The 144,179-nt window shown below is 36.9% G+C and overlaps 4 protein-coding genes across 12 annotated transcripts; 2 read left to right on the top strand and 2 right to left on the bottom strand.

Moving 5' to 3' along the window:
• Positions 1–4,824: 4,824 nt before the first annotated feature.
• Positions 4,825–23,511, top strand: ADSL (adenylosuccinate lyase). Of its 2 annotated transcripts, XM_026696712.2 has the most exons (13): positions 4,825–5,038; positions 11,086–11,289; positions 14,177–14,221; positions 15,577–15,656; positions 16,353–16,524; positions 17,163–17,209; positions 17,806–17,896; positions 18,459–18,528; positions 19,090–19,237; positions 20,210–20,300; positions 21,465–21,554; positions 22,002–22,178; positions 23,366–23,511. In XM_026696712.2, the coding sequence occupies exons 1-13, from the start codon at positions 4,877–4,879 to the stop codon at positions 23,450–23,452; spliced, it is 1,464 nt and encodes a 487-aa protein (XP_026552497.1). In that variant the 5' UTR covers positions 4,825–4,876; the 3' UTR covers positions 23,453–23,511. The 2 variants fall into 2 exon arrangements, with proteins under 2 accessions (XP_026552497.1, XP_087790903.1); XM_087934777.1 differs by lacking the exon at positions 11,086–11,289.
• Positions 23,512–25,165: 1,654 nt separating this feature from the next.
• Positions 25,166–51,620, top strand: SGSM3 (small G protein signaling modulator 3). Of its 3 annotated transcripts, none has more exons than XM_026696735.2 (22): positions 25,166–25,255; positions 28,904–28,964; positions 31,253–31,338; positions 32,732–32,798; positions 33,477–33,682; positions 33,762–33,869; positions 34,707–34,850; positions 35,779–35,974; positions 36,930–37,075; positions 38,603–38,827; positions 39,133–39,187; positions 40,010–40,137; positions 40,366–40,521; positions 41,407–41,461; positions 41,554–41,603; positions 42,442–42,594; positions 43,063–43,133; positions 43,990–44,038; positions 44,285–44,370; positions 45,655–45,777; positions 49,658–49,718; positions 49,941–51,620. In XM_026696735.2, exons 2-22 carry the CDS (start codon positions 28,958–28,960, stop codon positions 50,022–50,024), a joined length of 2,256 nt encoding a protein of 751 aa, XP_026552520.1. In that variant the 5' UTR covers positions 25,166–25,255; positions 28,904–28,957; the 3' UTR covers positions 50,025–51,620. The 3 variants fall into 3 exon arrangements, with proteins under 3 accessions (XP_026552520.1, XP_087790887.1, XP_026552526.1); XM_087934761.1 differs by having other exon boundaries at positions 32,732–32,802; positions 33,481–33,682; XM_026696741.2 differs by having other exon boundaries at positions 25,166–25,514.
• MRTFA (myocardin related transcription factor A) lies at positions 39,182–116,781 on the bottom strand. 6 transcript variants are annotated; one of them, XM_087934756.1, is made up of 16 exons: positions 89,912–90,132; positions 80,577–80,642; positions 73,246–73,301; positions 72,373–72,448; positions 66,353–66,514; positions 65,945–66,120; positions 65,194–65,352; positions 63,298–63,551; positions 61,669–61,837; positions 59,682–60,797; positions 59,142–59,237; positions 58,856–59,020; positions 55,653–55,835; positions 55,301–55,361; positions 53,999–54,530; positions 39,182–40,551 (listed from the first exon to the last, which is right to left on the bottom strand). In XM_087934756.1, exons 1-15 carry the CDS (start codon positions 90,033–90,035, stop codon positions 54,031–54,033), a joined length of 3,363 nt encoding a protein of 1,120 aa, XP_087790882.1. In that variant the 5' UTR covers positions 90,036–90,132; the 3' UTR covers positions 39,182–40,551; positions 53,999–54,030. The 6 variants fall into 6 exon arrangements, with proteins under 6 accessions (XP_087790882.1, XP_026552510.1, XP_087790884.1 ...); XM_026696725.2 differs by lacking the exons at positions 39,182–40,551; positions 89,912–90,132 and adding exons at positions 104,007–104,268; positions 116,613–116,781 and having other exon boundaries at positions 51,579–54,530; XM_087934758.1 differs by lacking the exons at positions 39,182–40,551; positions 89,912–90,132 and adding exons at positions 104,007–104,268; positions 116,163–116,494 and having other exon boundaries at positions 51,579–54,530.
• A 4,192-nt stretch (positions 116,782–120,973) lies between these two features.
• SLC25A17 (solute carrier family 25 member 17) lies at positions 120,974–138,211 on the bottom strand. Its single transcript, XM_026696762.2, has 9 exons — positions 137,985–138,211; positions 134,129–134,189; positions 133,174–133,240; positions 132,237–132,388; positions 130,505–130,621; positions 126,244–126,389; positions 125,982–126,077; positions 123,864–123,946; positions 120,974–122,393 (listed from the first exon to the last, which is right to left on the bottom strand). The coding sequence occupies exons 1-9, from the start codon at positions 138,036–138,038 to the stop codon at positions 122,246–122,248; spliced, it is 924 nt and encodes a 307-aa protein (XP_026552547.1). The 5' UTR covers positions 138,039–138,211; the 3' UTR covers positions 120,974–122,245.
• Positions 138,212–144,179: the final 5,968 nt, after the last annotated feature.

The raw sequence follows: 144,179 nt of genomic DNA, 5'->3' as shown, positions 1-144,179 counted from the left end.
AGTTGCTTACATTATAACTACAAAATATTTTTGGGTTCCTGGAAAAAAGAAAGACTAATAAATGTGTTTGGCTGCTAAGCATTTAAACTGGTGATTCCCTGTCTTGTCTTTATTACATTATTAATTAGAGCTACTTAATAGTGTCTTACAGAATATATCTCTTCTGGGGTTTTTTTACCAGTCCCACAAGACATCACACCTTTAATTTTTTATTTATTAATTGCAACCTCCTGTTAATTACTGGCTTTACCTTCTATCTCAATCATGCAGATAAGATAAACTTGCAGTGCAACATTATGCAGGTAATGCTCTACAGAGGATCATTTGAAGAAGAAGAAAACATATTCTTGTAAAATAGTGGTATTTTAAAGTTTGAATTTTCAATATTTCTGTATAAATATAACTTTATGATTCAAAGGGTTTCACAAATTTTTATGCCTTTCTACTCAAGCAAGTGCACAACTCTTCAACAATAATTAAAAATACAAAATGATAAAAAAAATCAATTAAAATCACAGCTAACATTAATCAACAAACAAAATTATCCTGGTGAAGGATAATGCATCTTTGCAGATTTTGTAAATTGGGGGTGGGAACAAATACAACTCCTAAAGAAGTGCCTGGATAGCGATATTACCCACACATCAGGTAAATTAGTCTCTGACAATATTTTCAGAATCTCTAATACTTGAACTCTGAGCCAATAAAGTTTTATATATTAGCACAACTATTGTCTGTGTAAAATGATACCTGAGGATCAATAAGTACTCCCTGACAAAGGAATGTCCTTTCAGAGGAAGTACAGTCAAATCCAAGAATTCTGCAACTAGTGGTTGCTTCAAAAACTGTTAGTGAGTTTTGAGCAATGATTATTTTATGAATTACATTTTGGTGTCAAAACTCTTCTAAATGCTATGGTAGAAACTGACATGGGGGAAGAGTTTTTGGTACTCAAGAACACCAAATCTACTTCACAACATCTTTGCCATCACTCAATTGATGAAAATGCATTATTTGGCGTAAAGTTAGTTGTCCCAATACAAGAGAAAATGAAATTTTATTCCAGTGTTAGAGCAAGTGGACTTAAATTTCCAGCCAAACTAACACATAATTTCTTTGCTTTGTATAATTTATTCAGTGCCCTTAGAAATATCCGCATTCATGTAGTAGTGTCAGTCCTTCAAGGTAGATCAGATTAGAAAATGAATACCATTTTGTTCTTCCCCTAGTTCACTCTCTTTTCCCTCAATATGAAGTGACCATATTTTATTTTTTGTGTCATATACACTGAACTACATGTGGATTTGATATAAGTAATAGTATACTGAAATATTGTTATCTAATCATGCTCTACAAGAACATGAATAAGACTATTCAATTTCCAGAATCCATCATTGACTATATGATTTGAAATAATTAACCATACAACATCTGAGGAGCCATAATTTCCCCATTATATACTTCAATTAAAAGAGGAAAGATAATCTAGAATGGTATAAGTGTTGTGGCCCTAAATTAGAACAGTCACTAAATGGATGGTTGTAAGTTGAGGACTACCTCTATAATAAACAATCTGAGAATGGGTCAGTGACTGGAACAATACAACAGGACTAATACATAAAAGACATTTCAGAAGAGGAAAAAAATGAAATATATTAGTAGAGTTCTGTTAGGCAAAATAGTTTCCTATGACAAAGTAGACCACAACCTACTTCTTAGTAAGCTAGAAAAAAGTGGAATAGATAGCACCACCACTAGATGGACTCGCAACTGGCTGACAAACCGTACTCAACGAGTAGTCCTTAATGGGTCTAAGTCTACATGGAGGGAAGTAAGCAGTGGGGTGCCACGAGGTTCCGTCTTAGGCCCAGTACTCTTCAATAACTTCATTAATGACTTAGATGAGGGAATAGAAGGGGAACTTACCAAATTTGCAGATGATACTAAACTGGCAGGAATAGCTAAGATAACCAAGAATATAGGCTTAAGATCCAGATGGATCTTGACAGACTAGAACACTGGGCCGTATCCAACAAAATGAAATTCAATGTAGAGAAAAGTAAAGTCCTACATTTAGGCAAGAAAAACCAAAAGTACATATATAGATTGGGTGAAACCAGGCTCAATAACAGTAACTGTGAGAGGGATCTTGGAGTCTTAGTGGACAACCAGCTAAATATGAGCCAGCAGTGTGCAGCAGCTGCCAAAAAAGCTAATTAACAGAGGGAGACAATCGAGATCAAGGGAGGTACTAATACCACTCTACAAAGCCTTAGTAAGACCACACCTAGAGTACTGCATCCAGTTTTGTTCACCACATTATTAAAAAGATGTTGAAACTCTAGAAAAAGTACAGAAAAGAGCAACCAAGATGATTAAGGGACTGGAGACTAAAACATATAAAGAACAGTTACAGGAACTGGGCTTGGCTAGTCTAGTAAAGAGAAGGACCAGAGGAGACATGATAGCAGTCTTCCAATATTTGAGGGGCTGCCACAGAGAGGAAGGGGTCAAGGTATTTTCTAAAGCGCCTGTAGGCCAGACAAGGAATAATGGATAGAAACTGAACAATGGAACAGCTTGCCCTCAGAAGTGCGAGTGTCATCACTTAAGACTTTCAAGAAGAGATTGGACTGCCATTTGTCAGAAATGGTGTAGGGTCTCCTGGTTGGGCGGGGGGTTGGACTAGATGACATACAAGGTCCCTTTCAACTGTGATTATCTGTTATCTGTTACGTAGGGCAGTGGTTGCAACTCTCCAAGTGACATTTGTGCTCTTGTCTACCCATAAAAAGCAAATGAAATTGTTTTCAAAACTAGTGAGACTACAGAATTATAAGAGTAGGACATAAGAGGCTCTAGAAACTGTCTCTAAGAGATATATAGGCTAGGAAATGTGGTTTCTTCAAGTCACATAGACATGTTTGCATTGCAAAAGGGTTATTAGTCCTCATCTCCAAAACTGCAAAGGGAAAGACATTAAAGCTGGCTGAGAAAAAGGTTTTGCAATGGATTGGGAAAATAATGATGAATAGTTAAAATGCTGGCATGAAAGGTTTCAGATTTATATATTGCCAATGTTTGTCCTAATTTATCCTGCTTTACCTGGAAAGGTACATCAAGCATCCACTCTAGCACTTGATAACCTTATACTGGAGGGCTGAATTTAAGAAGACATACACTGGCATAAATTATTTTGGTTTTTGCTTTCTAGGAGGAGGAAAATATATCCAGAATGATCATTGCAATCAGGGAGTCCCTAGCAAAGTGGAACTTGAGACAAAAATAAAACTGGCATATGCAAGTTTTTGATTTTAGCAGAATTATCTCTGTTTCTATTTGAAGTGGTATATTTGAGACTCATGAAGGTACTTAGAATAACACTCTTAGAAATCTGGATTCAATGATATCTAAAGGCTTTTAAGTTATTGTGCACATGTATCTGACATAAGTTTAGTACTAAAGAATTGTATAGCACAGGTAAGTTCTTAGCTCTTTAGATGTACAGGGGAATAAATTCTGGTTTATGACATTACCTCCCATCACCAGAAGATTTAGGCTTTGTACATTAGATGGATAGTGGATAATGACTTTAATAGAGAGTACAAGATCTATTACATTCAACTGTGGTTTATCCTAACGCAACCTCTTTAATCTGGTAGTGTCAGCCCTTTGAGAAAGATTAGGCTGTTTGGTTTATATATATTTTTTAGACCTTCAGATTTCATTCAGAACCTCGCTAATTTTCCTCCACTAAATTTCATGCGCTTATTCTAGGTCTCGAGTACAATATTTTTGACTTCTATCAGTAGTAGTATGAGTACTATAAGTGATATTGAGAAGTGGTCTAGGACATATATAAACTTAACATTTTGGATCCCCCTATGCTGCACTCATATCAAGTGACTTCTAAACAGCTTAAGAAATCCCTAGACTTGCAAATCGTTAAATCTCAACTGTAGGATATATATCCTCTATTTCCCTGCTGCTATGATCTCCCACATTTGTATTCTCGGAAAGCAGTGGCCAATCGCTTTCTTTCCTATGCACAGTTCCTTTGGGACTTAGCTTTTCTTCAACACACACATACACAACATTGGTAAGTGCATGTTTACAAAATTAAAACATCAAAATGTAGAAACAAATGACCACAGAGATGCTGCAGTGGCTGTAAGTGTGAAAAATGGTCATAAGTCATTTTTTTCAGTGCTGTTGTAATTTCAAACAATCACTAAATGAACTGTTGTAAGTGGAGGCCTACTAATGGGTTAAAGTTGAGAGGAAGGAACCTTCATGGAGACTAACAGTTACCTGGATACTGTCATAGTATTCAAAGACAAGTGAGGAGAAAGAAACCTATCACCACACTCAAATGAAAACATATTCCCCAAAGACACAATTCTATCATCTGTCTGGAGTGATAAGTTGATATTTGAGGAAAACCAGAAACATCTCTCTTCAGCAAATGGGGATTGAAATTCAGCAGATTCTCAATTTCTCTTTATTTCAGGGAAAATTTGGCAAATTTAAAATGTGTGGACTTCAAATCCCAGAATGCTGGCTGGGGAATTCTGAGACCAACTCCACACATCTTAGAGTTGCCAAGTTTATATGACAGCCACCGCTTTTCCTCGCACCCCAAAGCGTCCAGGAGCAGCAGTAATACCGATCGAAGCGGCGCCCAAGCACCAGAGGTCGCTGCGGCCGTCGCTCGTTACGGGCCAATCTCTCGCCATGAGGGAAGGGGTGGGAAAGGTAAGAGGCTGGGCCAACGGAGGCCGGATTTTGCTGCTGTTCTTATTCCGCTCTTCGGCCGACTTCAGCCTTTCCGCTGAGCTTGCGATCGACGAGTCTTCTCAGCTTGCAGCCCGTCCTGATGGCTTCTCTGAATTCCGCCGGCGAGGAAGACGCCTTCGGCCGCTACCGCTCCCCTCTCGTCTCCCGCTATGCCAGCCCCGACATGGCCTATAACTTCAGCGAGAGGAAGAAGTTCAGCACCTGGCGGAGGCTCTGGCTTTATCTAGCCCAGGCTGAGAAGGTGCGGGGTCCGCATGGTTGGTAGATTAGGATAATCTAGACTGGTGCTTAGAGGTTTCAGGGTCGCGGTCATGCGGATCACAGCAGCTCGGGAGGAATAGCCCTAATGCTGTATGTCAGTGTTTAAATGGAGAGGCAGGCAATCGCTTGAGTGGCGGGAAGCGTTGCTTCTTCCAACCCTTTTTGCTCCATTCATGCGTATTTGCAGCTTGAAACCCTCGGAAACCAATACCGTAGTCACATTTCTTACAATCCGGTAATTCCTAGGCCTGATGGGCCAAATCCCCTGCCAGCGGGCTAGAGGCTACAGAACTTGAGGTCAGCATATTTCGGTGGGGATTGTAGAAGTTGGTCCGGAAAGCAACAGGGTATGGGAGAAAGCAGCCTCATCTCAGGCACAAGGCACTCCATAATTTTTGTACACATTTTCATTAATTTCGTTCTGTTCCCCCCAGCATATAAATATAACTTTGATTAATCTCTTGACCACATCAAAACAATGGGCATCAGCCACAATAAGGCACAATTAAATGAGCTAAGGTAAGATACAATAAAATAAAATAAGATAAAATTAAGGGTGTGAGATGAAATAATGTACAATTGAATAGAATACAAAGACATACAGGGAGTACTAAAATATAAAACAGTACATGTTTAGATGAATTCATCAGCTTTACATGCAACTCCAATGTAGTCTATAAAACATATTCTCAGTTGGACAACCCTAAGTATAAAGTTAACAGTTCTAATAACTATGTATGATTGTGTCATAAAGGAAATAAGACAATCTTTTGTAACTGTCCCAATAAATAGTCAAGTGGAGTCTTTCAGTCCTGAGCTCTTGCTGGGGCATCCCGCTTAGTAATGCAGTAACACTCTGCTTAATTTAGGTCCTTTTGTTCTTGAACAGTATCACTCTCATTGCTCCTCTTCCTATCTGCCTGTCTTAAAATGTATATTATGTTCCTAAAGGTGAATAGTTTCATTTTTAAAATATAAAATTGATACTAAATTCCATCTGCACTGAATTTCATTTACACTCATGACTGTCCCTTTAGTGTATATGCAATATTTTAAAAAATGACAATTGGGACCAGAATTGTTGTTATCAAGCAACAGGATAAGGGGTGACATGTTATTGTGCCACTTAGCCATGGTAATTCTGATAATTCAAAATGCCATGATTAAATTACTACATGGGTCCTTAAGCAAGGACCTCACATGATTCCAACTTCAGACATCCTGGTGGCTTCCCCATTGATTTGCATATGGGAAGCTGGCAAGAAAGCTCACTAACCGCAATCATGTGACCATGGGATGCTTCATTATAATTATGAGCTGGGTGCTGACTTCCCAGATCACAATCATATGACTCTGGGGACAGCCAGAATTCTGAGGATCAATCATAGCTACCACTCATTCAGCCTTGCCATAAGCGTGAACAGTTGCTGAACAAATAGTTATTAAGAAGAACCACCCATATAAAACAACCTTTATTGGAAGAAGAGAATATATCTTTAACAAGAGCATATTGTTTAAGCAATATGTATACAAAAATCCCTGAGCAGAGAAGTCTTGTAGGAATTCAAAGGCATATAGTTAGGAAATATTAACTGGTTTTATTTCTTGGTTCTCATTCTTCATTTTTATTCCAGTAATTTTTAAAACTTCATTCACCTAAACTTCATTAGTACTTAGTAAGTACTATATATTGTCCTTAAGGAATTTTTTCTACCCTCTTTCTCAAACTTCCAAACAAGTTTTTAAATCTCGATTATGTTCTTTACCATCATTACTGTAGCTGGAGAACAGTTCTGATGTAGCTACACTTTCTAAATATATAAAAAACTGATTTAAGCAAACAGATTTCACATGTAGCTGTGAGATAACTTGACAATGGTAAGTCAACCCTGAAAGTTGCAGTTTGTGAATTGCATCACCTGCAACAGTTTCTGTTTTCTCAGCCTGCATTCAATTAATCATTACAATGTCATATTGTACATGTGGTATGAAGCAAATGTATTTCAAAATAGTTCACTTTTTGCCAAGAGAAAAGTAGCAGAAATCTGAACATAATTTCTCAACTGTTTAACATATTAGGTTGTTTGTTTTTTGTGTGTCACATATTACATGCTCTATTTTTATTCAACTTAGAAAGAATTATAACTTTTATTAAGCCATAATAATGTTTTAATATATACTTCATTTCAGAAACAATTTTTGTAAGATAGGAATTAACCAAGTTGACTTTATCTTCCAAATGTTAAATTTGCCGAGCCACTATTAAGTTCCTTTGCCTGAATTCTTCATGAGTGTTATATCATTCTTAATTTGTTGGAGATGGGCAAGCTTGGGGGAGTCTTGGCATCCTTTGCAGCATAAATTCCCTCTCCCTCCTTTAGGGTGATCTACAGATGCATTAAACTTTCAGATTGATCTATTATTTACTTTCTGTCTGAGTCTCACCCCTGAAATGTCCTAAAGTTACAGTAAGAATGTAATGTTGGAAATGTAAAGGATTCTGCAAAACAAAGATCTTTGCCAGCAGTTTTAGGGAAAGGACTATACAGTTTAACAAAGCAAATGAGAGTTCATTCTCCCTAGACAAATGCTTCTCATGCTATTCTAGCCTTCCATAATATAGGGTGTGTTTTTTTTGCTTGTTGTATTACGGTGCTTAAACTTCCTAGTCAACAAGTGAATTGTAGATTGAGACATTCTGTGGGCACCAGGTTGAGGGAGATTATTACAGACACCTATAGTTCCTATTTAGCAAAGACTGAATGCAGTAGAATTTAGGAATTCTTTATTTCTTCCACACCCTAAGCCGGAAGGCCTTAGACAGCCTGTTTCATTTCAGTTTTATGTTGCTTATTTTATTCGTCCTAAAGAGGCATTGTTAAGTGTAACAAAGCAAATGGTATTCAATGAAATGTATGTGGATGGTAAATTTCTGCAGTATGTTAGTATGTTGCTGAACATTGTGATAGACAAGCCAGGCAAGTCAAATTAAGGGGGCTAAATAAACATTTATTGAAAATCCACAGCTATGTTTGTTCTTCATACCGAGAGTATCTTTTAATTTATATTATTTGGAGATTTAAAAAAAATAGTTATGGAACAAAAAAACAGATGCATTTAGGCAGGGGTATCCAATACATCTTAGATCTTATACGGTATTAATTACAGAGTTGGCTGTCTTATCAGATTAAAGCTTGGTATCAAACCAAGATTTAAGAAAACAAATTTGAAAAGGGAATCTGTTATTTTTAACTATCTGCATTCCCAAGAAGTCACAACTCTGATCTTGATCTTCAGATTCAAACTGAGAGAAAATACCATGTGCACCTGTTTGTTTCATCAAGGCTCTACCAAATTGTTAGTAAAAGATGCCCCCTTCAGTTATCATGGGAGAATGCGATTTCAGTTATTAGCGAGCAGGGAGGGTGTTGGGTTCCTTCTTATTCAGTTTACTGCCAGGAAAATGTGCCCTACAGTTGGAATATAAAATAAATGCCAGAAAGAAAGAAAATTAAATTAAACTAAACTAAACTAAGCTAAAATTCTTATCCAGGATCAGAAATTGACTGCTGACCCTAAATGCAGCATAACAGAATTTGACCATTGCTAAGGATGTAGAATTCTACTGATCAGTCACCAGCACTTGAATATCAAAGCCATCTGTGCATCCTAGAATGTCAAATAAAAAGTGTCAATAATTTCTACTCTTTCTAAAAGAGGCAATATAATAAAATATGACTAGGATTAAACTGTATTGTGGATACATTGTCATCTTCTGGGACCAAGAAAGACTGCCTTCTCTGTCATTGCTCTGCTCCCCAAAACATCATTCCCCCAACCCTTAAGAAATAAATATGGCACCCTCTTAAGATCTGATTCTACTCCCAAGCATGGGGTTGGTGTGTCTATGGTACCCTGTCATTTTTTAAATTGCTTTTTAGTCCAAGTGGTCACATTTATATTTGATTATTATAGACTACCCAGGCTCTTCTAGACTATGAGGCCATAATATATTTAATAAATAAATATGACCTGGAAGAACATAGTCACTTGTTACAAGGTAGTCTTTCCTTCCAGGACAGCAAGAGGCAAGGTGTCAACAGCAAGCCACAATGAGTTATGGTAAATTAAATATATAAGAAAAATGTTATCTTATTATCAAGACATCAAGGAATATCTTGTTTAGTTTTACATATGAGAAACATTCTAACTTATGTAGACATTTTGGGTGCATCAAATCTGAATGATAGCATCAACTATTTTAAGAGAAAATACTAATTTACTAAAATTGTTTATACTTGCAGTGGCAAAAGGAAATAATTTATACATTTCCTTTTCTTTATTATTTTCTTCTTTTCTCTTTTTCTTTTCTGCACCTTCTATTTTTATTACTTTACTTTTTACTTTGTACCTTTACTGTTGTAATTGCAATCTTCAATAAAATTAATACCATACATTAAAAAAAATCCTGGGATATTTACGTGGTATCAGGTCATGTTGATTTTAGATAGATAGAGCCTTTTCTGCCATGTCTCCTGCCCTTGGGAACATCATGCCCTCCCCTGGTGAGATCCACGGCTATTCTTTTGGCCTTCCAAAAGGGCCTGAAGACTTGGTTCTGCCTACTGGCCAGTGAGAACATATCATTTGCAGCTGGACTAAGACAGGACCCCAGACCTCCCTGTGTGCATCTTGCCCTCTTTCTTCCCATCTTTGTACATTTTTGTATTAATTTTAGTGTTACTATCTTTTGTTTCATAGATTGTAACCTGCCTAGACAATGGGCAACATATACGTTTAATAAATAAATGTTCTGTGTCTAATTATTAGGTACGGGTAAATTCTTGACTTACAACCACAATTGGGACCAGAATTTTAGTGACTAAGCAATGCAGTCATTAAGTGAATCATCATATGACCAGATTTGATTACTATTTTTCCACAATTGTTAAGCAAATCACCACACTAGTTAATATAGTTATTAAGTGAACCATGCATCTAGCTTCTTAAATTGACTTTGCTTGTTGGAAGCTGGCTGGGGAAGGAATAAAATGCAATCATGTGTCCTTAAGGCACTGCAACTATTTTAAATATGAGACCATTGCCAAACATCTGGATTGTGATCATGTGACCAAGGGAGTGATTCGATGGTCATAACTTCAAATATGGATTAAACTTCACTTTTTCTGAAGCCATCGTAACTTTGAACCATTGTTAAATGAATGGTCATTAGAAGAGGGTTATCCAGGGGTGGGATTCTACCAGTTCGCACCTATTCTCTAGAACCGGTTGTTATCATTCTAAGCAGTTCGGAGAACTGGTTGTTAGAAGAAATTACTGGCCTAATCCTCTAAGGAAGGCTGGAAGGAAACATTCTGGTGTTGCTTACAGAAACTGCCTTTCCATTAACTCTTATTACATTCTTGGCAGGACTAGACTTCCTGTCTCTGGAACTTCTCTGGAGTTTTTGTCTCCTCTTTGCTGGTACTTTGCTTGTGTGGAGTGATCATTGAAAAAAGTGACTTATGACCATTTTTCACACTTACGACTGTTGCAGCATCCCCACAGTCACGAGAGGCTGGGCAAAGAGATGCGCGCCTCGCTTTGAGTGGTGTTGAGTTGACCATGCCCAGCCAGTAACATGACCACCAAGCCATGTCCACCCTGTCACATGACCACCAAGCCATGTCCACCCTGTCACATGACCACCAAGCCATGCCCACCACTTAAGCCACACCCACAGAACCAGTTGTTAAAAATTTGAATCCCACCCCTGGGGTTATCTGTATTAAATTGAATTGTACAAATAGAAATAATTCTCAAACTGTAAAGTAGGATGGGTGTTTTCTTCTAGTTGGAAAATTGAAGTTTAACTATCATTTCTTAGTTAATTGTGAAAGTTACAAGAGTTATTTCTGCCAAAAATTCCAAAATAACTACTTTTGCTGCCTTAAACTGAGGGTCCTTTGGCTGCCTTAAATTCAGGATCATGTACCTTCTAATTAAATAAACTTTTTTCCCCCTTAGTCATTGGGGCTGCCCATCACAGATGAACAAATAAAGGAAATGGAAGCAAATCTGGACAACATAGACTTCAGGATGGCAGCAGAGGAAGAGAAACGACTGCGTCATGATGTAATGGCTCACGTACATACATTTGCCCATTATTGTCCAAAAGCTGCAGGAATCATTCACCTTGGAGCAACTTCTTGTTATGTGGGAGATAATACGGTAAAACAACACTGCAAAATAAATTTATTGAGTCACTGTGTTTGTTGAGGTTCCAGAAGTTCCTTAAAACTTGGTTATGACACCAGGCCTTTGGGTCCCAAGGAACCCGAGACAGCTTCACTTTTGAGGTGGATATATTTATCACTCCTTCTGCTTGAGATTGTATTTATTTTAGTTTCAATTCTCAATTTTTAATGTTGATTTTTACTTTTAAATGCATATATATATATATTTTCTTATTCAGCTTTGTTCGGGTATTTTCCCACGTCATTGTAGTTGTGCTTTTAAAGTTGTAGCAACGTTTCAGCAGAATCTCATCTGCCATCATCAGGCTTCTGTATTGTGTTCGTCTGTGAGTCAGACTTTTACAGTGGTTTCAGTTTTAAATTTGGGGCCAGCCTATTGCTGTGCCAGAATGGTTTTTTCTTCATCCTGATTGGTTGGGAGTCTTGGTCTGTGTTTATTGGTCTTGGAGTTTGCTGTGTTCTGCTTGATTGGTGTTTCTAATATGTTCTGTCTGTTTTGTGGCTCTTTTTGTGTCTTGATTGGCTGGCAACATTGTGTTCCTTTATTGGAGGCCTTTAGTGCAGCTTGGCTCCAAGTAAATGGATGGCTATCATTTGTTAGGAAGCTAGGTTTCATCTGGGTGCCTGGTTGGGGTGTGTTTGAGCTGGAGGTATCAGGGGGGATCTGTTTGTGCCCAGGTGTTTGCCTGGCTTGTGGTGTGGAGATTTTTTTGTTTGTGAGTGCAGGCTTCCAAATGAGTGACAGTCTGGTGGAATCATCTCTTCTATTCATACTTTCAGGTCTTTTTTCAATCTCCATGGCTTCCCTGATAATCCTGTGGCTGTGGTTTTCTATAGTGGCTAGGGTTTGGGTGCCATTGAAGTTGATGCTATGACCTGTGGCTTTCATGTGTTGGACTAGTGAGGAAGTGTGTTCCAGCTTTTTTACTGCATTTTTGTGTTCATCCAGGCGGGTACCAATAGAAGAATAAGTACCTGCCTGGATGGCTTCCAGATAATTGACAGTCTGGTGGATTATCCAATTATCTGGTGGATCATCCAATTATCTGGAAGCCTGCACATATATATATTGTTTTCTATGCAGTATTTTATGCCACCAGAGTTACTTCTACTGGGATGGATAGTTATATAAATTTAATGTATTTTGTTAATCCAATATGCTATATGGCATGGGTGCATCTAATGCTAAAATATTAAGACATATTTTATTAATAATTATATTTATTCCATACTTTAAAAAAATTACTTATTACATGCCTCTTGAACTATCTGTGTTGGGAGGAGTTCCAGTATGTTGAGATAATTGAACAGTACTGAGGGCAGAAGGAACTGCTTTGAGGGATGGGAAGAAGAGCCACCAACAAGGAAATGGTCAGATAAAAGGGGCCTGATTCTGGGGCAGAACTGTAACTTGAGTAAACCCCTCAGATAACCTCTCCCTAATTTCCACAAAGATAAAGAGAGGGAGTGGGGAAGCACATTCAGACTTATAAAACTGTTGTGCATTATTCCAATGAGAAAACCAGCCTTTTAGTCCTATTCTCTATGTTCTGTTTTTAAACCAATTACTAGTACAGCCTCAGTCCTTTTCCTCCTGGTTGCTGAGTTTGCTTAAGGACTTTGATAAGGGATTTTGGCAAAAGCTTTTTGAACGTCCAATATGTTTTGGATTGGCTCTGGCTGCTTCCTTGTTTACACCCTCAGAAAAGTTTGGAATGTTAATGAGACTTGTTTAAGAAATTATGTTGGCTCCTTTTCAGAAGACTTATTTTTTTTAAGAAGCTTGATTACTTTCTCTGTACTCTGTTATTTATCACTACTTGAGTTACACTAAATTTTCCAACTATTAGGTGCAAATTTGAACTAAACATAAATAACCTAGAGATATTTCTTGAGTTACAACCACAGTTGGGACCTGAACTTCCATCGCCAACTAAGGTGGTGTTAAGTGAATCCCATCCAATTTTATGATTTCCTTCACTGCAGTCATGAAACAAATCACAATAATTGTTCTGAATCATATGGTTGTTAAGCAAATCTGGCTTCCCCCATTGACTTTGCTTGTTGAAAGCCAGCTAGGAAAATTCATATGGGAATCACATGACCTCAGGATGCTACAATCATCATAAATGCATCATCATAAACTGACTGGATTTTGATCATGTGACTGTGGGGATGCTGGAAGTGCAAGGAGTAATTGTAAGTCACTTTTTTCTACAACCTTGTAACTTTGAACAGTCTCTAAATCAAGGACTACCTGTGCTTTTATTAGATGATTTCACATATCTTCAGGCAGATATTACTTAGCCTGGAGTATTCATTTTTTGCTAGTTTGTCAGTTACTTTGCCTTTATTTGTCTCGGTTCATCTGCTACTGCTCCTGAAGAATCCAGCTCAGATAGAAGCATCAGTCTACATCCTCAGAAATGAAATGATTAAGTTCTTTGGAGTTCCCATTTTTTTCTTTTAGCACAATTTTATCACCTGTTTAGAAAATCCCATTAATCCTATTTTAGCTTTAGTCACTTGGCAGTGCTTATACTGCAATCTTATCCACACTGGACTAATCAATATTTATCTGAACATTTAGGTTCATTGAAATTTTAGATTTTGTAAATATATTTATTGTTACAGTAATTTATACAATTGCAACCCATACTGAAAAATAAATTTCAACAAACACATTAAACAGAATTGTATCTGTTATGTATAAGTGTTATGTATGTGTATGGATAGATATATAACTTCTTTTGAGAGCAGGCAACAGAATTTCATTTTTAATGTATGTCAGTGTGCTCAACAGTAAAAAATGATAATAAAGGTTATCTTATCTGACTTTGTAAAATTCTTCTGTCTATTAGGACTTGATAGTTCTTCGAGATGGATTCAACCTGCTTCTTCCCAAGGTAACATTCATTTTTTCATAAGGCAGGAGCTTTCTTGATTGACAAATGGATGTTTGCTGAAGTTAACTATAGAAATAGAACTGGAAACAGATTGTGAGGCAATGGCAGAACATTCAGGAGAAAAGTGCAGATTCAGGGCATTGCTTGATTTTCTGTGCAGTAACATATGAGGAATAGAACCCTACTTTCTGACTTGGAACTTTACTAATTAGTACTAATAATTCTAACAGTAGACTTGATTAAATATATTATGCTCTTCTGTATTTGTTACACCTTTTTCCTCCTGAGTTTAATGCATTTTATACCTACCTGTACAGTAGCCATCCCCAATTAGGGCCCCTGCAGATTTATGTTCTGCCTCATGGAGTTGTAAGAAAAAATATAAATAGATGAAGTTGTGAGACAATAAATTTATCTGAAAGGCACACTAACTCTAAAGAGTTGTTTAAGCTAATCTGTGCATCCCAAACCACAATATTATACTAGATGCAAGACGGATCAGATTATTTATTATTTTATTTATTTATTATTATTTTTTGTTAAATTTATTTGCCGCCTCTCACTTTAGGCAGCTTACAACAATAAAAAGGAAGCAATGAAAAGAGTGTGAACAAAACAGAAGATAATAGAATAATAAAATAAACAATGAAAAAGAACACAAGGAATTCAACTATATGATTACCAAAAAAGAATGATGGACAGAGAATAAGGGGGAGGGGGAGTCTGCCATCAATCCAGCTACTACCTCCAGCTTGGCCATTTGCACCCCAGGATAACTGGCAGAGCTGCGTCTTTACACTTTTGTGAAAGGATAGGAGGGTGGGAGCGAGATGTTTCCTTAGAACAGGACTGTCAAATTCCTGGCCTGCAGGCCGGATGCGTCACGTGCTGGCCATGCCCGGTTTAGCGAAAGGGGGAAAAGTCCCGATACATCACGTGACGCCACCGTGACAATGTAGAGTTTGACACCCCTGCCCTAGAGGGTAAGATCTATAAGAGGGTTTGATCCATGCTGGCATTGAGATTTCCAAGAAAACAAATTCCAAAATGGGATAAAAGCCCAATGAAATTCAATGTCTCCAGCAATCTTTTAAACTTCTGACAAAGGTTCTAGTAGCCATGCCTGTTCTTTTCATTTGCAGCCAGCGAACAAGGCTTAAAGTTGGGGGAAACGGTTGTGCAACCATTGCAGATTTAAATGGTTTTTCCTCATTCTCCATATGCATAATGAGGATGAACCATGTAGATGAACCATGATAATCAGATAATGAAGATGAACCATGTAAATGAGATTATGATGATGATGCTTCTCTTATTTTAATGTATGTTGTTATTCTTCTTCCCTTTCATTATAGCTTGCCACAATAATCAGTCGTCTGGCAGATTTTGCTAAAAAGTATGCCAACTTGCCCACTTTGGGCTTCACTCACTACCAGTAAGTAATTTCTTATTGTTTATTATTTAGTAACATGGCTGCTACCTTTTCTGTTTCATCTATGGTATGAATCAATAGCATTCAGCTTCTATGGGGCATGATTAAGGACAATAAAGTTTATGAGTACACACTCCAATTTATTGATTTCCAAGCACCAAGATTCAATTTCATCTTGGCAAAAACATGCTGAGAAAGGAAGGGTTTCCAATATACAGATTTTATCTGTTCACAAAAATGTTATAAATCATACTTAGTCCTGTTAAAGTATTTGTAACAAGAACACCGCTCACGTGAACATTATAAAATCAGCCATGTTTTATTTTCTTCACTAAATGCCAGTTCAGTAATCTGTCATGAATTGCCATGTTTCCTATAACATAGTCTTTTGCTGCCCATATTCTATAATTCTGTCCTGTGATTTTTCCCCCAACATGTTTAAACCAATGGCATATAAAATATGCTACTGTCTGATTAGCAATCATGTAAAATATTCAATATCCCTTCCCCAAGCCTTCAAATCTAGAGGTTCTTATTTAATTTAAGAGATAGCTATTATTAAGCTTAAGAGTAATAGTTTGTTTTTATCGGATTCTCTAACTAAGATGGAACTGCTTTTGGAGAAGCAAGTACAGTCATTTTGTAATGACGTTAACTTTCATGCACTCGTCCTAAATAATTGTCTTTGTGATGTTTTAGGCCTGCCCAGCTAACCACTGTAGGTAAACGTTGTTGCTTATGGATTCAAGATCTCTGCACAGACCTTCACAATCTTGAAAGAGCACGAGATGAATTAAGATTTCGTGGGGTGAAAGGCACAACTGGCACCCAGGCCAGCTTCTTGCAGCTTTTTGAAGGGGATCACAGTAAAGTAAGGATGCCCTGGCCTTTCACTTAAATGTGTTCTAGTTAGGTATTTATTTGTGAAGAATCATGTACTGCCTTATAAACATTGAGAAAGGCAATATATAAACCCACTTACAAGCTAGGAAAAAACATTGAAAAGCAATGTCAGAAGTAGCCAAATGAATATCAAGATTATATATATATTAAAAAAAGATCAGAATGTATTCACAGAAGAGCACTCAGCCATGGGGCTGGTTAGTGCCCTGAAGGCCTTCTCCCCACATTTTAAGTTTTAATGTTGACTTGTAACTATTTTGCCTCTTACATAATTTTTACATAGTTTTTATGTTTTTCATATTTTGTATACCCTCCAGAGTCTCTCTGCGAGGGAGATGAACTGTTTCTACATTTGGTAAATAAAAACTGCAGATTCATTCTGGCCACATCCCAAAACTTTATGCTAGGATAACTTTTCCTGGGCCTGGAAATGCTATGTTAACCAGAAGTGCAGGCGGTAAAGGAGTTGCCTACAAGATAGGACTCTCATCCATTAAATATGCTGAGTTTAGAATGGTGTTAAAAGGGAGACCATCTGGGTAGCACAGTCATGATCTTCTTTTCAATCACTGCATTCTGAGGTTCCTGTCTGTTTTTTTCCCTAAGGTGGAGGAGCTGGACAGACTTGTGACTGCAATGGCAGGATTTAAGCGGTACATTAAAAAAAAACCCTCCCTTTAATATTAAGAATGTGCTTAAGCATAACCTTCTAAGGAATATAGGAGGTTTTCTTAACTAGAAACAGAGCAGTGTATTGCCTACACTGATTGCTGGAGGCTTCTTGAAATTTTAGAAAGGATCTTTTCCTTTTTAGAGATGCTAAAATCTGAATCTGGAATTTTTCATATATATTCTATTACTTAGCGAGGGATTTTTGCTGTTCTAAAAATTAGCTGCCCTACAATATTATGTTCTAAAGTTAATAATTCCTACTAATTTTAGGCCTTATTTTGAAGTATACTTATAAATAGTTGTTTACAGCTTAAATCCTATTATTCCTTTTTTCAGTTTTGCTCTTCTCATCTTGTTGAAAGCATTCCAAATGTTGTGTTTAGCTGCTGCTTTACTGCATGCAAATTTGAGTTGTACAAGTATACAATTTTTCTGTGTCTTTCACGCTTATTCAAGGCTAATATAATTTAAGAATCAAATAACCAATAGATCTGGCATGATATTCATGCATTTTTGCATGTTTGTTCCGCAATCATAGGTCTCTTTGAACTTCATATTATTTTATATTTTATTTTAGGGCTTATATCATCACAGGACAGACATATAGTCGCAAAGTAGATATTGAAGTTCTCTCTGTTCTAGCAAGTCTTGGGGCAACTATACATAAGGTAAGAACTAGTTTACATATACAAGTATTGTTGTAGAGAGAAGCTCTAATGTATGGGTAGCAAATGAGTAGCTTTGTGATTTTGCTAAATTACAACTCACAGCCAAGGTGACCAGCAATTAAAGACATTGAAACAAATTATGGATTAAGTAGCTCCATTTGACAACATCGATAAACTTTGGTAGCATGATTTTGTTTGCTTGTTTACAAGCCTCCAGAAAAGTTCATTTAGTTTTGGAGGTGCTTGCACCAATTTTAGTGGACCTCTCCAATGCTCCCCAAAATTGGACTAATTGCTGTAGTATTATCCACATTGCAGATATCACTGGGTCACATCTGCATTTGCCATGGTCCCTGAAGATGATGATAAAGAACAAACTGAGCTTTAAATAGTTTAAATTTTATAAATCCAATAAATAAATAAGATAGACCATTTGCTTGACTCTTGCCTCTAAAAATGCAAACATCCATCAGTGGAAATGGCACTCCTTTCAAGATTACTATTGTGCTAATTCTTAGAGATATTATTTACATGTGAATTTATATTAATTATTATTCTCTAGATATGTACTGATATCCGCCTTCTGGCCAACCTCAAAGAAATAGAGGAACCTTTTGAGAAAGAACAGATTGGTAAGCACTGAATAAAAATAGGATTTCATTCTACTTATTTAACTTGTTCAGCACTTTTTAAATTGGTCTGTCTATGACATCTTTATTTAACATAATAAAAAATAAAAAATAATTATAGCACTTAGCAAGTGTTAGAAATGATTTCCTGATAATTTAATTTTATAATTTTTATGTAAAAATATTGCAGAGAAGAATACAAATACCGGTATGATTTCTACTGAAATTTAATGAAACTTACATTGCCATTTAAAGCAAATCTAAAGTTACTGTTTTATTGGCAAGTTGTCAAAGGAAAAATTATATCTCTCCTGAAAATCTGAAGCTTCTTGATTTATAGTTTTGAAGCCATAAGTATGCATCTTTAAAGAATCTTGTATGCTCTTCCCATTCTTTGAACACAGTGATTCCTTATGTCCTTTCCTGAGTTAAAGCAAACTTTGTCCCATATTTGCACTGCAAGCCAAGTTAGAGTTCAGTCATTTGAGGCTTTTGGTTTTTACAGCATTTTACATTTTCACTATTCTGTCTCATGATGAGCAATTATTTAAAACTGTTTCAAAGGTTCAAGTGCCATGGCTTATAAACGGAATCCCATGCGTTCAGAACGTTGTTGCAGTCTAGCTCGCCATCTTATGATTCTTGTCCTGGATCCCCTTCAGACAGCCTCTGTGCAATGGTTTGAGCGTACATTGGATGACAGTGCAAACAGGTATATACTTACATGATGTGGAGATGCTCTTGATGTGTATTTGGAAGTTATAGGAGGAAATTAATTATAAGAAAAATATGGTTGATTGTAACATGCTTTGTGCCATCCAGACCTCAAGGTAATCTTCTAGTTTCAGTGAAGCATCCTTCCAAATAGACTACTTTTTCTATAGCACTGACTACCTATTAATATATTATAGTAATCAATATAGCAATAGCATTTACCATCCCATTGTACTTTATAGTACTCTCTGAGTGGTATATAAGTAGAAGCATTATTTGCATATTGTTCCCAACAATCTGGGTCCTCATTTTTCTGATCTCAGAAGGATGGAAGGCTATGTCAACCTTGAGCCCTGCCAGGATCAAATGCAATACCACCATTTAACCACTCCACCACCAGGGCTCCTACAATATGCAGGGAGTTAGGCAAAATAATACAGACCATTGGCGTACAACCATGACTGATACAGAATTTTGGTTGTAAGTCAAGGCATCCACATGATCGGAAGCAATTTTATAACTGTATTTGTAGTGGTCGTTAAGCAAATAAATCATGCAGTTATAAGTCCAAATCAGATAATTATTAAGCAAATCATAAACTCATGAATGCAAACTCATTCTCCTGAATGGCTGTTTTTTTTTTGCCAGAAATCAAATCACAGTCATTTTATCGCAAGATGCTACAGTTGTAAATGTGAGCCAATTGCTAAGTGCCCAAAATATGACTGCAGGGGAAGGAGCCAGTACAACATTTTATGACAATCAGAAGTACTTACAGAAGGGCCATAAAGCACCTTTTATATTTTATTTATTAGCTCACTATTGCAGCATTGGTTCTGAAAAACTAACACGTGTAAAATATTCTTTATATCTCTGTACCCTGAGGAATATACGAATAACAATCAGATTAACAAACACTGAGCCATTAAAACAGTTACTTTTTTTATCCTGGTACTGTTTTTTTCTATAGGCGTGTATGTTTAGCCGAAGCTTTCCTTACTGCTGATATTATACTCAGTACTCTGCAAAATATCTCTGAAGGTCTTGTAGTATACCCTAAGGTAAGAAGTAAAAGCAGAGGACAGTGAACACTCACTTTTCCACAATGAAATATAGGTATGTGTTCAATTTAATCCTCCATGCCAGATGCACTTTGTGGTGTTAGTTATAATCCAGCTACATACAGGCCTATCCAGCTACAAGCCATTTTTCTTTTGGAGGACTGACTTCCAGAAGACCCTAGAACACCCCTGAAACAGCAAGATCAGTATGCTCCAGAGGAAGAACTGATATGGAAATAAAGTTGTGCCCCATTGTCCCATTTACAGCATTGGACTATAAGAGATCTTTAAAAACAATCCTACTGAATTCTTTTATTGTTTTATTTGACAACCTTAGAGTTGCAGCAATTATATTGTGTGGTACAAAGTAAGACTATGATTAATATTAGGCCCATTCCAGATAGGATTCCCCACCAAATCTTCTAAACAATCACATTTACTAAATTGATTTTTTATTTAAATATGTAAAGTAATAAATACATAATACATAATACATAAATATGCTTTCAAATATTTTACAAGGTCATACAGTTCACTTCTAAGAATGAAAGTGTAGCACCCTAGGACAAGAATAACAACTGAAGCAGTGTCTGATTTATTAATTACTGTATTTATCATGTACATTTCAAATAGAGTGAAAGCTTGCTTGTTGCATAAAAACATGTTATGATTTTTTGCTTTGAAGAAACTACTTGCACCTGTTCTGTGATTAATTTTCTATGCTTGTATTGAGGAACATGTCATCTAGAAATATAATCATTATCTAAGATTCTACAGTGAGTAGCATGGTAGTCTAGAGATGAAGACATTCTCCTCCCACTCAGTAAATTGAGAGTTCAATCCTAGGCGGTGGCAGATTTTTCCTCTATCAGGGTGCAAAGAGAAAATACCTCCTGCAATCTCCACATAGGTGTCAGGAAGGGCATCTGGCCAGTAAATACTCAGATCCACTCAGTTGCCTGACTCAACCCTAAAACCAAGGGATTAAAGGAGCATAAAAAGAAAAAAAATCTAAGATTCTGCAGTTTCTTTCTACCTGCTGAGATCCTCTGCATAAAAAAAGGATGTAGTTTATCATAGGGCTGTGTTCCATCTGCTGAATAAATAAGAGTAAGAGACCATATTAACAATCCAATCTATAAAGATTTATATCATAATTTTTAGGTAATTGCAAGGCATATAGAACAAGAGTTGCCTTTCATGTCAACAGAAAATATCATCATGGCTATGGTGAAAGCTGGGGGAAATCGCCAGGTAAGTAGTTAATTACATATGCTTAGTTATCAGCTCCTAAGAAACAGATATGCAAGAAACAGAGGAGTTATAAAGATTTTGTGGAAATATATTCTGTTTTTTTTAAATATTTGTCTACTGATAAGGTCTGGAAAAAAACCTTGCACAATGTAAGCTGTTTGACTGGTTTTTAATTTAAATTCTTCTATAAAACAATGAAGAGTTTTAGAAGTATCTTTATTGTCTCATTGCAGATTGTAAATTAAAAAGAAAAATATATTAAATCTGATAATCATTTAGGACACCACTGGAGAGAGAATATTGCAATAGTTTTCTCATACACCCAAATCCTGTTTGTCAGATGGGCTATCTAGGAGGAGTTTCCTAAACTCTGTATTCATAATTAATGGTGGGATGTAAGATTTTCCTGTTTTAGGAGTAACACTTGGTCCATTTTTTACCTTTTAGGAATGTCATGAGAAGATAAGGGTTCTGTCCCAGCAGGCAGCTGCTGTTGTGAAGCAAGAAGGAGGTGATAATGACCTCATTGCACGAATTCGTGCTGATCCTTATTTTAACCCTATCCATGGGCAATTGGAAACTCTCTTGGAGCCTATATCTTTCACTGGCCGTGCTTCCCAACAGGTAGGGAAAAGCAGAAAAAGCTAGTGTCCTTATTAGGTTGCTCTTAATTTTAACTTTCCTGAAAAAAGTGATTTTTTTAAATTGATGACTGTTATGTCCCAATTCAGATTTACTCTTATTAAAATTGATATGCTAATCTGTTGGTTTTTTTAGCCAAATCTCTTCCTCCATTCTCTTAAATTCTTGGGTAATCCACTGATATTTCATTTTATCCTAATGTATCCTGGACTTTTTATTCTAACTTAGTTGTTATACTGATTTAATACAGATTTATAGACCAAAAACTGTCCATACTTTCTATATAAAGCATTATATAATAACAATGAGGAAAATTGTTGGCACTTTTTGTTTATACAATTTTATATATTGAAATCATTTCTCAATTTTCAATAAAAATAGATAAGGGACTAAGAATGAACAATAATTAAAAGTTGAAAAAGTGTTACTTTCAAAAACAATTAAACTATAATTAGAACTCATTAAACTATAATTAGAACTCATCAGCTAAGTGAAAGCAGACACTGCTCCAACCAGTTAAAATCCAAATCAGCAGCCAAAGCAATTTATCATAGGAAACCTAACTGAATAAAATTGTCTTTGTCTAATGATAGAAAAATAATACAAGTTAATTTTCCAAGTTTTGAAGCAGCTCCAAAATAGTTGCAATTTGTATTTTTTCCATATGTCTCCAATGATACTCAAATCTTAAGATATCTGTGTATCTTTCAAATAGCTTACTTCTAAGTACTGTTGAAGCTTAGTACTGTAGAGATTTATTTTATAACCAGGAGTTTGAACTGTATCTGTATAAATAAGCCAGCAGCCAGTGAAGTTGCTCCATCAGAGTTGCTTAGCTGTTGTGGGATTGCAAAATTCTGTACCACTTGAACTTCCAGGACACTTTAAAACATGGGTGTCAAACTTGCTGCGTCATGTTGCCATCACATGATGTTTTTCAAGGTTTTCCCATTCGCAGAGCTTGGGTGGGCATGACCTGCACGTGACCCATCCACGGGCCGCCAGTGACACCCCTGCTTTAAAACATGCTCATATAGAATATATAAGACAAAGTCATAAGTCAGGGTGGTGACAGCTAAATAGTTTTCATATGGTGATAAAAACGTGGCAAATTATAAAGGATTATAATTCATTGGGTCTTAAACTAGATTGTTGTTTCTTCACAACAGGTGACAAGGTTCCTGAATGAAGAAGTCAAACCAGCATTGATCCCTTATCAGAGCAAAATGGGTGTGAAAATAGAACTGTCACTTTGAATCAGTGTTTTATGGGGACCTTGTGTTGAAAGAGTAATAAAATACTTTTAAGAATTAAATCAGTTTAACATGAATTCTTTGATGGTTCTGCTATAGGACTGTAAAGTATGATGTTGCAGACTTCTGGAGACACATGAAGATGAATTAGCGCTCACGTTGTAATTATAAACTTTCAGATGTTTACAAACTAGTCAGGCCAAAATAACACAAATATTTTTGCATTAGCAATTATCAGGCAAAGAAGCCTGTCAAGTGTTTCTTGATACATAATCTATTCAGCCCCTCAGCCACAAAATGGGAATGGCTGAGGTATATAATAAGACTGTTCCAGCAAGGAAATAGAAAAATAAAATTACAATTCTTAGTCTTTGAAAAAGCATAGATTCAGTTTCTCCTACTTGCTGGTGGAGAAGCTTCCGACTGCTTTGGAAGATTGATAGTTCATCAGCACACTACAGGTAGACTTTGCATCTCCAAATTTTTCAAGATATCCTCAGAACTATGGAAAAACTATGATAGCCTGGAACTTTGCTTTTCTGCTTCAGCTGTCATATAGTTATTGGTGTGCAAATACACATTTCTATTTGTTAAAATGAGTCTGAATGTGTACTTCACCCTTTATTAAATTTTAGGTTATAAAAACTCTGTCAGAGATTTGATCTCACATATTCTGAAAAACATTGAATGTGAAGGATGGTAAATAAGTACACTGGAAGTTGGTGACAGGGAGAATGAATGAAGATCAAATTACAAAGCAAATATATAAAGGAAAAGCAAATACAGGAAGAGGAAGAGCAAAAAAAAAGTCATGGCTAAAGATTTTAAAAATAATTCTAAACAATAAAAGTGAACTGTTAAAGTGGTAAATGGATGGAACCAAAATGGTTTGCAAGGAAACAAGCAAAGGAAAATAGTACTGAATGGTGTTGGTATCACCTAGTTTTAGCTATTTTATCCATCACTGACCCATTTATCTAATTTATCATCTATTTCCTATTTTCTGTGCCCTGTAATGTTTCTCACCCAGAAAGACAATAGTGTGATGGGTATGTCTACGTATCAAATGATTAAACAAGGCAGAAAAGCTTGCTCCAAGCACCATAAAGGTACAAATAAGAACATACAAGAGATGAGAAAATGTGTTAGTCTTAGACTTTGTCTTCATAAAATGTTTAGAAGTGGAGAGATAATAAAGTTGAAAATGAAATAGGATTAATTCTATTTAAATCTTTTTAGGGAATCAAAAAAGCACTGTGTGTACACACTGAAACCTGTTGTCATTTATTTCCTATTATACAACGCAGGAATATCGGGTTTTTTTTAAGGCTATGGTAACACTGGGCTATTTGTCCAGGTTGTCTTAAGCGCTGCCAGATATAGAGCGTCTTGTCGGGGCTTGGTAGCCCTAATAAATCATAATTATCCGTAGCCCCTTTCCTCCCTAAATCGCAGGATAGTACTCTTGAGATCTACTAGAATTATCTTCCATAATTCCCACAAACACTACTACTTTGGCAATGGAAATAAGGCACCGGGTTGGGCAAGATTCTGATGAGCATCGACCACTTCAATGTCCGACAGAAAAGAGAAAATGACGTCAAGGGAAATCTTGAAACGCTCTCTTTATTGTTAAGGTGAAGATATTAGCGATAACGCCCCCCTACCTACGCTTCCCATCATGCTCTCTGCTGGCCGCTCCTGCCTCCATCCTCCGATTCCGCGCATGCGTTGTGATTTGGCTAGTGCTGACGAGACGGACGGGGGGGAGTGGGTGGGCTGCCAAGTCCTCCCGGGCGCCCTGAGGTAAGAGTCCGCTGGGAGAGGGGAGGCTGCGTGGGGATGTTCTTTAGCGGCACCGTTCCGCAGCAGCAGCAGCAGCAGCAGCGAGGGAGGCTGGGAGGTAGCGAGGGCAGGGAAATGGAGCCCGTGGAGACAGAGCCACGGGGCAGGTTGGTGGGCAGCCTAACCGAGGGCCACGTCTCCCTCCTTGTGACAAGCGGAGGAGGAGAAGCGGGACAGTAAACCGAAGAATCGGCCAACCGGATCGCTGGAAAAACTATGGGTAAATCCTACGGCGTTTCAGGACAGGTTTCGCGAAGCTAATACGGGGCTGGGAAGTCGGTCGGGCTGGTCCCAAGGTTTCATGAATGACCTGATCCATCCATCCATTCCCCTCCCTCTCTCTCTGTCCATCAGCGTTAAGATCTGCTGGCAGGGAAACGGGAAGGAAGCAGCGTATTTCAAGGGGAGGGATGCTCTTCCCTGAAGCAAAACTAATACAGGAAGCACCTGCTCTTGCTTACAGACTGTCCTGGGTGGGGGGGACGGGACTTTTCACCCATCTTATAGAGAATAAAATGACAGTTGGAAGGGAACTTGCAGGTCTTCTGGACCAGCAATTTCACCATTTCAGACACATGGTTGTCAGATCTCTTAAAAACCTCATGTGATACAGCACCCACAACTTTTGAAGGCAAGCCGTTCCTGGTGATTTTTTTTTCTATCAAGAAGTTTCTCCTTTATTTCTAGGTTGGTTCTTTCCTTGGTTAGTTCCCATCCATCGTTTCTTATTCTACCTTCAGGTGCTTTGGGGAATAGGTTGAACCCCCTTTCTTTGTGGCAGCCCCTGAGATATTGGAACACTGCTATCATGTCACCCCTATGAAGGCAAATAATTGAGGTTTTGAGGACAGGGATAACGGAGTAGTAGTTGCAAAATACCCTCTCACCCATAATGTAGAACCAATATTATTGTGCAGACAGTCATACCGTAGTTCATGTAATGGTACTATTCTCAAATGCAATATTCTCTGCAGGGTTATTCCCCTCTCCTTATTGCTTGAGGCTTGGGGTTCAGAATTTGTCAGAATTACACCTACTTAGTAGGAATCCCAATTTTATTTTATTTTTTTTAAATCAAAGCTATTATTTCACCCAAGATGCATTATCCTAAAATAATCTGTTTATTGCAGAGAAAAACTGAGAAAAGGCAAAGTAGCACCAGGTTACAATATGTTAGGACTAGCACTTTTTATTTTATGAAAAATATTGGTTTCTCTTTAATCAAGTAGGAATTTATGTTTACAGAAAATTTTTACTTTTTGTTCCATTTAGTGACTCATAGATCTCACTGCAATTTTCTGACTCACTTGTTTAAAACATTCAGTGCTGGTTGCATACATGTAGTCCTCGACTTACAACCATTCATTTAGTTACAACATTGAAAAAAGTGACTTATGACTGTTTTTCACACTTATGACCATGACAGCATCACCATGATCACGTGTCCAAAATTCAGGTGCTTGGCAACTGGCTCATATTGATGGCAGTTGCAGTGTCCTGGACTGCCATGATCCTATTTTGCAACTTTCTGACAAGCAAAAATCAATGGGGAAGCCAGATTCACTTAACAACCATGTTACTAACTTAACAACTACAATGATTCACTTAACAACTGTGGCAAGAAAAATAATAAAACGGGGCACAATTCATTTAACAACTGTATCACTTAGCAACACAGTTAGTTGAGGACTACCTATACTGTTTTGGTAATTGTCTACATCCCTCCCACGCTTCTTCGCTTTCTTTCTATTTCACATTATCTACTCTCACTTCCAAAAAGGCCATCTGTTCATTGTGAAGTAGTTGGTGACTTTTCACTTTTATTTCTAAAGTTATATTTTTGGTGTGTTACTAATATGGAAAAATATAGATTAGTGAAAGAAAGCATTCAGAGAAAATCTTTTTTAATAACATGAAAAATATTTGTGTGGCCTAATACTGCTACAGAAATTTTTTAAATGATGTAAAGAAGATTTTCAATGTGTACTACCTTTGTTTCACTAATAACAACACCTCCCCCTTTTTTTTTGAACTTTGGATGATAACTGCTTTCCAATCATATTTTTAATAATTTCCCCTTTTGCGCATTGAAATGTACAATTTGGAAATGAGTTTCAGAGGTTACCTAGAATTATATCCTTAACTTTGGAGGTTGCATATTGCATATTCCAAAATATATAGAATCGTTGTTGCTGTAATTAATATATACTTTTTAAGCTGCAGATAGAATTTACCAGTCAAGTGTTTATTGGATTGGGATATTGTATATGATTTTTCCATAAACGCCATTAATTTCTCAAGTTAATATTTGCTCAAAAGTGGTTCTCTTTACTTTTGCAGATGATTTAAATATAGATACCAGGCATGATCTTAACACTTCCTTCATTAACAAAATTCAACTAGGTACAATCCTACCTTTTCCAATTCCATATATACATTCACATATCAAATTACATTGTTCTTGCTGGCCTCAATTTTTTTCTTGTACCGGTATCAGCTGTTTTAATTCTCTAATGTAAAGTTTTCCCTGTCCAGTTGTTTCCAACTCGTGTGTGTGTGTGTGTGTTGTGTGTGTGTTCATCTCCATTTCTTAGTGCAGGAAGCCAGCATTGTCCAAAGACATTTCTGTGGTCATATGGCCAGCTTGACTATATGCCAAGGTGCAAAGAACACTATTTTCCCACTGAAGTGGTACCCAATTGTCTATTTTCATTTGCATTCTTTCAAACTTCTTGTTGGCAGACATTTCTAATGTACATATGTTTAATTAGATGCATTTTTTAAAAATAGATTAGAATTACTCTGATGACATTGGTAAGATTGAAGTTGTGTAGTGTTGGGGCAAAAACAAGTTTTAAGTAACTTCTTTGCTTGCTTAGGGTTTTTTTACTGTCAGCTTCCTGGAACCTATTGAATGAGGCAGGACATAAGTGATTTAAAGAACTTCAAAATGTGTATATGCTTATACTTTTATGAATAATCTTTTATTAATGATCAAACAAGGTTTACAATTCTAATTTTTACTATATATTATGCTTATTTAACTGGTTAATATTGTGTTGCATAAATAAGGATATTTTAAAGAAATATATTACTATGTTAATCTCCTTATAATTTTTTAAAACTTCTGTTCAATCATGTCCGATTTTTGGAGACTGCCTGGACAAATCCCTGCAGTTTTTATGAAAAGGTTTTTCAGAGCGATGTGATATTGTCTTCTTTCCAGGGCTGAGAGAAAGTGACTAGCAGTAGTCACCACACTAGCTTTGTGCTTTAGGTGGAACTAGAACACAGTTTCCTAGTTTCTAGCTTGATGCCTTAAATTACTACACCCAACTAGCTGCAATTATTTTTTTAAATGTATCGATTTGAATATAACTAGAACTGCTTGGGCTATATTGGCAGGATTCGCACAAGAATCAGGATATGAATTCAACACTTGCCAGATAAAAATAATATTTGGTCTTGTAGCATATGGACAAAGTATGTGTTGGAGTTAGAAATTTAATGTAATTTTAGTAGTGCCTCTAGAAGTTAACTGAAGTTATGAATTGCTTGGCTCTAGGAATTAATTTGCCCTTTCCATATTATCTCTCTATTTTGCAACAGTAATGATTTTCTGCAGAGTCTAAGAATCCTCATTGACTATATTCCTCCATAATAATGTCAGGTAAGCTCTTTATGAACATTGAGCATTTGTGATTATTTAAATCCAAGCATTGAGAATATTATAAAATGTTTTGACTATTATAAAAAGTTTTACATTTTAGCACTGCCTTTTAATATACTCCTTCCTGATAATTGTTCTATGAGAGAGTAATTTTTGCTATCTTTGCTATTATATTTTGCTTATAACATTGGATACATATGATTGTAATGAACCCCAGAACTATTTTTCACTTGTCTTCACTTTACCTTGAACCATAACATCCAAAAAAACTAATAAATAAATAATCATTTATTTATTTAGAAAATAAATTATCTTTTCAAAGCGTGATAAGTAGTGGCATTATTTTTATTGGAGTAATTTTCTATATCTCTTTCCTAAACCACTTTCTGGAATAATAATTATGTTTCAGGTTAAACCAATTTCACATGTTATTTCAGCCATTTTTTATAAATCAGTTGAGATTCCTGTAATATTTTGTGTTTCCATTCTCAAACCACAATTGCTGAAACTGTTCATTGGCTCTGAATAGTAAATTATAACTTGAAAAATTAAAATCTCAACACTGGAGAATGCCGTGTCAGCCTTTTAGTTTTGGATTTATTTTTATAATTTGTAATTCATGTTAATTTGACAGGAGTTGTGGTGCTTGATTTAATGTGTTCTCACTGATGCTTTTACTTTGTTTGGGTTCAGAACCTAAACAGCCTCAGGCCTGGTTAGTACTTGAATGGGAGAGTTCCAAGGAATACCAAGGTTGCAGGCTTGCCTAGAAGTTCATAAAAACATCCTGGGAGAGGATAGAAATACACCATTTTCATACTATTTCTAAGAAAACTGTGTGGACGTGTCCATAAAATCACCAGATGTAAAGCTTGGGTTGAATAGTCTTTACCATTATCTATACATCACATTAGTATGTTAACTACAATTTGATTCGAATACATATAGAATATTTGTTATATTTAAGAGCAGCTGAGCGAGAATTTGTCTTTTTCAAATGCTTCTTTCATGTTTCCTCACCTGATCTATCTTTCCAATTTTTTTTTCTGAAATGTAGTTCAGGTATGGATATAGAATTTTTTTATGTCTTCTTCCAGAATATTTTTTGATATCTCAGTTTAGCCTTCAGTGCTGGTTCATTCATGTTTTCCATTCAAGTAGTAACTAGATCCAAATCTATTTAATTTCCAAGCCCAGACAAGATCCTGAAACCACAAGTTTAACTCAAAGACTACTTTTTTATTTAGTAAAGTTCATCTAGAGATTAATTGTATAGTTGGTTGAAGTTCTCAAACTTCTTTTATTATATTTTTCCAATGTAAATATTTAATACAGATGATTTTGACATACATAATATGCAGAAACAGCACTGGATAGAAAATTGTCCCCCACAATGTCAAAACTTGCTTTGCATATCAAGAAAACCACCTGGATTTGACCAATATGGACAACAGTGAACTGAATTTGCATTGGCCATGGTAGATGTGCTGATGCTCCCTATAAGTGAGGCAAAATACCAATTGTGACTGTGGGGCCCAAAAACAAATTATCCAACATATAATGACAGAGTGCCAAAATAGAGCCTATCATGGAGACTTCCTGACTGTGACAAATAAAGCAAAACATTATATCTGTAATCTAGATATACATTTAATATATTTTAGATCTTATATTTCCTATTTTATATTTTTATCTCTTGTGCTTTTTAATCAAAATGTGATGTGAATGTGCCATATAATAAGTAATAATGTGATAATTACATATATAAACTGATTTTCAAAGTCGATATATAAAATACTGGCATGTAGAAAATAAAGCACTCGTTGAGCTTTTCTTTGGCATAATTATGTTAGATATGATTTCTATATCTCTGCTTTCTACAAAGTGTTTTTATACTGATTTTTAGTACAAAAACAACAAAATCAGAGAAATTAAGAATATTAGTTGCATAATTGGATGTGGTTTAGAATTATAATACACAGCAGGCAGTAACATCTAGCTTATCTTGCCTAGATTGGAGATTTTCTGAATTAGGTCTGGTTAGTAGTTGGATAGAAAGGCAAGAAGAATTCTATAGTTGTAGGTTGGACAAACCATTAGTTGAACATTTTTTAAAAATCCCAGAAAAGGCAGTGAGCCACTATTTCCATATAGCTTTGAAGAAATGGGTAGGTCCATGTACTCATCAGGAACTGAACCTGCATTGAAATATCTTTATTTTAATATTGGCTATCCTCACATAATGTTTATGGTCATTTCTGTAATATGCTTATTCTTTTTGCATATAGGAAGCTATACTCCCTCCACTGGTGGACCCTTCTCTGCTCTCACACCCAGCATATGGCCTCAAGAGATTTTGGCAAAATATGCTCAGGTACATGGATCGCAAAGTGAAAATCTGTTTTGTCCTTATTTTTCTTTTGCAAGAATAATTTATATCAAGTAATGATTATGACGGAGTAAAAGACTGGTATAAGAGTGCTTAGTAATCTTGCAAATCAATTCACACTGTTACTAACCTTTTTGCAGTAAATGAAGAACTCTTTTGCTCGTGCAACACCATTCTGCCTTTCTATGCTGAATGCCAAAGCTCACCCTGACTCTCCTCATTATCATCTGTTTTTTTACCCTTGGCAGAGAGGAAGCACCATTCTGTTCACTATCCTATATAGGGTTCAGTGCAGCTGCCCTGCATACACAAATTCCTTGTTTATAGCTATCAGGAAAGTGCTTAAATACTAGGCTCATTTAAAGCACATGCACATTTAATTACTGGCATTGTCATATTACTATGAACTCATATCTGTACAAAAATATTTCTAAACAGACAACGAGTAAATTATAATGGAGGAAAAATGGCATACATCTTACTTAAAGCTAAGAAAGAAAAGTAAATGTTCAGTAACTGCTTAATTGTCTTACATATGAGTACATAGAAAGTGTAAAATACAGACTTCCCTTATATTTAAAATGTACATACATTCTTGTAAAAATACTTTGTGGGGTGAGTGGCAATGATAACCTATTCCAATTATCTTATACATAGCTATGCATATGAATGTCTAAAGCAGGGCTGTCAAATCCTGGCCTGTCGGCTGGATACATCATGCACTGGCCACACCCAGTTAAGCGAAGGGGGAAAAGTCCCAATACATCACATGACACCGCTGTGACCACATGATTTTGACACCCCTGGTCTAAAGGATGTCATGAGTCCATTTGTATTAAGTCAGGAAGTTAATCTATTTTAAATTAAATATGATTCGACAGTAGATTTTTTCCCCCTCTTAATAAAATTGGGATGATTGTAATACAAAACAGTAGTAATAGCTCACACTACAGCCTCAGTACTTTGATGAATTAAATAGTATATAAATCAAATAAATGATGATTGCTAGGATGGGAGAATGGTTATGATAAACAACCGTAAAGATGTATACACACCACACATGGAAAAAAACCAGCAACATAGAATTGATATCTATAGAACTTGGGCAAGGGAAAGATGGTAGGTGGAAGAACAATTGTGATAGAAATTTCCTTCAAATTCTTGATTTATCCATCTTAAGAGAAAACAATGGAACGTGGAGGAATACCCTTTGTACTCTTACGGTATGTTGGCTGATGATTAAGAAAGAGGAAACCAGGTTGGAGAAGACATTTGACAACAGTCATTGTTCATTTTGGATATCAACAATGTGTAAAAAATATTGCATTTGACCATTGCATTAAGTGATAAATAGCATTTCTGTTCTTTTATTTTCCAGAAAGAAGAATCTCTTGAACAGCCAGAGATTCGATATGATGAATTTGGTTTCCGAGTTGGCAAAGAAGGCAAGTTCTTCATTTCAGAAAGGCTTGATTTGTGATGAGATCCCTCTCAGTTTCTCATTTAGAAATTTTTAATTCCCATTAACAGTATTTCATTTTTTAATTTTGTTCTTTTTATTTAATATTTTGAAAGAATATCAATGAAAAGGATATGTCAGACAAATAGATATAAAATAAATAAGTTTTATGTCATTTCTTGTTTAGGACTATAAAATGACTTTGAGTGTAAGAAGAAAAATGCCATTTTTAACTATGAAAATTATGAATTTGGGATCTTGTTAGTTGTGAGAGCATACATATGTATGCATGAATTTTGTTTGAAATGCATGCAAGTAACAGCTAAAAAAAGTATCGGAGATACAACTTCTTCAAGCACATTTGGGATTTCTCCTACAAATGATTTTTTTGTGTGGGGGGGGAGATCAAATTAATCTGATTCAGTATCTACATTTTCTTTTCCTTCTTTCATTTGAATTCATGGATGTGTGTAGGCTTTATTAGAGACAGCTCACAGTTTTTTGCTTTTGAATGTCTACATCCTTGATTCCTACAATTGTGAATTAGGAATTATCTCCACACTAAAGCTCCAATTATCTTTTTGAATACCCAAATATTTAGAGACTTGTTTATTTTTCTGGTGTTATTTCTCCCCTCCCCCCCACTGGTTTGGATATACTATAGATAGTACAGAGCCACCCAGCAAACTTTTGGGGAACTCCCTGATTGAAGAGCCACAGCAGAGACTGAAATGGCAAGCCCATCTGGAGTTCACACACAATCATGATGTGGGAGACCTCACGTGGGATAAGATTGAAGTCACACTTCCACATTCAGACAAGCTACGTTCCTTGGTTTTGGCCGGCATTCCTCACAGTATGAGGCCCCAGGTAAGACTATTCAAGAAAGAAAGCTTGCCTGTAAGAATCTCTGACTACATTTAACTCTTTTTCCACAATTTCTCCCCAGCTGTGGATGAGACTATCGGGTGCTCTACTGAAAAAGAGAAATTCAGAAATGTCTTACCGAGAAATTGTAAAAAACAGCTCCAATGATGAAACGATTGCTGCTAAACAGGTCAGTATTTTCAGTGTTAATGCTTTGGGAAATTAAATCAGTAACAACTCTGTTCTTACACAGAGCAAGGGCTTAAACCATGTCAATCCCCGAGCTTCCTTTGCGTAGTTCTTTGAGCTTTTCTGACCATGATTGCTGAAAATTGCCAGTATAGTTTAAATAGGCATACAATTAAAAATACAATTAAAAACAAATCAAAGAAACTTCTTCAACTACTCCCCCTCCCAGTACCTTGCCATATTTATCTTTATCTAATTCTTAGTCCTCAGCATTAAAAATACTTAAAATGTTACCTATTTCAGGCTTTAAAAGGTAGGCTCAATCATCTTTCCAGGAATGAATAGAAAGCATTTGCCAGCAGATTTACCTGTCAACTCATAAAACATTTCTATGCCCGTTTTTAGTTGCCAACAGAAGGAGGGGGGGAAGAAGTTTGAAAGAGCAGTGCAGCAGTTTGGAATGGAAAGTGCATTCCATTAATATCCTGTAAAGATTATAACTAAGCCACTGGAGTTTCTGCCATGCAAATCTCTAATTGGAGAACATGATTGATGACTCTTGGCTATGGACATGTTTCCTTGGAGAATATGAATTATAATACACCCAGAGGGGTGGGGGAAAACCAGGTTCAAGGGTGACAGTAAATTACATGTATCAGAATTGGCTTCACACAGGTCATACTGACATGTTAGCCCCTAATAAATCCTCTGGAGTTTTTGAAGCTTGGCTCTAAGGTCATGATTTAATTAGGGCCACTGCCGGAATCCTGACTTTACCTTTATAGAGAAAAGCTCAACTGTCACTAAGTGCTCATCTTTGATTTTTGATATTTCTCAGATTGAAAAGGATTTACTCCGCACTATGCCCAGCAACGCCTGTTTCTCCAACATGAATAGTATTGGAGTACCAAGGTTACGCAGAATTTTACGTGGTTTGGCGTGGTTATATCCTGAAATTGGATACTGTCAAGGCACTGGCATGGTAAAATATTCTTTTTCGTTATGAAATGTATTTGCTTTATGGCCATTTTCTTGTAAGGATCTGTTAACAGAAAAGTGAGGAACAAATTCACTCTCAATACAGCTCTTGAACTAATTGTAGAAAATAGAGAATAGGATAGGATAGAATGGAATAGAATTCTTTATTAGCCAAGTGTGATTGGACACACAAGGAATTTGTCTCCAGTGCATAAGCTTACAGTGACATATAAACAGCAAATAATAGGTCATAGATCATAAATCTAGCTATAACCATTAATTATAAGTTACAAGCAACAATTGATAAATCATAAGAACCGATAGGTGAAGATAATAGGAAAGATAAGAAAAGATGAGAAATGAGACAGTGCTGTGGGAATTAAGTGTTTAACAGAGTGATGACATGGGGAAAACTGTCTTTGTGTCTAGTTTTTTGGCATGCAGTGCTCTACAGTGGTGTCCTGAGGGGAAAAGTTGAAATAGATTATGTACAGGATATAAAAATTACAGAGAATCAATTTTTGAACCAATTTTTCTTAAATGCATTCTATATTTAATTAGATTTTGAACCTGCTATTTAGATAATATGTGGGCTTCCATTTAGCGACACCTGCCAACTTAATCACGTTGAGATTGTGGCACAGAGTTGTGGAACCATACTTATGAGAAAAAAATCTCTCCTTCTTCCTCTCCCTCCATATCCCAGGTTTGGAAATCCCAACCTAATATCACAACTAATCTGTTCAAGCCTCCAAGATACAGGAGGCAAAATTATTAGAATTCTAATTTTCAAATGCATCCTTTCTATTCTGTCATTGAACATATAAGACTGTCTTGCACTTAAATGGTATTCTTTTAAGCAGAAAGAATTCCTTTTTGTGATAACAAGTGCCTTAATGCTTACTATTAGATCTTCTCTTCCTTTATGCTAGGTAGTGGCTTCCTTGCTTCTCTTCTTAGAAGAGGAAGATGCCTTTTGGATGATGTGTGCTATCATTGAAGATATGGTACCAGCCTCCTACTTCAGTACCACCTTGATGGGAGTCCAGACTGATCAACGTGTCCTGCGTCATCTCATTGTGCAGTACCTGCCACAGCTGGACAAACTTCTTCAGGAACATGACATTGGTAAGGACCTTTTGTCTGGTAATTTTTTTAGTTTGATGAGATGGATACATGCTGGTAAACAAGATTTTGAGAGTTTAAAGTGGGGCAGTTTTAATAAACTCAGTGGCAGTTTAATGGAGGAATAATCATTTGTTAATGGGAGATCATCCAATTCAACCTTTAGCATGACACATTGTCAATTTTTAAAAACATATCTGGAAAGATTCTGCCCAAGATCTTGGAGACCCATAAGTCAAAGCAGAAATACATGGTTTGTTTTAAATCAATTCCTAATACTGTTTCTCATGTATATAGAGTTCATTTGCTATTTTACATTCTTCCTATAAACAGGTAATTCCATTTTTAAAGAAGCCTTCAGTTCAATTTAAGAGTTTAATGTTCAGTTCTGGGAATAACAACCTACTGAACATTGATAACAGTGCTAATACTATAGACTAGAAATTATTTCCATACAACTCGCTTCTGTAAATATGTGTCTGTGAATTCAAGAATGTTTCTGATTTTGAACATTCATCTATGAAAAAATAATGTGTTTAGTTGCTGCCAATAGTATAGATAGATACAGGTTAACAGAGTTGGGAGGGGCCAACTCTGGAACGTAATCACCGAACTAGTAGTAACACCAGTTGAATCCCACCCCTGCTTCCAGTGATGAAGCTCCCACAACTTCTGAAGGCTATTCCATTGGTTGATTGCTCTCACTTTCAGAACATTTCTCCTTATTTCCAGGTTGAATCTCTCCTTGTTCAATTTCCATCCAATATTCCTTCTCTGGCCTTCAGTTTGACCCCCTCTTCTCTGTGGCAGCTGCATTAGGTCTCCCCTGGACTAATACAGTGTATTTTCTTCTACGTTGCTTAAAGCAGTAATGTTAATGCTCTTGTTTATGTTGGAAATGAAAAGAGCAAGCATGCAGTTGACAGATAAACAGATATATGTTTATTTCTATTCACAGAGCTTTCCCTCATTACCCTACATTGGTTTCTTACATCATTTGCTAGTGTGGTGCATATCAAGCTGTTGCTGCGTATCTGGGACTATTTCTTCTACCAAGGCTCCATTGTTCTCTTTCAGGTTACACTGGGTATGCTCAGTTTGAAGGTAACTAACGTTTTATAAAATTTCTTAACTTCCACTTTTTCTTTTGCTCATGGATGGAATGGGCATACTATGTGGGGTGGCTAGAATTCAAGATTTCTTACCATACCGAGGATCTTTTATTCTTCAGGAAAGAATAAAAAGAATGAAAAGTTATCATGTTTTGCTCACTTAACACTCAGGTAATTTTTGTATTCTCAACATCTCCATCGCCTTAATATTTATCTTTTCAGCCTTCTGTAATAATGCTACTAGCCTATTTTATAAATGACATTAAATACTATTTACATTTAAAATATGTGTATTTCTAGATAGAGCTAGAAAAACCAGTAAATGCACATTTCTAACACCAGAATTACAGAAGTATGTTGTTATCTTGGTTTATCTTGAATGTATTGATGGTGCAGACAAGTAGACAGATGCCTATTCAACATTAATGGATTAGTGAAACCGATCATTTTTATGTGTTATTTTGTAACCTTGAGTTATTCTAGTAAAGATATTACCCAAAATTAGGTTTTGAATTTTTCTTCTCTTGATCAGTACAACTACTTTTGCTTTTGGGGGCATTTATGATAATCTGTTGACTGCAACAAGGCTTATTCCAAGTTAGATGCAGCCAGTCTGCAGACAGAAAGAGCCTATATTTTGTTCTGTATAAACTTCATTTTTGAGGTAGTTCTTGAATTACAACCATTTGTTGTACAACCATGTGGCCATTCAAAGTTACATCAGCACTGAAAAAGTGACTTGCAACCAGTTATCAGGCTTAGGATGTTGGAGCTATCCCCATGGTTATGTGGTTAAATTCAGGTGCTTGGTAACTAACATTTATTTATGACAGTTGACTATCTTGGGGTCATGTGATCACCATTTGTAACTTTCCCAGCTGGCTTCTGACAATCAAAGTCAGTGAGGGAAGCTGGGTTCATTTAATGACTCTGTGATTCACTTAACAACTCTGGCAAAAAGGTGGCAAAGTGGGGCAAAACTCACTTAACAACTGCCTTGCTTAGCAATGGAAATTTTGGACTCAATTGCGATAATAAATCAATGACTACCTGTAACTTGTCCAGAGTGGCTGTTGTATATCACTTGTACAGAAAATCTGGGTGTTAGTGAGAAATTACTTTCCATCAACTGTCATCTAAAATCAGTTCCCGGAAATAAGAGCTCTTAAAATCTACTTAAAACAATCGTCTATTTGTTCATGAAGATAAGCTTAGCCTGAGTTTGTGAGAAGTAGTTCCCAAATTCCTGCAAGTAACAGCATTAATAAGGCAATACAACTGCTTCCAAGATTTGAATGTTTGGCACCCAGACTAGTATATCTTTATCAAGCATCTGCTCTAGGCATCATTGGTTAGCCAATATGAAATGAGCAAGGGAAGCCGTGACTGATTTTATCTTGCTTTGAACTACCTAGCCATTCCCCACTGGATTAGGATTAAGTACAGCAAATGGAAGCAAAAATATTCTACAGGATGATTTACCTGTATCCTACAGAATAACTTGTCCATGTTAACACAGGAAGATGAACTCACCCAGTCTGAGAACTCTGCATCTATCTTCAACACCCTCTCGGATATCCCATCTCAGATTGAAGATCCAGATGTGCTCCTACAGGAAGCCGTACGTGTGGCTGGCTCACTGACAGATATAGTAGTAGAAACTCAGCGTTGCAAGCACCTCGCTTACCTCATTGCAGACCAAGGGCAGCTGCTCAGCCCTGGAGCTGCTGTAAACTTATCAAAGGTATGTTTTTAAACCTTACATGCTACATAAGTTCAAAATATCCTTGACCTTCACTTCCATTGTCTTTGATAGTAATGAAGGTGGGCTTTATATGCTCTGTGAAGAAATGCTGCCAGGCTCCTCAAATGTGCTACCCCTATTTCAACTCTGTATCTCTTTTGTCATTTGCATTTCCTCTTCCATATCCATTTCTTGAACATAATTTTCAAAATATACCTTACAATTCTAAACAAAGTGCAATTGCTCAGTAAAGATTTTTAATTACTTTTCTCCCTTTTTATGCATTGCTTTTCCATTTCACTCAGATTGTGCGACGCAGAACACAGCGTAGGAAGTCTGGAATCACATCACTCCTTTTTGGTAATAAAAATTACATAATAAAATATTTAATTCCCTGGAAAGAATACCACAGTTGGAAGTTGCTAGTGTCTTTGTACATTTTTTGCCAAACCATGTATTTGCTTTTAGCTAGGTTAAGCAGAATACTGCTTCTCAGTGAGTCCATCCTTAAAGGCAGCTCAGAAGTTGCAGCTAATGCAGAACATGAGAATAATACATTTGAGCTCCTAAATGGTTAGGACCTTGATACTTGAAGAAACACCTCCCCCAATGGGTACCTTCTCAAATACAAAGCTCTGCAGGTAGATCTCTTTTCAGGACCCCAGCCAAAAAGGTTTCAGCATCCCAGAATTGAAGATATCATCTACAAGGAATGAACTCTTTTCTGTTGTGGTATCTCAACTTTGGAATTACAGATAGTTATCAGAATTGTTTCCTTTTCAGTGCAAGATAAAAATGAAGTTTTTATACCTGTATTTGACATCTAACAACTGCAGCAGTCAGGTCATGCCATAATTTCCCTTATAAAAATATGTGCCTCTGTTATTGTATTGTGGCTATGACTTGTTCAGTTAATCTAAAAGTTTGCTTATTTTTGTCTCACTTTATTGTTTTATCATACATATTGTATGGATGGTAATTCACCTTGAGATTGTAGAATTTTGGGCAAGCTATATATATATTTAACTCATATAAAAACATGAGTCGGTCTAATACTACTGACTGTACAACCTAGCAGTTGTTTCTGATTTACAGTAAATGAAATGATGTACATTTGAAATTTTGTTAGTACCTGTAGTAAACCAAGTTTGCAGCTTCAGATAAATTGTTTCTTACTTCTAGGAGAAGATGATGTGGAAGCACTGAAAGCCAAAAATATTAAGCAAACAGAGCTAGTTGAAGACTTGCGTGAGGCCATCCTACAAGTGGCTCAGCATTTCCAGTGTGTGGATCCCAAGAGTTGCAGCATAGTGAGTGTGGAGTTATCCTCATAGACACACCTATATATTCTGTTGATAGCATAGATACATTTAAGTTTCCAATTTAAGGGGAGGCATGGGTTTGTATGATAGTCATGGAGAAAATTGATCCTATGTGATCACTAAGAGATGACGACAACTTGATAGCACATCAATACAAATAGATTTGTATAGTATTAGAGAAGAATATAGCTTACTGCTGTCCACCCTGCTTTCCAGGACTTGACTCCAGATTATACCATGGAAAGCCACCAGCGAGACCATGAAAGCTATGTTGCGTGTTCCCGTAACCAGCGGCGACGTGCCAAGGCACTGTTGGATTTTGAACGTCATGATGATGATGAACTAGGCTTCCGCAAGAATGATATCATCACGGTATGATGGGCAGGACCAACATAATAAGACCTTAGACAGAGGGAAATTGAGAGGAAATATTACTATAATATTGTATGATTAGGGAACAACAGATATACTGAATTTGTTTTTATTTGTTCTAGACAAAACAATAACTGAAAAAAAAACCAAAATCATAATTACATATTTACATAAATGGGGAGGTCCTTGGTAACTCTCTGAGCTTGGTTATTTTCTTGCAGAAATTTCATTACCCAAACTAGGTATCGGGTTTGCTCTCAATTTATATTCTAGTAGTTTGCCCTGGCAGTGTTGGTGGGGGTGGTCTCACAGGTTCTTTGGTTTACTATTCGCTTGTTTGGCAGTTCCTTGATTGGCTATTGTTTACTTCTTGATTGTTGGTCTGATATTAATCTTGGAGTTAATCTATACTCATCTGGGTGTTGATTGCTGGTGGGGAAGTATTTTGATCTTTTGTTGGCTTGTCTCTTTTCCACAATATGTGATTATGTTTATGTGTCTATTGATGACTAATTTGTCAGAGTGACAGCTTCTAGAAATTCTCTAGCATTTTTGGACTTGCCTTGGTCTAGAATGATCCAGCTTCCCAGTTTAAACAAATTAGGAATCCATAGACACACAGACATGAATCTCAGAATCTGCCATTTTCATTTTTCCTGAAACTCTTTGTTCTAGAGTACCATGGAGAATTTAAAGAGAAATGGGTGACTGAATATAAATCAGTTATTCTCTTCTTTATGGTCTTTTACAATTAAACAGCAAAGTTGTGCCCAAATCATGACAGATACACTTGAATTCCCTTCACCTTTCATTTCCTGTTCTTATTTGCCACTTTTTCTCTCTTTTTCTCTGTGTAATTATTATTTTTCCTTTCCATTTCTGTAGATTATATCCCAGAAAGATGAACACTGTTGGGTGGGTGAGCTGAATGGCTTGAGAGGTGAGTGAAAATGGGACTTCCCAAGTTTTTTTTTTTAATTTACAGGTTAACTGGCTGAAGTTTTATATTTTTACCTCTTTTTAAAAAAATAGGTTGGTTTCCTGCAAAATTTGTAGAGATCCTGGATGAACGAAGCAAAGAGGTAATCTACATATCTTATGGCTGAATCTTGGTCAATCTCTAGGGTCAACACATTCTATTATATTTTGGTCCAAATGCAAATCAAAGGTATTCAAAATGTAAGAAAACCAGGGAATTAATTAAAAATACTATAAGAGCTAATTCAAAAGTTGTAAGAAATATTTTAAGAAAAGCAAGTGAAAAGGCAAATAGTAGGAAATTATTTAGAAATACTGTAGTAGCTTCACCCATCCTCTTAACCGAATAACATAGTTGGAAGGGGCCTTGAAGGTCTTCTAGTCCAACCCAATGCTCAAAGAGGACACCCTGTGCCAGTGGTATAGTGTAGCATTCCAGGCAAGCGGCTGTCCAGTCTCCTCTTAAAAGCCTCCATTAATGGAGCACCCTGAACATCTGAAGGCAAGCTTAGCCAGGTGATAGAACTTGCTGACAGTACATTTGATTTCACTGCATCGTCATGCCTAAACTTCATGCATGGGAATCCATCCACAAATCATCAGAACAGAAAAGGCAGATTGATTGATTATTTGCCGTGAAGTTGTTTTCGACTCCCAAGTGACCATATAGATTTTCTTTGTGGCAATCTAGTCCTAACCTGGAATCTCAGATTTTCCAATGAAGCAGTCATCACTGCTTGTCTTTTTCTCTTTCCTTCCAACTTTCCAAGCATTGGAGGCTTTTTCAGAGAGCGAGGTCATCATATAATGTATCCCAAGAACGTTAATTTGAGCTTCATTATTTTCCTCAAATGAGAACTAAACAAATCTTTATCATGAATATCACTTTCTTGGCTGAGCTCCCTCCAGATGATTCAGCGACTAAAATCTCATTTCTTTCAGTACTCTGTTGCTGGAGACGATTCAGTTACAGAAGCTATCACGGACTTGGTTCGAGGGACCCTCTGCCCGGCCCTCAAGGCTATATTTGAACAGGGACTGAAGAGACCGTCTCTGCTGGGTGGTGCTTGTCACCCCTGGCTCTTCATTGAAGAGGTAAGGAGAGCAATTACTATTGGCAGGATCTTTGAAAATACTGCTAGTCCTTGCTTAGTGACCTCCTCATACAATGACCGTTTGCAAGTGCAATGTTGAGGGAAAATAACATTGCAACCATTTATGACCGCAGGTTTGTAAAGAAAAGGAAAGTTGAAGTAAGGTCATAAGCACAGTTGTGGTTTTATTTAGCAGCTGTTTTGCTTAACAAACCAAGTTGTCTTTCCCAATTGTGGTAATTAATCAATGTCTTCCTGTAAGCTGGCAAGTACAAAAGAGAGTGTTGTGTACTCAAGTACATCAACTTTGCATAACTGGACTGCAAGGAGGCATTTGAATAAACTTGGGGACCACTTGTAGCTAATTTGGTGGGGTGGAATATAGATTAAATTATTAGCCACCTGTGAGAGAAATAAAACCAACAAGATTTAAAATAAACTTAACGTGTGGGGGGGTTCTCATCTCTAGGCTGCTGGGCGTGAGGTAGAGCGAGATTTTGACTCTGTGTATTCTCGTCTTGTTCTCTGCAAAACCTACAGGTAAAGTTTCTCCTCACTGAAATGTTCTATATTTATCCAGGTTTTTCTTGTAATATTTTCATAAGACTCTGGCCTAATAAATTGTGGAACAGAACATTGCAGCATAAATTCCTTAAACAGACAATTCTCTTGATTATCTATTTTTGGGCAATACAACCAAGTTTCAGGAAAAAGAAAATGGTATCTCCACTGCCATCACTGTCTTTGAAAACATAAAGACTGTATAACCCTGTTCTGTCATCTGCTGTAAGCTAAACTCAGAAGCAGAATTAAAAGAACAGTAGTTCTTATATTAGCAAAGCCAGAAAGTAATTTTAGATGTATCACTAAATAAAAATTTAATTCAGTAAAACCACTACCATCTTGTCTTTTAAACCCAAACATACCTAAGATTTTTTTTTAAATTGCATTACAAAATTCTGGCTTTTTAAACTTCTTGCATTTTGTTAATGCTATTTTAAGGTGTTGGACTTTGCCTATAAATTGCCAGTGAATGTGACTGTCTTTATAAAATCCCTTTTTAGATTGTAGAAAATCATCTTTATCTGGGAGCAGACTTCAGCATTGGACATCTAAATATGTTATTTTTGAAAATGTAAAAGATCATCATGGTCCTAGTTATGGGTTTCAGGTTTTTTTGTGGAACAAAATGGTTCCTTTTTAATCCTCTATTTTATCTCCTGCCCACATCAAAGTAGACAACTTCTATAAGTGTCTGAAGCAGAGTCATGTATGATGGAAATTGCAAGGACTATTGAAACTTTATTTAAGAAAAAAATACTATTGGTTAGAAATGGCACTAGGCCTATTGCTTTGGCATAACAAATACATAAAGCAAATTACTTTACTGTTTTAGGTTAGATGAAGATGGAAAAGTGCTTACTCCAGAAGAACTTCTTTACCGAGTGAGTGTACAGTTTGAGCCCTAAAATAGACACAGAGAAAATCCTAAATAGGCTTATATGAGTGTCAAAAATCTATTTTCCTATTAGACTGAAAAACCACTGGTATTGTCAATGTCAGTGGATATCATTTTAAAATTTAATCATCCCCGTTGCCTCCAGAGGCCCAAAATTGAGAATGTGAAGTTTTGATATTTTTTGTTATCAAAGGGAGGAATTCCACATGTCTTCTTTTTCTTTTTCTGGAAGGCAGTACAGTCTGTGAATATGTCACATGATGCTGCACATGCTCAGATGGATGTAAAGCTTCGGTCTCTCATCTGTATTGGATTGAAGTGAGTCATACAATTCCGTTTCAAGGTTTATTGAAAAAGCCATGGAATAGCAGTTCAGTGTATAATTGTCAGCCCTTCAAGACAGATCAGACTAGTAAACCAATGTCATCATGTAGATTAGTGCCACTTTTATTATAAAGCTATATTAAGATAGTCTTGCAGGTCTGAATGTGCTTCTAAGGGAGTGTGTGAACCAAGGAGGGACTTGCCTGAACCAAGGAGGGACTTGCCTTGCCATTTTCGTCATGTCACATTCTTGTCCCAGATATAGGCTACTCTAATCTGACCATTACCTTGGTAGCAACTCCTCCTTCTGCTATCTTTCAAAGTAATTATTTCTGCCCTCTATAGTAATTTATGTAGTTTACAGTAGTTTATGTCTTTAAGAACGCCAAATGAACTCAGGCTGCTTCTGTAGAATGCTCTTCTGTTTGGCCTGCTCCTCCATTAATAGAGGGGATGATAAAGCAGACTCATAATCTATCATCAAGACGTGGCTAGGTGAGGTTGGGGAGTTGGGTTACTTACCTCTGAAAACTGTCTTGCTGGATTTGTATGGCATACAGTCATAACTTCAAGACAGAGAAGGAGGGTGCTATTGGTATGCTCTTTTAATAGCTAGATGCCCTGTTCCACATGGCCAGGTTTGAAGTTCTTTACAAAACAATGGGTACCAGTGACAGGCTGAGAGTTTCTGTGATCTCCTCCCAACTCCCAACTTAGCTCCTTCCTAGACTCTTGAATCTCATAGCTGGCCTTGTGATGGATATTCCCAAGATCTCTGTATACTGGAAGATTTCAAGATTTCCATTTCAAGTAGAGCCAGGGGAATCTAAGACTTCATGGATACCATGTGCCAAAGCACCTTCTCATGGGGAAGAGGACTGCAGGATATCTGGGTTTTGCGTCAAAAGTAATTAATATGTAACTTGACAGTGGAAGAGATTCACGTCAGTCTGTTTTCATGGTCAAGGATGTTATTCAGAATAAATTCTTCAGTTTAGAATTCCCGAATTCTAGCGGTAGGCTGTAGTGGGTGGAGTGAGTTAAAACAGATTCCATCTATTCCATAACACTGAAGTTCTATGCGTGGTTGATCTAAAAATCTGGCACTTGGTTTTAGTCATTTCAGGTCTGTTATTTTAAGTTGCATAGAGTAGCAAAAATAAATAAACTAATTAGAGGAACAAGATTTCTTTTCTCACTTGTTATTTATCCTGGATTGCCTAATATGAGAGAATGCATCGTGGGCTTGTAACTTGATTTATAACTTGATTTTTTCAGTGAGCAGGTGCTGCACCTGTGGCTTGAGGTACTTTGTTCAAGTCTGCAGACAGTGGAGAAATGGTTCCATCCCTGGTCATTTCTGCGCAGTCCTGGCTGGGTACAAATCAAGTGTGAGCTCAGGTAAGAGGCTTCCCCCCACACACACACCTCCCATATTACTGTACTGCCAGATTGTGTTTTCTGGAAACTATACTCTTATTTAAATAAATTCATGCCAATTTGATGCCATGGAGGTAAGTATGTTGTTTAAATATCTCACACTCCAGCATCCTTGAGATTCTCTTATGCTACCCCACTCGGTAGGGAAGCCAGACCCATTTGGACAATACAGTCCCAGTGACTGATGACCTGACTGGGAACCAGAGGATATCCGGAAGGCCTTGCTGCACAGTCCTGCTGAAACTCTGGTTGCATTCTGCAACCAAAGGGCACCTGAGGCTTTGGGCTGGATTATGCCTGTGCTGCCTCTCTTGACCCTTCACTCCTAACACTCCCCATGTTTCAAAAAGGGCTAAGAGACACCTAGAGTGTTTCTGGGGGAAAATGTGAGAAGAATCCGATTGGATATGACTTATTGTTGCTATTAAAGCCTACCTTGCGGCAGTAAGAGTGGCAAAACACCTTTATTTCTCTGTTCTTATTGCGTCTGTAGAGTGTCACCCAACAACCCCATTCAGGATCACCCAGCCCTTCCTGGGACAGGAGGGCTTGTGTGGTCATCTTCAGGGCCATGCAGAGGAATTTGTAGAACACTTGAAGGCCTATTAGAGATGTCTGGGTAAAGGTCTTGCCCTGTTATCTGGAAACAGTTCCATCTTGCTGGACCTGATGAAGTGGGCAGGGTCCTCAATGCTGCTAGTGCAAACACCTGTCAATTAGCTCCTTATTCCTGATGGCTGGTGAAAGCGTCCGGGATGGTGACAGGCAGGTGGTTTCAAGCGGAGATAGATTCCTCACTGCCGAAGGGGATGCTTCCGGGACCTTTCAAGGAGGCCCTGGTTTGCCTTCTCCTCAAAAAAAAAAGATCTCTTGATCCTATCTAGACAATTTCTCTTTTTAAGGGAGATGGTAGAGAATGTGGTTGCATGATAGCTTCAAAGGGTCGTGGGTGAAACGGATAGTCCGAACCCCTTCAAGTCAGGATTCAGGCCAAGTTGTGGGAGAGAAGAAACATTAGTTGCAATTGTCAGTGATTTCTGACAAGAGAGAGAGAGATGGGTGAGGTGCATCCATCAACTCAATTCAAGGTGTTGGTTATTACCCATAACTCCCTCCGTAGCTGGGGTCCAGGTTATCTGAGGGACTGGCTCATCCCAACGGGATAAGCCGGCCCCATCCATACCAGCAGGGGAAGCCTGCTGTAGTGCCTGTCGGTCAAGGAATTTTGGCTGATAGGATTCAGAAGAGTTTTTTCTGCTATGGCGCCCACCCTCTGAAACATCTCCCCACCCCCCACCCCCCAAGTAAGATCTAACCTTCTGAAAGGGCTCTGCCAGGTGGCCTGGGGTCCCAGTGGGGGAAATGGCATTTTGGAAGTGGTAAATGGATTGGTCAGACCTCACTCCTCCCCATGTGCATTTTGCTGCCTTCCTTTCCATTGTCATTAACTGAACTTTATCTAAATTTTTAACCTGTGTTTTTTGTTTTAACGTTTTCATGTTTTATGGTATTTTATATGCTTTGTGTTCCAGTTTGTTCTTTTCACAACTAAAGCCATTCATATGAATATTTCCAGAGCAGCAGCTTATTGTGAACTGGGCTTTTTTGTTCAGTCTTGATCCATGGTGGTGCAGTGGTTAGAATGCAGTACTGCAGGCTAACTCTCCCCACTGCCAGGAGTTTGATCCTGACCAGCTCAAGGTTGACTCAACCTTCCATCCTTCTGAGACCCAGGTTTTTGGTGGCAATATGCTGACTCTCAAAACCACTTAGAGGGCTGTAAAGCACTATGGAGTGGTATATAAGTCTAAGTGCTATTGCTGTTGTTATCTTTGATTGTCCTGATTTAATAAAACACATATTTTCTGACACAAATATATTTTCTTTTGCATAAATCAGGTATTTCTTCCCTGCATAATAGTTGGTTATATTTGTGCATAAGATATGGACAGTTTTTAACCTAGACCTGGATTTTCTGTAGATATTTGTTGTTTGCAACAGACCAACCAATTGTTTAACAACCATAAATTAATCATACTGGCTTGGTTTGCACAACATAGCAGTATGGAAAATTGTGTTAGCTGATTTGCAGGCCAGTAGGTCACATTAACACAAATGGAATTTAAGTTTCTCATTATATAACAATTCCTGTATTGTATTGCTATGCAGTCTGAAATTTGTAGCAGAACTACACTGCTCAAAAAAATAAAGGGAACACTTAAACAACACAATGTAACTCCAAGTCAATCACACTTCTGTGAAATCAAACTGACCACTTAGGTAGCAACACTGATTGACAATCAGTTTCATATGCTGTTTTGCAAATGGAATAGACAACAGGTGGAAAGCAGAGGCAGGTAGCAAGACATCCCCAAGAAAGGAGTGGTTTTGCAGGTGGTGACCACAGACCACTTCTCAGTTCCTATGCTTTCTGGCTGATGGTTTGGTCACTTTTGAATGCTGGCGGTGCTGTCACTCTAGTGTTAGCATAAGACGGAGTCTGCAACCCACACAAGTGGCTCAGGTAGTGCAGCTCATCCAGGATGGCACATGGCAAGAAGGTTTGCTGTGTCTGTCAGCATAGTGTCCAGAGCATGGAGGCACTACCAGGAGAGAGGCCAGTACATCAGGAGACATGGAGGAGGCCATAGGAGTGCAACAACCCAGCATCAGGACCGCTACCTCCGCCTTTGTGCAAGGAGGGACAGGAGGAGCACTGCCAGAGCCCTGCAAAATGACTTCCGGCAGGCCACAAATGTGCATGTGGCTGCTCAAACGGTCAGAAACAGACTCCATGAGGGTGGTATGGGCCCGACGTCCATAGGCGGGGGTTGTGCTTACAGCCCAACACCGTGCAGGACGTTTGGCATTTGCCAGAGAACACCAAGATTGGCAAATTCGCCACTGGTACCATGCTCTTCAGATGAAAGCAGGTTCACACTGAGCACATGTGACAGACGTGACAGGGTCTACAGATGCCGTGGAGAACGTTCTGCTGCCTGCAACATCCTCCAGCATGACCGGTTTGGCAGTGGGTCAGTAATGGTGTGGGGTGGCATTTCTTTAGGGGGCCGCACAGCCCTCCATGTGCTCGCCAGAGGTAGCCTGCCATTAGGTACTGAGATGAGATCCTCAGACCCCTTGTGAGACCATATGCTGGTGCAGTTGGCCCTGGGTTCCTTCTAATGCAAGACAATGCTAGACCTCATGTGGCTGGAGTGTGTCAGCAGTTCCTGCAAGATGAAGGCATTGATGCTATGGACTGGCCCACCCGTTCCCCAGGCCAGAATCCAATTGAGCACATCTGGGACATCATGTCTCACTCCATCCACCAACACCATGTTGCACCACAGACTGTCCAGGAGTTGGGGGATGCTTTAGTCCAGGTGTGGGAGGAGATCCCTCAGGAGACCACCCACCACCTCATCAGGAGCATGCCCAGGCGTTGTAGGGAGGTCATACAGGCACGTGGAGGCCACACACACTACTGAGCCTCATTTTGACTTGTTTTAAGGACATTACATCAAAGTTGGATTAGTGTTTTTTTCCACTTTAATTTTGAGTGTAACTCCAAATCCAGACCTCCATGGGTTGCTAAATTTGATTTCCATTGATAATTTTTGTGTGATTTTGTTGTCAGCACATTCAACTATGTAATGAACAAAGTCTTTAATAAGAATATTTCATTCATTCAGATCTAGGATGTCTTATTTTTGTGTTCCCTTTATTTTTTTGAGCAGTGTATTTGAGGTTGGGGCTTTTAACTATTACCTAATTTTATTGTTTATATTATCTATAGATGAATCTTAAATCCTAACTGCTGGGTTTAATTCTGTCACAGGGTCCTCAGTAAATTTGCATTCAGCCTTTCCCAGGACTGGGAACTCCCAACCAAAAGAGAGGTGAGTATGTGACCTTGCAACTGTACCTGGATTTCTTAGCCCAAATCAGAAATTTCTTTCTATCCTTGTATAGGAGTGGGAGGCGCACGTGACTGGCTCTTCCTGGCCTAGCCCTCAAACCCATTCTCTCTTAGGGACCAACCGTCAGAAGGCCCCGAATCCTACATTAATGAGAATTGCTAAGATTGTACACTGTTCATAATCTCTGCTTGCTTTCTGTAGGAGAAAGAGAAGAAACCACTGAAAGAAGGTGTTCAGGACATGCTTGTGAAACATCATCTCTTCAGCTGGGACATAGATGGGTGATTCCTTATGTGTCCGTGTTTGGACTTCTTGAATGGCAAATGAATGTTTGGCGTATATCCTCTCTTCTCCCAGGCAGTCTGCTGGCCCTTTGTGTATTATCTATCTTTCTGTAACCTCCCTCCCTCCAGTAAACTTCTGCTAATTACTGTTAACATTTGGCGGCAATTTGCTATAGAACAGGATTGAGGACCCTGGTGTTCCTACATAATGCCAACTTCAATCGAAGCGGCCTACCTAATGGTGTTGGTTGGTTCGCCCTCTAAAGGGCCACAGATTTCCTATTCGATAGCAAATAAGAGGAGCATTTCAAGTGACCCAGGTTGTACAGTAGTGTTACTTTTCTTCATGATAACTTATGGCTACAAAGGAATATGACTTTATATCACTTGGGCCCTGTACTTGTGGAAAACAAGCACTTTTACTGACTCATAAGTGTATTTAAAAAGAATGTCATAACTAGAAAGTGAAGGATCCCCCTACGGTAACCATCTATCTGTTAACATTTCTTGTGTCCAGGAAAGCAGAGGGATGGCGGGAAAGTTCTGTGGAAATTTGCCTCCTTTGTGGGAAAGGCTTTATTTTGCAATGCAGAGAATGCAAGCTCACTTTACTAAGAGTCTGATGGGGTGGAACTGATATTTTTTTCTTGGTGCTAAGATGCACAAGTGGCTTTGGTACTGCCATAAAGTGCCTAAAAAGACTGTCCGGTGACTGAGGCTGCCATGGGTATTATAAAAAGCAATTGCAATAGCAGTCTGTCCTTTTCACTCCGTTCAGCTGTGACCCAGGCTTAATTATTTTACCTAGATCAATTTTTTTAATTATTACAAGAGAGCTATATTATATTCAGAATTTTATGTATATTTTGACATATCTCTAGAATGGGAAATGGATTCAGGCTTTGAGCTGGCTCAGGGGATAACTGCGGCTTCTATCTGAGGGTGTGAGCAGGGAGGGAATGCAGGGCAGAAGTAAACTCTTTGCTTCGTGGTATCTGTATTAGTCCAAATACAAGAAATGAAAGCACTAGTGGAGAGCACAATCAAACTATTAAATGAAGATTAATCAAGATTGTTTCATTTTTGGCTTATAAATTAATGGCTCATCTTGTAACTGTCTAAGACAGGCTAAATGGGAGTGACCTTTTATATATATTAGCCTATTGTTCTTGTTCTTCATATGAACTACAGAGTATTAGTCTTATTGAGTGGATCTGACACCTTTGTACCGATATCTCTAGACACTGTATGGGCTGAATTATATATCGAGATGCAGTGTTTCTAATTCCATAAATAGTACTCTTCCAATCACAGCTTTTCCCACCTTTTCTCTTCCTACTTATGGGAACAGAGGCAAAACATTGAAAAGTAAGATAAAACACAGGTATAATTAATGCTGGTAATGGAGAAATACTTGCCACTTAAATTTTGTGTCAATAGCAATACCGTGAAGTAGTTCTGTGTTATTCATGTGCTAAATGCCTTTGTCTGTATTTTCACCATGGCAAATACATGTTATTGATAATGCCATGACCAAAGATAAGATGTACAAAAATGCTAGAACACAATTTTTTTAATAAAATGGATTTTTCAAATATCTGTAAATGAAAAAATAATTTGATTTATCCATTCTTTACCCTTTCCCAATTTCTCATTACATATTCTTTTCCAGTTGCATGTTCATTCTATGTCAAATCCATAAGCCCTACTTAAGACTCCTCCCTGTGTTGCTAATTACTTTTGTTGATGGGTACAGGAAGAAAATGTGCATGCTGATCTAATACATGTTATACAACTATGATTATCAGCAGAAAAATGCATATGTTCAGGCCAGAGGCAGATTCTTATTTACTGTATGGGGTAAAAGGAGACTTTAGAGAAGATAAATGAGACATACTACTTTATACACTGGAGAAAAATGGACCCCAATGTAAATCCCAATCCCCCCTTCCATGACAAGTAATATCTCAAAAGCCTTTTAAGTATTAGTGTTCTGTCAGAGCTTTTCATTTTGTCTTTATAATTTGCTTATGGTGAACAGTTTCTTCTTTCGGAGACAAGACAGTTGCTCTCATCGCACCTTTTGAGATAAAGTCCTCTTGTTTGATAGCTTGTTACTGTTCTCAGACTGAGGGTAGATGCAAAATGATCATACTGATCTAACTGCTCCCTCCCACTAATATGGTCCTAATGTAGGTTATACAAGTTTTATTATCCAAAAACTATCTTTGCAAACTAGCCATTATGCTACATGATTGGTTGCATGTCCTGCAAAATATAAAAGATGAATACATTCAGTAATGCTAACGATGGATTTCTGCTCAGAATGGTTTTTACAGAAATCAGTTTCACTAGGAAGGACTCTGGCTAATCACATAACTGCAACTGACTTTTCAAGATGAGGCTCTTCATCGTGAAAGGGGTATTAGGATGATATAAACTCTATAAAATGCTAAGAGAATCGGAAGTAAATGAGTTTTTGGAATTCCATGAAACTAGAGAAGTCTCTCTTAGTGGGGAAGAAGTTTATGCCAACAGATCCATGAGTTCTTCTCTACGGAAAGGGAGATTGACTACTAATATTTAATGGCATATGCAAAAAAGTTAAACTGGTAATCCAAGGGCCAGGTACGTGTTCCAACCCCAGTTTTACAAAAAGGAGAAGCTAAAGGGAAGCATCGCCTTATAATGAGTGGATTAATTTCATTAGCTTTCTAGAACAGTTTTATAGAGATATGTACAAGGTAAAAAATAAAGCCAAGTTTCAAGAGGAAAGACTGGGATTTACAACCACATTTCACAGTAAGCAGGAGTTATGGCTGCGTAAGTTTCCTCTGTGGAATAGCACATGCATCTCCATACCAAATGATCTCCTTTTTGGAAGAAAGTTGATGTGTATGTTCCTTGAAGTTCTTATTGATTGTAATGTGTAAAGTGTTGACATCAGCCAAGCTATCCAAGGAGAGGTACAACCACAACCGCTTTAAACGCAGCGATGTAATGCAGAGATTACTTTCCTACGAAACCAATTGCCAATAGAGGAAGCTATATTTTCTGTGCAAAAACAGGGAGGACAGCTAAATCTGTGAATAGCACACTCTCTCTAGAAAGAGCAGGGCATTGCAGCTCAAATGCTGCAGATGTTAAGACTGCCAACCAGTCAGTCCAGAACCCCATAACTTCAAAACGGCACTGTTTTCCATAGCTGGAACCATTAGAATAATTCCTAAAGGAATTGCAGAAAGCTGAAAATACTGTACTTTGTACAACTGTCTTGATTCATGGCAATTCCTGCCTGGTAAGATACCAGAAACAGAACAATTGTCCCTCTGTTTATTTTACATTGGGGCAATCCAGAACAACATTAAAGAGCAAGAATTGTTCTCTAAGTTATAATGTGGATTTAGCTTTCTTAATAGTCAGGAAAGCACATATACTACAGCATTATCCAGAGTTTTTTTAACTAGATTGTAACTCTCCAAACTGATTGTAAACTTCATCAGTATGAAATCATCCTAATCTCCCACTTCCTTTCCCAGATGAGTCATATTCTAAGTGAAAATCTTTACAGTGTGGACAAATTAACTTTTTCCAATTGTTTTAATGCTTTGTAACTACTGGTAGATAGATTCATCTCCAGCAAGCAGAACTGTGTTTGCCAATGATTTTTTTTTTTTGGATCCTTTGCCTAGAACTGTTCCAACTTCTACCAAGCTGCTGCTTATGTTGAAATATTTGCAGTTACTCATACAACTCTGATGCAATTGCTTAATGTTTGAGGAAAGAGCCACATTTCAACAAACCACTGGAAAAAGTGGAAGCTTTCCTGAGATTGAATTTTCATTCAGAAAACATCATGGGTACTGCCCTTGGCTCTAGCTTTACAAAAACTGGTCAAAATTGGGAGGGGGAAGAGGAAACAAGATTCATTAGATGCAATTTTTACTTAAATTCCTGCTCATCTCCTACACCCACCTGTACTCCCTTGAGTTTACTTGGTCAAAAAGTTATAAGCAAGAATCCCAGTGCAGCTGCAAATCATGTCCATCAAGGAAATCTGTGGAGAAGAGGCTAGGAGTTGCAGTACTGAGGGGTGTAAGGCTCATCACTGGCCCTCCTGACAGCTCCAACCAATCCATGCTGTCCAAATTGGGTTCTGCCAAGTCCAAACCTGATCCCCCAGCAGACTCAGGGGCAAAGTGCAATTCTGATGTGTCCATAGGTGATGATGGATGGTCCAGGATAGCTGAACTGCTTAGCATCTCACTGTAAAGATCAATTAGGGGCTCAGTTCCATCAGGGACTGCTGTCAACAAAGACAGACCAGTGCTACTCTCTAAGAAGTCTTCCAGTCTGCCTGGTGGATTAACAGAGCTTGGGTGACTCACAGGCCCCTGCAGACAAAGATCTGAGGAATGATGATTGCTGGATGGAGAAGGGCACCTTGGAGTAACAGTGGGATCTTTCTTTGTTGGGGAAGACTGCTCTTTGAATTGAGCCGAAATCTCTGTTGGAAAAAAAGACATGTAAATAAGGTATTACGCACACTCTAACACTAATGATATAGCCATAAACTCCTTACTACTATTGCAGCACTTCAGGAATTACACACATCCTTATTGCCTTCAGAAGACAGTGCTGATTTCATACCAGTGACGAGAGAGGCTTTCTCTCATGTATCCAACAACCGTTTCCTCATTCTACTCACTCACTCTTTCATCCTTTTACACTTGTTCAAGGTACTGTGACTTACTTCAAAAGTTCAGCTTTCCATCTTTTTGGGAAAACTTAAGCTTCTATTAATTGCCTCTAATCATCAGGTATCTATTTCTCCCAGTCCCCACACATGATTTAGAAACCAAAGCTCAAAATGTGACCCGGTATTATCTTAACCGCTTCTGCAGACTCCATACATTGTGTTATATTACCTTACAATCTTTCTTCCCTGCAGGCCTTTTTCTTCCATTAGCACTAATATTGTGTGGGAAGCCTAAATGTCATAAGAACTGGAATACTTGCAGTCTGCTTCGTTCTGCCCCAGCACACTTCTTCCTCCAGCATAACGCGGCAGGAATGGAATTCTTGGGTGGGGGCACACAAAGGGACTTTAAGAGTTATTTATGGCCTTTCCCCTGGTGCTATAAGGAAAAACCGCCTTCCTCTGTGAATTGATACATAAAGCTAATAATAGGCACACTTTTTTAAACGATTAGGCTAAATGCAGTAGAAGCCATAGAAGCCATCAGAATGACAGACCAGAAGTTTCTCTCTTCATACCTCCATGTTCAATTAAAATATCAAACAAATCATCCATTTGCTGACTTGAGCAGCCATTCTCCTAAAAAAGAAAGAAGGGAATAAGTTTGTTAACGCAGTACATTCAGTAACAATGCAGCAATTTATACATTACAATCATCACCCAGCAGCCAAATAATATGTTATAGAATAGGTTATACAACCAAGTGTTTTACCCACATCTTTTCTGCTATGAAGACTAGTAACCTTCAATGGTGCAAAGTGGATCAATCCAATATATGAATTCCAAAAATTGTAGGATACTTTGCAGAAAGGATATATCCACCACACCAAGGACTTTCCTAATTTGTCCCAGCCAAGCAGTTATTCTCACCTCAGAGGGCTTTGGTTGCTGTTTCACAGCCTCCTCATAGCCTGGTGGTTCTTTCATCATCACTGAGGTGGCAGGGAGAAGCAGTGGTGGCAAAGTGCCAAAGAAGGAGGGGCTCGGTTTCTGCTGCTCAAGGTCCATATGAGGTGGAGACGGAGGAGCTGGAGAGCTTGGCTGCGAGAGCAGCTGTGAAGGAAAAACAAGGCGGCTGTAATTCTTTGAAACCAAGTACAAAGCCTTCAACAAAGTCTTTGATGATGTAGTCTGGCTGCTCCAGTTTTTACTTTTTTCCTCTTCTGGACAAGATGGATCACTCGCTGCTCTCGAAACTATCATTTAAATAATGCAATCTACGCCTCATCCAATTCATGATGGTTTTCTTTATCCCAGAAAGCTCTGTATTCTCTTGCATATTAAAATATTTTTTTCTCTTAACTAAATAAAATTTATATGATAAACTTCCTATTAAAGGGCGAGGTAGAATTTCTAAGAAAACTCTTAATAGGACTCTTATGTCCACACCATGAGGGATCATAGTAGTAACATCTATTTGTTTTCCAACATACACCACTCATCAGAAATATATAAGATTAAACCCTATTTGTCAAGTAGATTATATTCCTAATGGCACAACTGAATCCACCCACCTTCAAGAAAGCAAGCCTTGACGCAATGCCTATTGAAGAAGGTCAAGTGAAGAATGCACCAAAGGAATCAAAAGAATACTGCCATATACCCATATTTGTATCTGAAAGCTAAAAGTCTGTAGGCCGAAGTGGGTAAATGAACGCCTTAAACATGGTACAGGTAGTTCTTGGATTACAACTGCAATTGGGCCAGGAACTGCATTGCTAAGCAATGCGATCTGCAATCATAACCACATAGTATAACAACTGTAATCCAGGCAGTCCAGGTTGTTGTAATTCCGTGTCTGCAGGTCTTTAAGCAGGAAGTGGAGGAAGTCCCAGGAAAAAAGTGCAGGGTGCTGCAAAGGTGGGGGGGAGGCCTTGGGTGGCCCAGCTTAGGTCATGTGCAAGTTGGGGGAAGGGGTGTAGCAATGCGGTGCAAGCTCAGGAAGGCTGAAGGATGGGGGGGGTGTATGGGGGTGTATGGGGGTGTGAAAGCGAAGGGCAGAAGAAGGGCATCATGTGTCCAAGCAAAGGAAGGCTAGGCTGAGGGGAGACTTGCCTGAGTTACTTGCAACCTTCCCTGCTGGCAGGAAAGGATACAAATGGTGATCCTGTGGCTGCAGGGCATTACAACTGGTTGTAAATACCAGATGGTTGCCAAGTGCCCAAATTTTAATCACATGAGCCTGGGAGCATAGCAACAGCCAGAACCTGGAGAACTAGTTGTAAGTTGCTTCAGTCAGCACAGTCATAACTTCAAATGGTTGCTGAACAAAGGGTCATAACTCAAGAACTACCTGCACAGATAGAGGCATAACTATAATTGGTGAACTAGGGTAAATCAGGGAGACAGTTATTACTGGTTACAACCCTATAGGGATAGGAGAACCGGAGGATGTGTTGCCTTGCACTTTTAAAAAAGATCATTGAATCAAATTAGCTTGACACGACTAATAAGGGAAATCATTTGATGTGTAAAAGTATCAGGTCATAAAGGGAAGTTAATATCCCCTAACCAAAATGCTCAAGAGAGATCTGAAAAGTAAGAGGGATATTAAAAAGCAACCTGAAAAGTTAAGCGATGTATTTATGGAAGATTTCAGCTGATCTCAGTTTCAATCCACACACTGACTCGAAATTTTGTGTTCGAACCATTGATAACATTCTTTTATTCAATGAGTAACTGTAAACTGGAATAGCTGGTTTTGGAACTAATTGAGATGGGGAGCAATACTAGGCCTAATCTTAAGTGATGCTTAGGCTTTTGAGAAATAGGTATAACTGAACCAATTGGAAACAATTGAACATTCAAAACACCAATAACATATAGTACATAGCAATTCCAACAAAATAATGGTTGACTTCACAAAGGGAACGTCTGAAAACTGAGAAAATGGGTGAAAAGGAAAATCAGGCATGGCTGAAAGTGCAAGCTTCCTCTAGAAATATTTAAGAATATATAAATACAAAATACAGATATTCTGTTATATACTTTCCACTAATCCAGATGGAATTTCAATCAGGAAAGGTAAGCTTTTTTCTTAGAAAGGCATCACGTAGCTTAATGATGCTTAACAGAAACAACTAAATTTCATTTCAGTATGAAATACTACACCTGTTTTTTTAAAACTGACCTATAGTCTCTATTCAGTCTTGGACCACACTATTATTTATGCACCCAGCCACCCACACACTTATTTGACTTTGGCTCTCTCTCCCACTCTCCACTGATTCTGGGCAACTTACAAGGTAAGCAACCCCTCTCCCCCAAAAAACAAGTTAAAAATGCAATAGGAACAATAAGCAAGACGGAGCATCTGCCCATATGTCATGGAAAACATACACAAAACATGCCAAACATATCCAGCAAGGAAGTCCATTCAACCCAAACTAAGACATGAGAAAACAGCATGATCTTTAGCCCTCCTGAGCCACCTATAGTTGAGGAGCATTACAGTAAGAGGTGGTTAGGCATGAGTGAAGGGCTCCTTGATCCAGAAAGAGGCCCGGCTGGCATCACCAGATAGAACTGTGCAAAGACCTTCTTGGTCACCTGACACCTGCTCTTCAATCTGGAAGTGTGACTCCAAAAAGATCCTCTTGAATGGGGAAGTGTAACTCCATCAAAAGCAAAGATAGAAGATCCTATGATCTAAATGTCTATGGAGAGTCTCAGTCATCAAGGTCATGGTTGTCCCAAAAGTGCTTTTTCAAGAGGCAACTGGACTTTGTTTTTTACTGAAGCCGTTTCACTTCCCATCCAAGAAGCTTCTTCGGTTCAGAACCGAAGAAGCTTCTTGGATGAGAAGAGAAACGTCTTCAAGGAAAAACAGTTGCCTTTTATAAAAGCACCTTTGGGACATCCTAAGATCTAGGTGGTCCAAGCAGCCACAGACACTCAGGCATCAGGACTAGATCTAGTAGCCTCACTTGGAGAAACTGGGGTTAAACATATAGTTACCATTAGTGTACTAGTGATGCAGGATCCCCGAACTAGTTATATGACCTCATCCAGTGTTTTCATGTAGATACTGAACAAGAGGCTCATCTTACAATATTGGTACCTGCTGAGAATACCTTTTTTGTCTCACTGGACTGGCCAGTTTTATCAGGAACTCTGGCATTCGGCGGTGCTTTGTGGAAGCCATTCAAGAAAAAGGGCTGCAAGTTGGGAGGTGCAGAAAAAGATAAGATTGTTTGTGGCAGCTGTCCAGTGACCATTTGCAGACCTGAATTCTGACACTATATAAGAGATAAGAAAAAGAATTAAAGATCAGATTTTGATTGGTCCATTGATTTTAAAAAAGAATAACCTTCAATATGCAAATCAGGACTACGTTTAGGGATACAGGTGGTTAGCTACCTTCTGGGTGGACTCCTTTGGTGATGGTTCAGGAGATGATGGAGAGTTCTGTAAAAGTGGCTTGTTGGGTGATATTGCAGATGGAGATGACATTCTCTGGAAAAAATTATACCGGTTTGAATGCTTCAGAGTTATGCTAAAAGCCAAATTTCATAGTTACTTGTTTCAGATGCTTGGGCAAAAGTTAAAGTAGTAGTGCAACAGAGAGGATTTACTGCACAGGGAAAACAAAATTGGGCTTGCAAAACCAATGAATTATCTAGAAAAAGTACAGAGAGGAGCAGATCTAGTTTAACAAGAGCAGACAATTTATGGTCGCTACCCCAACAGTATGATTTCATTCTGGTAAACTGCTTTCAGCAAGAATCATGAAATTTTGTTCAAAAAGTTTTATGTGTTAAACTATTAAACCAACCCCTGTTGCTCCAAAATTACCTTTACATTAGTTTCTTCAACTCATTTGCGCCTCTGTGTGTGTGGGGGGGGGGAGGGCTGGAGAGGAGAGGGAGAGAATGCAAAAGAGTTTGCACACTTACTTACTTTCAATGAAAATGAACTGCTTCCCACTTTCTCCTGAGGTGAGAGGCTCCGCCTTTCAGCATTCTGATTGGTCACAGTGAGAACAATGTGAGTGCCTGTGGAATCTGTGATGAGGGTAGGTGGGGAAGCTCCCTTGATGAAATCACTGAAGCCTCCACCTTGCTGTCCAAGGAAAAAACATGAGGTCTGACTTGGTGGCTCAGTTTCAGCAGCTAGCACCTCCTGCTTCACCATTACTGCTTTCTTTGGCACTAAATTTGTATCCGATGTCTCCATTTGGCTGGTGGTCTGCGTGGGTCTTAGTTGGTTAATTTGGCAGTTCAGCTGCTCCACAGATTGGCAACTCACAAAACCCTTTTCATTCTTGACGGAGGTACCAAAAATGGAGGGCTCACAGACGGTAGCTCTGTCTTCTTCTCCAACAACTGTAGCTGACAGAGGTTGTTGAAATCTCTTTTCTTTCTCCAGCTGCAGCTTTAGCATCTCCACCAACTGCTGTTTCTGTTTTAACATCCGGGTGAGCTCCTCAATCTGCTTATCTTTCTCCTGCAGCATCTGGTCTTTATCCTGGACCTCCATGTCTTTGTTGTTGTTGCTACTGATTATGCTAGACTCCACCCTTGACACTGCATTCATGCTACTACAAGTGTTTTCTTTGGAACTCTCCTCTTTTACCAAAAATTGGACTGGGGATGCTTGTAGAGTAAGCTGAGTCAGGGGAGAAGTCACCATCTCCCCAAAGGTGTCGCCACTGGTTGAATTCTCATCTCCAGCACTTGTCAGAGAACGTTCAGAGGGAGTGGGTGACACAGGAGGAGTTGAACCTGTGCTCCCAAACTTCATGACACCGTTGCCCCTGACAGTGGCTACAACAACCTCTGTGGAATTAAGGCCCGCACTGACCAGTGCAGGACCTGTACTCAGCCGAGCAGCTGGGAAAGCTACTACCACTTCAGTAGTCTTCGGGAGAATTGCCGTGTTAGGCTTCGGAGCAGCAAGGACTCGGCTGGTTACCCCATTCTGCTCTTGATAAGCTTTGAGACGCTCAATTAAATCTGTCTTGGTACCCGACACAGGCAATGCCCTTAACTTCAACTCTTGCTTTAGCTCTGCCACCTATATCAAAGAGTTAGAATTCTCTCAGAAGTCATATTGGCTAAGACACCCTTAGTAACTAGGGCTACATCAAATCACAATTGGAAGCTAAACCTGATGGATACATCCTTTCAATTCTAGTATTTCTTTTTACAGAAAGGCTGCCACATACTATAAGGCATAAAACAATGAGCACAAAAGTTTCACTTTCAAAGGACAATCCCATCACCACCCATAAATAAAATGTATGGTCAGCATCAAACTCATCCATTTCAGTGATAGTATCACCATCCACTAACAATGCAATAAATAACTTACACCACATTTTTATTTGTGTGGTTAACAAATTTTAAAGGCAAGCACAGCATAATATTTAAATGAAATGAAGTAAAGATCCTGTACTATAATTTGTAATATTGAGTGAACAACTAATTGCATTCTATATTTAGGTAAAAAAAAGCTGATGTAAACATGAAATTTAGGAATGATATTATCTTAAATCTGATCCAAAATTACCAGAACTAGTAATAATGCTATATGCAAGTAATTGTAGCCTAAATGATGCTTCCGGTATTGCAGTAGTAATGACAACCCATCCAACAATAATACAAATACAAGATGACTCCTAGATGTATAAACTGGAGATCCTAGTGCTATAGTGCCTCAACCTTAAGGAGAACATTAGGCATTATATGCTTACAATATCTATTTTCTAATATATTATCCTTGTTTTATAGCTGCTATATTAGTTACTGCATCAGAAGATGGGATCTGAAATACATTCCCTTACATTTTAAATATCTGCTTTGCTGCATATTCACAATAATGTTTATGTTACTTGCATTTTATATCTAATATTTCTTCTCAAAGCAGCTTACAAATGGGTGATTACCTTCATGTCATCAAGGTTAGCAGGAAGAGCCCCAGGTTTGCCTACTGGAGAATTGCTATTTTGTCGCAAGAGCCCATTGGAACCAGAAGAAAGAGGAGAGGTGTTGCTGGCAGCAGTGGAAAGACTACGCACGGCTGGTGTGCTGCTGCCATTCTGTTCTCCTAGAGGCCTGAAGGGGAAAGAAAGAGGGAACTGAAAAGCCAGCTGCAAGAAACCAGCAAGGGAAACTCCAGGCTTTGCTTCTGCCCTTCCCAGAGGGGGCTGAATATTCGCTGGGCAGAAGTGGGGGGGGCTGGGGGAGAGACCCCTTGATGTGATCTAACAATCTAATGCTTATAAAATGTATTGGCAAGGTGCCAATCCCTTAGGTAAAGCACAATGCAGATAATTGATGCTGGTTCGGTATTTGCCTTCAGCTGTACTTTGTGATAAATCACTAAAACTTTAGATATTTTCTTCATTACTTATGTTTAAACGGAGTAGATATAGAAAAATTGTAAAATGAACAGATTGTTATAAGGACTTTATATTCCATCGTGCTTTTCACCATGATGCTTTTCACAGCCATCTAGGAAATTTCTACTAAACATCATCTTTTTAGTTTCGCTCTATACTGATTATTTATTCGATTTTTATCCCTCCATTATTACTTATAAGTCAGTCAGGGTGGCGAACATACATAACACTCCTTCCTCCTCCTATTTTCCACAGAACCCTTCGAGGTAAACGGAGTATGTCTGACTGGCCCAAAGTCACCCAGCCACCTTTCATGCCTAAGGCAGGACTAGAATTCAGGTTCATGGTTTCTAGCCTGATACCTTAACCACTAAACTAAACTGACTATTGTTATTCTGTTATATGCAACCCCAAGTCTGCAGATGCGGGGTAGCTTACAAAAAACAGGTTTCTTGAGTTTACTGAGAAACAAGTAAACAAGCAAATATCCATTTAAATATATGCATTGCTGATTGCAGCACTTTGAAAACCTCTCTTAAAATTACATTGTCAAAGCTTTCCATTACACTTATAAACTCCTTTCACTAAAATCTTAGACAGTTTGACTGTTACAAGAACATCCATATTTTCACTTCTAACATTTGTAAGCTACACTCCAGACCAAGTGAATGTTAAAAAGTGAAGAAATATGGCTCCTATGATTGAGAGGATTATGAGTTGACTTTATAAATCCCATACTTTGATGGGAACAGACAGGTAGAGAAATAGGCTTCAGTTCTGTTTTTGAAAAATAAAAATTCAGAATTAGAATTAGGGAGGAGGAGGAGGAGGAGGAGGAGGAGGAGGAGGAGGAGGAGGAGGAGGAAGAGGAGGAGGAGAAGAAGAAGGAGGAGGAGGAGGAGGAGGAGGAGGAGGAGGAGGAGGAGGAGAAGGAGAAGGAGAAGGAGAAGGAGAAGGAGAAGAAGAAGAAGAAGAAGAAGAAGAAGAAGAAGAAGAAGAAGAAGAAGAAGAAGAAGAAGAAGAAGAAGAAGAAGAAGAAGAAGAAGAAGAAGAAGAAGAAGAAGAAGAAGAAGAAGAAGAAGAAGAAGAAGAAGAAGAAGAAGAAGAAGAAGAAGAAGAAGAAGAAGAAGAAGAAGAAGAAGAAGAAGAAGAAGAAGAAGAAGAAGCCCTTACTTTGGTGGAGCTGGGAGGATGGTTTGATAGTTGTAGTGCTGTTGGTGTTGTTGATTAAGGATCTGGAGCTGCAAAAAGAGCTGCTGCTGCTGCAGGATTTTGGCATAGGATGAATCCATGGGGGGAGCTCCTTTATCCTGTTTTTGGTCCGGTGGAATATATTGGTGATATTTCAGCTTCTTGATTTTTGGTTTCGGCTCCTTGGATTTTTTGCTACGCTGGGACTTCTCACATGAAGATTTTGGCTGGCTTTGCTATTTGAAAGCAAAAAATAGATGGTTCAGGATAGGATGGTGGCATGATAAATATAAAGAGAGACATTTTGAGAAATTACTGGCTGATTTAGTATCTCCCATACAATTTCTTCATTCTACTGATATGTCCTAATAAATGTATACCTATTAAACAAATATAACACTGCTAGCTTTCAACCAGTCCAAACTTGGCAGCTTGAAGACTTGTGAACCTCTGGCACATGAAGTCCACAAGGATTGGAGACTCCTGGACTAGTATAATACTAATCTTAATAAATACCAATTATATTCCCTACGTCAATGCAGTGAATCTGCATGAAAAATCCTTAGATCAATTACTGGAACATCATCCCTTCGTAAACTGGACAGGCCCCCACTCTAACATTCTTTAGAGAAGGCCCTGCCAGTGGGCCTGGGGACCCCATTAAATGGCTAGCATGAATGTGTGTTGTTGCCAGGGTGGGGATGGGGTTATTATTTTATTATTTTAATTTTTTATTAGTTTTATGTCCTGTCAATTGAGTTGCCATGTATGAGTAGGAGGCAATACACACACACACACACACACATATGTATATGTGTGTGTGTGTGTGTCTGTCTGTCTGTCTGTGTCTGTTTGTGTTTGTGTGTGTGTAAAGATTCCCCTTGCACATACATGCTAGTAGTTTCCAGCTCTAGGGGCGGTGCTCATCTGTTACAAAGCTGAAGAGCAAGTGCTGTCCAATGACATCTCCATGGTCATGTGGCTGGCATGATTAAATGCCGAAGGCACACGGAACGCTATTACCTTCCCACCAAAGTTATCCCTATTTTTCTACTTGCATTTTTATATGCTTTCAAACTGCTAGGTTGGCAGAAGCTAGGACAAGTAACGGGAGCTCACTCTGTTACATGGTGCTAGGGATTTGAACCGCCGAACTGCCAACCTTTCTGATTGACAAACTAGGCATCATAGCCACTGGGCCACTGCGTTCCTTATATAAATATATATATATATAAATATATAAAAATGTCTAATGCAGTTTCATATTGACTGTTTCCTAGTATGATTTGATTGCTATTGTATCCTATGACTATTATTAAGTGTTATACCTTATGATTCTTGACTCTTGACAAATGTATCTTTTCTTTGATGTATACTGAGAACATTTGCACCAAGACAAATTCCTTGTGCGTCCAATCACACTTGGCCAATAAAGAATTCTATTCTAATTCTATATTCATTAAATTTCTGTTTATTTTATACATATATAAAATCCAGGGCATTTATCTGTCACTATTCCATAGACTTCATCATATTCCAAAGTGACAGAAAAAAGAGAATGATACAGCAAAACAAACAAACATATGTCATCAACCACTGGGTACTTAAGTGAAAAAATTTCCATGCTGTATCAAAACTATATTTTTTAATGATCCACATGATACTAATGTACTAGCAAAAAAGGATCCTAATGTATCACTATCTTAACTATTTACTTAATAAGGAATTGAAATAAGGAATTGAAAGGCGTTGAAAAGTTGATTCATGATCCTGATCAAGACCAAGTTACTGAGTATCTCACCTAATCATTAAAAGGAAACCCTTGGCATCATAGACTTCTTGGCTGATCGTAGTACTTAGCCGTAATACAAAAGGTACCTTTATAAGAGTTGGAAGAGGTTTGGCGGCAGGAGGAGCAATTCCATTAGTGAGATTCAGAGGCACTGGAGGTGGCGGCTGTGGCAAGGGAGTTGGAGGCTGTTCGGACACGTAAGTTGTCTCAGTGCAGTCTGTGCTGATTTTTAACTGGCACACAATCTGCAAAGTAGATGAATATGAGTATGTCCAAATGAATTTTCAGAAGATAGAATAAGCAGTTAGCAGCTGACTTCTACAGTATTGTAAAAAGGCAGACAACTGCACAGCTATATTTGTGTACTGCAAAATACAGATGTCAGCAAAGCCAATTTCCAGAATCAAGCCCATCATATATAGCAAGAGAGTTTAAACTTTCCATAGTCAAAATAGGAATTTATTTTTCAACAAAGCAAAACAGCAATAAAGGATGTTATTAATATTATTTCAAGATCCAGTTTGAGAACCACTTTGATGTAGTGGTGAACTTGCTGGCCTAGAAACCAGGAGACTGGGAGCTCTAGTTCCACCTTAGATGTAAAATCCAGCTGGGTGACTTTGGACCAGTCACTCTCTCCCAGCCCAACCCACTTCACAGGATTATTGTTGTGGGAAAAACAGAAGAAGGAGTATTATATATGTTTGTCACCTAAAAAAGGTCAAATGTTTTACTGCATAAATAAGCATAAATTCCCATAATAACCTTTTCTTCCAAGGAAAACACCTTTCTTGCCTGAGCTCCTACAACAAGAAGCAACACCTAAGGTGTCCTCACCTGAGTAGGGGATGCCACTGTGGGTGTAGGAACTAAATCACTCATCTGAGCTTCCATTGGGGATGGCACAGATGCCTGGGATTCATGGCTAGCCGGCTGTTCTGGAGACAGGGCATCACTGCTGTCCTCATCGAAGGAGGAATTATCTGCTATCTTAGGATAGTTCACTTGACCTACTAAAAACAACAGATACAAAGTTAATTAATTAAAAACAGAGGATATGGAACATGGATTTCTGGGCCACTATAAAATTCCAAGATGGTGAAAAGCAGAGGAGCTTTAGACAATTGTGCATTGTATATATATTATTAGCTTCACCAATTCACCAAGTATATTCTGCTTTAGTTTTAAAAAGGGATTAAAAAAAGAAGTTGCTGTTTTATCCTCTCTCCTTATCAGCAGGCTTACCAATGAGAGCTTCCTTCAAGCTTGATTCCACAGGCAGAATGTTTTTCTCTACCAATTCCATGGGGCCCGGTCTCTGGGAAATCTTCTCATTGAGATCATCAGCCAATCTAGCCCGCTTCAACTTCAACTGCTTGGCCTGAAGAGAAGGTTCAGCAGAAGTCTCTGTTCAGCAGAAGCAACAAAAACATGGTTATTTCTTAACTATAAAACCTATTATAGAAATAAATTCTGTTGTTTCGTTTTGGAGAATCTCAAGCAGTACATAAAAAAACCAGCCCTAACTATACTGATACTCTGATATCTAAATTATTTTTAAGAATAATCACTTCTGACATGTGCCAAAGACCTGTTACTCCAGTACCTAACCTGGATCTTGTGAGAAGCCCTAAAGCAGGACACACACAATTCTATTTGTAATAATAGCAACTGGTACATGGGAATATAAAATATTGTCATCATCAATTTAGCCTGATGTCATCTATCAAGACCCCTAAACTGTGCCTTCTCTGCAGCAAGGCCAGCCCTCTGGAACAAGGTCCAGCTCTAAACCATTCTGCTGTGGTTAAAGAGCTGTAACAACCTGACTCATCAACCAAATCTTTTAGTGAGGTAGAGTAAGACCCCCTACTTCATCGATCTTGCCATATTTTATTTTAATTTCTTTCTTTGATTGTTAGCCGCCCAGAGTTGTTGAGAATTGAGTGGCATACAATATTAATTCATCATCATCATCATCATCATCCACAATCATATGAAATCACAACTTCCAGTTCTTTAAATGGTGTTGCCTTAATACACATTGAGTACTTCCCAAGAACCTAGGATGTTATAATGAATTGACATAGAATAGGTGCTGATCCGAGAGATGTGGCTTTTGTAATTGACAAGATACAAATTTTGTCAATTTTCTAAGTGCTCCTAATATTTTTGGGTATTGCAGTATTGCACCCAATGTGTCAATATCCACTACAGCTCAGTATGTCAAAATCTTTCATCTTCGATTTTCAGATCTTGATAGTTTGCGATGTTCAATTCTTTGTCTTCTATTCTACTATCCCCTGGTATTGCCAAAACAATTATCCATGATTCCTTCTCCTTTTCCTCCTCCTTCACTGATAATCTTATTTTAATTTCATTAATCTCCATTTAATACTATCAAAATTGGAGCTATCACTAATTGTGGAAACAAATTCGAAAGTTTAACTCTTCCTTTTTTTATCCTGAAAATCCCACCATTTTGATTTATTAGGTATTCCAGGATTTAACAAATATTAGAAAGGAAAACATTTTTATGGTAAAACATACATTGTTTTATATAATTAATATGCTTCCTTGATCAATGTTTTCTAAATTAAAGCATTCCATTCACTCCCAGTAAGATTTCATTTTCTATGCAGGTAATCATATTATTTAAATTTTAATTTATTTTTCTGTCAATCTACTTGGAACTGATATTAAGACAATTAGTCTGAAATTTCCTGTAATTCTTATAGTTACTTACAGTATCACAGAATACAAAGGCTGCAAAGAATGCTGGTGATTACCTAATCCAACTTCCTGCAATTCAAAACCCACATGTATATATATCATCCTTGACAGATCCAGCTCCTCTAAGCACCACCACCAAAGAAAAGTCTGTTTCTTTCCCAGGAAATCTATCCCACAGTTGAATAGCGCTTAGACAATTTTTCATAATATCAAACTGAAATCTACATCCTTGTAATTTTTTTTCTTGTCCTATTCTCCGGAATAACTTTAACAAATGTTGCACTTGCTCCTAACTGACAAACCTTCAGGTCCTTGAAAACAACCATCATGTCTCCTCAGAAATCGTCTCTGTATTAAAAGATCCCAATGCCACCAGCCATATCTCATGTTTTTCCTTCCAGGCCCCTTATCTCCTTGGTTGTTCTACTCTGAATACTAACAATAGCACTTATACTTATATACCATTCCATAGCGCTTTATAGCACTGTCAGCATATTACCCCACCAAGCTGTGTCCTCATTTTCCCAACCTCGGAAGGATGGAAGGCTGAATCAACCTTGAGCTGGTCAGGATCGAACTCCAGGCTACAGGCAAAGTTTGCTAGCAATACTGCACTCTAGCCACTGCACCACCAGGCTCTTTCTACACACATTATTAAATGTCCATCCTAAAATACTGTTACCAGAACTGCATGTAATATGGTAGATGCAGTCTAACCAACCTAGAAAAGGAAGAAACAATGACATCACCCTCCTGGCACTATACTTCGACTGATGCAGCCTAGGACTGCATTTGCTTTCCTCTTTTTTTTTTCTGCAACTGCTATTGGCTCCCATAGAGCTTATGATTAATCAAGCAAATATGACCCACCACATTCTATACTTAGTCTTTGATTTTTTTTTTCCCAGTCAAAATGTATGAATTTGTATTAGTCCTTGCTGAATTGTTTTGTGCTTTTCTTACAGATTAATTAACTCCTCCTTAAATCTTTATATTATCCCTTAAGGTGTTTGTTGTCTCCCCTGTTTTTGTGTTGTCTGCTAAATTGATAACCATATATTCTAACCTTTTACCTAAGTCATTTACAAGTATATTGTTAATACCTTTATAATAATATAGCATCGGGACTAGGACAGATACCTGCCATATATCACTTGACATCTCTTTCCAGCTTGATGCAGAGGGACCAATGTATATTTGGTGGATAAAGTTGTTCAACCAACTCACTAACCAATTAATACTTTACAGCCCACGTACTATATTTCTTTGCCAAAATCTCATGACTCTGTTGTATATTTTGTTGACCATCAGTACAATAAGTCCCCCTCATAAGTCCCCCTCATTTCCACAGTCAGCTAAACTGGTCATTCTATCAAATAGGAAATTAAGTTGCTTCAGCATGACCTGCTCTTGATAAACCCATGCTGGATTCTGCCAAGCAATATATTCTTTTCTAAATTCCAAGAAAACTGTTTAAGAATCAGCTGGGCTGTGATGGGATGTGCACCTGCAGGAGCAGTAGGGGAAAGGTTTTGGCAACATAGAGCTTTCCAAAAGGAGTCCAGATTAAGAGACTAAATCTTGAGATTGACTAAGGTGGAGAAGTTCATGGTAACCACATCCCCACCTCATTTCATTTTTCTTCTCATCAACAATTTCCCTGTTAGTTAACATAATTGTCTCTTCTTCTTGGCAAACAAAAGTCAACAAGATCATTGAGGAATTTGAGATACTGTGATTTTCCCAAGTTTTTTTAAAAGCAGATATTGAAATACTCCCATTATTATGTCTCTCCACCCTGGTAGCTCTGTAAAAATTAGTAAGAGCATTATGAAGATCTTCTGCCTGTCTTGGGAATCTACACAATAACCCTTGCATCCTTATTCGAATGCTATTGACTTACTCAACTGTTTTTCACTCCATGGTCAAATTCCTCATATGTGCACTTTACATGTAATGACTTTCGTTTCCCCTATTCCTTTTGGGTAAGTGATAAGTTTCAATTCTGGCATTTCACTCATAAATTTTGTCCTGCTAGGTTTCAATAAGTCCTAATAAATCATATTTGCCTCCCTGAATTAGGGATTCAGAAGGATTATTTCTTCTAATTTTTTGTAAAGAAACTATGGAAACCTTTGTTCAAATTTTTTGACTTTGGTTTTTCCTGTATTTACAATGTTGCTTCCACATTCTGAATACCCCTTTCAGCCTGGTTCCCAGGACTTCACATAATATTACTTCCAATATCTCTTCTCCCTTCCACACAGAATTCATTAGAGCCTGCTAGATTAAACTAACAAGACACTTTTCAGACATATTTGGGGGAGTAATCTTCCACTTTGCAAAGGAATCCAATTGGCACCACTGCTCAATTATCATTTCCAGTGTTTTCTCTTTTCCTGGATCACATCCTTCAACAGACAGGTGTGAAGAAATCACTACCTGTGATCCTCCAGCTCCTTCAGTCTCCTGCCCAGTTCACTGCCTTGCAATGTCTCCACAGTTGCATTTTCAGTCTCATGAACACTCGTAGACAGAGTAGGATTAAAGAACCCTGAATATGTTTTAGTTTTATTCCAAATTCATACCCCAGGAAAGCAACACAGCTTCTTTCGATAAATGGTCCAGCCAAAATACCTAGCTGCTTCAAGTCCCTCTCAGTAGGGTGTACCTGATCACCACTATTCATTACATCATGCACAGGCAGACATTACTCCCATTGCACAGTCTGTACAGTTGCCTTTGCTGCTCTGAGCTTTGGCAGGTGCTTTTCATCCAAGGGTTCATAAAGATCACAAGATTCTAGAAATTATTCTGAAGCTCTAAAATGTAAGGTTTCATTTGAAAGACTTGGGCTTTTATCTCAGATTCCTCTAACTTTCCACAGCTTGGCATGTTTTAATCTGGGATACTTTCTAGTGTTTATAACTCTGCAAGCATTCCTTGTATCCAATTCAAAATTTCCCCATCTTCATTGACCAACAGAGAACAGCTTCTCTTCCAGCAAACAGTTAGATTACACTTGTACCCATGCATAGTTTTTGTCATCTTTCAGACAAAAAACAAAGTATATTCCTTCTAGCACTGGAGAACAGTATCCCCTATTTCCACATCTTCTTGACGAATGACAATTTTTTAAAAAAGCCTTCCCTCTGGACTTTCTTAAACTTGTTTGTTTTTATTTGCTTAACCACTGAGCTACTTCTTGGATCTATTAAAGAACTGTGTTATATTGGCCATTTCATACTTAAGGATACACGATATAATTTTTGCTACATCAAATAATATGTAATCATTTCAGAATTCAGTGTGATTTAGTTTCTCATTCTCCTTCTTTCCATCATCCGCTTAAATCTCTTTTCATCAGCAATAACAATCCAACCTCCATACCAATTCCATCTCTAGTTAGTATACTATTATTAGCAATGAGTACTTCTAAATCCTTTTTGCATCTCTTGAGCATCTCTTAACAGAAAACAGTGTATGTTTTGTTCTCATTTGGCCATAGTCCAAACTCTAGAGGAAGCCATTTTTCTAATAGCTTCCTTGACATTATTAATCATACAGATGACCTCTTGTATTTGATAGTGCATTTCCTGATCTGGTTATATTTTAGCTGACCCTATATTACTAACTTTCCTTTTCAACTTCCTTTTTCTGAAAATTTTGAGACACTTCTTCTTTTGAAGAAAAAGATGCTTCTTCTTTTGAAGTCAAATGTAAAGTGACAGCCTGCGGTGGAATCTCCAACTAGAATGGAGGGAGGTGTTAAGACAAGCTTAGAGTCCTTGCATTGCAGAAAGTGGCATAGGTCACCTTTCCCCAGAATTCCTGAAGCCTTATCTGACCATTCTCATGGTAAGATTCTTGTAACATAGATGACTTCTGCTTGTGTCTATTCACAAGTGGTTCTTGTTGCTTACACATGACAGCCTTTCTGGACCATTTTCAGATTTGCTAAAGTTGTAGAACAAAATGCTTTAAAACTTCACAAAAAGTTATAAAAACTCTTTTAATACAGAATTAATTGCTAATTCAAACTAACAGTTAAGAAACTATTTAGAGATGTATAACACCACAAGAGTTCTGCCAGAGTTCTAGCCTAGATTTCTGATTTAACAATAACCAACCACATGCTGATGGAAAGCCCACCAGTGGCATATAAGCCCAGCATCAGGCAGAATCTGGTAGCATATTACAACTGGCAGTATATTACATATATTACAATAATGAGGATTTTTCTCTACTATAAAGACAGAACTAATGCTTTTATTCTTTAATAATAATTATTCTTTACAATCAGCCAGTTTTCCAGGACCAACAGCAATGTATTTAGAAAACGACCTTAAAAATGCTATCCCTTAAGCTGCAAGGCTAATATTGCAAGAGTTACTTAGGCAAGAAGTATTTAGCCCCTGCACTTTATTAGCCTATCTATTTCTAAATGAACAGAAGTGATACATGAGAATGATGAATGTCTAGTTTGTATCTTTCCAAAAACTTACTAAACAACCATATACAAGAGATTGTACCTTCTAGAATGTGCATTCTCACCAACTCTGACCTCTCTGGTCGGGACCGGATCTTCCGTTTCAAGTAATCCTCTGTCTGCAAAATACAGAAAAATACATTCTAATCCTCAATGAAGTAACAAGACTAAATATGGAACATGCAATATTTTCCTATTAAAATTCATCATTAGATTCTCAAGTAGAAGAAATAACACTGCCTCAGATCTCAGTAGCGATGCTGCTAAAGAATGTAAGAAGCAAAAGGCCCATCATATCCGTTTGCTTACATTGCATGACTGCACAGCATTTAATCAGCGATTGAAAACCGTGTAGAAAATGAAGCACAGAGTTTCCAACACTCTGCTGCTTGAGATGTTCAGGATGCATTAATTGCCTATGTTCACATCTACTGATAAGGACACTTAAATCAGCCTTAATCCCAGGCTACATACATATCACTATATAACAAATATAAAGGTTTTGACTGAAATTATAATTCCCCACACACTTTAGTTTTAAAACAAGCCAAGCCAACAGTCACTGAATTAACACCTCACCAAACTCATTGAAGATCTTTATGATTGTAGCCCCAGATATAGTATTTTTATTCAGTTTATTTCTCAGGAAACAGAAATTGTTCCATTTAAATTTATATTAGCAGACAGTTCCTAACATAGAAGCAGTCAGTGGGATCAATCAAATAAATGGAAGTCTCTTTCCCGCAGGCATCCTAGGCTCTAATTTATTAATAATGCTACCATTTCCATCGCATTACATATAATGTATAAAATAAAATATTCCAAAAGAATGGAGGTCTCCATTTGGAAAAATCAGAGGTCAAATCTGAAAAAAGATGTTATAGATGTTAAGCGTTAAAAGTTATGCTGTGCTTACCCTGGCCCGTTCCAAACTTCTTCTCTGTTCATGAAATGCAGCTGGACTTTTCAAAGCTGTTGGAAGACAACAACTCAATTACACAGCTTAATTTCTCACATATATGAACATTTATGATTAACAATCATCAAAATCATTTGGACAAGATACTGAAGACAGCTATTTTGACATATGCTCAACTGTATCCTGCACCAATTTAATCTACATTGTATTCTGCCAACCTAAACCAATGATGAAATTTACTCTCTGATCACTAAAATACTGCACCTAAATGTAGGCAGATGAGCAAAGCACACACCAAGGGAAGGAGCTAGTGAAGTAGTTCAGAAAGAAAATATTTGTTTACCTGAGAACTTTATGTAAAATCATATATAAAGTTATATAAAGTCTTCTAAAAATATCTGATGAAAATACAATCCCGTGTATTTGGATTTAATCATTTACAGAAAGAAAATACAAATAAGTGAGGAATATATTTCAAGCATGTTTAACTAGCAAGATAAAAGTGACTGAAAATTTAAGAATTAAGTTCAACATGAATAATTTTTTCCACAATGGACAATTGCCAAAATAACTCCTATTTTAAGCCACTGAGCCCCCCCCCCGCCCCCCCAAACTTAGCAGTATGCAAGTTTTAGAAGAATCCACTGGCAGGGCTATCTTTGCCAGACTTTAATAAGTTCACATTGGTTGGGGGAAAAAAAATGGTTGGCAACAATGTTTTCTCAGTCCATTATCCTTGGAGGCAGAATAAAATTCAGCTCTCTGCTTTTACTGCTCCAGGGAGAACAGAACGTTTATTTTGCTGAATAAGCCGGTGATGGTGATTTTTACATAAGTAAACTGAGCAGCTCATATTGTTTCATTATACATAGTGAAAAGAAATCTGACATATACTTAATAGACTGATAGACACTTATTCATTAACCATTTGGGGAGGAAATTGACTTCATCTAGCCTGAGTAAAAAGCAAAAAGGAAGAGAAAACTATAGCCTAATATCCATTTAGAACAGAGATATTCTCTTATTATGTTTTGAAACAATAATATAAACTAATTAATTAGTCCTTTTATTTAGGCGAAACAAATTTCTGGTTTAGAGAGGCTTGCTAATAAATGTAGTTGATGTACTATGAATGAACCAACAACTAGCTAAGATAAAATTAAGTATCCTATTGGAACCAATGAAGGAAATGTTTATAGTGAAATAAAAATATAGAATGAGTATTTGGAGAGGGGAATATTCTAGCAGAGGGAATCTTCACTGAATGCTATAATACACCTCATAAAAATACCTTCTCATGTAAATATGCATTCCAAATGCTTCCAATGTAGAAGGAAGATGTTGTAATGGAATGTGAGAATGACCTTGGGAGACAAAGTGAAGATCTGCCCCCGGCAGATAGTCAGATAAGAGGCAGCTTAGCCAACAAAAGAAATATGAGTGTGACAAACTAGTTTCTTGTGCTGTAAAGGTGACAGAGGAGAAATGTACTTTTCAGACATGGATGATTCTGTTAATACAATAAAATATAGTTGGTTCACCTGAGTCTGCTTCTTATATGGAGTATCCCCCAAGGCTAATAGAGCAAATCAAGTGGCTTGTACAATTGTGCTTGTGCTGAGGCTTCTGAGTTTTATATACAGGTAGTCCTTGACTTACGACCACAATTGAGCCCAAAATTTCCATTGCTAAGCAAGTTATGAATTTTGCCCCATTTTATGACTTTTCCTGCCACAACTGTTAATTACTGCAGTTGTTAGTAACACAATTGTTGAGTAAAACTGGTTTCCCCATTGACTTCGCTTGTCGGAAGTCGCCAAAGATGGCCACACACCTTGGGACACTGAAACCATCATAAATACATAGTAGTTGCCAAGCATCTGAATTTTGATCATGTGTCCATGACTTATGACTGCAGCGGTCATATGTGTCACTTTTTTCAGTGTCGTAGTAACTTATAGTCACTAAACGAATGGCTGTAAGTCAAAGACTACCTGTAGTTGATTTGTAATGCTGCATACTGCTTGGAGTTACTGTATGTCATATAAATATATTTAGTAAATAAATAGACAAACACATTCTGAAATAAGAGGTGATAAATGATGGATACTGATACTGGAAATGGCTTCCTTGCTACTGAAGGCCCAACATTCATCAAGGCATGTAGTTTCTGAAATATGTATTTAAATTGTATTCAATTTGTGGGGACAAAGCAATCATTTTTTCCTGGTTTGTTTTTTTGGGGAGGAGAGAGTGGGATAGGAAAAAAAACTTTTATCATTGTTTTGCCATGATTCTCATCCCAACACTTTCAATTTTTAATAACAACCCCACTGAAATTAGGCAACATGTCTTGACATGATTCCAGAGGAAAAAAAGGAGATTCAAAGGCCATATGTAGTCATGGGGCTGTAGTCACATATTTTATAAACAAATGGATCTCAGCAATGTGGCATGTTCACTTTTCCAAACCATCCAGAAGATAGCTAACTAGCAAACTACTATTTAGCAAACACCCCAAGGGAAATGTTTTCATATCCTCATGAGAATTTCTTTGGAAAAACACTCTGGTTTATAATTCTTTCTATTGCTGGCACTGTGACAAAGAAAATTTCATACTTGACTTTTGAAAATGCCAAAAATGAACAAGTTTCTCTCTATTTCTTCCATAACATTTTCACAAATGAAGATAGAATCTGAAAAGAATCAGTGAACATGTATTATCAGTTTCCATCCATTTTTCTTGGCTGTTTAAAAAGGATATAATAAATGGCCCAGAAATGTCAAACAACTTTATGGTGTCAGTTATAAAATTAAAAGGCTTTTTAAAAGCACGGCCTTAATATACTTTATAGTGATAAGTAGGAACTTATGAACTGTAGTAACCTCTCTTTGGTTATTCTAGAAGGATGATTTAACTTTTTCAACATTAGTTTTTTAAGAATGCTTCTTTAGGATTGAGAATAAGATTAAAGCAACCTATTAAGTGTTGCTAAACATAGAAAGTAGCTAAGTATAGATTTTACTGGTTAATAAGCAGTCTTAGGTTCTACTCGATTCCGATTTCATGCCATATTTCCTATGGAATTAGAGAAAAATACAGCACATAGAAATGTTTTAAAAACTGAAATGTAATTTAAAAATAAGACACAGCCACGTAATAGTTTTAAATCAAGAAATGAGTCCTGTGGCATATGCGGTGCAGCTGAATTAACATCTCCCAACATTTCTCACTATAGATAGTCCTTGAATTACAGCAGTCCATTGAGTGATCATTCAAAGTTACAACAGCAATGAAAAAAGTGACTTATGACTGTTGCAGCATCCCCAAGGTCATGTGATCAAAATTTAGATGCTTATCAACTGATTCATATTTAGGATGGTTGCAAAGTCCCAGGGTCATGTGATCACCTTTTGCGACCTTTTCACAAGCAAAGTCAACGGGGAAGCCAGATTCACTTAAAAACTATGAGAAATGCAGTGATTCACTTAACAAGTGTGGCAAGAAAGGTCGTAAAATGGAGCAAAACTCACTTAACACCTGTCACAAGTTTGGGCTCAATTGTGATTGTAAGTCGAGGACTACTTATATTGTCCATTCTAACTGAAACACTGAAGTCCCCTAGAATGGCACAAGGTCTGGAAAGAGAACAATGTATTCTTTAGTTCCCCCCAAATGTACCTTTCTTGATTAACTGAATTTTGCATAACCTTTCACATCACCATTAGAGGAAAGATGTAGACCTCCCACAAAATATTGAAGCATGAAGTATTTTTCTTTTGGTTTTTAGGCAACACTATCCAACTGTGTTTCTTTGTTATATAAATAACAAAAATATAATTTTTAAATATTAATCTTTCAAACACTAAAGTTCTTTGATTTCCCACCCTTGCTCCCATTTAATTTTATCTTTATCATAAAAGAATGATGAAATATAAAAGGTTTATTTATACATTCTATCATTAATCAAAAGGTTTATTATTCTAACTTTAACTTGTTAAATGTGTTATCACAATAAAATTTAACATATAGAATTCCAAGGTCTCTTTCACTGGGATTTTGAATATTTTTGAAAATATTTTTGCTTTTTTGCTGGTATGTATAAATTTATTAATCATTTTACACCTTTTTCCAAAAACATTTATTGAGGATTACACATGCAAAGAACAAAAGTAAACTACAACAGAAAAATACAAAAATGGGGGGAGGCACTCTGGGCTGAATGTTGGTATGTGAAAAAGGAAAAGAAAGGAAAAAGGGAAAGAGAAACAAAAAAGATGTAACTTTCTCCTTCATTCAGCAGATAAAATTTTTTGAATAGCTTATCATCATCTTAAAATTAAATATAATCTCTCTTTTCCCTGTAGCTCATTTCTCAAATAAGGAAACCAAAGTCCAAATACTCTGCCAATCAATCTTTGTCAACGCAAGTCCAGTAAGGGCAATCAGATGTACCAATAACTATTTTCTTCTTTAAACTCTGATTGAACATGCCAATATTATAAACCCTTCCTGATTTTTTTACACCTTCAAAAAAAAGTCTTATAGCTAATTTGCTACTCATCTATGTTTCAACGCAAAAATTCTTTTGAACTTCAATAGATTTATCTTGTATGCATAAGTAAAATTTATCATTTTGTTTGTCAACTTTTTAAAAAGTCCTTTCAAATCTTAGCAGAGTTTATTTGCATCTTGAGATTTAAAAAATGATCCAAATCAGTTTCCTGATTTAATATCTGTTCATCTCCTTTAGGGAATAAGTCATCTACCACATCCTTTTTTACATCCTCTTTTAAATTAATTTCATAAATATCCATTGCATCTCATTTTTTATAACTTTATTAAAATATGCTATCAACTTTATCAAGCATCTTATCCATTCTGCCCAAAAATTTAGCTGAAAGGAATTCAAAAATTTGCATTAAGGATTTCTGCTCCTTTTTCTTTATCATCTGGCTCTAGTGTCCAGCCTTCAAAGTTTCCTTCTCATAAAAAAGAAAACAACCTCCATTTTCCCATGAGAAAGTATCTTCTAAATAATACAAAACTATAATTCCAAATCCCTTTAGCCCCTTAGAGTCTTAATCTCTCCAATTTGTAAATAATTTTTTAAAAATATCAAAAAGTAATTAAAATATGAGGCTCAATCAAGTTTAGTGTCCATAAAGGCTGTTTTGTGAGTCTGAGCTTGATGTAAATCCTGACTCTCAGTCATTCCACTCATAAACTGAAAGTAAAAATGACAGTTTTTGCAGTCTACTCATGAAGAGCAGCTGTTCAGAGCCACATGGGTGATCTCATGGATGATCTCAGTAACCTCTCTTTCATTCTGGAGAGATTATACTAACTAGGAACAATTCCGCTTAGAAAGCCATCTTGCTAGCTAACACAGCAAGGTATCTCCATGGCACTCGGAGGAACTATCCATTTTCCACCATTTTTGAGAAAGTGTGTGTGTGTGTGTGTGTGTGTGTGTGTGTAAAGGGAGAGGGACCTCTCTCTTTGAAGGAAATGGTGGTACACCTCTCCTAAAGAAGAAGTCTTTAGACCCAATGATTTTAGATAAATATTGTCATGTCTTCAAACTTTCCTTTTTAGACTGAAGAGTTATTGAAAAGATGATGATCAGTCAAGAATATGGAAGTAGTGAATTATCTAAATCTCTTTCAGTCAAGTTTAGGGCCAGTGTTTCATACAGAAACAGTTTTGTTTCGTGTTTGTAGTTGACCTGTGTTGGAACTGGAATGGAGGTGGTAAATCCACCCATGTGCACCTTGAACTCTAAGTGGCTTTTGATACCACATTATACTTCTGCAAATCAGATCCTCTAAGAGCCCTCAATGACACATGAATGACAATGACCACACACCCTCCCAAGGTCTTGGCTAGTGCCAAACCTGTAACCCAAATAGTCATTTTTCCAAGCAGGGGTACCTCTCTCCCAGGGCACACAGGTCTTAGTTATGCATGCCAGTTTGGTACCCTTATCTATAATTACATTTGGATAAGGGAAGATTATTTATACACCAACCTCCCATTCAAAAGCAGCACCTGGAGCATACTTTGCTTCAAGCAATTTAACCATAATATGATTCCTCAGAGGTTTATGAAAGCCTATTATTAAAAAAGAGACAAGGTCCCTGCACCCAATCAGTATGTAATTTATTCCTCCAAATTCTGATGAAATGGAAAGCATATATCAATAAGATTTACAATTACAGCATAGAACCATAAAGCGATATTTTAAAATGTGACAATTGTTATAATGACATTAAGTACATTCTTTAAAAATATATGTGCCTATATAGAAGAGGAAGTAAACCTAAAGTAATGCATCATAAATTTAAATGTATTAGTTTTTAATATTAAATTTATATGCCACCCATCTCACTATCCAAGCAAGTCAGAGTGGCTTACAATAAATTAAAATGAAAGATATAAAACATTAACAAGGATGAATACACTTTAAATTCCCCTTTTTATTTTTTTAATATTCACAGGTCCAAGAGCTATTTTTAAGTAAATCTTTGTAACAAATCAATGAACAAAAATATATATTTACACAATAGCTAAAAATGTGTGCTGCTTAATCTGAAAGAAGAGAATCCTTTTTAAACTGCCAATGAGAAGTAGGTAGCTCATACTGTAAAGTGCAACAAAGTATGGATGTGTTGGGCACCTGATTGCTCAACAGTCTTTTTAGCACCCTTTTTGCAAGCTTCACACCAAATACCAAAACAACTAAAGAAATTTCCGCTTTCCTACTTGCTCAAAAATTATTGCTGCATTTAATACCTAAAATTCTTGCTTTAGTAGTTTTTCACGTCTGACAGTAATTTTTAAAACATTCATTAATCCTGCCTGTATTCACTTCATCATTCTCTTTCCCTGTATCTGATGAACTGCTGTAACACGCCTCTTTGCAAAACCTGTTATCTAGTGGCTCTGATATACAGTAGTTCTTCAGTGTGACAGTGTTGCAAATGCAGAAAAATTAACTTTGTAATTTTCCTAAGCAAGTGTGCAGCCATGTTCGAGCTTCAAGCAAGACAGTAGTATATTAAACAGGAAACCTGCTAAGGAAATGATAACATGAATGCAATATTTAAATTGTTTTGAGGATGGCAACATCTTTTCATAAGATGTTTTTGCATAGTACGATTTACATTGTACAAATGCTCAGAAAGTATTTGCTAGTGTGTTGAGTATCAGAAATTAAAAATGGCCTTTCCCCCAAGCTCACACATTCTTCACGGAGAACAAACTCTTTCTCTCATCTGAATAGAAATGTCTCAAAGAGGAATAACAAATTTTAAGTTATACTTACGCGGCATGATCCCTTGACTAACCAGCTCTTCACGTGTCCGTCGCTGCTGGAGCTTCAACTGTAGCACTGCATAAGGCAGACAAAGAAATAAGTGAGGAGCACATTACTGTAAAATATAATGTGCAGAGCACATTTTCCTGTACATTTTTATTTTTTTCTATCTCAAGAACATTAGCAATGAGCACAGAATCCCCACCCAACACTTGCAAATTGCAGAAGTGGCCTCAGCAACAAGGTTTCCGTATTCTGCAGAGGACGGCGGGAGAGGAAGTTACAAAGCATTTTAGTAAGTTGATTTTAAAAATCCACAAAGTATGAAAATAGGCCATTACTCAATAATTCCTATAGCAACTAATAGGGTTGCAAATCATGAAATTAGAAAACAAGAAGAGACTACACAAACTGATATTGTACTAGTAGGATGTTATCAAAACAATGATTGCTGAAGTATCACTTTATATACACCATTCAGAAAATCCCTGGAACATGCCAATTTGGGATAATCCCCACAATCCTCCTGGATAAAGCTGATCCATGATGAAACCTAAGTCTGAAAGTTAATACCGTTACCTCCTTCTGACATATACTAACACTTATCATGAGTGAATATCCATGAGCCTTATTTCATCCACAATATTCCGTGTATATTCAGATACTTATCTAACCCTTAAAATTTTAACCAAATGCAATGAAAAATGTGCCACCTATGGATAAGCTAACTCTCAAAATTTTCATGATTTAATTTTCACAATTGTCTTATCAGTGGTGACATATTTTTCATGCTATTTTGGTTAAAACTTTGAGGGTTGGTATATCCGTGGATGAATTTATCTGCAAATATTCATGGGCACTTTTAAAAACTATTACCTATAAAGGTCCATGAGTATACTGATAGTCCTTGCTTACTGATTGCCTGTTCAGTGATCATTCAAAGTTACAACTATGCTGAAAAGGGAGATTTATGATTAGTCCTCAGAGTTACAGCCATTGCACTCTTCTGCAGTTACATGCTCACTGTTTGCGAGCTTCACTGCTGGCTTCCAACAAGCAAATTTAGTGGGAAGAGAAAAGGAAGTTACAGCGTAATTGACATCATAAGTGAATGTAGTCATTTCACATTTCACTTTACAATCACACTACTTAACAACAGAGTTGCTGGTCCCAACTGCAGTTGGTAATGGAGGATTACCTGTATACTCACAGATAAGCCTATCTATGGATAAGGCAAGCCTGTTTGGTATATTTTGGGATCTAAAATTCTCATCTTATCCATGAGTACTGTATCTATCAGTGATGGCTAACCTTTTTGGGCTCCTGTGCCAAAAATTGTGTGCACGCTTGCATGCTCACACTCGCATGCCAGCACCCAGAAGGCAATGCGTGCCCCCCCACATCCCTACGTATGCGTGCGAAATCCCCACCCCCGCTGCCCACCCCCGCCACCTACACTGTGCCTCACAGCTGATTTTCAGCTGGTTTGAGGCCTTTTTCACCTTCCCAGAGACTCGAGGAAGGCTTCTGCAGGCTTTGCAGGCCGAAAACTAGCCCCGTTTCATTACTTCCCGTTTTTCTGAAAATACAGGAAGTGACAAAACAGGGGTAGTTTTTGGCCTGCAAAGTCTGCAGAAGCCTTCCTCAAGCCTTTGGGGGGCCAATAAAGGCCTCAAACTGGCAGAAAGATCAGTTGTGAGGCGTGCGCATGCGCAGTAAGGTAAGTTTGTCTGCAGCTTGTATACCAGCACAAATGGCTCTGCGTGCCACCTGTGGCATGTGTGCCATAGGTTCTCCATCACGGGTATTTCTAGAAAAAAAACTAGAAAACCATTTTTCCTACATAGTTTTATAGACATTGAAACTGTAATATTTCAGTTGTGAAATTGTGACATTTGCAAAGTAAGTATGAACTGCAAGGAAGTCAGAATTTTTGACTGATCCGGTTTAATAGCTCCTCTCTTGGCATGAGCAAACAAACCAAACCAGAAGTGTGTCTATCTTGATAAGCAGACCATAATATTTTTCCCTTATAACTTATTCAGGAGCAGTAAGTCTTGATTTAGACATCAAAGCATGGAAGGCACACACAACATTTACCAAGCCAGGGATCATCCTCGTATATATTGTAAAGGAAGGACCAAGTCAAATAAAACATTGCACTGGATAAGGAAATTAAATTTAATAGTTATCTTAATGAAATACATTTAATGGTTATGCCAGAGTATTTATTTTCTGAGACATTAAAAAAATACAAACTAGCAATTTCTGCAGAGATGCTTGTGGAGATACACTCTAAAAATTGTGACTAACACTGTACTATTAATATTTATTATGTGGCTATTCACAATTTCTAAAATTTTGTCTTCCTAAATTTACAAAATTCATTTATATTTACACTTTAAGCATACTCTGGTTAAATGAGCAGACTTAGAAAAATACTTAGATGGATAGGTGTGATACTTTCAGCAAAAATAGAATATAGCAATGCAAACATTTAAAACTACTAAAGCATATTATTTCTTTATATTTACTCTGAAATTATTTTTAAAAGCACATTAATTCTACATGTGAAATTGTGAAATTACTGATAGTGGCTTCACTTGATTGCTACATTATACTGAGAGGGTGGATCAAAACCGTAATGACAAGCAGTTTGCATAGGAAGTGAAAACACCCATTCTAACTAGACAAAAATTTAGAACTACAGATATGCTGAAAGTTAGCTATAGATAAAAATTAAAATGATTGTGCTTTTATAAGTGCCACAAGGCTGCTGCTTTGCCCACATTTTTATTTTAGAGTACAAAATTCTGTTACACGTTGTGATGTCTGCAAAAGCAGTTTAAGCTAATATATTGGCTGCTATTGATATTATTTTTCATTTTCACTCTCTGGACAAACCAGCATCCTGCCTGAGATTCTATACCCTAGTCTTTTAATCAACAGATTGTTCATTGATCACACACACCCGGCATTAGACGGTATGAAGTACTTTTTTAACCAAATGGTTAGGAACAGTCATTAGCCCTTCAGTTTTTGCACCAGTCAACTGCAACAATCCAAAATCTATTACAGCATCTTATTTGGGATACATAGGATTTGTTCAAGCAGGTATTCCATGTTTTTAGAACTTCTCAGTGTGAATTTTCAGAATAGTGGGCAATGCCTGTTCCTATCCCTATCTTCCTATTTTTGGCAGAATACAAATAGGATGGATCACTTTCTGCAACCATCAGCAAGTCCTGTACAAGTAGATGGCATCATAAAGTAAAATAGGATAGAATAGACATAAACAGAGAATTACATTTAACTTTAACTGTGTCTTTGATAGGTGATCTCTAAATTCAGCACAGACTCTGTACAGTAATCATATTGGATTTTGCCTGAGTTTAAATACTTTTATCAGACTTTGAGGTTTAAGGCTTTTATCAGACTTTGTTTTAATGACTTTTAATGACTGCTACACTGGGTTTAACATAAGTACTACCTTAGTGGGGTGGATGGCCTGATTATGTGAATTCACATGATATTTCAAGATCCCCAATTAGAGATAGGTTTGTGTGGTCCCTTTAGAAATATAACGACATATGTCTAAAACCAGCATTCACAACAAAATGGTTCAAATTTCAACAAAAATCAATATATGATATGGAATACAGTAATTCTCTTGATAAGGTCATGTCATATCTAAAAGTGTTGAAGACTTCAGGAAGGAAATTGGAAGGATCAGTTACTAGTATAAATGGAAGTTCAAGACCACCACGGGAGAAAATACATTTAACCAAAGTGTGTCAGATAAAATTAAGCCACTGAAGATATAAGCAAGGTTAAATCTTTATTGACAAGCTCCTTCATTTTCGATTGCAATAGGAATTTCATAAATATTAGAGACAGAACAATTAAAAGAATCCCTCCTCCTGCACAAAGGATATGAAATAGTTCACTTAACTCTCTGTACTTTTAGTGAAAATGTTATCAATATTGAGAATCTGAAATGTACGTTATGCCACAAGCTTGAAAGTAAATTAGTCAAGACACAAAATTGTAACGTTGTTATACAGTCCAAAGTTCCTACATGATTAGAAGCTGAAGAACTGACAGGCAAACTTACATCAGCCACAATCACTACAGAGCTAATAAGAGTGTGGTCTAGGCAGTTGTAAAAAAATATTGCATAATAAAGAGGTATGGAACCTACGATTTCAGCTAAATAGGAAGTATCTCCTAATAATCTGGAACTGAGTTTGCCTCTACCAATGCAATTGTGCTGGCAGTAGGTATTAGAATGAATGGCCAAAGTATTTATATCTAGACTCTTTCTTTCACATTTTCAAGCACCACTGTAGAAAAGGAAAGCAAGGACTTCCACTTAAGTTCTCACTTGAGTTGAATTGATGATATCTGACTGAATGCATTTACCTTTCTCTTGGGTGACTCCCACAGGAGAGGCAGAAATGAACTCTCAGCAATAGCGAAAGCTATTATGGACCAAAAAACCTCAACTATAGTTAAAGTAACCCATTTGAAGAGGCAAAATTAAAATTTGCAACGCTGGGCTGATAAACAAGGAATGATCAGTGGAATCTTATAGCCAGTGGAAAGATTAGATGGTATGCTAAAACAAGATGGGTATGAAATATTTTTGTCCTACTGCAGGAAATTGTTGCTGGCTCTGCTGCTTATGAATAACACCTAATTCTTTCCTTCATTTCTATACGAAAATCAAATGTGCTCGTCATGAATGAAATATATATGTGTGTGCATATATAACCGGTTGACATCTGTCTGTCTGCCTGCCTGTCTATCTATCTATCATGATAACACCAACCATATATTGGAGAGAGATATCATTCCAAGGGCAGGTGCTACAACAAAAAAGTCAAGCTTTCCTAAGTTTCATCAAATGATATTGCTTCAGATAATGAAACTGAAGCATTAGACCAGGCTTGTCCAACCCGCAGCCCGTGGGCCACATGCAGCCCAGGTCGCCTCGTAATGCGGCCCAGTGCCCACCCCAACCTTTGTGCCAGAGCCAGCGAGGAGGAGGAGGAGAGGAAGGCGCGAGGCGGGGCGAGGCGAGCGCCAGGCCAAGCAGCAACAGAAAAGGTGGGCGCCGTCAGAGCGCCACCTCCTACTGTTGCCGCCGCCGCCACCGCTGCCGCTTCTCCCCCCACCGCCGCTTCTGCCCCTGCTGCTTCTTCCCCGCCACCGCTGCCGCTTCTGCCCCGGCCGCCGCTTCTGCCCCCACTGCCGCTTTTGCCCCCATCGCTGCCGCTTCTGCCACCGCCGCCGCTCTGCCCCTGCCACCACCCTCGCCGCTGCCTCTTCTGCCCCCGCCGCCGCCGCTTCTTCCCCCGCCACCGCTGCTGCTTCTGCCCCCAACGTCGCTTCTTCCCCCGCCACCGCTGCTGCTTCTGCCCCCGCCGCCGCTGCCCCCGCCGCCGCTTCTGCCCCGTCGCCGCTGCCGCTTCTGCCCCTGCCGCTGCTTCTGCCTTCCAGTCCTGCCTCATCCAGCCGGGCCATTTGCAGGAGGAGAGGTAGGTGCGAGGCGGGTGAGCTTTCTCCCCCGCAAAATTTGGCCGGAAAATAAACCGTGATAAAAAACCGTGATAAAAAACCGTGATAAAAAACCGTGATAAAAAATAAATAATTTTTAATAAATAATTAATAATAAATAATAAAAACATCTCACTAACTTCATTTCCAAATAAATTTAATATGTTAACTATGTTTTCTATGGTTTTTTGGGTTGATCAGGTATCGTTACTGTTATTTTATTTTATGTGCGGCCCAAACCACATTTTCATCTTCTAATGTGGCCCAGGGAAGGTGAAAGGTTGGACACCCCTGCATTAGACCATGTGAGGCAAGATTAGAAATGTCACCTCAGGAAGATTTTTGTAGAAAAGAAATGATGGTGAGGTCAGACTGGTGGACCAATGGTCAAATAATATACTTTAATCAAAGTACAAACAAGAGTTAAAGTCAGAAGAACACATCTATCATTGGTTTACATATTTACACTGAGAGGTTTAAATTAAGTGAAAAGTGTTCCAGGTTTGACTTTGTAAAAAAAGGACTTTGAAACTGTACATTGTATAGTAGTGAAGAACATGTTATGGCCAAGATTTATAAATCGTTACTGAAATTGAATTTAAAAAATGAGTACATGGGGTCTTTGGTGCTCTTTGAGCTTGGTGGTTTTTACTTCTCCAAATAATCATTACCATTTGCCATACTCTTCTTCCAATGATGGATAATGGATAAAAGAATCATGCACTTTTTGTCTTCAACTATGACAGTTTTTTCCACTTTTTCATTTGAGTCCATGTAGTTCCCACTAATTTCAAATCTAGAAGGCAAAATCATGAAACTGGACTTACTTACTTTGGTCATGTTATGCAGGGGAACTCACTAGAAAAAGCATTTATGTTTGGAAGCATTAGTGGTAAAGGAAACCAAGCTGTCAAAGAACACAGTTGCTCAACACTATCAAAGCTGACACTAGCCAGAACGTAGAAAAAGTCAAATAGTGCTAGACTGAAAGATGTGAAGAAACCTGGCCCATAGAATTGCCAAGAGTCGGACTTTGACTGAATGGGTGACATCATTATCATATTTCAAATTGTTTTGTCTTGTATATGAATCAAAGGGTCATTAGGCTTATATTTACAACAGAATGTTGTATTATTTTTGCAGAAAGTAATTGGCTCTACTATAACAAGTTACTACTTACATTCCATTCTTACATTAATTTAGTATGGAAACAGTTTAGTGCTATAAAATGCAAAATTATGTCTAGTTTCCTTAAAATCTGTTCTGGTTTTCATAAAGAGGAGGAGATTTGCTTTAATTCAAGGGAGGACATTTAGTGTTATCCAGTTATTTTAACTTTATTTATCTACTTTAACTTCCGCAAGCCCTGTTCATAATGATAAATAGCAAATAGAGTTACAGAACATAACATTTCCTATTACAGAATGTTGGGACAACACGAAATGGGTCATTTTCCATTTGAACCAAACACAAAAGCAGATATAAAACAACAGGTATTACCTTCTGTAATTACAACCATGACAATCAGCTCATCCCAAGATTTATATAACAACCATTGTGCGTTCAACGTTTTTATAGAAAATAACTTAGAACAACACTGGTGACCTCCTTTGGCAAGGATTGCTAATTCTTGCTAATTTCATTCTATTAGCATGAAATTGCCATCACTCTATGCTTGAACCAACTTCCAAATACTTGCCTTGGCCTGGAGGCTATGCAGGATTATAACATAACTTCAGCTAAGAATTCTGTACTTTTATATGTCAGTTCTTCACAATGATTTTTGAATGATTTTGACATGTTCCTGTTGTATATGGCATTGTTTTTTTTCTAACTAATTCCCATAAATTACATTATATTAATCACTCTGCTTTGAAGAAAATCGTTCTGCTTTAGATCTGGAAATATATGAACACTCACATATATGCAGATAACTTTTCCAACAGCGTCTTCATTTTGAAATGTTGTTCTTCCATTTTTGCTGGCTATATAAAAAAAACTGATCAAGCCTCAACAAAACTGTAGTTCCCCCTACAAAGGACAGCAATGCCACTTTGAGGGATAACCAGAATTTTCTTAGTAGCAGCTCACAGATGATAGTTCCCATTTGGAACTTTGCTTTATGACTAATAGTCTGTAAACCACCTTTTCTCAACTTGATTGCTTTGGAGCACTTCAGTTCTGCAAGGAGGTCTGTGAGAAACAGTAACTGAAGATGTTTGTACGCGTTTTCTGATTTTTATGCTGGGGTTCTCTTAAGACCTGAAAATTATCTTACAAATTCCTCCAGGGTAAAAAAGTTGGGAAAAGCTAATTTCAGTTAACGGTTAATTTGTGGGTGCCCAATTTTCTTAAAGTTATTTATTTTAAACTTTCTAAAACAATATTTAAAAGGCACTTGTGAATAAAAGACATAAATGGCATATTTACTGAAATAATTCGCTTTTTCTCCCTTCTTACCTTTTATCGCTAAAGAAGTAAGTGATATAAAGTTACTTGGTATTAAATAAGTTGCGGATGCCATGATTCAAAACCAGTATCTTATAAACTGATTCCATGGAAATACAGTGCCAAATTTTCTTTAAAATATGTAAGTCCACAACGAAGTCATATGCAGAGACTATGATTTACTGAGTTGTAGATACATTTGGCAATAGCCAAAGGAGGATATGGATATAATCTGGTTACAATCTGCTATTTTATCCATAAAACATACAATTAGGATTGCTATGCAATTGCTATGCAAATTTGAATTTTTGGATAACTTTCACTGAAACACAATCAAATATATCATCAAGCACCACATTCGTTAAATGACAGACCTCCAGATATAATATTATCTGTGGATAACTAACCTCATTTTAATATTTCCAAATTAAGCTGAATTCAAAAATACAGTTGTTGCCCCTAGTAACATAATATTCAATAAGCAATTGCTATTATTTACATCTCCTTTGAAAACGTTGGCCAATATTTGTATTTTTATAGAAGACATATAGCATATGCCTTATAGCAAGAAAATCTGCCTGAAACATTAACCTAGTTTTACTTAGTAACAATAATGACAAGCTGGTTCATTTTTTAAAAAGAACATACGTAGTTATTTTAATCATGAATATTTAAGCATCAAGTTACTATTTTATTCCACCCTGCCTGAATCTGAATCACAGTATTGAGACATAATGAGTTAGATTTGGTGAAGCTCACCCTTGGATCTGGGACTGCTTCAAAGCCTTGTCTAGGGTATTTTTGTTCCATTAAATTCCCCATGTCATTCCAATGGATTTATTTTTAGCTAACACATATGCCAGCAGTCTGGATTTCTTATATAGCTATTCCAACTATTTCTCCCAGTGCAGACTTTTGGGTTGCTATCATAAAATTCTATCATCCATTTCCTTATCCATAACTTCCATGAATCATCCACTGCAATATCCTCCATTAGATTAATGTCTATTATCTTTTACTATATTATTTTTGTTTCTTCCTCTTATCAATATCCAAGCATCCTGTATCATTTCTGTCCCTTACTACTGAAATAGAAAGCCTTGTAAAGACTAAAGTTTAAAACCTAATTTAGATTTTCACATATACCTTCGCATAACAGATCTTTATAAAATTGAACAAACAGCATCTTCTAACATGAATTAAAAGACATCTAAGCACTATCAATATGAATGAAATCACTGTACAGTATTATAACAAACATACAAGAAGAGCTTCAAGAGATATGAATGGCAAGTTTTAAAAGTTCTCTTAATATAAGCAAGACAGAGCTTACTAACCTTCCTTCAAACAGTGGTAGGAGTCCTGACTCAAACCTGCATTCTTTACATCCTTTAATACAATCTCTGCAAATGGTACAATTCCACCATAAGTAGATTGGAGAGTTTTTATTTTGTCCAACATGTTGAAGAAAATCCCAGGATCAGAATATTCCCTCAGGGTTGTGCAGGGTTGTTAAACTTAAGTAAAGGCCAATATATATGGCTCTAAATGTCCCATTGAACCGTTGCTCTTGAATGCCAGTTTATAGCTTGAAGCTGAGCTCACACTGGGGTTAGCAGATATAAGAGACAGATACATCTAAAAAGCAGACATCTGAAGATCAGAATCAGTAAGCTTCCGGCCAAACTCTTGTCAGCAGCAAGTTCAGGCACAGAAATGTCTTTCTTTCATAATGGAATGTATATCCATGCACGCAGTAATGAGACTGAGCCTCAATCTTCACAATCAACTCAGTGACTGACAGAACGTTTCATGAAGCTGTATGCACTAACAGCTAACCTCATTCACCCAAAATAGTATGCAGTTGGTTTCTTTACTCAGAGCTCAGACATTTGCCAACACTATATGACACAGTTCCTGCCCTCTTTGTTTCCAAATCTAAAATTTCCATGTTCACAAAATGACATGAAAAGTTTGCATCAACAAACATCAAAACTCTTATATAATCCAAACTTAACTAATATTAAACTATAGCATCTAATAAAAGTGTACCTTACTAAATTCTTTGCACTCCTATTGTGCAAAGAATAGTTTATTTTTGAATATTACAAAACAACAGTATTTCTTAATGTGTGATGCTAGGACCCTGGAGGGAGAGACTCTCTCAGGGATCACAAAATCAAAATTATTTGCCAGCCAATGTTGAAACAGTATTAAAATCTCATCAAATGATCCTGAGAAGTAGCAGCAGCAAATGTATCTATTTCAATTTTTAATATGGCAAATGTTGATAACTCAAACAAAAGCTCTTCTGGAGTCCTCCATAATTTTTAAAGGTGGGAATGATCTTGTGAGAAAAATAATTAAAGAAACTCTAATCTAAAACAACAGAAGGAGTTCTAAATTTTATTTCAGACTTATTAAGGTCCACTGATTGAGGGTTTCTGGATGTGAAAAACAGAATTGCAACATCTTTACATCTTTCAAGATTTCACCTTTAATAATTCCATGAAAAAATACTATACTCCACTCCTTCAGGTCAATCTGTAAAATTAAAAAATAAAATAAAAGCTCTATATTATTATTTAGCCTAACACAAAATAAACATATACCCAGAGTACTTTTAAACATTCCTTACAACTTTTTTTGAAAATTTCCAAAGCACTATCTGGTACACTTTACTTTGGCAAAGGCTGTCAGTAAATCTTTGTAAAAATATACATAGGCTTTTGGTTTGCTAGGTTTGGGTTTCAACATTTAGCAGCATTTCATTTGGAAAGTAAGAAATAATTAATACGAATATAATGCTCTAGCAAAATCGTTTCTTACACAACTGCTTCTACAAAGGAAAGAATGGAGCAATTTCATCCTTGGGAAATTTCCAGTCTGTCTCTGGGGACAAAGAGATGTTATTGCTGAACAAAAACAAAATATCCACCCCTTTTAAATTTCACATTGAGAACCCCAAATATATAGGGCTTCTCCAAATAATTACACTGATTGCTGTGAAAACAAGAGGAAATATAGGTAGCCCTCACTGAACAATCACAATTGGGACAGGCAACTCAATCATTAAATAGTCATTAAGTGAAACTGGGACTGTGCTTCTGAACTTACTTCAGTATTCCTTTACTTTACAAGACCTATGAAGACCATAATTTTTAGGACTGATTGTAAAGTTTTTCATCACTGTTGTAACTCTGGTCACTAAAAGAGACAGCTGTTCAGCAAGAGCTACCTGTACAAGTTTAAAGGCTTTCAATCTATCTTCATAGGAATTATTTAAACTATCAGAAATTATTTCTACTTGGGAGTTTTCTCACTAGTCATTTGGCTTTTAAAATATTTTTTTAATATAACATAAACTGTACATGTCTGCAGAGAGTATGCAGTTTATCCTTCCAGACAACTGGCTGCAGCTGCTCAAGCAGTTCAGGAGTTTCCTAGCAATGGTGGACAGGTGGCCAAAAAGAAATTTATCTCAAAGCAGAACAGATAATCAACTTAGGAATCTGCATTTCTGCCTAAATTTGTTGCTCTGCAGCAGTTCCTACTCTCCTAACAGACCTGCATTTACATAGGATATATGTCTGTTTCTTCTGCACAAACGTTGTTTTAAATACCACAAAATAAAAATGCAGGAATAGCAAATGAAGGCTGGAGAAACTATCACAGTTAACCATAATTATTACTTCTATAAGAATGATGGAGTGGACGGGAGGAGAGGAGGAGAGGAGGAGAGGAGGATTATCCTCTGGAGACAAATGGGTTCCCTATCTTATCCCAGCACTGTATTTGTGATTTACTAAAAATATATCTAATAATTAATAAGTTGTTTGACTAATGTAATAAATTGTCAAAAATATAATTCAATGTTCAAGTACACTATGTCCATTGAAGATGACAATCAATTAAGAAGTCACCCTGTATTTCTGTCCAGATTCTGCCAAGAACATTTGGATATATAAATGCTTATTAAGTCTCACAGATATACACAATTATATTTGAAAGGGCAGTTAAGATCAACCGGCGTGAATCCAAGAAGCTGCATTTGAGGACATATCTCTCCCTCTCCTGAGAATTTAACAGAGTTTTGCTTTCAGAATGTCCCATTTTTTTCCCCTACACGATAATAGAGAACTTAAAAACAAGCAGTCAAAACCACATTGTTAAAAACATTAAACATGGTATTAACTATTCTTAACCAATCTATTCCCTTTATTCATGTTTTGTTGTAAGTGTCCACGTTTGGTACTGGTAACGTAGGATGGGGATGAATAGGCTTTGTATGAAATGCTTCTTATATTGCCATGTATTGTATGAATAGAGCAAGGTGTTCTAATACTTGGTTTGCCTCACTGCATCGTATGTTAACCCTTCACCCATTTTATCATCTTTAGTGAATGTTGTTCCTAGATATTTGAACTTTGATACTTGTTTAATGTTTGTTCCAGTTACTATATTTAGAGCAGTGGTCGCCAACCAGTGGGCGGGGGACCACTGGTGGTCCGTGAGAAAATTTTGCTGGTCCACAGAGAAATGTCACCCCAAAGCACCCCGCAAAGCAATTAATCCAGGCTGTGTGGAAACACAAGGCTGTGCTGCCCACATGGCCCGTAGAAACACAAGGCTTGCGTCGCTTGCATTGCAAACAATACGAGGTAGTGAGGAGAGGGGGGAACACCTTGCCTGGCCACTGGGCTGCTTCTTTTCGCTTCTTTCTTCTTCAGCTTTTGGCTGCACACAAGGAAAGCAGCAAAAGTCTCTCTCTCCCCAAAACTCTGCCAGAAATGAGTCTGTGGGACCCTGCAAGGCATCCTGCTTAAAGAGGCTGCGCTGGCGCGACAAGTTTCACAAAGATCATTTCTGGCAGAATTTGGGGGAGAGAAAGAAAGACTTCTACTGCTTCTGGAGCTGGAGATGGTATCCTGTGATCCCAAATAAAGAATGATTGATCCATAGGAAAACAGGGTGGGGAATTTTTCTGCAGACTTTTTTTGGGATTTGCCCAGGGTCCACGGGATTAAAAATTGAGTTTGGAGGTCCCCGACGTCCAAAAGGTTGGTGACCCCTGATTTAGAGTATGCTTTTTTCTTCCAATTGCCATCACTTCCATTTTCTATCGGTTCTCATATCATACTCTGGCATTCTTCGTTCATGGCCATAAGATGATGTTGTAGTTTCTTAGCTGTACTTGCTATCAATGCCTGGTCATCTGCAAAGAGTAGTTCATTGATATTATTTCCATTCTTGGGTTTGGCTTATTTGCTTATGCTGCCAATATAGGTGATAAAGAATAGTGATGATAGTAGCCATCCCTGTTTTACTCCTGATGGTATTGTGAAGGGTTCCAATGTTCCTTGGTTTGTTCTGACTATACTTCTGCAGTCACTATATAGGCTTTTGCATACTCTGTTCACTTACTCTATATTGGGTCAATGTTTGCCATAACAATTTCCGGGCAACTCTATCAAATGCTTTCTCTTGGTCTACAAATGCTACAAAGAGATTCTTATTGTATTCCAAATTATTTTCTACTAGTTGTCCCTCAGGGCTTGCTTAACATCTACCTGAAGCTGTTGGGTGCGATCATTCATCATCCTGGGTTGAGATATTATCAATATGCTGATGATACTCAGCTCTACATCTTTACACATGGTGACCCGAGTAATGATGTCTCTGCCCTCTCATGATGCCTGGTGGCTGTAGGGAGCTGGATGGGGAACAACAGAAAAGCAGGTTTGCAGCTGCAAGCAGGTTTGGAGGGAGTCATACTATTCTGGAAATCAATATGCTTTCCAAATCACAGATTTATCAAATGCACTGGGAATATTTTGAATGAAAACATGGCTTTTTAAATCTGTAGAGGGAGCTAAATTGCGTGATTCTCTAATAATTCACAAATGCATGAAGAACTATTCTAGGATTTCAGCAGAACATATCTTTTGAATTAAGGAGTATCAGGAAATCAAACTGTTGAAGATAGAAAATTAGAATTTTCCTTGGTCTAGACATCACACATTCTTTCACCAAAGACTGGAAGCTAATTGTCAGGCTCTAATTCCAAGTGATTCCATCTCTAACATGATAAATATTCCTCTTCAATATTGGATTCAGAATCTTTAACACATGCAGTGAATTAGTATTTTTAATAGCCTCAAATGTGACTACTGGTGACCAAGAATACATTAATAAATGCTCTATAAAGATGTAGAATAGGGATTTCCAAAGGAAATTTCCTTCATTAAATTACGAAACATTTGTCAGCTATTTATTTGAATTTCAGAAAACTATCCTTACTCTTGAGTCATCTGAAACTATGCAGCAGAAGCAAGAGAGGAAAGAAAAGGGCAACTTTCTTCATAGTTGAATTTCAAAATTAAATATTGACTACCTTCACATTTACAAGCATTTGATACTGCTGTTCACATTATAATTATTGTAATAAATCTTCTGCTATTGACCAACTGGCATCATCAGAATTTCCTGTTCTTGCAGAATCATTCTTTTCAGTGTGGATTTAACTAGATAATAAGAGTAGACTACAGATATTCAAGGTTTACTTTTTAAACGTATTTCTTTAACTCTATGAACTTTCAGACTCAAATTAGCTACTTTATAGGTACAGTCCAGAATCAAGTTACACAGTAAATCCAACAGATTTGAGCTAATTAATTATACATAAAGGAGAATAATTTAATTTCTTTTTTGCTAAATAAAAGTCTCTTTCCTCTTCAATCTTCCCTACTTGGGGATAGGAAAAAGAGGCTGCATGTGGACCCTTGGATTCCCTAGATAGCTATATTGATGGCAGCTGTCTTCCAGGAATCAGGCACTCCATGCCTTTGGAAACATTACTGTTCAACCCCCAAAGGATAAACATTCTGACCATGTTAAAAATGATTACAATTCAGAAGACCAGGCTAAAACTTTTACTAGAGTAATTCACTCCCATTTCGTTTGGCATTGATTTTCAGAGGGCAAAATATGTTGATTCACATATCAATTTAATAAAAATATCAAGAGACTCTTTTCATGCAAATCTTTCTTTGGCAGAACATGATATGATCTGAGTAAGTTACAATACTAAGTTTACTACATACAGAAAGGCTCAGTATACTCTGATGTCACTATGTCTGGTTTCCTTGAGGAAGATGTTCTTTTCTGTAAATTAAATGAATAAATTGGGAGAGTATTAAAACTACAAACATATTTTAACAGTAGACTGAAATCTTTCTGCTAAATTTGTCTCAGGGTATTTTAAACAACACACAGTTTTTAAAAATAACATAGGTCCGTTTTACCCATTTTTTTCCAGTCCAAATCTTCAGATCAATTAGAATGTGTTTTCCTTGCTAAAGATATTGAAATAATTACATGTCTATCTGTCTGCCCATCTATCTATCAAATTTATATGGCCTCTTATGTCACAAGAAGTATGACAGGCCTTAATTCAAATACTTGAGTAATTCTGGATCATGGCTATCATCTAACATGGGAACATTCTTTGATTTCAATGACCGGCACTACAACTTACAATTGCATTTTTAATTTGCCATATGTTCTATAAATTTCATGTTTACCTAAATAAGAACCAATTTCAAACATAACCAACTGAAGCTTAACGCTTGCTCTTGGATCGAGTGTGTGCAATTTATATGCAGTTATGCAACATGAGTTCAAATTTCTTAGATATGCCAGAATTGTCTTGGGTCATACTGAAAACTACTTCCTTTTTATATGTGAAAATCAAATATGTACATTTTATTCAAGTTATGTCTATTCAAAAGACCCTAAAATATCACATTATATGTTATTGTACTTTAAGAAACAACGATTAAAACAATGGTTCAAACTTTCAAGCTAAACTCAACACTTAAAAACTTAATGCATTTACTCATGAAATTTTCATGGACCAAAAAAAATGCCACTGCTTTTGAATACAATTATTTTAATTTAACAATCTAAATTATTATTCCCAAGTAGTATGATATCCTACTAATAACTAGGGCCAACCTTGCTTAACTTCCAGGCCTAAACAAGATCATCTGATTACTGACATGTAGTACAGTGGAGTAACTAGTAGTATTTGAAACAATGAAGCTTTTGACATTTCACAGGTAATCAATGAATATCCAGCAGTTAGTTTCCTTTTATGTGGCTACATGCAAAATGAAACTGAACAAATATAAAGTGAGCAAGGTGACAACGGGGAAGGAGGAAATGGGTCAGGCACAGGAGACATTGCCTATACAAATGGCTTGGTTTTTCTCTTCTCTCTCTTTGCAGAGGAAAGAATTACAAAACATCAAATAAAAATAAAAAATCAATGCAGGCACATTGTGCATTGGACTGTTTGGGTATCCCATTCATAGCTACCAGTGCCAGCACATTACTGTAATGTGTACCTACTTGCTCACTTGTAATCCCTTCCTCTCTAATCTGTCTGCTCTGCAAAGGTGGGGAGAAGAACAAATGATCAGGCACATGACAAGCACTGGCTGTAATCGCAATCATGTGACTGAGACACAGCAAAATTTGTAAATGCAGGCATTGGTTGCAAATGCAGTTATTTTTTCAGAACCATTATAACTCTGAGTGGTTGCTGAACAAGGTAGTCTGTAAGTGAGTACTGCCAATAAAGCCATCTCAAGAACATATGCAGAATTTCCCTGCCATATTTGATAAGAGTGCTATAAAGTGAATAGTTGAAAGGAAACTCTCCATTACCCAAGACTAAAATTCCACACATTTCTTTAAACTGAGTTTTTCCCAAATGTATTTTTCTTCACAATAAAAACTGCTTAGTTGATATGTCCATGCAGATGAACAAGCTACTGCAAGTTCCAGCCAACCTGATTTGATGTATGACCCAGAGAGTCAAATTGCCAGGAATGTGAAATAATCAAAATCAGACCAAAATTGATAATAATCAGAGCTTTGGAGGCCTTGGGGTAGATGAGATTACTGCTTCAGTTAACTAAAGATGTGCTGGGGACAAAAAGCAAAAACATTATATGATGATTGATTGTAAATGACAACAAAAGTTGTGAGTAAAAAAGTGAGGTTTTTTTAAAGTATTAATTAGAAATCTAGCCTACAATATTAGAAACCAGTCGCTGCCAGCTACTCACTAATATATAAAATATGTATAAGTATGCCAAATTAAACTATCAAAATTAACTGAATTATTTATCAATGAAATTATAAACACGGGAAAGTTTTAAACAACACAAGGGAATTGTATAATTCAGGAAAATTAACAATTAGGAATCATGTTATTGTGGGCTTTATCATACTTAAGATTTGAATAAAGCGAAATAGGGATCCCCAACCCCGCAATTTATGGACCAACAAGCGTAGCCCCATCTGTGGAATGCAGGCAGCGCATGAAACCATACCCCTTCTGGTACTCGGTAAAAATTGTTCATGGAACCACTCCCTGGCCCCAAACGGTTGGGAGCCACTGATCTAATATGAGCAGTTGATCACATAACTTCACCCCAAATTCTTCCAAAATATTATTTCTTCATAGAAATCTAAAATATTAATGGTATATATACAAAACTTTCAAATTGTTCCAACTGCTTGTCACTACATGACAAGAAACATAACAGTTTAATATTTCTCTCAAAAGAACTGTCATAGCAGTCCAGACTATGAAGGAAAAATATGCACTGAATTTTTCAATAGGCTCAATGTAGAATACATTCTTCTTCTTCCTAGCATATTCCGGCAAGTGCAGGGTCCACTATAAAATATTGTAAAGTTATAATTGTAGAATATAATTTAATTAAATATAATAAAAATTATAGAATACATTAATCACAATGAAATAGTTATCCTTCACAACATGACCTTTATGCGACCTTTAATACTGCCTTACCTGCACTAAAAAGAATGATACAAAAGGAAATGACGTCTCTCCTTGGAGTAGCTTCAGTAAATCATTTCTCTCACAGAAATGAGGTAATAATTAATGGGAACTGGATTTTTGTGCCCCTTTTATTGCCAAAAATTATTCCTTCAGCATTCAGTGAATTCATGTTACTTGCAATAATTAAGGTACAAGGCTAGAAACCAGGAAATTGTGAGTTCGTCCCACCATAGGTATGAAAAATAGCTGAGTGACCTTCAGCTAAGCAGTCTCTCTCAGCCCGACACACCTCACAGGCTGGTTGTTACAGGGAAAATGAGGAGTAAGGAGTGTTTATGTATGTTCATTGCCTTGAGTTACTTATAAAGGAATAAAGGCAAGATTTAAAAAATTTAAAATAATGAATGAGTTTCTAATAAATACAGGCTAAATGCAGATGATTACAATGAAATAGTCATTTTTATTGAAACTATTTGTAAGGCTTTACTCATTCATACACACACACAAACATGTATATATGTATATATGTAGCCCATATATTTATATTTTTAGTTTTTTTCATTTTTCTATCCATTAACAGAATAAAAAAGTAAACAGCTAGTTAGAAAACTATGTTAATCTTGCTAATCTGCATAAAACAGTAGCAATCATCATAAAAAGTAATCTCACATAAATAAACAAGATGTACTGAAATCAAAACATTTGGAGTCCAAGTTTAATCAAGCTTCAGGGTAAATTTAAGGGTAATAGCTAATATTACTGGAAGACACCTATGTAAAGAATAATTAAAAATCTTCAAATTTTCAGATAAAGTTATTTGGATTAAATTAAATGATTTCAGAGTTTGATTGTCATAAATTTTGGGTAAGTTAGGTAATTGATAGTAGGTATCTCTTTTTTACAGTATGTCGAAGTGATTGAAATTTAAATGAAAAAACAAGCTATCAATGAAGTGCAAACAACTATTATGAAATTTCAGACCTCATATGTGCATGCCTAAGATTTGATTTGTGTATTATTCTAAACTACTTCTAAAATATACACACATTTATAGTCTACCAAGGGGTAACCTGTTCTGAGCCACTCAGGACATACAATGAACTCAGTTGTAACTCAGCAGTCTGTGCCTTAAGCTGAAAACAGAACAAAACTTCAGTAGCAAAAAAAATCAGACAATATTTTAATGACTCCTTCCTATTGTTCCAAGTCCATTTTCTTCATTCTCCAATGTAAAAAATTAGGTGTGGTCTATTCCATTACAATATTTATTTGTATTTTTAAATCATCACCAACTTATTTTCTGACTTAACAAAAGGGCTCTTTCTTCTGTTTTAACATTTGTATTGAATTATAAGATAAAATAAGATACAAAAAACAAAAGAAAATAGGAAAATAATGGGGAGGAAGGAGGAGAAGAAAAAGTGAGGAAGGATTAAGAAAAAAAAGCATTAACTTCCGACTCCCTCTGTTGCAGTAAAATAAGGCCTTAACATCAAATCACAGCTTTGTTTTTTCATAATATTATAAACTAGCCATTTCTATAAGGATCTATCAGTCTAACTGGTAAAACCCAAAATCAAAGTTTCATTCTTTTCCACTTCAAGCATAAATTTCAGAAGCGGTCTCCATGTGGAAACAAAAGCATTTATATTCTTTTCTTTAATCAAAATAGTGAATTTTTTCCATTTCAGCCAACTCCATAACAAAAGGGTTCTTTCAAATACACTAAAATTTAAAATAATGTTATGATTTAATTAAATATCCTCCAGAACAAAATTTTAAACAGAAAAAAACAGTATTTTAGAAAAAACAGAACAAAATTTTAAACAGAAAAAAACAAACGTTTAGAAAAAAGCTATTCTCCAGAGTTAATTTGATAATATCAAAAGAATGTAAACAGTGTTCTTAACCTCAATAGCACTATCAATTATTTACATCAACATTGGAAATGAAAAGGAAAATCATCACAACTAATATATAAATACTACTGCTTGTGAAAAAGTATTATACATCTATTTCCATAATAACTGTATGCTAATATAAAAGTCACAAAATATTGCTAATGTATACCTAGATTACATGTTTTATTATAGTGATTACACACTGTAGCTTTCACCTTCAAAAAAGTATATGATGTTCCACAACTAATACTGCACACAGGCATAACATTTGAATGAATATTCAATTCTATTTTTTTAATTCAAAGTTTATTAATATATCCATTGCATTACTATAGTTGTCATTGTTGAGAATTAAATACCGTTTCTCAAGTCCATAAATAGTATGTGTGTGGGTATAATATATACAAAACAATAGTAGATATAAGAATCTATTATTCCAAACAACAGTAATATAAGAATTTATAATACATTTTAGTTCATGAAGTATATTTTAAATTATTAATAAGCTGAATATATATAATCAGAAATAAGATTCTTTCCATTTAAACTGAGGCATATGATATTGTAGTTGAGTAAAAGTATTCAGCAGGTAAACAATAACTTTTAAAATAAAATAGGGAGTGATTGAGATAGAATAACAATATTACAAATGTATCTGAATTCATATTTGTGAAAGACTGAAGAATAGCCATGCAATAGAAATATATTTAATTAAAAAAAGAATTTTAATTGTGCGACACATAAAAAAGTTAGACTGTTCCTTTACCTCGGGGTGGGCTGCTGGGGGTTCGCAGGGGTTCGGGAGAGCCCCTAGCTAAGATTCTGTACAGTTTGGAGAACCCCCAAATCCCCCAAATCCCACTCCTGGATGGCCCCTGCCCATCCCACTTCTCCCAGGAGTCCTCACACGGCCCATTTTAGATGCAGGTAAGTGCAGGGAGCACACGGGGGCTCAGGGAGGGTGAAAAACGGGCCTCCCAGAAGTTCGGGAAAGCCAGAAATAGGCCCGGTTCCAGCTTCCAGAGAGCCTCTGGAGCCCAGTGAGGCTGTTTTCACCTTCCCAGAAGCTCAAGGAAAGCCTCTGGAGCCCGGGGAGGGCAAACCCCACTGGCCACCATGGTGCAGGAGGCGGACTAGGCCACACCCACCATGGCAACCCCTACCCAGCAGCCAGGCAGAGAACCCCTTGCTAAAATGTTTGAAGCCCGCCCCTACTTTACCTATTCTGAATACCAATACATACATGTGCAAAATAGTTTTTCTACAGCTTAATTTATAACATTTTTTGTAAATATTAAATTTCCAATAAAAATTTTTTTGGGGGGGCTTTAAGTTAGCATTGACTTTTGGTTTCCTAGTTTCTAGCCTGGTGAACTTTAACTACTATACCAAATTGGCTCTCTCAATTACATTATTGTCCATAAAATTACTTGGTAACTGTCATCTAGGGAGATACATAAACAAACAAGAAACTTTATTTTCTTTAGTGATTGTTAAAAGCTTCCAAGTGCAGTACAAAAAGCTAACTACACTCAAGAGCTAATATCAGGCTTATCTTCACCATAGAACAAAATATTGCAAAATAAATTATATTGAATTGGTAAAATACAAGTATAACAAAAATCACATACAAAAGGAACTCATTACTTTCTCCATAAAATATGATTATTAAAATACTCAAATGCTATATAGGTTAGATAAAGTCAGAGAAGAAACCCACAAAAGAAAAGGCACACAATTATTTGGATAGAAGTCTCTCTGAACAGAGAATAACAGAATAACACAGTTGGAAGGGACCTTGGAGGTCTTATAGTTCAACTCTCTTCTGAAGCAGGAGAGTTTATACTTTTCTGGACAAATGACTATCCAATCTCTTCTTAAAAACTTCCAGCGATAAAGCACCCACAGCTTCTGAAGGTAACGTGCTCCACTGATTAATTATTCTGTCTGGAAATTTTTCCTTAGTTGTTAGATCAGTTGGATCTCTCCTTGATAAGTTTCCACCTGTTATTTCTTGTCTTGCCCTCAAGTGCTTGAAAAACAGATTGACCCCCCTCTTCTCTGTGATAGCCCCTAAAATATTGGAAGACTGCTATCATCTCACCTCTAGTCCTTCTCTTTGTTAGACTAAACATATCCAGTTCCTGCAATCATTCTTCATGTTTTAGCTTCCAATCTCCAATACATCTTTGTTTCTCTTTTCTGTATTCTTTCTAAAGTCTCAAAAACTTGCTTGTATCATAGTGACCAAAACTGGACACATCCAAGTGTGGTTTTATCAAAGCAGCACTAACACTTCATGTGATCTTGATACTAGCCCTATGTTGATGCAGCCTAGGACTACACTGACTTTCTTGGCAGCTGCAAAACACTGCTGGCAACTATTTAAATGATTGTCTACTAGGACTCCTTGATCCCTCTCATAGTTACTAATATTGAGTCAGGAACCATGTATTTTATACCTATGCATTTGGTTTTTCTTGCCAAGTGTTGAACCTTTTCTCACCACTGAATTACATTTTGTTGGATAGGTTCAAGTCTGTCAAGATCCTTCTGGAGTGTTGTCTATTCCCTTGGTGTCATTTGCACAGTTTGTGTCATCTACATTTTTGATGAGTTCCCCTTTTAACCCCTCATCTAAATTGTTTATGAAGATATTGAAGATTACTAATACAGAACCCTGATGTACTCCGTTGCATACTTCTCTTTGCTAGTCCTCTAACTAGCTAGTCCCAGTGCTCCAGGATCTTTGAAAGACATGGTTCAGTAGTTCTAAGATCACATATGCCAGCTCCTTCAGAACTCTGAGATGTAATTTATCAGATCCTGGTGATCTGAATTCATCTGGAGTAGACAAATGTTGTATTGCCATTTTCTTGCCTATTTTGACTTGATTAATATGTCTTTCACAAGACTGCTTTGATAGTTTACACTGTTTTTCCTAAAGACAGACACAAAGAATGACTTAAGCAGTTCCGCTTTCTCCATGCTGCCCATCATCATCCATTAGTGGATCAATCATTTCCTTTACTTTTTTCTTGTTTCACACAAGTTGAATAAACCTTTTATTATTATTTTTGACATTTGTTTTAAGTCTTTGTTCATTCTGAGCCTCAGCTTTCCTGATCCTGTATAAAATCTTTGTGCATACGGTAGTACTAATTTGTACAGCAGTTTCTTATTTCTTTTGAGAAAAGAGATTTGTATTTTAGTAACATCTTGAAGACTACTTTGCTGTGAATCACAGGTTATATTCCACAAGTTTTAAGTGCACACAGGACATGAAGCCCATCCAAAGAAACCACATTGTATTCTATGGTTAGTTAAACATAAATAAAATCATAAATGCAACTATTTCTAGCTAATGGTCTGCTACTCAGTTTTTCTATGTAATCAATAGCAAACGAGTATAAATATTCTATATTTATATAGAATACAGTAAAGATACAGGATAATGTTCCTATGTAAAAGCATTATTCAGTTTTGATCTCCTAACACCAATGAACATAACCTTTCTTAACTTAATACAGATGCAGATACATTAGGATAGGTTACATTACACCTGATGAAATGGAGATGTCCATATGTCTACTGAGAAATTAAAAACTACTGTGCAAAAACATTCATTATGGCAGGCCTTATTGTTTCACTTACCATTCTTCCTCTCACTAAGAGGAGGAAGATTTGGGTTCCGGCCAGGATGGAGGCCTACAGTCAGCTCGGGCTGCAAGGAAAGTTCTTGCAGTTCATTGGCAACAGCTTCACTTTGTGGGCTTGGTGCAGCCAAAAGAGACACTGAGAGTGTTTCCTCTTCATTCTCGCCAACCCCTCCTCCGTCCAGCCCATTTCCAGCAATGACGGAAGGGGGCAGGCACAGGACACCAGAGAAATCCACTTTGGCTTTTGTGACAACAGCCTGAAAAGAGAATAAAATTAGAAATTATTTGATTTTTTAATTTGTTCTCTATCTGCAGGTCTTTTTTTCACAAGTTCAAAATAAAAGTAGCCGTTCAAACAGTGTTTTTTTTTTTAATGCACAAATTAGTTATGTACTACAGGTCAAAGCAGTCAAGAGTTATTTTTCTTCTTTTAAATCTCCTTTCAGTGAAGGAGTTACAATCATAATTCAAATCTAGTTAATACTCCAACTGAATATAAACTATATACATAGTTAACAATGTAAGAACCACACTATTAACACTATTATTAGGAAAAGATGTAAATATTGAATTTGACGGAGGAAAGTTATGTGAGATTTTAAAACTGGCTAACTTTGGTCTGTCCCAATTCTAAAGCAAAAGAGTTGCAAAGTCTTTTCAAAACGTGATCTTCAGCATGCAGCCTGAGACCCTATTTGACAACATTTGTTTCTTTTTCAAGTATTACAGGCTCCAGAGAGCAGAAGCACAATGAGGATATAGGTAGATCAAAGCAGTAAAAGCTTTCTAAACCTGCCAGAGGAGACTAGTATCAGCTGATGGATTTCATCAGGTGCCAAGTACGGTCCATAGTTGCGTATCTCCAACTGCAACTCTGGATGGGATGCCATTCATGACTATCTTTACACTTATTATTGAATATTTTACATAGACATTTTTTATTTCCATTTTGCAGATGAGAAAATTTCATCCTTATTTTCTCCCATTTAAAAAAAAAACACCAACCCTAATACTGACTACTAAACTCAAAAGCACTAAGATTTTGATTAATATCCTAGTATTCAGCATAAACAGTGATTAATATAGTGCATCCTCTATATTATTCCCAGTATAACTGTGAGAGAAAAAGGACAGTAAGTTGTTAAATAGGATTAATAAAAAGTTATAAAGCTCTTCTTGAGAGAATATAAATGAGCCTTTTTATTAAAAAGGAGGAGCTTTCTAGATATCTTTCATTGTAACCAGGAATACCATCCTAAGCATAAATTAATGTGATATAATGCTGCTGCATTCTCCCTTTTTGTGTGTGTGTGTGTGTACACACACATATATACGTACACTGTATATGTACACGTACACATACAATGGAGGAAGAATTCAGATCAAGAAACAGCACTGTTAAAAAGAAAGGCAAGAATTTCCCTTCACCTCATAATTAGGTTATTCCCCAATTTCTTCTTTTTTAGAAGAAAACAATGCAATGTAGGAAACATCTTTCAAAAATGAAAATTGCCTTAACATGTATCAATTATTAGACAAAATGCATAGTTTTTTTATCATTTCAACAGGTACAGTTTACAATCTCATTGGCAGAAAATGACTAGATGACATTTTTGGATACATTGACCCAACAGTCACTTCTTTGCTCATAAAAAAATATGTGAATCTTCAGATTTAGAAATTAATGGCAACTTCTTTAGCAATAGTGATATCAACTTTTACCTATTGGTTCAATCCTACAAATCAATTCAAAAATATTTTACCTATTACTCTTACAGAATTGCTTGAACTCATTATTTCAGGCTCCCTTTCATAAGCTACTTGCTTGAAGTGACCCATGCCTCAATTAAAATCAGGGCTTACATTTCTTCTGTTTCAGCAATTCTATTGTATATTTGTATGCTCAAGACTGCAGTCATGCTCAATGACTCACATAAATTTAAGCTTCAACTTCTCTGAATGGTATTCTTGTTCAGTGTTTTCTTAATAGCGGAATCATAAACCCTGATATCAAAATACTGTATGCAGGAGTAGCTGAAAAATCCTTGGCCACTATTACATTAGTGGTTTTGTGAATGAGAAAAGTAATAAGGAGTTGCACTGTCCCAGGGTCATGTGATCACCATTTATTACCATCTCAGCTGGCTTCAAACAAATGAAGTCAATGGGGAAAGCTAGATTTATTTAACAAGTGCATGATTTGCTTAACAACTGCCGTGATTCAGCTAACAACTGTGGCAAAAATGGGGCACAGCTCATTTAACAACTGTCTTGCTTAGCAATGGAAATTTTGGGCTCAATTGTGGTAGTAAATCTGTATTTCTTTCCCAAATTTTAAAAACTACAAAGGAAATCAATCTGAAAAATGTTCTGAGATTATAAATCAGGAATTCTCATACTGTAGGTTACCTCCTTCCCCTCCTCCTAAGCAACCTATCAGGTTGTGCAGGCAAGGCAGGTACACTTTCAAACTTGCTTTAGGCTTTGCTCCCCACTTCGTTTGCATAAGCTAACATTTTAAAGTTGTAATACTGTCTGTACTATTCCCTGCACAACCTGATATCAAACAACTACTCTTAAGGTTTAATGGCAGTACTATTCTATAATGCCTATTAGTTTAATTTGAATCACACTGTGGTTTCACTGATCACTCACATTTACTTACTAAATAGTACAAATTCTGCAAGGGGGAATATAAACTAAAAGCATAACTACTGTATATGGGGTGGGTGGGGGGTGTTAATATCTTTTAAGGTTTCCTAAACAAAATCATACAACTATTACAAGATTTTAAAAGGAAAATATCCCTTTCTGCTATTATGAAAGGTCTGGAAGCCTTCTGCTAACAAATCATTCATTTTTGTTCAAATCTTGACTGCATACTGAAAGTAAGTGGGACAAAGTATTGGATGGTTATCTGAGATTTAATTGTAATTAAACACAATTTATCAGATATTGCTTGCTATAAATTCCCATTAGAAGCCCAATGACACCTTTTAGAAGCCCTTCAGATCCTATTGGACAGACAGTCCAAAAACATACCAAAAGTTTTAGTAAAACAAAAACCAGACAGAGCCTAATGCGCAGCTGTAATTCCTTACAGGGCTAATAGATACTTGAAACTACACACCAATTCCACCCACGCTTTTTACAATTTTTTAAACAACAAATTAACATCCCACTCCTGATAGAACCTAATGGTAAAAACTGCAACCATGACACCATTAAAGCCAACCTCTTTAACACATTCTTTGGCTCAGTATTTGTAAACAGCAATGGATCATGCCCAGTATTTCCTAGCCGAACCACAGAAAACTACAATGAACTAATACATATCGATTTTACAGAAGACAATGTTGAAAAAGCACTACGCAATCTAAAACCATCTCTATCTATTGGACCAGAGGGAATATGTGCCTACTTCTTAAAAAAGCTATCCACTGCCATAGCCAAACCTCTAAGCATAATCTTTGAAAAATCTTTCAGGACCAGCTGCTTGCCTAACCTATGGTCACAAGCCATGGTCATCCCCACCTTCAAAACGGGAGACCCCAGCCTAGTTGAAAATTACAGACCAATCTCCTTATGCTGCATCACCTGTAAAGTCATGGAATCAATTATTAACCAATCCATTATCCTCCACTTAGAGACAAACAACCTACTCTCTAATAAACAATTTGGTTTCAGAAAAAAACTATCATGTACACTACAAAACATATGGACTACACAATTCGATTAGGGCAAAACAATAGACGCAATCTACATACACTTCTGTAAAGCCTTTGATTCAGTGGTACACAACAAACTACTCCTAAAACTAAAATCTTATGGTATCTCTGGACAACTGCATAATTGGATAGAAGCATTCCTGTCAAACAGACAACAAATGGTCAAAATTGGGAGTGTCCTAACAAATTCTGTACCTGTCAATAGTGGTGTCCCCCAAGGCACAGTTCTAGGACCAACTCTCTTTATACGCTACATAAATGACCTCTGTGGTCACATGAAGAGCAACTGCGTTCTCTTCGCTGATGATGTAAAGCTGTTCAATACCACAGACAATACTGCTACCCTTCAAAAAGATCTTGACTATGTATCAGAATGGTCAAACAAATGGCAACTTCAAATCTCAACAAATAAATGCTCTGTCTTACATATTGGCAAAAAAACATCAGAAAATAAAATATAAGCTGAATAGTCAAGACCTTGTTGATGATCCAAGCTCTGTAAAGGACCTTGGAATACTCATCTCTAATGATCTAAGTGCTAGAGCCCACTGTAACCACTTAGCCAAAAAGGCATTAAGAGTTGTTAACCTAATCTTATGTAGCTTTTTCTCTGGTAATATCACACTACTAACTAGAGCATACAAAACATTTGCTAGACCAATACTCGAATACAGCTCATCAGTCTGGAACCCACATTATGTATCTGATATTAACACAGTTGAGAAAGTCCAGAAATATTCTCCACTCCTCTACTTGTTGTAGAATACCTTATGCCACCAGACTTGAAATTCTAGACCTAGAAAACCCTGAATTACGCCGTCTTCGGGCTGATCTAAGTGTGGTATATAAAATCATACATTGCAATGACTTACCTGTCAATGAATACTTCAGCTTCAACCATAACAACACAAGAGCACACAACAGATACAAACTCAAGGTTAACCGCACCAAACTTGATTGCAGGTAATACGACTTCAGCAACAGAGTGGTCAATCTCTGGAATACTCTACCTGACTCTGTGGTTTCTTCCCCAAACCCCCAAAACTTTAATCTTAGACTGTCTACTATTGACCTCACCCCTTTCCTAAGAGGTCTGTGGGGGCGTGCATAAGCGCACCAACGTGCCTACCGTCCCTGTCCTATTGTTTCTTTTATTTTTCTTATATGTACCCATTTCATGTACTCATAACTATGTATATACTTATACCTATTATCTTGTAAGCAACTGACAAGTTAAATAAATAAATAAATAAAGTCTACATATCATACAGACATATACATACTTGCCATACACTAAATAAATGGACAGCACATATACTGGACATATGCTAGAAAGAGCAATAATAGATTTATTTATTTACTTATTAAATGTATTGACTGCTTATCATAGGGCTTACAGGACAGCTTACAGTTACATATGGTTAAAACAAAGTTAAAATTAAACACTAAAACCACAGACACATGGGGAGGGGAGGGGCAGAGATGGGAGGTGGGATCTGTTTTTACTCAATCAACCACCTCCATTGCGCTGTTCACTGGGACCCCAAGCCAACTGACAAAGCCACATCTTTAGGCTCTTACCAAAAGGTAGGAAGGTTGGGGCCAACCTCACATTGGGGGACAAGATGTTCCAGAGAGCACAAGCAACAGCAGAGAAGGCCCTCCCCTCCTAGTCCCTGTCAGCCAGAATAATCAGGCTGACAGGACCCACAGCATGCTTCCTCTGCCAGCATAAGTGGTACGGGCCAATCCCAGTGGAGTGAGAAAATTCCTCAGATAACCTAGGCCTATACCATGAAGGGCTTTAAAGGCGATCACCAATACCTGAATTTCACCCAGAATCAGACTGGTAACCAAAGCAGCTCACAGAGCAATGGTGTTACGGGGGCCATTCTTGGGGCCCCCAAAACTACCCGCGCTGCCGCACTTTGCACAAGTTGTACCTTCCAAATGCTCTTCAAGAGTTGCCCCATGTAATCCATTACAATAGTCCAGCTGTAAGATGACTAAGGACTGAATGACTGAGCGCAGGGAATCCTGATCCAGGAAAAAGCTGCAACACCATTTTGTGCAAAGGCCCTCTTAGCCCCAATTGCTACCTGCTCATCAAACAGGAGTTGCAAGTCTAGGAGCATCCCCAACTTGCGGACTGGGTCTTTCTGGAGCAGTGGCACCACATCAAGAATCAAAGATGATAAAGTCCTGGATCCTGGAGCCGCATGTACCCAAAGTCATTCAGTCCTACCAGGATGCAATCAAAGCCTGTTGTCCCCATCCAGGTCCCACAGCCTCCAAGGCACCACAAAAGGGCAGCCACAGCATCACTTGGGTCATCAAGAGTGGAAATATAGAGTTATGCCTAATATATTATGCCTAATATTATCTTGATAGGGATAGGTCTTTTTACTCAAAAGTACCTCAACAGTAAAGGAAAAATGCTGATAGTATTTTAGTTACGTTAGGCATGGGCTGCAAAATATAATATCAGAATGGAGGTAAATGTAAAGTGATTTCCCAGGGTTGGAGCCGATTACAGAGCAACTCCTATGAACTGCCAACTCTGAAGTATGAGTAATGAATTATATGTATATGCCACCCAACTCCCAGAAACTCTGGGTGGTTCTCATTTAGTAATACTGATATATAGTATCTCAGATAATACTGATTGCAATTTTATGCCACAAAATTTTACAACCGTCAAATTGCACAGACATTTGGTAAAATGGCAACTAGCTGTAGCAGTAAGAAAAATAATGAAATTAGAGACATATCTAAAAAATAACAGCAACGAACTAGTTCAATTATCCTCCCACACTCTAGAAAACTATTGATACTGGTATAATAAACATACCAATTTTCTATATATTTTATAAAATACTGTGCTGGAAGAGCGAGGAAACCAATGCTACACTGGATGTTAAAATGTTGCAATATCCAGAATCTCACTAAAGATCTAAACAAACTTGAACTGACTGGAATAGTTATCATAATGTTACACCTTTTAATGTTTAAGGAAGTACTGCTGAGAAAGTCTAACATGTTCTATAAAGATTCTTAGTCATCCAGGTAGTTGTCTAGAAGTTGAGACATATGACTACTGGACTTTTTTTCTTTTTGGTTTGAAATATTTCATTATTTATCCAGTAGCTTCTTCAGGCTTCTTCAGACTGAAGAAGCTACTTGGATAAGTAGTGAAATGTTTCAAACTAAAAAAAAGAAAATAAGTCCAGTTGTCATGACTCAACTTCCAATCCAATTTGATTTGACTTCAGAAAAGGTAACAGAATCTCAGCTAGACTGTTATGTTTAAAATGAGGAAACATTTATGAAGTCCAAGAGGACACTACAGTGGTTAATGAGCAGCATAACAACTATTAAAGGCAAGGAAACCTTCTTAAAAAACCAACAACCAGAAGTTCTACACAACTTTGCAACTTTGGCAAAAATGCAATCTTTTTATCAATAAAAGATGCAAACGCCCCCCACCTTTGTCTCAATGCTCTTTGCTATGTGTTCTTCAAACAACAAATGTATCTGAAATAGGAACCCAATTGAAAGGTCACTGAAGGGCAAAGGTAATTAAAAATATGCTACATGAGGAAGAAAGATACTGAACACTTCTACTTTTAACATTGAAACTTAAGTCAAATATCCAACTTTTCCAAGAGGAAAATTAGAAGAACTGAGATAAAAATAACAAGAAGTTATGTTATATGGCAAATTGAGAAATTCAAAATAAGTAATCACCTAATTTAGATAGTATATACTCAAGCACTATATTGAGGTGCTCATATCAGCTGTGGGTTTTGGATTTTGTGATTGTTTTTTTAATATGCTTTTATCTTTATTGTTTTATTGTTATATTATTTTGGTGCTTTTATAATGTTTTTATTTGTGAACTGCTGAGAGTCACATATTGAGAAGGATAGCTGTATAAATGGAGAAGGTTAAACTGTGAATTTTAACTGTGGATTTTTAACGCTGTGCTTTATCTAGAGTCACTATGTGTGAGTTATGCAGTTATATAATTTTGTTTAATAAATACAATCAATTAATAAACTGTCAAACTATTTAAATATGAAATTGCTAACCTTTTTACAAAAAATAAGTGTCCCTTTAACACTGACATCTGTTCCCCGCCACTGAAAAATAACCAACATGACTCCAAACAATACCAAACTATTCACAATGATAAAATTAAAAATGGATTGTGAAGTGTCCACATTGGGTGAATGGACTTCACATGCAGATGCATTTCAATATAAAGCTATACAACGTAATGCATGCTGGCACAAAAGAATCCAAATTTGTTTATAGAATTATACTGCACTCTTCAATAATATGTCAACCCATGTGTTTTATTGCTGTAAAAAAGGCAATTTTCATTATTATGATCATTAAGAAACTGAAGCTAGAACTAGCACCCAAGTAATTGCTCTTATGTAAGTCTGTGGTATAATCACAATTGGAGCTTTGTTACACTAGCCATTGCACTTCAAGATGAATACTATAGAGCTTGCAATGATTCTAAAAACAGTAAGTCGGATAGGCCTTTTGCCTGATCCAGCTGGACTCTTCCGGTATTCTTAAAGACAATGTTAGCAACTGAAAACAGCCAAGACAAATATTTCAGCCTATTTTTTTATTTGCTACTTTTATCAAGAATCATACATTTACGCTGATCTACACCTGAGAAATTCTACTAAAAGTCCCCAATATACTTTTTATTCCCTATCCATGCAAGGATACTATTTTGATTATATGGATTCCATGATCAAATATTAAAATGTGCATACAGTTTTCATTACTTTTCATTCTCATTACTAGAGTTAATAACAGAATAGAGATATTCTGTTTCCCATCTAAACAGGATGAGATGATGAGAGGGTAAGAGGGGAATGGAATTTGTTCTTCTCAGAACATAACTTCATCTTGAAAAGATGTAGCAGTCTTGTCTTACCAATAAATTTCTCAATTCAGTGGAAATGTTTATATATCACTGTTTACATGTCCAGGCCAAGCTGTTGCTATTTCAACAATTACAATGGGTTATCTGCCTTCCACTACTTGTGAGTCAGAGCTTCAGAGTAGCTGAGCAACATGGAAAGTCTCCAGCTGGCGCTCAAAAAGTCTCTGATCTCTATACAAGAACTTGGATTTTATTTGTCTTCTCCTCACTCATAAAACAAGGAAAAGTGACAAATTGTTCAAGGAAATCTTGTTCAATTAACTCATGAAATAAAAGTTGGGAGTTCCTGTCGTGGTTTCAAAGATTCTGTACTTTGCCCTTAAAACCAGCATTATTGTAATCTGTATGATTTTTTCTTCCTTGATAGCCAAACAGCCAAAACACATAATCCAATACAAACAACAACAAATCAATAGCTGATGGTATAGAAATGTAAAATATCATTAGTATCAATGGTTTGCTCTAAGCAATTTCAGCACATCTGCAGAAATTTATACTGTATTCTACTAAATATGTTGTATTTCTACAAAATATGGGAAATATTTTTATCAGCTCAAACTACCTATAGATGAGTTATTAGTCAATTCTATTAATGGTTAAATTTTAGAAGGATTAATATCTGAACTATTGAGATTTAAAACAAATTGATTCATACAACTTTCTTTAAAAAGTGCATTTCAAATGAGACACTATCATCTTTATGGAGTGGAACATCCTGCTGAGAATGAATGCCTAGTACATATTTTCAAGTTACTATTCCAAAGTGTCCCTCATTAGTAGATTTTTAATCTAAAATTCCCCAAAGATCATCATCTTGTTTCACTAATTTTAAATCAACTCGGCTTTAACTGCAACTTCCTTTCTACATAAAGGAATGCCGCATTTAGTTTTCTTAATTATAAAACTTCATAAGCCTCCATGTTTTTTTAAACATTTTTTATCAGTGTCATAACTGTGAACAATTGCTGTCTGAGGCAGTCACCAGACAAGGACTACCTAATATACATGCAGCAGAACACTATATAAGCTAATTCAGAAATAAGTTCTTCTGAGTTCAAACTTATTTCCACATATATTGCTGCAATATACAATTTAAAATATATGCATATAGTTTTAAAATATATTAAAACAGAAAAGAAGAGGAGAATAAACCTATCTAAAGTTCACTCCAATGGATAAAATATTAGATTGATATAAAGAAAAATAAAGTCTATGCAGCAGAGAACAGAAAATAAATAATATAAATAAATTAAGGAGTGCATGTTGTTTAGTTTCTGAATTCCACAGCCATGAAGAATGCTGCATTCTGAATCCAGTAATACCAAACTGTGTATTTTTCTGTAATGTTGCACAAATATTGAAAACTATAGACAACTAAATAATTGCAGAATAGCAGTTATTAGTTTTACCAACTTCCTACAACAAACAGTTAGAAACTGTTAGCATACATGGTTGCACTCACCATTAATTCACAATTCATTTTTCTGAAAACTTCAAAGGTAATGTTATGAACTATGTTATTTCTGTAGATCTTACAGAATCTTCGCAATATGCCAAAAAATTGAAGATACACAGTTACATGGCTAAGCACATAAACAGTTAACATAGATTTTAATATTCTTACTGCATAGAGCAGTGAAACCTTGATGTTTTCCTTTTTTCACAAATATGTAAGTAGTAAATACCACATACTGTATATTTCAGAATACTACCTTGTACCTAATTTAACAATTAACATTCAGAAAAATATGTGTTTTACAAGCACTTTGGAAGTATTTTCATTCCAAATTTCCTTTATTTCAATTACTTTAGGATTCAAAACAGTAATATATGCCAGTGGGTTCACATATGCTATAGCTATTATTCTGTATAATCAGTTGCTGCTGATGTTCACATGAATGCATAGTCAAGGTTTAAAAAAATAATATGTCCAAACCAAAGAGGGATATTGAGAAGATATATAAATCATTCTCAAAATAAAATATACCTTTTGGAGAAGTTGCAGAACACAACAAAGAAAACATTACGCAGTCAAAATCATTGTTTTACTTTTTATCCATTATAACTAATAGATAGTTCTCATATATTTAATTCCAAAATATATTATGTCGTTATCCATTTTTGCATATAATTCAACATCTTAATCAGAAATATGCAAATTATTTTTTTAGGTATCTTTCATATTTAGGTCATCACATTATCATATGTACAAAATGCACAAGTATGGCTGAAAAACACTGTTTAGATGAGGAAAACTAAATTATTGAGATGGAATAGAGAATGGCAATCTAGATCTTGTTTTCTCAACTTGCTAGTATCAAAATATTTTAACATTTTATTTAGTACCTAATCCAAAGCAATAAATTATTAATGTACCATTTACTGATGTGCTCATTAAAGCAAATGAGCTGCACTTTAGGATAATTTTCATGGAAACAAGCAACTACAGTCAATATCCGGTTATGTTGCCTGATAAATGGAACCTTAATCATATACTTTTAAATAAAGGAATGTTCTGAGAAACCATTCCATCAACAGAAGCAGGTAGAAATATGCACTTTTGAGACAAGCATGTGTGGTATTGCAAAGGGAAGAAATCATATCAGAAAAACTAACAAATCTAGTGGCTTAACAGTCCACTTTAGAATGTGTACATAGTATGAATAATATGAAAGTACAAAGTACAATAAATGCATTCACATGAAAGCAGCATAAGACCTATTTTTACAGAAATGGCTATTCTTTTAAAAAAGAGTGATGCTGAAGTGGATTCAAAATGGGAAACTTAAAACTGTCATATCTTCAGACTGTAACACACATAATTTTATTATGGATTATTCAAAACATATTCTTATGGTTATCAAGGAAGGCATGCAGTACAATGTGAACAGTATTAGGCAAATAAGGCCTAATAGTCTGTAGCCCATTAAACCAATCATAGGTCACTTTTGCCAACTATATTCCAGTATTTAGAAAAAGAACGTTCTTCCCAATATATTTTTGAAACTGAAGCCTGCATGTGGTGTTGCACAGCAACCATACTATATGTGTCACATACCATACGTGACCTGCAAAACTCCAGAGGATCGCTATAGAGCAGCAAATAGCCTTTTTTTTTGTATCTCTTCGCTGCAATCTTTCGATGTTGTGAATTTCAGCACGCAGATCCGGTACTCCCCATACAGATTTAGAATATTTCAATACCTGTATTATTAAACGATTGGGGGGGGGGAGGGCGTTAAAAAAGACCACCAAGGGAATCTTCGTTGTAGCCAAAGTTTGTTAAGAATTCTTTTTCCCAGTCGACCACCAGCCTAACATTTACTAACAAAAACCCTTCCCCTCCAACGGCAGAAGGAAACGAGGAAGCAACGCGTTGAGGCAAAACGCAAAAGCATGGAGTGACCGGATTGCAGGAGGCGTCACAGCAGAGAACAGAAGCCCCGTAGCTCACCTAGGAAAGGAGGAGAGGAGCGGGGTGTTCACCGAGGGAGATCCATGGGGAAAGAGAGGACTCTTTGATTAGGAGGTCCTGCAGGAGACGGGAAGAGGGCGTGGGGGCATCCCGGAGTCAGGCCGATTCAAAGAACTGGCTAGAGAAGAAGGCCGCCGCCGAGGGAGGGATCGCACGTCTGACTCACTGGAGGGAAAAAACCAAGAGTGTCCGCCGGCAGCGGCTGTTCACTCAGGAGGTTCCCAGGATGAAGGGCGGCGGCCCAGCACGGTCCCTCACATCGCGAGAAACGGAAGGAGCGCGGCGATCCCGGCCAAACCCCGAGCAGCCCCGGTTTGTGTTTTGGCAGAGGGGCGGTTCCCTGCCCCGTACATGGAAGAATCCCGGGTGGGAGGGGGTGAGCAGCCGGTCCGTCCTCTTCGAGCAAAACCGCAGCCCCTTTTCACTCACCTGATCATGAATGCATCCTAGCGGTCGTCCTTGCCTTCCAAAGTCGACCCCTCCCCCGACGGAAAAGTTGTCTGTAAGGCGCAAAGAGACCGCTCTGGCCAGCACCGCCGTTGCCGCCGGCTCGGAGCCTCTCTCTCACCGCCGCGGAAGCTCCCGCCCATCAATTGCCGGAGTTCAAAATTGACAAGCTGCATTAGCCAATGAAAAGGAGGAACAGCGATGAACTACACCAGTTCCCGTCAACGGTTGCGGAGTAACTAGAAATGTTAACGGCCTCTGGGTGGCGAGTTGGGGTGGGGTGGGGGTAAAGGATGGGCGGGAAGGCAAAAAAAAAGAAAGAAAATGACTGAAGGAGAAAGCAGCCAATTAGAAGATAAGAATTATGTCATGGCCCCTAGGTGAAGTTAGAGTACTCAAACGCTGTCATGGCCCTGGGAGGAAGGAGATGGAGGAATTCTTAAAGGGATAGTACATCAACATGTGTATTGTAGAGGCATGTAACTTCCTTGGACATGCTTTAGGATGGTCTGCTTCTGATATTCCAGAAAGTCTCTTCTTAGACAGCTTTGATAAATGGAAAACAGTTGATCTCACCTTCACTCATGTCATCAGGATGATTTTGCCGATTTAACTGAAAATCCTCTTTATTATAATTTCAAACCCTAAATCAGGTTCAGGATTTACCCTCAGCACACTCTTCTTGGTCCAAATGCCTTTCATACAAATTACACTACAGCTCCCATATTTCTCATTCAGCAATACCAAATGCAATATAAAGCATATTTTAACAGAGATAGTCCTCCAACTTACAATAATTTGTTTAGTGGCCAAAGTTACAAGGGCACTGAAAAAAGTGACTTATGGCCGTTTTTCACACTTATGACTGTTGTAGCATCCCCATGATCACGTGATCAGTTGATTCATAGTTATGATAATTGCAGTGTCCCAGGCTCATGTGATCCCATTTTGCAAACTTCTGACAAGCAAAGTCAATGGGGAAGCCAGATTCACTTAACAGCCATGTGCCTAACTGAACTACTGCAATGGATTCACTTAACTACGGCAAGGAGGGTTGTAAAATGGGGCAAAATTCAGTTAATGTCATACTTAGCAGCATAATTTTGGGGCTCAATTGTCATAACTCTAGGACTCCCTGTAGATAAATTATACCTATGACTTGGTGGACTGGAAAAATATTTACAAGTAGAATATTAGTAGAAAAATGGATAAGGTGGTTAGGAAGAGGACACAGAATGTCCTTGGAAGAGAATTTTAACTAGTAAGGTCAAGATGGTGAATAATGGACATCCTGACTTTGTTTCAATAACATCTTAAGTAATTTAGGGAACAGGGAAGCCATGCACAAACCCTTTAGTTTTTGTTCATCTCTTTGCCAGTCTGTTGGCATCTTTCCAAGACAGCAGTATGGCTGCAAATTGTGATGCAGATAGATTACTGATACTGTAATTCTGTTGATGTATTAGATTGCTTTAGTCTTTTCAGTTGTCTTACATTGCAGACCCATATTAACTTCTGGTCTACTATAAAATTCTTTCTATAAATACCCTTATGTCATGTTAAAAATGTTTTAACCTATTTTTACCTATTACCTGTATCTTTATATATTAGTTTTGAAATTCAGTTTTAACCTGTCAGCATCAGCATGATCTGATTAATCCTTCAGTGGATTGTTCAATAATTTGTTTAAATAATGCTACCTAAACACACACACAGACCACAACATTATCAATTACAGTCTATCTAAAGTATACATACAGTCCACATATTCATTCACTTGTGCAGTAAGAATCCATGGCATAGGGAAAACGTGTCAGCTAATCAAACTTAAATCTCTGTATTTGTTAGAACAATGAATGTTAAACAGTGTCAAACAATTAAACATCATTAATTTATTAAAGGTAAGACATATTGTAAGTAATTTCTTAGGGATTTTGTTTTTTATTATTTTCTGGAATCTACTCTGGTTTTGGTTACATTTTTTTAGACTTTCCAACTGGAGCCTGGTACAAAACATGTTACTTAAATAATTCTCAGAAAAATATGTTTTGAATACCAGAAATGTAATTTACATTCCTTTGAAACAAAAACCAAGTGGCCAACAGAACTGGTTTTCATTTAAGAACTACAAATTATACTATGTAGTATGAGATGGAATCATTTTGTTGTTACTCTGGTTAAGTAATTAGGAAAGAGAATTATTTGCTGATGTAGTGCAGATCACCCAGAGACCTGTCAGTAAAGATCTACAAATGTGTTTCTGCTATAAAGTGATACAGAGCACCCTTTATTTTCCTAACAGCCTGTGACCTCTAGTGGCTGTACTATGTAACTTGTTCTTTATTATTTAGCAAATAGATATAAATACTGCATATACCAGTAACTAAAAGCCACCACAATAACAGCTACATGACCTCCTCTCCACCAATCCAGGATGTTGAATTAACTTTTTTAATTTTTCCATTTAAAGATTGATCTCTTGCAAAGCAACTATCATGCATGTTCTTGCTGAAGCTCAGTGGTAGAAGCCTTAAGCCAGTTTTCAATTAATAAAAAATGACAAAAAAGACACAAACATACGTGTAGTAAAAAAAAGATACATAATGTACTTAAAATGAGTACAAAGAAATACAACAGAAAATATATGTATATAAAGTATATGTCAGTGCAATAAACAGCTATAATTCTATAGTTATATAATATAAACATTATACATATACACTAATACAAATATATCATTTTCCCCTACTGGATGTTGTATAAACGAGTCCCATATTTCATTATAATTATCCAACAAAGTTTATGTCTGTATGCAATCTGCTCATAGCAAGTTTAATCAAATCTTCAATCCATGAAGTAAATGAGGATATATATTTATCTTTCCAATATTGCAGCAAGTTCCACATTCTGTACTAAGTATGTAATTCAAGAGAATATTATCCTCTGAAAACTTTAGCTTTTGTCACCATCATGTTTATATAGTCCACTATTTTTTCCAAAACCTACTGTAGTAAAGATGTTGTACATAGGACATTATACAAACATATATTTTAAGGAAGCATTGTCCTCTTACATCCCCAACAAAATGCTGTCTTACACAATCCTTTCCTATACAAACATAATGGAGTCCAATAAATTCCACATATTATTTTTCTTATAGAAGTCATAGTTTAAGAGCAGTTGACACTCTTGCCATTAGTCTCTCCATCTAAGCAATACAGGAAGCTCTAATTCTTTATTCCACTCATCTTTTAACTGCTGCATAACAGATTTATTAATAACAAGTGCTTATAAAAACTAATGGTGTGATTTTTTTAAGTTTCAAAAGATTTACCCAGTTGTTCTAGTATCTCAGGTGCCGCAGAGATTAAAAATGCTGCTAGACTGAGCGTTAATGAATGTTGTAGCTGTAAATATTGCCATTGAGTTATATCTGATAGGTATTTGTCTCTCAGTACAGCATGTTAAAAATTACCCTCATCATCTATCAACCGATCCCCTCTTATATCTAATTCTCCATATCACAATTTAAGACTTCCATGTTGATTAATATATAAGATCAATTGTCTTGTGCAGTTTTCTACCATTTGAAGAATACTGAAAGCAAGACAAGCCTTTTTAAGTATTATTGACATTCCATTCTTTTGATAAAGTCACACAGAATACATGTACAAGCACACCATGTAAACATAGGAGTTACAATGGCCTTGTCTGTTTTCATAATTTAAATTCTTCCTTGAAAGATACAAATAGTTTCATTTCTATTTTGACAATTTTGCTTTTTTTATTCATCCTCACTTTCAATTAATATATGCATGTACTTGTTAATTGGAGAACTATTATTTCAGTGATTAGTAACCAACAGTCCTTGAGGTATTTATCTTGCCACATCCTCAACTACAAACCGATCTGTAGAAACTTCATATTCTTCCCAGGTTATTACATGAGTGTCTTCCAACCTAAGACTTCTCATAAGCTCAAATTTATTTAAACAAAAAAGCTATGTCTGTTTCATTGACAAAGATACAGATGTTTGCTTTCATGTCCTTTTGGCTTTGATTTAGGAGTTCCTTCTAGATGGATGGCTTTCCTCTCATGCCTTCAGAGCCCCACCTTCCTCATCCATTGTGGATTATGCTTAGCTTTTCTCCTCTCAAGTTTATTAGTTCCTTCCTGTCCACTGAGGCTGCTTGGCCTTCCCACCATGTCAATAATAACTTGTGTGATTCATAAGATTGTTTGGAAGCAGATTAAGAGTTACTGTGATCTATTACTTGGCAAAACAAAAGTAAGAAACAGCTCAAACAATGTTTCTGTTTTGAAAAACAAAATAACTTAACCAATTTCAAAACAGGTTTATTCTTTATTAATCAGTTATGGATCTGGAGAAATAATAAATATTCTAGAATAATTTAGTCTTTCACATATTACAGTTACAATATGGAATGTTTATTATTTGCAGTGGCTTGGTTCTTCTTTCAAAATTTAATTACAGTTTTATATAATAGGACATATGGGCATTTATTTAATATACAGATAGTACAATACTATTACCACAATAAGAATCAATCATAAACTTGCACATTCCATCTTTATTCTCTTCTATCAGCATAGCTGCAGTAACTAATTTTTTTTAACCATATATAAATATTGCTTAAAATACTGTTTAAACCAGTAGCATAGTTAAATCTTAACTATAATTTCTTGAAAATAAAAAATCATTTTTATGCCTATGTTTGAAGATGACTTGAATTAGAACCAAAGGAAAAATGCAATATAAAAATCAAAGTTTTCAACTGCCCCATAATTAAATCAGAGAGGTAACATATAAACCCAAGATTCATAGTTAAAATTTTTGATATACAATAAATAATTACAATGTTTGAACAATCTCACATGGTAATTAATTTTTTTTAAAGATGGGGCTTCTACTAATATAAAAAGATAATTCCCAATTCTCAATTTATGTTAAATGGGTCATATGATAGAAGAGGGAGAAGAGTATGTATGGAATAATTTTAATTTCTTAAATGTCAGAAATCTGACATGATTAACATTCTATATTTATGTATATTATCCAATTTTATCATACTAGGGAAGCCTAGCATAATATTTAATTCAGCATTAAAATGGTAATAAAATTGATGCTTAAAACAATTTCAAATCCATTCTTCAAATTCTTAGGTTGCTACAAAGGAAGGCATAAGAGAACACAACTCAGTTCTTCCAAGACAATTAAAATATTCTTAGCCAATTAAAGCTTATCTTCTAAGGACAATTTTTAAACAAAATCTTTACTGGACTAATTATTAAGATGATCATATAACACCAAATATTTGAAATATCATCAGACAGCAAATGGGGAATTAATGCTTAAAGGGTATTTTAAAATATATGAAAAGTCAAAGAATGCCCCAATCTTTACATAAAACTGAATAAAAGTGATGCCTTTTAGAAACTGGAATATAGATACATTCAACAGTTTTGATTGAGAATACAAGCACAGTAAAATAAAATTTTGGCCTTAGGATAAAATTGTTTATGGCACCCAATCATTTGTCAGGGATTCTGATTTTTTCCCCCTCTAAGTTCTATATGCTTTATAGTCAAATATCTTAGTTCTTTAATGGATGCTTTAACCCCATGACTGTGAAAGTAATAGCAGTAAGTTTTTCATAGATCAGAAACATGAGTGCCGCAGTGAGGACTGTCTGGAGCAGCTTTGCTTCTAATCCTTTATAGAGTCCTACTAATCCGAAACGCCTATAAAAAAAACATATTAAACATTATATTGATTTTAAAAAAAGAAAAGGCAGATAATTCTTCCTTCTATAGCAAACATACATCAATTTTGCTCTCTTCTACTCTTTGAATGCAATTATTAAGAATCACTAAGGATTTATGGATATGATGCGCTCTTTGACCAGATGCCAATAAGACCAGTGCTCCTTGGCTGTATTAACTGAGCAGAATGAACTGCAGATTCTGTCTTCCAGTGGACTACTAAATCTTGGAAAAGAGACTGGCATTTCCAATAGATGGGTTTTAATTTATCTTCTCAGAATAATTAGGTATTGTGTGGATTTACAGACTGCAATCATAATTTTTATCAGATTTATAATCTACCTTTCCAGTCAAATTGAGCATTCAGGCAGCTAAAAAATAAACATACTACCATAATTAATGCAATACAAAAAAGAGAGGGTTTAATCATATTTTTATAAATTCTTCTCTTCCTGCATGCTGCCAGATCATAATAAATTGAGCTGATATGTTTTAATAAACAGGGAGAACTAGAGATCCAGGAAACCAAATGTGATGTACAAGCATCAATGAAACTTGGTAGAAACTTGCCCATGATCATCAGATAGTTTCTTCTAAAACAGGAGGCCCAGTGAAAAGCCTGGGGATGGTGCACTATATATAAATAAAAAATATACTTGCACAGAAATTTATGAACTGGAGCATGGAAATCCTATAGAAAGTATTTGGTTTAAGAATAAACAGTGAGAAAGAAAAATGAGAATTGTAGAGATTTATAGTTTGATTGTGGGGATTTGAGTAGGCAAGATATAAATGAGGCCTTAATGTACCAGGAAATCAGTCTTTCAAACAGGCATGCAACAGACATAATGGATTTCCCTTATCCTAACATCTGCTGGAAATTTAATTCTGCCAAGAATCAGAGATTCAATAAATTCTTTTACTCTCTTGCTGACAACTTCATTTATAAGAATGTGGAAAATAGTGGGTCTGCTATCCTGGATCTAATCCCCAATGAAAGGGAAAAATGGTTGAAGAACTGAAGGTGGCACCTAGGAGAAAAGTAATTGTTATCTTAATATCTACAATATGCAGAAGAGGAACTATATGAGCTGTCAATCATTGGAACAGGCTTCTAAATAATGTAGTGACAACTCCTTCATTAGAGGTCTTTAGTCAGAGGCTGGATAGTCATCTCTAGAGATGCTATAGTGGATTGTGCACTAAGCAATAAATTGAACTAGATGACCTCTTTTGTCCCTTCTAATTTTAAGATATTATAAATAGTTTTATCAAAGAATAATTCCAGGGTTTTTATTCTATTATTACAATTTAAAATTTTGTTGTTATGTGTGTGTATAATAAATTTATCTCTCTGTAACTATCCATTTACAAAGTGCCCAATTTACAGCAATCTAGTAAGATATTAAACTGGGTTAAGTAGAAGCCAGTTAAAAATGCAAAGCTTACTTTATTCTTTGCTGAAGAAGGTAGAGGACATTTTTAAGACTACCTAATCTCCTGTTTTCAGGGTTCATTCGGTGATGTCCAAACTGAAAAGGAGAAAAAATGAATAAATGAACATTTTTCCTCTTAATTTCTGCTTACAGAAGTGTGCAAAATTATGAAATATTTTGGTTGTTAATATAAAGTATTGTGATCAAACTTTTATATTCCTGTACATAACTTAAACATAAATTAAACTTATTATGGCCTTTGGGCCAGAGAGCACAATAATGAAACATGTACACCTGTAATTGTTATTTAAAAAGATATATAATGCATTAAATTACATTAAATTCAGTATAATGACTTTAACACAATAGTAGATGCAATCACCAAAATTTGTGCAATCTAGAAATATATGTCAGTATCCTGGTTAAATAACAGTAGTGACAGATAGTCATTGTGATATCTACCAAAGTAAGTCTTTAAAAAGGAAAAGATATATGGCATTTTCAAACACTAATGGACAGAGGTTTTCCAAAGAGAGTCCTAAAGACTGGAACTTGTTATTAACTTTGGTCAGTCAGGTTGATAGCAGAGTTCTCTTTTAAAGCTATCCACCTTTTGTAAAGTATCATCTTGCTTGACCATGGGCAAAGCTCCAGAAGTGTTGATAAGTACAGCTTCTTCTGTATCATACTTGGCCTCATTCTGCATATCAGCCTGCTTAACCAAGGACAAATGGGGAGATGAGATACTGCTATTAACAGATTATTAATTAAAATACTATGTAGTTCACATGTAGCAGAACTGAACAAAGGAGTTGCCCATCCAACATGTACCCTTTGATTGGAACAATTTAAAAATAGCAATAAATTGTTGCCTTTTAAGTGACATGTGAGCTTTAACAAATTGCTTAAAAGTCAGAGAGATTCATTTACTGCAAGGCAAATGTGGGAGCCACTCAAACAAGCAAAAATCTATTTGGCAACGAAGAAGCTGTCCCAGAGAAGTTGCAATTGCTCTTTTGAATCCACTGACTAGAATTAAGGCTGTGCAATGAAGAGGAACCTGATTTAATAACAGGGAATAAGCTTTGATGAAGTAACTTCTTTAACTGCTTGCACACCAGAGTCAGCCCACTGACACCTTTATTGGCTTATAATTTATTATTACTTGGTCCTAACGGTTATTGCTTAACTAAGTTGTCTGCTTGGGCATGGGTTTCAATAATGTCTGTATGTCTTTCTGTATGCTTTTGTGCAAAACTTCAAAGTTGTTTTTGCACAGATCCAGATTATTTTTAATGAAGGCTAATTTACTTGAATATTAAAATGTCAATCTTTGCTGTGAGCAAATATTGTTTTGCCATGAATTCAACTGAGCCATTCTATGACAGGATCTTCTCCCAGTATTGAGGTGGTCTTCTTATTTTTGTTAGAAGAAGCCAGAGAACTAGTGGAATGGCCTGAAGAAGGATGGGGAAGGGGTGGTGTAGAATAGGGCCAGTCAATTAACTTGTAACTAAGAAAAACAAGTAAGCTCAAATAATTGCTTTTTTTCTATTTCTGTTTGAAAGTCCCATTCAAAAACCTCATTTTTTTTTAGAAATGGAAAATGAGATTAGTTTACTGTTTCTTGTTGTAAAAAAGTTCATCCATGTTTAGCTGTTGCCTATCTTGGAAGAGTGCTGTCAGCTACTCTTCCACTTCTTTTCCTCCAGTCTTCCAAATGAGAAATAAGTATAATTATTTTAAATTCTGGCATATAACTTGAGCTGTGGTGTTAATAGAAATGGTTTACAAAGAGAGTATGAAGCTACCAGGCTTACCTCACTATTACATAATGCCATGCAACATTTTATGCAGAGAGGCAAAGGAGAAATCCTGCCTAACAGTAATAAATATAGTCTAATATGCTAATGCAGCATCCATTATGAAAGCCATATGCTACTATTAATTCACAATATTCTAATTGTGAAAGTCTGAGTAAGTTTTTTAAGAGCTCTGTTAGCCTCAATTAAAAGTTGTGCTTGTCTAATAACAAATTAAGAACTATTAAATGGAACGAACAAATTAAGAACTATTAAATGGAACACCATACAAGTTAAGGTGTGAATGAAAGTGATTTGACATTACATACCCGTAAAATTGACTGTACTGTCTGCATAGGATAAGTGAGAGTAGTAGCAATTGCTTTGGCTATTGCTCCAATAGCAAAGGCGTCCAGTGAAGACAGCTAAAACAATATGAAAACAAATTAGTATCTGGATGCAAAAAAAAAAAAATTAAGAACCTTCGAATCCATCCTAACCCTAAACCAAAATGGTAATGATTTAGTTGAATGGAACAATTTCTGAGATCAAAGTTAAACATTATCTTTCTTGTAAGCCTTGGAATCTCACCTGCAGTTGTCTTTTTAAAATTTTCCTCTTAAGCCCTTCATAAAACATGAATTGTATGGCAGGATTAAATACTAACAGCAGTGAGGGGAAAGTACCATTCCATAAAGCCAAGATTCCTTCCTCTCGTATTATCTGATGAAATGCATCTGATTAGAAAAATAAATAAGGGAAATAAGAATCTTACAGAGGATGCAGAATTATACATTTGATCAGTCTGGAAGTTTAACATTATTCATAATGTTCTACATTTATTTTGCAATTTAGATCAGAATTCAAAGAATTGATTTTGTATGGACTCACTGTAGCAGATTTTACTCTATTGTTCAGTATTGATCATGGAAAATTTTTAGTAAGCTGGAACGATCAAATTCACGGTGGCAGGAAGGGTGTGGGAGTTCTTAAAACTGGACAAAACTACAGCACTCAAAAGTTGTCTTATGAATCAATGAATCAATTCAATTTTTTCCTGTAATTGTGACATATTTCAAAGATGTATTTATAATGTTTCTATGCCGCACTACTCTAAGCAGTGTTAATTTTTCTTTCAGCAATGCAAGGCTGATCAAATAAGCAGAATTAAGTAAAGGCAGAGTAACCCTTCTGCTTCTCAACTTAAAGAGGTTTGGCATGCAGAAAATTACTTTTTGATTTACTTGCTTCTATCATTGATTGATTTAATTAGCTGATTGCAAAGTAACACTTCTGATACCATGTCATGTATGTTTAATATAAATTAAATGTGTGTATAGTTACTGCTAAATCTCCCCAAAGTTCTAATTATCTTAGCCAACAATTGTCTATCAGAAATACTGATCTTTTTCTTGATTTTACTATTATTTCAATTCCTTCTATTCTTCAGCATACATTGTTTCCATTATCCCAAGGAGAAGCAATGGGAAGTTTAGAGATTTGGTGATTGATGGGTAGCAAGTTTCTGTTGAAAATATTTTACTCTAATCCTTAGTTTCAGATGAGACAAATATAATAATTTCTTATGTTCACAAAACCTTATCAATTAAGAAATCACCAGTTTGAAGAATGGGCTGTTATCTATGCCATTTGAAATTTTAAAAAACTCTTTTCAATATTACATGGAACTCATAAATCAACTAAAATAGCTCTCCTGAAAGCTATGTGCATGTGAAAAATATATTTGTGATAATGCCCCCTAAAGCATCTTCTTGGTTCATTCCCTGCTAAAAGACCTGAATAGACATAATTCATTTTGTTCGTCCCTCAAGTTTCTTTAATGTAATCCTTTTTATTCAATGGTACAACTGGAGGAAACCAGACACTGCCTTTATTATTCACTCATCAAATCATTAGGAAGGCTGATTCTCAGCAGTTAAATACTTTTCTGGCTGGATCCATGAGAATACTTAGTCTATTCAAATAGAACTGTTATGTCCTTTATTTTGCCTGTATAGGCATCCTGAGGTTAAAAACATCGAACTTAAAAAGACAACCCCTAGATAGAAATGCGCATCTATTACAAAAAATGGCGGACAGCGTTCTTATTCCTTTAACCGATGAACTGTTGAAGCTGCACAATGCTGAAGCTGCGTATTTTTAATATACAGCCTATTTTCAGAGATTTCTAAAAGCATTGTATCATCAGCTTAAGGAAGGACAATGCCATTTGCTATTTTTAGTAATAAGCAGTCCATTTATGAGTTCCAACCTACATAGAAACGTGGGTTAAAGACAGAGTTAAGAACAGTCCCCTTTTCATATTTAAAAATCTGGCTTCAATAACTACGTATGTGAATTTCTCATTAAAACCTTCCTTGCATGCAAAATGATTTGCTTACATAGCTACACAGAAGAGGCACAAAGTGTGATAAATTTGTTAACTTTTCTGTTTTGGAAAAGATGGTCTCTTTTCCTGTTTGAAAAGGCTAGTACTCACTGCTCACTATTCTGCTCTTTCCCACTTTTATTACATCTCCTCCTCCTGCTCTTCCAACTACTACTTTTTTTGAGTGCTACTGCTGCAGAACAGTATCTCTTTCTGTTTCAGGCTGCTTTATGAGCACACATACATCACTGCATCCAGCTGCCTCTCTGCTCAACTTTTATAGTCAACAATTGCTGTGCTGCCTAGGAAAATGATTTAAAAGAACAGGACAACAGCAGCACAAGTGCTGGCCATTTTGTAGTCAACCTGTCCTGTAATATGCCTCACCCCTTTTAATAATTTTAATTAAAGTATTTTTGATATTTTTTCCATCTCTTGTACTTCCCATATCTCAATAGGAAATCACTGATGACATTTTGATATCCTGCCCACTGTATAATACTTAATCAGGAATTGGTATCCTTCATCTGCTACAGCCATGTGAGTGGTCGGTGGTCAATTATTATAGTGAATTCACAACCCCAGAGATACACACAAAGAGCACTGATTACCCATTTCAATTTCCGTCCATAGGCTTCCTTTTCAATTGTGCCATATTTTTGTTCCCTTGGAAGGAATTTTTTTGACAAGTAGATCACCGGATTTGAATAAACACTGCACCTAAGCCTACATTAGATGCATCAACAAACAAACTGTTGGGAGAAATCTGGCCCTTTTAATACTGGCTTCCTACATAATGCATCTTTTATTTTCAAAAATGTCTCCTGGCATTCCTTAGATCACTGTACTTTCAAAGGTTCTATTTTTCTCATTGGTCTCTTAGAGCAGGGGTCACCAACCTTTTAGACCTCAGGGACCACCAAACTCATAATTTTAGATCTCAGGGACCACTAACCGGTTCTGTGGGCAAGGTGTAATTTGTGGGTGTGGCTTGGTGGTCATGTGACTGGCTGGGTATGGCATGTATGTAAAAGTTATAAATATTTATATAAATATTGAATTTTTTATAAAAAAGAGCAACTTTTACCCAAAATCAAGCAAAGCAGGCAGGCAGATTGAATTGCTCACAGAATCACAGATTCATTCAGAGATCAATCTATCTGCCATTGGCTAGCTCAATCTGTCACATAAAATTTGCTTGCAAGCAAACTCACAAAATTAATTCACAACACACCATGTATGTAAATATTGATTTTTTTATTAAAAAAAGAGCAACTTTTACCCAAAATCAGGCAAAGCAGGCAGATTGAGTTGCTCACAGAATCATTGAGTGATCTATCTATCTGCCATCGGCTAGCTCAGTCTCTCAAATTTGCTTCCCGTGAGTCTGCACTGAATTTGCTTGCAAGCAAACCTTCAGTCCTAAGGGAGGTTCAGCTGTGCTGAGCTGAAGATGTAAAGACTAGCTAGAAAACAAGAAATCCAACCATTTCCTGCTTCCTAGCTAATCTAAATCTCCCGGCACAGCAGAACAGACGATGGTCGGAAAAAGGAAAACCAGCAATTTAGCATGCAAGTTTACTGGTAAGGCGTGGGCGGGGAGGGTTCCCGTGGGCGGCGCAGCCTTGTGTTTCTGCACAGCCTGGATTAATTGCTTTGTGGGGGTATTCTGGGGGTGAGATTTCTCTGCGGCCCACCAAAATTTTCCCACAGACCACCAGTTGGCAACCGCTGTCTTAGAGGGATAAACCTTTGATAGCATCCCTCCAAACCCAGAAAAGAGCAAACATCTTTGGTTTTGGAGTTTCTATCTGTTTCAAGATTGCCACCTTTCTCAGATCAGACCCCAAGTATTGGGTTTCCTGATATCTCAGATGGCACTTTTTCTGTTTATGGTTAAGCCAGCTTTCCCTAGACCAGGGGTGTCAAACTGACGTCATCAGAGCAGCAGCATCTGATGTATCGGGACTTTTTTCCCTTTGCTAAATGGGCTATGGGTGTGGCCAGCATGCAACTCATTCAGCCAATGGGCTGGGAGTTTGACATCCCTGCCCTAGACAATCAATTGTTTGCCTTGGGTGTTGAATGTGTTCTTCCCAAGTCATGCTTAGTTAAGAATATCATCGAAATGGGCAATACAGTATTCCCCTTGATCTGGTAAGGTTTTATTCATTAACTCCATGAAAGTAGCAGGTGCCCCATGTAGACCAAATGGCATTTTTTTAAAACCGAAAGAATCCTTGTGGAGTGGCACACTCTGTTTTCTCTTTGGAGTGGTGTTCCAGTGTAATTTACTAATATCAGTGTAATTTACCAATTTTTGGGGGAAAAAAAGGATGTTTGATGAGTACGGAAAACTATGTCAAAATGCTGCCTCAAGAGTAGTAGAGGTATGTGTTGGTATACTGAGTTTGAAAAAGCATAATTTAAATATAAAAATGAGGGCACCCCCCAACAACATACCTACAATGCCTTTGTAATTGGTTGGTATAATATCTTCATTTCTAAATTTTGCCCCCTGGAGTTTAAGACGGGTGTTTACCACCCAGAGCGGAGTAGTCAACAGTACATTCACTACACCTAAGGAAACAAAAGTAAAATTCCGTAAAAAGAGGCCTCAGAAAATTAAAATCAAATTAACATTTTAACTTTAATCAGTTTAACGTATAAAATAGAAGACATACTATTTGAAATACTTCACAAAATCTAGACTGAAATTATTCTGGAGGAAAAAGTATTTAAAATGGAAAGTCAAGGAAACTTGTCCCAAAGGTGCTTTTCCAAAAGGCAACTGGACTTCCTTGGTTTTTTGCCTTAAAAACATTTCATTTCTCATCCAAGGAACTTTTTTAGTCCATAGACATACATAGAGCTTACTTTATTTTGGTTCTTTACCAATTATTACACATTTAATTGAGCAAGGCAAGAAAAGCAAGTTTGTTTTCACAGCAGGTGCACACCTAATTATTTCCAAATATTTTTCATAACTTGATGCAAACTTCCCACATTATTCTTCGTTATGAAATCATGTATTGAGAAAATCAGAAGTGCTAAACTGTTAAATAAAATTAAGGATTCAAAAGGCATATTTTAGATAATCTGAAGTGGCACATAACATCAGAGTTTCACAAGTTAGAATAAATAATAAACTAAAATAAATACAGATCAAGAAATATGCAGCAGTGCTGGCAGCCATAGAAAGACACACATTATATCTCTGCACTGTGAGCTGTATTGGTTGCTGGTTTATTTCCAGATTCAATTTCAGATGCTGATTTAACATGGGACCAGATTATTTGAGGGATTATCTCTCCCCAGAGAGAATCTAACTGTTCCATCAGGTCTGGCAGAAAGGGTGTGTTACAGGTTCCTTCTGCTAAATATTTCCATTTGACAGGGACCCAGAGATCTTTTCTACCATGGAACCCACTCTGTGACATCATTCCTGCTTAAGAGGAAATAAAAATTAGTTCCTCCAACAGGCTGAGAATTCCAGGAAAATAGTCAGCTTGTGAGATTGCTATACCGTGTGTAATATGCTGATGCATTCTACTGCTGTCTTATTTATATTTGTGTTTGTTTTCAATTGTTGCTTTAGATGGTTTTGACTGTTTGCTTCATTGTACATTCCCCATAATCATATTAGTAAAATAGGTGGCTATATAAATTGATAGGGATGTGTGTGTGTATAATTTATATATACAAATAGTAATGGAATATTGCTAATAAAGAACATGTATTTCACAGAATAAGTAATATCAGATAAATACTAAATGTGCCAAATATTTAAATTTTTTGATTTTTGCTTTGGAAAACATCTGATGTTAAATTCATAATATACATTTTCAGTTATATTTGTATATAGAGTTATATTTACCACTCACACTATATTAAAATATTTCATAAAATTATGAAATTTCACTGCTAATATCAAATGAATGATTTTCCAAAGATATGAGTATAAGCATCAACTCAGCACATGCTCATGTTCAAAAATAAGATAATGAAATGAAGAGAAACATTCAGTTATACAAAAGTAAAAAAAAAATCTAAGAGAAGTAAAACTAGAAAAGAAGAAATGAGACAAATCCTTTCAAGTTAAAAATACATTTACCACTTCATTATTTTAAATTGCCTTCATGGATAAATTAATCCATATCCCAAATTCAATAAATTTCTGATAGGATTTTATTACCTGCAACCACCCCAAGAATCAAGTCCTTTCCTGTGGTTGAATGATGACCTTTAGCCCAAAGAGTTTTTAAACTATTAAATGTATAGAAATAGACGAAGTTGGAACAACAAAGGCTGGAGATAACAGGGAACCACCCTCGATAGGGTGCAATGCTAAGGAATAAAATAACAAAAGCAAAAGAAAATAATGCAATCATCATAGCAAAAAAGCATATCTGCACCCCATTCCCAACCTAATTTATTAAATATATCTACTAATTAAAAGGTTTTGGGTTAAGAGTTCAAGAAACCAAGTGACAAAATAAAACATATTTAATTATTTGACAGAATACAATTCTATACTAAGGACTAAATTTAACTGAACATATTTATTTCTGAATAACTATGAAAATAACCCAACAGGATACATTATTGGAAAAATCAAAAGGAATACAACTCCAGTCTGAAAGCAAGAAACATCCAATTCAAACACATTGTTTCTTGTTCAGAGATAATTTTATGGAGGCATATTTTAAAAATTAATATACTGTAATTATACAGTATAATTAACAATATTCTGTTCATACTAAAGACATCACAAATGTTTTATGTGATAGAAGTTTTAACTACATATAGGCCAATTTATTCAGGCAAGATTTCAGCCAATGTAATTCCTGCCTAGAAATTCTTCTTGAAGAAGCAACGATATTGCAAGAAGTCCCTTAGTATGGAAGATTAAACCTGCCTTTTAATTTTTGTAAGTGTTTGAATTACAAAGAAAAATATGTTCATCAATTCTTTTTTTTTTTCTATGCTTTCTAAAAGAGATTTAGTAGCTCTGTTTAAATTACAACCATTCAATTTATTTAACTGAAATTTAGGAAGATGTCCTGTATACATTGTTCTCCACAGAAGTTTTAAAAAAACGAATTCTCCTAGAAAAATAGCCCTGTACTTACATGCCTTCTTCTTTAATTATCTCCAAAAGAACTGCATGTGTGGTTTTTGATTTGCGTTTTTCATCAACTAGAAAACAAGAAATGTTTTTTAAAAGTTATATATTTCAATATTGCTTTGAGATCATCTTCTAATATTATGAGGAAGCTAGGGCAGAAGTAAAAGTGCATTAATTATTTAATCTTCAGGTTCACTGATTCAATCTAAAACAGAACAGTTGTTTTCTCCTTCATGGCTAGGTCTGCAACTGAATACAAATTAAGAAATAGGGTTAGAAAAGTTTGCATTTATATAAATTTAAAAAAAGAAATACATAGACTTTTTGCTTTTCCTCATTGGAAAGTTTAAGATTACATCAAAAGAGTATTTTATATCTGCTCTAAGAATAATTACATTAGTTGCCTGTTTTCAGTTTTAAATATCTGTCTTTTATACTTAACCACAAAATCCTAAAATTAATTATTGAAAGGATTTCTCCATCACCTTTCTGCATTTCTCAAACTGGTTACTGTATTGTGCTAAAACGTACATTTGAAATGTGAATATAATTTTCTTTTATGTCTACAGTATTGAGAATAAAGAATAATAAATAATCTTTTGGAACATCCAGATTTTCATGCAGTTTAGAAATCCACAATAATATAGTTGTTAATGAGTCTTTTCTCTATTGACTCTAACAATATCATATTAAGGATATTCATCAGCTTTGTCAGAGCCTAGCATTTCTCCAAAAATTATTGGATAAAACAAATCAATCACCCAATAACATGTGAACAAAACTTGAAAGAACAAAAACAAAAATAGAGTGAACTAACTAAATACAAAAAAATACTAGCAGCTAACAAAATAAAGATCAGCTATTACCCTGAATGAATTTTAAGATATAAATGCAAAAACAAGTTGGTATGTTATATATAATATTCTCAAAGGCTAAATGTAAAAGAATGGGTTGCTTACCTTGAAGTCTTAGTCTAGCTGTATCCAGAGGAAAAAATACAGTCATTGCTGTCACACTACCCTAAAACATTTAGCACACACAAAAAATAATTATGTAGAGCATGCAGATTTTTTTTGCAAATATACAATGACCTATATTAAATCAAATAAGTTTATTGCAGCCGTTTGACCAGATAAAGTAAAATATCCAATATCCAAATATTCAGCAAAATAATGATTAAAATTGGATCAAAAATAAGAACATATATAATAAAATAAAAATATTGCTATAAAAGTGATAAATAAGTAACCAGACTTAATTCATGGTGCAGCATATTGTACTGGCAATAGCACAAACTGAGCAACTCAGGAGGATATTTTTAAATCCTTGCCTGAAAGAAAGCTACATCAAACATTATGAAATATGGCAGTGAAAAAGCTTCTTGTACATGAATTCACTTTCAACTTAAGCAGAACTCTGTGGATCTGACCGTTGCTATGAAAATATTTACTTTAAAAAAAAACTGCATACAACTGCCCATTAAAAATGTGGTTTACAATAAATTAAAACTGTTTGATACTGTAAGCATTTGAAACAGATTTTATGCATATTCCAGGCACACTGAAATAATTTAATATTTATATTTTATTTATAACTGGCCATAGTACAGTTCTGATAAGATATTTGGGTGAAGCACAATATTGATATATTATACACAATCTATCCCTGAAGCTTTCTATCTATAGTTTTAACATTAATCTTTATTTTACTTATCAAAGAAGGAGGAATTAATATGAAAATATATTGCATTCCTAATATATACAATAAGTATATAGTTTTTGACATTTGTTTAATCAAATCTATTTATAGAATTGTGTGACAAACAAATCACATTTTAGATAATATTTCAAAACTATTAGGTCATAGTTATGCAAAAATATTGAAAATAAAAAAGATTCACAAACTTTTAAGCATTGCTATATAATATGTCCACACACAAGCAACTAGATAAGATCTAATTTCTTATTTGATTATCAACATTATTCAGACACATAAGAAATGTGAAACTTAATAAGCTATTGTTAAATCCATGAGCCAGAAGACAATGAGCTCATGAAATAATTTTATGACATTCTCATCCTTGATCCACCTATGCAGGTTTAAACAAGTTATAACAGAATGGCTGTTCACATTTCACATGTAAATCAGTCTACTATTATTTTTTTAACTGAGCAATTATGAACTGCTTTTCTGGACTGAGGAACTACCCTCACATATAATATATAAACCGATATAAAATGCAAGACAATATATTTGTATAATTATATAATCTAATTTCTGTGTATGGAAGAAGAGCCTTACAACAGTCAATGTAAGACTTCCCTTATTTTATCCAGTAACACCCTCCCACACTTTTAAGACAGCATGACTAGCTGGGCCACACCTGTGCTCCAAAAGAAAGATGTCTTCAGTACTTAGATATGGGTGTATACTGTATTTTGAGATGGGCAATTGCAATTATTTGGGACAACAGAAGAAATTAAGATTGCAAGTGAAAGAGAAGGAAATGCCAGGCAAAGAGGGGCAAATGTCAGTGTGGGAGTGAAGTGTGTGGAATTCAGACTCAAAAATAAAAACACTGACAAGTAACAGCCATCCAACTGCTGGTAAGGAACTTTTCCTTTCCTAGCAAAAAATTATAAGATGCTTAAGTCCCATTAGAGGTCAGGATGGCAGCAATTGGTACTTGGCTGAAAATATTGAATCAAACGACAGAAACAAAGCCAAGTAATTTTAACGTATCTAATGATTGGTTAAGAGGTAGATGCAATTGCAACTAAGGAATTTGCCCAGCAGTCTCTACAGCTGAGAGAGCAGTCCAAGATATAGCTAACCAATGCTGTATCTTTTCACAGGTATAAGTAATTCAAATCTGTCTGTAAAGGAGGAGGGGGGAAGAGAACAAGGATTGTATGAATATTCATAAAAACTATAGATAAAAATCCTTTGAGGTAACACAAAATATGTAAAAATAGGGTCATAGGTAAGAAACAGGAAGTATCATACATTCTGTTTAAGGATCACTGTGTTTTTGGTATAATAAAAAATCCCTTGTAACAAAGGAAAGAAAAATTAAACCCCTTTTTTGGATGTAGCATTTCCCAAAAAGAACTCATCATAGTGGATGACATATGAAAATGACAGCATACTTTATTTAGAATTCTGAACTTACTCTAGTAGAAGAGATTATAATAGGGTGAATTTGGGGGAAAACAACTTTTTCAAAAATTGGCTCCCTTTTTTGTTTGTTAAGTATAATTTTATGAATCCATTTGTGTGGGTGATTATATATACAATATTAACCTTAGACTGACATGGTTAGCAGAGGCTTCTTAGTGAAGTCATTAATTTTCCTTGATTCTTTATACTGTACCGTATAAAGAATCTGTACATAACGATTATGTACAGATTATTTATGTACATAAAGATTATGTTATGTTACTGTACATAACTATTATGTTTTTAATCTGGATCACTGATAATAAAGAGATGTACCATCTATGTTGATTCCTGGATTGTACACTACTGGGTGTATATTGTATACTGTTTTATTACAATAATCCAGATATTAAAATAATCAAAAATAACTATAATCCATTTGATCTGCAAACTGTTTGCAGTTTCTCATTGTTGTATCAGTGATATATTAATATATATTAATTAAAATGTTAAAAATCCTTTTAATAGGCATGTTGAAGTGTATCAAACAAGTAATCATAGAAGCTATTAAGACAAAACACTTATATACTGCTTCACAGTGCTTTATAGCTTTAAGCAGTTTACAAAGTCAGCATATTGCATATCTTTATAGCAGTGCTTTATAGCTCTAAGTAGTTTACAGTCAGCATACTTGGGCCCTCACTTTATTGACCTCAGAAGGATAGAAGGACGAGTCAACCTTGGTACCAAAGTTCCTAAACTTTTTTAAAAAAATGAAAAAGAATAAAAATTCCCATAATACTGAACATTTTTCTATTCAGGTTATAAATCTGAATTCCTGGGGGGAGAAAAACGTATATTAATGCTAAGAGTTGGCACCAATTTGATAAGACATGATCATCAATGGATTTGAAAAGAAACTAGTGTAAATTGAGATTAGAAACAAAAATATTTTCTAGATGAGAGAAATTTAAAGTGGCATCTAAAACAAAAGCCAAGTCATCCAACAAGTCAAGTTTAGTAACAAACATTGGCATATCCTGACAAGATTCTGGACCCTAGTTATTGATAAATAGATTTGCAATTAGGCCAAAATAGATAAGCAAGTGGACATTTAATCTAATGGATTGTACAATTAACAAGGTTGTAATTTATTTATTTATTTATTTGTCTGTATCTTGTCTTATTACTTTTACAAATAACTCAAGGCAGAAAACATATTTCAATGTATACCTTCAAAGTATCAATCTTCCTTTCAAGACTATAGTTAACTTGTGCATATCAAGCTGAACTCATTTTTTATGAAACCATCCACAACGAAAAATGTAATCTTTTCTTCTGCAGCAGTGGCTTTATTGATAATCTATGCTTTTCAAACTCCTATGCAAACGGAGCGTAACAGTAAATAATAACTAAGGAAATAAATACTTAGGATGGCAGTTCAGACTAACAGGCAGCCACTGAGACAAAAGTTAGGAGAGCTCGACTTCAAAAGCTAACAGCAGTTTATTTTTCTAGCCCAACGCACCGAAGGCAGGGGGAACAAATCCAAGGTCCCCTCCGTCTCCGTGCCTTCCTTTAATCCAGCCAAATCCTCATTTCCAGACCCTCATTTCCGGGTCTTCCTCACACCCGCTCCCTCCGCATCCTACTCACCACAGCTCCAGCCATGGCATGGACCAAGCTCTCGTAGGAGAAGACGCCGACCATAGCTGCTCCTTTGCCGCTGCTGCGATCTCCTCCGGCTGCATGAAAGAGAGCACAGAATAAGAGAAGCTAGAGAGGGATGCAACGTATCGCTGGCACCACCCTCGGCCAGGCCGCTGCCGTATTATGTGACGTTTCCTGCATTCAGCCAATCACACGGCGGCCCTTACACGGATTGGGAAAGATGTCCGAGAGGAAGAAAGGCTGTCTGAGCACGCGCCCTGCTTATCCCGCTCACTCCCATGGGGGCCTCCGCAATTTAAGACCAGAGACCTCAAGTGGTTCTCTTAGTGACGGTTTAGCACTGTTTTTGTTTGTCTGTCAAACTTTGCTTTTTGAGGGTTCTGTCAAACTGGCTGATGCGCAAAGCAAAATACAGAGCTTTCTCAGAAGTTGTGGATAGTTCATCATTGGAAGTTTTCCAAAGCACCAGAGGGCAGGATAAGAAACAATGGATGGAAACTAAAACAAGGAGAGAAGCAACCTGGAATTAAGGAGAAACTTCCTAACACTGAGGACAATTAACCAGTGGAACAGCTTGCCTTCAGAAGTTGTGTGGGTGCTTCACCACTGGAGGTTTTTAAGAACTTGTCTGAAAATGCTTGAGCAGGGAGCTGGAGTAGAAGACCTCCAAGGTTGCTTCCAGTTCTTTCTGATTGGGGGGATATCTTTGGAATGTCATTCAGCGGTAGTGCTAGCTTTATATCAAATGTAGCATGAAGTGCTGGTAAAGACATTCCTTAAGCCAATATTCCATAGTCTGAGCATTCCTGGGGGTTCTTCAAGACTCTCTCAGATCCAAAAATCAAAATTATTTGCCAGATACTGAATACGCTTGCAAATATTTCAAATGTCATCTTCGCTTCATTTTTTTTGTTAAATATAGAGGGTTTTTCATGAAAAATATTTTATATTAGTACCTAATGGGTTTAATATTCATTGTTTCATGATTCAATAAATATTCCATAAATGTGTAGTATTAAGAATCATTGCTGTTATTATACAAGGTAATTGTAATTGTGACTATGAGAGGAATGCACAAAACTGATGAACCAACCGACTCACTGTTTGTATATAAATATGGGGGAGCTGATGTTTTTATGTTTTGTCTGTTTGTTTGTATGTCAAAAAACAATAAAAAAAATTTTTTTAAAAAAAAAGAATCATTGCTGTAAAGCAAAGTTCTTGTAGCATCCTTTGCTATAATGGTTACCACTAATTTCATATTTTGCCTATTATGCCACTGCACAAGAACAACTGATAAAATTAGGCAGACACTCAATATGCTCATTCGAAATTTCACACAATAAAATGGCTAATCCTGACAATTATTTATGAAACTTTTTCAATCAATCATTTTAATAGCAATAAATCTAGTGTTCAGTACAAATAAAATGATAGATGGATGGATATTAATACAATTCTTGGTTAAGGAACCAGGCTAGAAACGAGATGATAAATTCCAGTTTTGCTATAGCAATGGAAGCGGGTTAGGTGGTTTGGGGATGGATTTTCTCTCTTGCTCCAACTCCTCACGGTTGTCATTTGGGGAAAATGAGAGAAAGAAAGATGAAGAGAGCACCCTTCAAATGACTGCTGGCTGCATGTAAAAGCCCTGGGACCGACCACTCAGCCTAGGTGGGGAGATATGTAGAAAGCAAGAGTGCCTGAAATACTGTGCAAATATACAAATTAAAAAGTAGGGAGACTAAAATAAAAATGGCAATGTTCCAACTAACGAACCCAACAGAAGTAGACTTTCTGGAATTACCAAAAGCAAAACTGAGTACATCATTTCGGCACTGATATATTGAGTACATCATTTCGGCACAAAACAAACTCTAACTTTTCCCATGCAAGCTTGCATAGTTAAAATAATAGCATTCTCCCCTCTTCCCATGAAACAGGTTAAGTTGTCATATTATGAAAAAGTGTTTTGCTTTGAGAATATAGGGATAACTCAAAAAATTAGAATATTGTGCAAAAGTTCATTTCAGTAATGCAACTTAAAAGGTGAACCTAATATATGAAATAGACTCATTACATGCAAAGCAAGATAGTTCAAGCCGTGATGTGTCATAATTGAGATGATTATGACTTACAGCTCATGAAAACCCCAAATCTATAATCTCATAAAATTAGAATATTGTGAAAAGGTTCAATATTCTAGGCTCAAAGTGTCCCACTCTAATCATCTAATTAAGCCATAACACCTGCAAAGGGTCCCGAGCCTTTAAATGGTCTCTCAGTCTGGTTCAGTAGGAATCACAATCATGGGAAAAACTGCTGAACTGACAGTTGTGCAGAAAACCATCATGGACACACCCTCCATAAGGAGGGAAAGCCTCAAAAGGTAATTGCAAAAGAAGTTGGATGTTCCCAAAGTGTTGTATCAAAGCACATTAATAGAAAGTTATGTGGAAGGGAAAAGTGTGAAAGAAAAAGGTGCACAAGTAGCAGGGATGACCGCAGCCTGGGGAGGATTGTCAGGAAAAGGCCATTCAGAAGTGTTGGGGACATTCACAAGGAGTGGACTGAGGCTGTAGTCAGTGCATCAAGAGCCACAGACAGATCCTGGACATGGGCTTCAAATGTCCCATTCCTCTTGTCAAGCTGCTCCTGAACAACAAACATCAGAAGCATTTTACAAAGAAAAACAGAACTGGTCTGTTGCTCAGTGGTCCAAAGTCCTCTTTTCTGATGAGAGCAACTTTTGCATCTCATTTGGAAACCAAGGATCCAGAGTCTGGAGGAAGAATGGAGAGGCACACACTGCAAGATGCTTGAAGTACAGTGTGAAGTTTCCACAGTCTGTGTTGATTTGGGGAGCATGTCATCTGCTGCTGTTGGTCCACTGTGCTTCATTAAGTCCAGGGTCAACGCAGCCATCTACGAGGAGATTTTGGAGCACTTCTTGCTTCCTTCCGCAGACGAGCTTTATGGGGGTGCTGACTTCATTTTCCAGCAGGACTTGGCACCTGCCCACACTGCCAAAACCACCAAAACCTGGTTCAATGACCATGGGATTACTGTGCTTGATTGGCCAGCAAACTCGCCTGACCTGAACCCCATAGAGAATCTATGGGGCATTGCCAAGAGAAAGATGAGAGACATGAGACCGAACAATGCAGAAGAGCTGAAGACCACTATTGAAGCATACTGGTCTTCCATAACACCTCAGCAGTGCCACAGGCTGATAGCTTCCATGCCATGCCGCATTGAGACAGTAATTGCTGCAAAAGGGGCCCAAACCAAGTACTGAGTAGGTATGCATGCTTATACTTTTCAGAGGTCCGATATTGTTCTATGTACAATCCTTGTTTTATTAATTGCATGTAATATTCTAATTTTCTGAGATTGTGGATTTAGGGTTTTCATGAGCTGTAAGCCATAATCATCACAATTATGACATATCACGGCTTGAACTATCTTGCTTTGCATGTAATGAATCTATCTATCTTAGTGATTCCCAAAGTGGGCGGTACTGCCCCCTGGGGGGGGATGCCTTAGGGGGGCGCTAAGAGGCAAGGGGACCGGCAGGGGGGTGCTAAGAGGTGGCAGGGGGCGTTCGAGGCCCCAGCCCTGCAGGTTCACTGGTTGACTGTAGCACCACTCCAGAGCCGGTGCCTCCAATGCAGAAGCGGCGGCACATTACGTGCTGCCGCGGCCGCATTCGACACACCGCCCCCCTGCCACCTCTTAGCGCCCCTCTGCTGGCCCCCTGGGGGATGCTAAGAGGCGGCAGGGGGGCTTTCAAGGCACCGGCCCTGCAGGTTCACCCATTGACAGTCGTACCACTCTGGAGCCAGCGCCTCCAATGCGGAAGCGGTGGCACATTATGTGCCGCCAAAGCCGTGTTCAACACGTCACCTCCTCTGCCACCTCTTAGTGTTCCCAAGGGGCCCCCGGTAGAGGGGTGCTAAGAGACGGCAGGGGGGTGTTTGAGGTGCCAGCCGGCCCTGCAGTTTCACCCATTAAGGCGCCAGCTCCAGAACAGTGCTACAGTCAATGGGTGAACCTGCAGGGCCGACACCTCAAACGCCCCCCTGCCACGTCTTAGCATCCCCAAGGGGGCCAGCAGAGGGGCACTAAGAGGTGGCAGAGGGGCGGTGGATTGAATACGGCCGCGACGGCACATAACGTGCTGCTTCCGCATTGGAGGTGCCGGCTCCAGAGCGGTGCTAGTCAATGGGTGAACCTGCAGGGCCAGCCAGCACCTCGAACACCCCCCCTGCTGCCTCTTAGCACCCCTCTGCCAGCCCCCCTGGGGATGCTAAGAGGCGGCAGGGGGGCGTTCGAGGCACTGGCCCTGCAGGCTCACCCCATTGACTATTGTACTGCACCGGAACCGGCACCTCGAATGCAGCAGCACGTTGGGAAAAGCTGCTGCCACCGCTTTCCCGAAGTGCTGCCGCTGTTGCATTTTATCTGTCCATCCATCCATCCATCCATCCAAAAGGTCTGTCTTCCTGCCTGCCTGCTTGCCTGCCTGCCTACCTACCTACCTATCCATACATTCATCCAAAAGGTCTGCCTGCCTGCCTGCCTACCACCACCCACCCACCCACCCATCTATCTACCAATATATCTGTCTGTCTGTCTGCCTGCCTCTCTCTGTCTATCTATCCAATCCATTCATCCATCCATCTGTCCGTTCATCCATGTTCGAAGCGCCAGCGCCACAGGCACATCGGGAAAGTAGAGCAAAGCCAGTCTGGGAGGGAGGGAGGGAGAGAGAAAGAGAGAGAGAGGGAGGGAGGGAGTCCTGATGCATCAGATTGAAATGAGGCCTAGTTTAGACTGAGGCCCTTTTCCACATTGAAACATCTTTGCCAGCACACTGAAACCTCTTTGGCTTCTATTAAAGGTTTTGTGGACAAAACATGGTCAAAACTATCAGGAAGCTCTCACTTTGTTGACTCTTTAAACAGGATCCATTGGACCAGATCTCCACCTTAAAAATTACTTTTCCCCAATGTATTACAGTGCCAATTCTGAAGAAGGCAAAACCAAAATGTACTGGTAAATTACAAGGAGAAAACACCCCCCTACAACACACATCCTTCTAACACTGCTGAAGCAGGTGATTGGACTAGAATAGATACCTCATTATCTTTCTCCTCCCTCCCTCCTTCATTTCTTTTTCTTTCTGTCCCTTCCTTCCATCCCTTCTTTGTCCCTTTTTCTCTTTCCCTTTTCTCTTTCTTTTCTTCCTCTCTTTCTTTTCTTCCTCTCCCTCTCTCAGGCTCACCCCTTTAGATCAGGGGTCGCCAAACTTTTGGACCTCAGGGACCAAAACTCATAATTTTAAATCCCGGAGACCACTAATATGAATTTTCACTGACGGTGGTTTTCTGGTGTTGGTGGGAGAGAGAGATCTGATCCAACCTCTCTCTTTCCCTCTCTCTCTCTCACACACAGGCAGGGGTGGGATTTAGACCCCTGATCTAAAGATGTCAAAAGTCCAAAAATAGGTAAAGTAGCTCTGGGGAGGCCAGTCACAAATTAGAACACTTGCTAAACAACCGGCCATTTAGTAAGGACCACTTGTATTTGGTTTGCCAGTCACCTGGCCAGGCCCACCCAGTCACATGACCAGCAAGCGACACCCTCAAATTAGGCCATGCACACGGAAATTTGAATCCCATCCCTGGGTGGGGGCACCGAGGATGAGTTTGTAGCACCAAGGGGGTGGTGGACTTAAAAAGTTTGGGAACCACTGGTCTATCTCATATATTAGTTTCACCTTTTAAGTTGCATTACTGAAATAAATGAACTTTTGCATGATATTCTAATTTTTCGAAGTTCACCTGTAGTCCATGTTTTGGCTGACATCCGCAGAAGTGTCCTTGGTGGGTACTTGGCTCTCATGGTTTGATGTCTGGAGCCACTGCGTTCCATCTCACCCCCTCCTTCCCCTGAGTTCTTTGGCAATTTGGCACCCTTGCCTTATCCTTGAGGCATAATAACTGCAGGATGTATTGACAGCTCCAGAGAGATGCTCCAGGGAAAATAATCACAAGTTGTTCACTTTAAGAGTTTACATTAGAGAAAGAGAACCTTTTGTGTTGAGGATCCCACAGCCTCTTCTTGGGATTAAAAGAAAGTTGATTTAGAATCAATATGGACTGTGAAAATATTGTC

Source organism: Pseudonaja textilis, chromosome 5 (assembly GCF_049901715.1).
Source record: "Pseudonaja textilis isolate UNSWEBS1 chromosome 5, rPseTex1.2, whole genome shotgun sequence".
Taxonomy (NCBI): Eukaryota; Metazoa; Chordata; class Lepidosauria; order Squamata; family Elapidae; genus Pseudonaja; species Pseudonaja textilis.
Note: the sequence above shows the minus strand (reverse complement) of the source record. Positions and strands in the feature narration are given on the sequence as shown.

What these genes read in the sequence shown, in the direction of transcription:
- SGSM3 (XM_026696735.2), top strand. An exon ending in TGGATGAACGAAGCAAAGAG is followed by an intron (nt 41,604 to 42,441) that starts GTAATCTACATA and finishes CATTTCTTTCAG; the next exon opens with TACTCTGTTGCTGGAGACGA. An exon ending in CAAATCAAGTGTGAGCTCAG is followed by an intron (nt 45,778 to 49,657) that starts GTAAGAGGCTTC and finishes ATTCTGTCACAG; the next exon opens with GGTCCTCAGTAAATTTGCAT.
- SLC25A17 (XM_026696762.2), bottom strand. Translation starts at nt 138,038, where the DNA reads ATGGTCGGCGTCTTCTCCTACGAGAGCTTGGTCCATGCCATGGCTGGA. An exon ending in ATAATTAAAGAAGAAGGCAT is followed by an intron (nt 132,389 to 133,173) that starts GTAAGTACAGGG and finishes TTTATTCCTTAG; the next exon opens with CATTGCACCCTATCGAGGGT. An exon ending in TTTTAAAAAGACAACTGCAG is followed by an intron (nt 126,078 to 126,243) that starts GTGAGATTCCAA and finishes ATATTGTTTTAG; the next exon opens with CTGTCTTCACTGGACGCCTT.
- MRTFA (XM_087934756.1), bottom strand. Translation starts at nt 90,035, where the DNA reads ATGTTGGACAAAATAAAAACTCTCCAATCTACTTATGGTGGAATTGTA. An exon ending in CTCTTCCAACTCTTATAAAG is followed by an intron (nt 63,552 to 65,193) that starts GTACCTTTTGTA and finishes GCTTTCAAATAG; the next exon opens with CAAAGCCAGCCAAAATCTTC. An exon ending in AGCAACCAAAGCCCTCTGAG is followed by an intron (nt 55,362 to 55,652) that starts GTGAGAATAACT and finishes TTTCTTTTTTAG; the next exon opens with GAGAATGGCTGCTCAAGTCA.
- ADSL (XM_026696712.2), top strand. Translation starts at nt 4,877, where the DNA reads ATGGCTTCTCTGAATTCCGCCGGCGAGGAAGACGCCTTCGGCCGCTAC. An exon ending in GTTATGTGGGAGATAATACG is followed by an intron (nt 11,290 to 14,176) that starts GTAAAACAACAC and finishes TCTGTCTATTAG; the next exon opens with GACTTGATAGTTCTTCGAGA. An exon ending in TTGGGGCAACTATACATAAG is followed by an intron (nt 17,897 to 18,458) that starts GTAAGAACTAGT and finishes ATTATTCTCTAG; the next exon opens with ATATGTACTGATATCCGCCT.